Below are 119,147 nucleotides of genomic sequence, written 5' to 3'. Positions count from 1 at the left end.
GGGTGGCAGGGTAGAGGCAGAGGCGGTTAGGGGCTATCAGGTTGGCAGGGGAGCAAGCAGTGAGGGGTGATCAGGCCAGAGGGGGAGCAAGCAGTTAGGGGCTAGATCAAGCAGGCAGGCAGGCGAGTGGTTAAGAGTCAGAGGTCCTGGATTGTGAGAGAAATGTCCGACAGCTGGTTTAGGCCTGATCCCACAGGGATTCACCAAGGGGTCCTGGATTGGAAAGGGTGCAGGCCAGGCTGAGGGACCCCTCTCCCATGCACAAATTTCCTGTACTGTGCCTCTAGTAAACATATATGAAAAATGGGCAGGGCCTGTTCAGAGATCATGAAATATGGCCAGATGTGAGAGGCTCAAGAAGTTGAACTGGCAGAGGCCAAAACGAGCCATCCATGGGCCAAACAGAGATTGAGACTGCGTTATTTGACCTGCATGATGTTTTGGTTAAAATATTATTAAAACTTTACTTGCAGGACCCTGACCAGATAGCTAAATTGGTTAGTGCATCATCCTGATTCGCCAAGATTATGAGGTCAATCCCTGGTCAGGGCACATATAAGAATCACCAATGAATGCATAAATAAGTGGAACAACAAATCAATTCTTCTCTCTCCCTTCCTCTCTCTCTCTCTCTAAAAATCAATCAATTTTTTTAGAAAAATTTTAACTTGCTTACCTTAAATTGGGAAATGGGCTCTCTTCATTTAAAAGGGAGTTATAGTAAAAAATAAATAGTACCAGACCTATATAAATATATTACTCCAAAAGTAGGAAACAAGAAAAACAAATGGCAGATAAAAGGCATTCATTAGAAAAATATTAACATGAAACAGATGATGATTATGAACAAGAGAGCTGAATGAATTTTAAAACAAGAGATCAAAGCAAAGATGACATAGTTCAAAGAAGAGATGAGACAACTGGAGGAAATGGCATTGGCAGAGCTCAGGAAAGAAGTGTTTTGTTTTGTTTTGTTTTGTTTGTTTCAAAGTAAAGGTCATTTCTGAAACATCAAAGAGGAAGCTAGCCTTGCTGAATACAGAGAATAGGATTGCAAATGCAAGTGAAGGAGTTGAAAATAAACAATTGAAAAAGGAACCAGAAAATAGAATAGTTAACAAGTATGAAGGTAATAGAGGGGTGTGAAGTAATATAAGCTCATGGGTTTCTTCAACTTTATAGCTGCAAATCTCTTTTTTTCCTGGGTTTATTGAGATATAATTGTATTAGTTTAAAATGTGCAACATAATGATTTCATATATGTATATGCTGTGAAACAATTGCCACAACAAATTTGGTTAACATCCATCACCTCACATACTTAAATTTTTTCTTGTGAGAAGAACTTTTAAGAACTGTAAGTCTTGCCCTGGATGGTGTAGCTCAGTTGGTTGGAGTGGGGTCCTACGAACTAAAAGGAGGTGGGTTTAATTTCCAGTGAGGGCATATGCCAAGGTTACAGATTCAGTCCCTGTCAGGGTATATTCAAGAGGCAGCCAATCAATGTTCTTCTCTCGCATCAATGTTTCTCTCTCCCTCTCCCTCTTCCTCTTCCTCCCCTTCTCCCTCTCCCTCCTCTTCTCCCTCTCCCTCTTTCTCTCCCTTTTTCTCTCTCTAAAACTAATAAAACCATATTTTTTAAAAGAACTGTAAATCTTAAGATACCTTTTAAACCTTGATAAAGGAAGAAACCAGTGTATAAGCATATTTAAAGATATAAAAGGAACTAACAATAATAATTGAAAGAATAAAAATGTTTAAAAGCTATCTGTGTTATCTCAACTATCCAAGGCCCCCGCCAGTGATGGGAACAGGACCCTTAAAGTTGTCTCAGGAAACAGCCCTGAGCAGGGAGTAAACAGAGCAGGGTTCACTCCGACAAGATAAGAGAAACAGGATAACAGAGTAAACCTTGCTTTGACAATTCAGTGAAATAGGGGCGAGATTACTGGACAGGACTGTTGACTTAGCGCAAGCCCTGTCATAAAATACATTATTAACGAACCCAGTCTCCCCTTTTAGAATTCCTTTGTTCCCCTCTTTCCCCTCTGTGTGTAACCCCTCCCGACGTATAGTTTTTGCCTATATATACTTGTGAGCTTTTTTCCTCGGGGCTGGACTCCTCTGCTCCTGCATGAGTTACGTGTTGAGCCCTAGCATGCTAGAATAAAAAGCCTCTTGCTGTTTGCATCAAGTGACGCCTCCTGCGGTTGATTGGGGTCGCCGTTTGTCCCTGGGACAGAGTGAGGGTCTCCCTCTGGGGGTCTTTCATAATCAAGGCTGGATAAAAAAGGATGAAAAAATTATAATAATTACTCTTTTTTTACTTTTGAATTGTTATATATATATATATATATATATATATATATATATATATATATATATATATCTTATTCAGGAAATGAATGAATACATTTTCAAGTAATAAAATAAAATCAGTGCAATGCAATAAGGAATACAGAGCTACTGGTAGCACTACATAACAGATTCATTGAAAACTGGGAACTAGTAGAATTGCAACTGAACAGAAATCAGTGAAGGAAAAGAGAAGCAAAAGGATTATGAAGTATCCAGTCTTCTGAATTTACACTGGTTTACCAAGAATGAGAATTACTAATAACTAAGATAATTGCAAATACAATCCAGCTAGATTAAGCACCCTCCTAGAACAGTTAGCTGGAGCTCATCAAAACATCAGAAAACTCCAAAATCAAACACATTTTATAAAATAGGTTATCAAATAGAACTTAAGCCCTGCCTGGTGTGCTAGTTGGTTGGAGCATCAATCCCATATACCAGTGTTTCCCAAACTTTTGACATATGTGTACTCCTTCTATAATTTTCGTAACACTGAGTACCCCTCGTACTCATGAGAACGTAGAATTAGGCACAGCTAAGCACGGTGCAGTGCATATCCCCACCAAACTCTGGTGCAACGCATACCCCCACCAAACTTTTCCGTTCCCCTGGGGGTACACGTACCACACTTTGGGAAACACTGCCATACACCAAAAGGTGGAAGGTTTGATTCCCAGTCAGGCTCAATCCCTGGTAGGAGCATGTATGAGAAGCAATCGATCAATCTCTCCCTCTCTCCCCTCCTTTCTCTGAAATAAATATTTTTTTAAGTTAATAAAGCTAGTAGAGAGGCCAGAGTTAATAAAGTCAGTAGAGAGGCCAAGCTTCTTAGACTTTATATTAATTTTAAAAATGCAGCCCTGCCTGTGTGGTTCAGTAATTGAGTGTTGACTCATGAACCAAAAGATCCCCAGTTTGATTCCCGGTCAAAAACACAAGCCTAAATTGCTGGCTCAAACCCCAGTATGGGGTGTGCAGGAGGCAGTTGATCCAGGTTTCTTTCTCATTGATGTTTCTCTCTGTGTATCCTTCTTCCTTTCTCTCTTTCTGAAGAAATCAATAAAAACATTTAAAATTTTTTTAAATGCAAAAAATGGAACTGGAGGATTTTCATCCAAATCACCTCATTAACTGAACCTGTTTCCTCTTCGCCATGAGCACAGCTGGTCCTCTAGAATGATGTATTGTACTCTGTGGTATATGAAAATAAAATTACAGGATTACTAAATCTGTCAAAAATCTGAATTTCTTGCCGAAACCAGTTTGGCTCAGCGGTAGAGCATCGGCCTGCGGACTGAAGGGTCCCAGGTTCGATTCCGGTCAAGGGCATGTACATTGGTTGCAGGCACATCCCCGGTAGAGGGTGTGCAAGAGGCAGCTGGTGGATGTTTCTCTCTCATCGACGTTTCTAACTCTATCTCTCTCCATTCCTCTCTGTAAAAAAATCAATAAAATATTTTTTTTTTAATCTGAATTTCTTGACCACTAGTAACATTTTAAAATTTTCTATTTAATATCTCACATTAAAAAACAATGCAAAAGAAAAAGTGTTGGAGAGGATGTAGAGAAATTAGAAGCCTTGTGCCTTGCTGATGGGAATATAAAATAGTGGAGCTGCTGTGGAAGACAGTATGTAGTTCCTCAAAACAATTAAACATGATCCAGCAATTTCACTTTTGGGTATACAACCAAAAGAATTGACAGCAGGAACTTGAGAAAAATCTGCATACCAATGATCACAGCAGCATTATTTTAATATATTTTATTGATTTTGTACAGAGAGGAAGGGAGAGAGATAGAGAGCTAGAAACATCGATGAGAGAGAGTCATCGATCAGCTGCCTCCTGCACCCCCCCCACCGGGGATGTGCCCGCAACCAAGGCACATGCCCTTGACTGGAATCGAACCCGGGACCCTTCAGTCCCCAAGCCGATGCTCTATCCATTGAGCCAAACCAGTTTTGGCTACAGCATTATTTTTGATAGCCAAAAGGTGGAAAGAGCCCAATTGCCCATCAATAAATGAGTGGATAAAGAAAATGTGATGTTATAATACATACAATGAAATATTAGTCAGCTTCTGGGTGGATTCAAGGATATCTGAAACTACTTGAAACAGCATGCAAAAGTATGTAGGTGAATCACTATTCTAGAAAGAAGTATATTTTTTTTCAAATTCTGGGGGTTACTGACCCATAAATAGTTACTGAATCCATTCTAACACTCCATAATTCTAATAGATCTTTAAAATCTCTCCTATCATCTCTAATATTCTATGATTCTGAAAGACATGAACGAAATGAACTGGGTATCTAACATTCTATGATTCCAAGTATGTATCACAAGAGTTTATTTCCTTTCCAAAGAAGACAGGATTAAATTTTTCAATGTAGAATTCTAGGCTTGATTATGATTTAACCTCTAATTGACCTTCCAACCTCAGCTCTCATCCCTCTCCCATATCCCAGCCACTCCCCTGTCCAGACTACAGTTTCCAAAAAGTTTTGCCCTCATTCACCCTGTGCCTTGGTATAAGCAATACCTTCTACCTGGAATACCCAACTCTACCCTTTTAGCCTTTCATGACCCCTCATCCTTTGAGCATGGATTGTTGTGCTCACTTAGCCCTGGGTACCGATTGCCTATGACCACACAGGAAATAGGACTGTCAGTTCACTCAGGGCAGCAAACCCAACGGCCAAGGGACAAGGAAGAGAAAATCAAAGTTTGAAGCTAGTAAGTATAACAAACTCTGGGCCTGTTTTTCTACCCCTGAAAGGGAAATAGAGAAAAACAATCTGAGAGCAATAGTAAATGCAAACCACATTCTATTTCAGAGAATCATAGGGAGTGGTGGAGATTGAGGCCAATTGGGACAGAGTATCTTGACTAAAGGAAAAAAGACAGGACTCAACTCTAGCTGATTATTGACTGGCAGGAAGGTGGGTTGGGCCAGTGTGGAGAGCTCATTCACTTTTTCAAGAAAACCTGGAAATCCAGATTGCATGTGAAATCTCCCAATTTTTACATGGCAGTAAGTAAAAAAAATAAAATAAAATAAAAAAAACATTAGCCGAAACCAGTTTGGCTCAATGGATAGAGCGTCGGCTTGGGGACTGAAGGGACCTGGGTTCGATTCCAGTCAAGGGCATGTACCTTGGTTGCAGGCATATCCCCAGTGGGGGGTGTGCAAGAGGCAGCTGATCGATGACTCTCTCTCATTGATGTTTCTAGCTCTCTATCTCTTTCCCTTCCTCTCTGTACAAAAACAATAAAATATATTTTTTTAAAAATTAAAGGTCCATTGTTATGACCTCCACAGTTTTCAGGCTCTGGAAACTGTTCTGTGAAGATCTACTTCTACCCATCCAAGAGATGGCGGGGGGGGGGGGGGGGGGGTATTGGTTTGTTGATGGTTGTTAAACAGGCCCATCCGTTCTGCACAGAGCTCAAAGAGACTGCAAGGGTCATTCATACAAAACCTATCAGTTAGGGCCCGTCTCTCTCTGGGCTTTAATTTCCCTATTCATTTTACTTGTTAAGTTTTTAATTACATAGATGGCTTATATTTTTATTGAATAGCACTGTGTTAGGGTATGCTGCCCTGGTGGAGTCCCCATTGCAGGGTTTATTTGCCTTGTTGAGAGGATTAAACCAGTAAAGCCCTTGGGAAGAAAGAACTTTAAAAATGTTTGCTGTTGTCTTCATTAGGTAAAATTTTTGCTATCTCTGAGCTACAGTTTTCTTATCTGTAAAATGTAGTGTAATAGAATTTACCTCATAGAAGTTATGAGAATTCAGATGATGCAGGTAAAAGCATGTAGCCCTTCAGTAAGTGATATATTCTGTTTGACAGTTGACTCACAAATATACTATTTTGTATCCCCATTTTTATTTGCATTTCTCAGATGGTTAGTGACTTTGAGTATTTTTTCATATGCCTCTTGGCCTTTTGTATGTACACTTTCAAGAATTGTCTATTTGCCCATTTTTAAATTGGATTTATCTTCCTTTTGTTAAATTGTATGAGTTACCTATAAATTTTGGAGATTAACCCCTTATTGGATGTATTTTTGGCAAATATGTTCTCCCATGCATTGGGCTCTCTTGTTATTTTTTGATGGCTTCTTTTGCTTTGCAAAAGCTTTTTACTTTGATATAGTCTCAGTTGTTTATTTTCTCCTTAGTTCCCATTGTCCTAGATGTATTTGTAAAGAAATTGCTTCAGAGATGTCTGAAATCTTGCTTCCTATGGTTTCTTCTAAGACTTTTATGGTTTCATATCTTACATTTAAGTCTTGTGTCTATTTTAATTTTATTTTCGTGTATGGTGTAAGTTGGTGGACTAGTTTCATTTTTTTAATGTATCTGTCCAATTTCCCCACCATTTATTGAAGAGACTGTCTTGATTCCATTGTATGCTCTTGCCTCCTTTGTCAAATATTAATTGAACATAATGGTTTGGGTTGATTTCTGGGGTCTCTATTTTGATACATTGATCTATATGCCTATTCTTGTGCTAGAATCACACTGTTTTGAGTAGTGGCTTTATAGTATAACTTGATATCTAGTATTATGATTCCTCCAACCTTGTTCTTCTTTCTCAAGATTGCTGTGGCTATTCAGGGTCCTTTTTTAAATTTTACTCCATATAAATTTTTGGATAATTTGTTCTAGGTATGTGAAATATACCATTGGTGTTTTAATAGGGATGTCACTGAATCTATAGATTGCTTTGGGTAGTATGGACATTTTAATGATGTTGATTCTATTAATCTATTAACATGGTATTTTCTTTCACTTCTTTATATCTTCCTCTATCTCTTTTTTCAATGTCCTGTAGTTTTTTGAGTACAGGTCTTTACCTCCTTGGTTAGGTTTATTCCTAAGTATCTTAATTTTTTGTTGTTGCAATGGTAAATGGGATTTCTTTTTAGTTTCTTTTTGAGAATTCATTATTGGTATATAAAAATACATCGGCCTGGCCAACATGGCTCAGTAATTGAATACGGACCTAAGAATCAGGAGGTCACACACATACCCCAGTTGTGGGCTCGATCCCCAGTGTGGGGTGTGCAGGAAGCAGCCAATTAGTGATTCTCTCTCATTATTGATGTTTCTATTTCTCCCTCTCTCTTCCTCTCTGAAATCAATAAAAATATATTTAAAAATATATAAATTCAGGCTTTACCTTAAAAAAATTTCTGGATGTTAATTTTGCATCCTACTATGTTGATTAATTCATTTAATAAATCTAGTTTTTTTTATGGCGTATTTAGGGTTTTCTATATACAGTATCGTGTTGTCTTCCAATAATGACTGTTTTCTTCCCCCTTTCTAATTTGGATGCCTCTTTTTTCTTTTTCTTGTCTGATAGCTATGGCTGGCACTTCCAGTACTAATTGAAAGTGGGCATCCCTGTCTTGTTACTGTTCTTAGGAGAAATGGTTTTAGTTTTTGCCCATTGAGTATGATGTTGGCTGTAGTTTTGTCATATAATGTTTTTATTATGTTGAGGTATGACCCCCTCTACTCCCAATTTGCTGAGAGTTTTTATTAAAAAGATATTGGGTTTTGTCAAATGCTTTTTCTGCATCAATTTATATGATCAGTTTTTCCTGTTTGTTTGTTAGTTTGTTTTCTTCAGGTAGGCCTGTAGTTATTTGAACTTCCCTCTTAGGGGATTGCTTTCACTGTGTCCCATAGATTTTGGATTGTTGTGTTTTCATTGTCATTTATTTTCCAGGATGTTTTTTATTTCTTTGATCTCTTTGATAACCTATTCATTTTTTAATAGCATGCTATTTAGCCTCCATGTATTTGATTGCTTTGAGCATTTTTATTGTAGCTGATTTCTAATTTCATGCCATTGAAGTCTGAGAAGAATGCTTGATAGTTTTCATCCCTTGTGTATTTTATTTTTTTTAATATATTTTATTGATTTTTTACAGAGAGGAAGGGAGAGAGATAGAGAGCCAGAAACGTCGATGAAAGAGAAACATCGACCAGCTGCCTCCTGCACATCCCCCACCAGGGATGTGCCCGCAGCCAACGTACATGCCCTTGACCGGTATCGAACCCAGGACCCTTCAGTCCGCAGACCGATGCTCTACCACTGAGCCAAACCGGTTTTGGCCCTTGTGTATTTTACTTATTTATTTATTTAAAGAAATTTTAATCTTTACTTTTATTGATTCCAGAGAGGAAGTGAGAGGGAGAGATAGAAAGAAACATCAATGATGAGAGAGAATGATTGGCTGCCTCCTACACACCCCACACCAGGGTTGGCTGGCAACCCAGGCACGTGCTCTTGACCAGAATTGAACCTGGGACCCATCAGTCCGCTGCAGGCCAACACTCTATCCACTGAGCCAAGCCAACTAGGGTTAAATATATTTTTATTGATTTCAGAGAGGAAGGTAGGAGAGAGAGATAGAAACATCAGGGATAAGAATCATTGATCAGCTGCCTCTTGCACGCCCCCTACTGGGGATAGAGCCTGGAACCCGAGCATGTGCCCTTGACCGGAATAGAACCGAAACCTTTCAGTCTGAAAGCCCACCCTCTATCCAGTGAACCAAACCAGCAGGGCCCTTATGTATTTTAGATTACAGTAGATCTCCATTCCTACTAGTCAACTTTCAGGAACTCAGTAAGCACATGTGGCTAGAGACCACCATATGGAGCAAAGCATTTAGTGTATTTACTAATCCTAAAGTTTAAAGCCCAACTCACAGAATCACCTGTCCCTTGGTTTCAGAGGACACGCAAGAAATAATAACGTCAGAGTTCTTGAATATTTACTTTGTGACAAAGGAAGACGGAGATGCCCTCCTCTTTTGACAGCAAGACAACTCTCCCTCAGTTGCCCTGCCGCCCGCCCTCCCGCTGTCCCGCTGCGGCCTAATCAGGGGCTAGTGAGTAGACGCGCCTGCGCACAGGAGCTGGCGCCGGTCACCTGCGAGCTGAAGAGACCAGAGCGGAAGAGAACCCCGCTGGTCCTTCTCCTCCTTTTCCTCCTCCTCCTACAGCTCCACCTGGTCCACCGACTCCTACTCCTCGAACTGGCGCCATCATTCCAAGGAAGGGCCACCTCACGCTTAAATTGGCCCGGGACCGGTCCCCTCACACGATTAGGGAACGCGAGGGGGCGCCGCTTTCTGTAGCCGGGACTCGGCTTCCGGGCGCTCTGGCGCGGAGCTCATCATAGAGACGCCAGCTGAGACTTCCGCTTCCGCCCGCCCGGGGACGTCGCCTGGCGCGCTCTCCTTCCTTCCGGATTCCATCTCCCTCGCAGACTCTCCCTTTTACCGGAAGACGTATTCCTCTCGCCGACCAGACGCAGACGCAGCGCTGGACCCGCAGCCCTAAGACAAAGAGTCACGTCCAGAACCGGAATCATGGAGGCGACCCATCCCGACGTGGCGGCCACTGGGTGCTCCGAGCCGCCGCGGGAGAGAGAGGAAGAAGCCGGCCCGAGCTCAGGCCCGGAGCGTAACTCCGCGGGCTCCTCGTCGACTCCTGAGATCCCACCGCCTGAACCCGCCAACGCCAACGCTGTCCCCGAAGCGATCCCTCCGCCCGTGGCGGCCTCCGCGGGCCCCGCGCCGCTTGCTGATGCCGCTCCGCGCACAGCCCCAGGCCCTGAGGGCTCCCGGCCCGGCCCGGAGATCTTCCGCCAGCGTTTCCGACAGTTCCGCTACCGAGACGCAGCAGGCCCGCGAGAGGCGTTTCGGCAGCTGCGGGAGCTCTCTCGCCAGTGGCTGCGACCCGACATCCGCACGAAGGAGCAGATCGTGGAGATGCTGGTGCAAGAGCAGCTGCTCGCCGTTTTGCCCGAGGCGGCGCGGGCCAGGCGGCTTCACCGCCGCTCCGATGTTCGCATCACCGGCTGAGCGGCTGGCGGCCCGGTCCAGGCGCTCTCTGGACTGCAGCCGTGATCGGGTCCTGGGGCCTGAGCCTCGCTCCCCAATCCACGTTAATGAAAACGAGCTTTGGCAGCTCTTGTAGTCTGATACTGTAGCCCTTTCGTTCGTTCTTTACTGGTTTATTTTCCCGAGCTCGGGAAAACAAGAACCTTTGTTCTTGTTAGTGGGAGCCCATGAGAATAAAGCCTTTGTTTCCTATTCACTTGGCCTTCGTTGGCTTTTGTTGGATCATTACGTGTTGGCTAGGCCTAGGCATTCACCACATCTGGGAAATTTTTCTCTTGCACGCTTCCCAGGACCCTACTGGGTGTCCTTTGTTTCGCTGGAGTCCATATTCGTTCCTACCTCTCACTACCTACAATCTAAGTTTTCCTACCTGAGAAAATAGTGACACATCTTGCCATATAGGTCGGTGCTTGTGGCATCAGCAGGCAAATAGCTGGCTCTCTTAAATGATTGCTTACCTGACTAACTTTATACCAGTACTGCCACCAAATGCCGTAGTACCCTGCCCTTTGGGCACGGATTCCCAAAAGGCTCAAACCATCTAGGTTTCAGAGCAGTTCCTATAGGCTAGTTCTTGCTAGCTCTGGTTTATGCCTCCAGGTTCACCTTTCTTGCCAAATTTTAGGCTTCTAGAAGGATTTAAGCAGAACTAATCTGAACTAATTGATTATATTGCTAGAACTAGGCATTTGAAAAAAATTGATTTTGTAGTTCGACATATTTATGGATTCATTGGTTGATTCTTCTATGTGCCCTGACCAGGGAATCAAACATGCAACCTTGGCGTATCAGGCAGATGGCTGAAACCAACTGAGCTGCCTGATCAGGAGAGCTACACATTTAAATTTCTCTCCAACCACTTCCATTTATTTTTTTAAGCAAGCATAATTGTTTAGAAAGATAGGAAGGAGCTTGGCTGGTGTGTCTAAGTAGGTAGAGCATCTTTTTGCTTGCCGAAAGCAATGTGTCTCACGTTAATGTTTCTCCCTCCCCCTCCCACTCTCTGAAAAGCCATGGGGAATGTGTGGATTAAAGAAAAAAAGGGAAGGAATGTGGAAATAGGTAAGCTCTTTTATAAAATCTAAAGCCTACTCTGTTCCTTGAGTCTACAGCCCAACCAGGAAGGAGCTAATTGGGGTCCACAGGCAGTTTGGATTTGTCTCAAAAGTATCCTAAAAGTGCAATCTCTTTATCAGGAAGGCCAAACCTGTCTTCCCTCCACTGCTTTCAATAATCAGAATCTAATAAGCCTGCAGTTCACAACACATGAGCAAGAATGGACTAGAGGCTGATGTATGAGATTTTACTTTTGAATATTAAATTCAAAAGTATTTTGCATACTTTATTGGGATTTAGGGTCTTGAGCTTATATCCATCTGCCTCCCTGCAGAATATAAATCTGTTTAGAATGTAAAAGCAAACTTCCTTTAAAAAATATTTGTAGAAAGTTAAATAATGCATATTAAGAAGAGAATTTCATAACTCAATAACATTACTTAACATAGCAACAAAAACCTGTTTTATTTTTTCCAAATACAGATACAGAAGTTTGCATGTTTTGCAAATATTGCTTCAAAGCAACATTTCTATATACAGCGCCTTCTGTTCTAATAGCGCGTAAACATAATGTATCCACAGTGCAACTGTTGGCTCATCAAGGGTCCACCTTGCATATACTCTATCACTTAAAAGAAACAAAATGATTACTCAAACCAGAACTGTTTGTCAAGGCAATATTTTAAAAGGTGGATAGTTTTATTCAAAAGAAAACTTAGGTAGTGTACGTATTTCTAAATGGTAACAGTAATATTTGCAAATAACAGTTTCCAGTGCTCCAACTTGGGGTTTATTCAGATTGACCCAGGAATGAGGATGGAGCCCCTTAACATGGCTTTAAATTAGGGAAGCACACTGAGGTTACCAGAACTTGGAGTCATCCCTGCTTCCCTACAGACCAAAGTTACAATGAGTGAAATGGGACTTTTTTTCCTTGGCAGAACTTAATAAGCCCAACTAACGGACAAAATTAGGGTAATTCAGTTAGTTTAATGCCATCTTTGAAAAAGATGAAATTATCCTAAGGTTACAGCTCCCCCAAAAGTGACACTCAAATTTATTTTGAGGGGGAAAATATCAGTAATCTAATAATAAAAGTCATCATATCTCACAGTTGTGGCTACAGAAAACCATCCTGTTTCTTCCCTTCTCAGACAAGCATCACACAGTTCTTAGAATGAGGCTGTCTGATAAATTATGCAAAACATAGATGCCATGCACACTCCTAGAGGGTTTCTTCCTATACCAGAAACACCAACCTTAGCAACGGGAAACAGCCTCTTTGTAGAGGAATTGTGTCAGCTTTACTACAGATGTCATAGCTACATGTATTCCCTCTGATGGAAAAGCTACAGCAGGTCAACTTGTCCTAAATTCATTTTATATCACATGGTGAACAAATCGCTGGACAGCATTCCCTGGAATAGATCTCGGTACAGAGGCCTTCATGACCACAATGACCTGTGCCTAAAGCCTAACCATTCCACGAATCGCTGGAGATACTGTCATTGCTATTGAGATATTGGCTACTTCACGTTTACATAGTAAATATTTGCAGCATATAACATTACAGATTCATAAACCCATAATTAACTTGTGAGTGTTAATGGACAACTGTGCTTTGCTTTTTGCTTTTAGTGATTAAGAAAACTCAACAGTGAAACAGGTCACTCCTCAAAACATGGAACATTTTCTTTAACTTTGTCTAGTAAGGAAAAAACAACAATATAGCAATTACATGTAGAACCGTAACCTGTGAGAGTAACAAATATTGTCTCAAAAGGTACAAATTGTATCTGGACATTAAGCAGCATAATCACCTTAATTTCACAAAATAATACAAACCGGAAATTTAAAGTGTTAAAGTATAATAAAACAATTTTGAAAATGCCACTATTAAACATACACCCTTCAGGGAAGGAGGAAAGCGGCATATGTAGAATCTAAAGTTTGTTTACAGCAATATAAAATAAGGTAATTCCCCAAACCACATTCTTTGTAACAAATCTTTACAGTGAAAGAGTTCAAAATTTGGGGAACACTTTTTGGACATTAAATAGAACTGGGAAGCTGTCAATATTAAGAAGTGGGTAGAAAATGCTGTCCTTTGGGTTCCAGACCCCGCCTGCTTCTTAGAACAGTGAGATTCTAGTTCCTCCACAGGCTGTATGGGCTCTGCCATAAAAGACACAACCCAGCCAACTCTGGGGTGACAGCTTACAAAACTTGTCCCCGGTACCATGAAGTCATGCACGAGATGTGAAGAGAAAAGTGAAGAGTCCGACAGAAGGCAGAGCAGCCAAGGCCTCTGCTGTTCCCAATCTCCACAGAATGGTGAAGTCACGACATTCCCATGAAGCTGGAAAAATGAAAATGATACCTGCTGCCTAAATCCATGCCAGGCAGAAACCACAGGCTTGGCATGTGCCCCAACCTGACCGAAAAGTCAATTAAATAAGCTGCAAGTAGAATCTACAACAGTTTCCGACGAAACTTTTTTGGCTCTCATTCCATTTATCATCAGTGGCACGATTTCAAGTGAAGTTTGTGCAAAAAGACTCACTCTCCATCCAATGATGTGCACAGAAGAAGGGAATCCTAAGAGTCTGTTTGCTACCTTCTTGGTAAGCTCTGAGATCAGAGTGCCCTGCCCTCCAGCAGCCAAAATGGCCTCTTTGTCCAATGTCCATCACACCCCGTCTGCCCAGATCCCTGAAGTCAGTCGGTGTCACATGCATTCGGCATGCTAGGTTTATTTATTTTAAAAATGCGAAGTTCCTTCTGCAGGCGCCCCTGTATTGTGCCCCCATTAGTTTTGGGTGCCCTGTTTCATGTTGAGCAGCAGAGCGAGATCTGCTGCACCTTGCCCAAGTCCGTCAGCAGCTGCTTAATGCAATGCTTGAGCTGTGGAAGCCTGGCCAGGGGCTGCGGGGGCTCCAGTTCCCCGGTATAGTCCAGCCAGCTCTCCAACACTGCAGGCAGAAGAGAAAGAAAATCCAGTGAGTTCCCAACACTTGATGTGCAAGACTGTCTAGAACTTCAGCACCAATTTCAACACTATATCCCATTTGACCACTCTTGGGGGGCTGGAAGGAGAGGGCAGTTTAGGCAATATTAATTCATCAACCTTTCTACAAAGTACTATCCTAGGACAAAACTAAAATGCTTTAGAGCAGTGCAGTCCAATAGAACTTTCTGCAACATGGAAATGGTCCGTATTGTCTGATACAGTAGCCACCAGAAATATGTACCTACTGAGCATTTAAAACATGTCTAGTGCAAGTGAGAAACTGAGTTTAAAATGTATTTCATTTTACTCTGGATGGGTAACTCAGTTATTAGAATATCATCCCGATATGTCAAGGTTGCCAATTCGATCCCAGGTCAGGCACAAACAAGAATCAAACACTAAATGCATAAATAAGTGGAATAACAAATTGATGTTTCTCTTCTTTCTCTCTCTCTCCCTCCCCTCTCTCACTTCCTCTCTTCCAAATCAATAAATAAAATTTTTTATTAAATTATTATCTGTGTACATATACCATTGCCCCCCCAAAATCAATAAATAAAATTTAAAAAAATATTTTTATTGCTTTCAGAGAGGGAGGGAAAGAGAGAGAGAAACATTAATGATGAGGGAGAATCATTGATCAGCTGCCTCCTACATGCCCCTTACTGGAGATCGAGCCCCCAACCCGGGCATATGCCCTGACTGGGAACCAAACCATGACCTCTTGGTTCATAGGTCAATGCTCAACCACTGAGCCATGCCGGCTGGGCAATAAATAAAATTTGTTAAAAAACAAATTATAGCCTTGGACAATGTTGCTAAGTGATTAGAATGCCGGCCCACGCACCAAAGGGTTAAGGGTTCAATTCCCATCAAGGGAACGTAACTGGATTACAGGATGAATCACAGCCTAACTAGCGTTCGGCAGGAGGCAACCAACTGATGTGTCTCACATCAATGTTTCTTTCCCCCAACCCCACCCTCATCCCTCCCTCTCTTTAAAAAAAAAAAAAAAATCAATGGAAAAAATATGCGCGGGTGAGGATTAACAAAAAAATTAAAATTATATTTAATTTTAATTAAACAGCCATACAAGTGACTTTATTAGTGCAGCTCTGGAGTCCATAAGGCTTTCTTAAGCAGCTTTGCAGTCTCACATACAATCATCTCCCCTCCTCAATCACAGCCCTCCACCTTCCTTCCCACCTTTCTAACTCTTATTTCCTGCAAGTTACTCCTCAGGAAACCTTTCCCAACTCTGTACCCTGAATCAGCTGCCTCCTACATGCCCCTTACTGGAGATAGACCCCCCAACCCGGGCATATGCCCTGACTGGGAACCACTGTTATGAGTGCTACACTATCTCATGTTCTTCTCCTTTGGAGCACCAACCGTAGTTTGTAATCACATATAATGGATGGTTTAATTAATATCTGTGTCTACCACAAGATCAAGCTCCATGAAGGCAAAGACCAAGTCTGCCTTGCTCACCATGATAATCCCTAAAAGTCAATTGTGCGTGGAACATAGCAGGCACTCAACGCAGGCAGTGAAGAAATGTGGGAATGGTCTAGCAAAATGCTCCACTGACTGCGCTAGCTCTGCAGAGCTCACCGTCCTCCCTCTATCACATTTTCTTGTTGGTACCTGGAGGTTCCACAAGGAGAGGAACCTTCCCTCCTCCTAATCCCAACAAGTACAAGACTTGAAAATAAAAAAATAAGACGGCCTTCTCAGAACTGAACTTGAAAACAAGAGTAAAGAATCAAAGTCACAGGGGAGTTGCTAGTGACCTGTGGAGCAAGAAAAACTCCATGGTGACCAGTTTCAATACACTGGTAAGTCTTAAAGGAGTAGGGAGGCTTGGCTTCTCCCCTAAGGGCAGATTCCTTTGGCAACAACAGAATGTTGTTCACCCAGTTTCCTTCGCGCTAAAGTATTCTCAGGGACCCAGACCCACTCCTACTGCCATTCTTTGAAAATCAACAATTTTCACTCTTGACATCCAATCCTCTTTCAGCAATCTAATAGCATTTGCACAAATAGTGGTATCAGTTACAATTCTAAGGAGCCCAAGCAAACTTTTTAGGAGTAAAATAGACTTAAAAATTCTTCCAGAAATGCCCTCACAATGGGCCCTGGATTAGCCTCCTAAACCCAGTTCCTACAGTTTGCCTCAGGGACAAGACATAAGCATGAGGTCCTGTGGATCTTTCTCTTTCTCTTACTATCCTCCAATGTGGCAATCCATCTTCCAGTAGAGCCAGTCCTCTTATCATCCCCTCTGAGTCACATCTCCAGCAGAAGACATTCTTCTCCTCAAGGCTCCACTTCAGTCCCAGGAGTTCCAGAAAGCCTGCCTATAATTGCTGCCCCTAAAACAGTTCTCCCCTGGCATGGCCTCAGCCATACACATGTCCTGAACACACCTTATGACCCTAGCTGTGTAGCATATGGATTTTCCTGAGTTCCTTCATACTATGTTTTATATTTCCAATTAAAGTAATAATAGCTTGACTGTACTCAGCATTCTCAAACTAACATTTATTTCTTAATCAGGCTCTATTTTAAGGATGAAAACAAATAATGAGAAAATAAAGTGAATAATCAAGAAGGAATTTTGTCTTCAAAAACCAAATTGGCAACTTCCTGGGGATCAAAAGGGAATGGACTTGATCATGTTCATCATCACAAGATATCTGTAATATCTGAGAGAAATACCCAGGGACTACACAAAGGATTCTGTCAGGTTCTATTAAATTTCTACTGATATAGAGGGAAAGGCTTCATTTCAGATTTTATCAAAGGGAGAAATAAAAGTGTTGTGTGTTTTTTATATTAATCCTCAGATATCCTAAAAACCCGATTAAGAACTCGGTCAGGCCTTAATCGGTTTGGTTCAATGGATAGTGTCGGCCTTTGGACTCAAGGGTCCCAGGTTCGATTCCAGTCAAGGGCATGTACCTTGGTTTCAGGCACATCCCCAGTAGGGGATGTGCAGGAGGCAGCTGATTGATGATTCTCTCTCATCGATGTTTCTAACTCTCTATCCCTCTCCTTTCCTCTCTAGAAAAAAATCAATAAGATATACTTTTTTAAAAGAACTGGGTCAGTAAAGATTTGCTCAACTTACACACAGTCTGCAGGCAGAGTGTACTTGCTCTTCCGCAGAAAAAAACTGGGCAAGTGAGGCAGAACACCTAGCATCACACAGACCTTACAAGTAACTGATAAATACTAAAAGTAAGGCTGGTCCATCTTGAGAAGAGAATGGAAGTGGGTAAAATTTAAAAGGAGGCAAGAAATACATTGTCCCGAAGAGCCATGTAGGGGAGTTCAGAAAGCAGCTCATCCTGGCAAGCTCACAGTGCCTGCCAATGGGCAGAGAGGTAGGAAGGAGACCTACCATCCAGCTCCTTCTCAATGGAGTCCATCCTATGCGTGACTTCATCTTGAAGAGATTCCACGTGGGTCAGCAGGTTAAACTGCCACTGGTGCTGGGAGTTCAGGAGCCCCTCTCCACCTCTGTCCAGCAGCTTTTGAGCAGGAGTTTCCTCTGGTAGGACCTTTTTGGAAGCATATTCCCTCACCTGGGGATGCAATTGACATTTAAGTTACTGAATGAAGACAGCTCTAGCCAGCCAGTGTTTGACACCATCTAAAAAACCAATTGCAGTTTAAATATTCCAAATATCTATCTCTTTCCTCCCTCTCTTGGGGCACTGGCTAAAAACAGCCTGCTGTACCAACTGCAATCACCTCAGGGCAGCACAGACCTCTGGCTCCAAGGACCTCACGGCTGCTTCTCAGTAGCTTGTCCAATGCCCTAGGCATTACGTGTGAGCCTCACAGAATGGCTTTGGGATCCCTGAGATCAGAGTATAGCAGGACAAGTATAAATAAGATACGTGGGAATCAAACAAGAGTTTAAGTCCTAGCTCTATGTCTTGCTGAATACATAAACCTAGATAAGTTATTTCACCTCTCCAAGCTTCTGGTTCCCTTTTGGGAAAGATGGTAGTAGTAAAATAAAATCTACTTTAAATTTCATGAGGATGAAATAGTATAAAATACAGTGTTGAACAAATAAGATGGCGGCACAGATAAATACCTGAACTTGCTGCCATACACAACCACATCAAAACTACAACTAAAAGACAAAACTAATATTATCCAGAACCACAGGAAGTCTGGGTAATTAGAAATTCTACAACTAGAGGGAAGTGAGGAAGTATGGAGACCTATGCAAGAGAGTCTGGGTACGCGGTTGCCTTTTTTAGAAGGCAGCTTTGCTCACCACGATACACGAACGCTGCTGCTGTTGCCTTTTTAATTGGGAGGGAGATACAAGCTCCTGGCTGCTCTGAACTCTAATTACAGAGGAGATTCTGGGTACCCAGACTCATACTGAGAAACTGGACTGTCAGGCTGGAACTCGAGGGCAGCTTTCTCTCAGAGGTGCTTGCAGTGATTACCACGGGACACAGAGACCCCGGGCCTCTTCGGGGCAGGGCTGACAGGCAACCATTGCTATTTTCTTTGCCCTGGTGATTCCCAAGACCACACCCCACCCAATTTACAACCTCATCCAAGCTGTGCGCAGAGGCTGTTGCATATGATTGGCCTGGCCTTTTGCAATCTAACACCTAACAAACTGCAGCTGGGTCAGCGAGCCCCAGAGCTTCCAAAAGAAGGCCCAAGGCTCGACACCAGCTTGCATTGCTTCACAGCTGGGCCTCATCTGGGCACCTCCAAATCCCAAACAAAGAGGAGGAATCTGCAGATCTCTTTGAAGCTTCTGCTGAGTGGCCTCTTGGAGATCCAAGAGCCAGTGTACCCAGTGGTCAGAGTGAGAACACCCAGATTACAACTCTTCACATCCATAAGAGACATACTCAGGGGGCAGACTCAGTGAGTGCCAAAACCCCGCTTCAGCAAGTCCTGCCCCATAAGGGTGTCTCCGCCCAGGAGTTCTCCCACTGTAGACACAACTGGTCCTCACAGCCAGGTGGCCTGGAGGTCAATTCCTCCCAGTGATACCAACAAGACTGTGCACATAGCCCACAAAGGGGTGCACCAAGAGTGTCCACCTCAGGTACCTGGGGAGGCTGAGCCACTGGGCCCTATAGGACCCCTAGCACACAAAGCCACTCTATCAACACAGGGAAGCAGCCAAATGTGGATACAAAGAAACAGGTCACAAATGACAGAAATGGAGGAAAGCAAATGATTGATATAGAATTCAAAACCACCGTTATAAGGTTTTTCAAGAATTTTCTAGAAACCTCCGATAAATTTAGTGAGACCCTCGAGGATATGAAAAGGACCAATTAGAAATTAAGCATGCACTGCTGAAATAAAGAATAATATACAGAGATCCAACAGCAGACTATAAGATCCGAAGAATCAAGTCAAAGATTTGAAATACAAAGAAGCGAACAACACCCAACCAGAAAAGCAAAAAGAAAAAAGAATCCAAAAAATATGAAGATAGTGTAAGGAGCCTCTGGGACAACTTCAAGCGTACCAACATCAGAATTGTGGGGGTGCCAGAAAAAGAGAGAGAGTAAGATATTGAAAACCTATTTGAAGAAATAATGACAGAAAACTTCCCCCACCTGGTGAAAGAATTAGACTTACAAGTCCAGGAAGCACACAGAACCACAAACAAGAGGAATCCAAAGAGGACCACAACAAGATACATCATAATTAAAATGCCAAGGGCAAAAGACAAAGAGAGAATCTTGAAAGCAGCAAGAGAAAATCAGTTAGTTACCTACAAGGGAGTACCCATATGATTGTCAGCTGATTTCTCAACAGAAACTATGCAGGCCAGAAGGGAATGGCAAAAAATATTCAAAGTGATGAATAGCAAGAACCTACAATCAAGACTCTACCCAGCAAAGCTATCATTCAGAATTGAAGGTCAGATAAAGAGCTTCACAGATAAGAAAAAGCTAAAGGAGTTCATCACCGCCAAACCAGTATTATATTAAATGCTGAAAGGTATTCTTTAAGAAGAGGAAGAAGAAAAAGGTAAATATAAAAATTATGAACAACAAATACATATCTATCAACAAATGAATCTAAAATCAAGTGAATAAAAAATCTGCTGAACAGAATAAACTGGTGAATATAGTAGAATCAGGGGCATAGAAAGGGAGTGTACTGACAATTCTCTGGGGCGGGGGGGTGGGGGGGGAGGGTGTGTGGGGGGTGCAGGGAGAGACTGGACAAAAATCATACACCTATGGATGAGGACAGTGGTGAGGGGTAAGGATAGGGGGTGGGGTGGGAACTGGGAAGAGGGGAGTTATGGGGGGGGAGGAAAGAGAAACAACTGTAATAATCTGAACAATGAAGATTTATTTTAAAAAAACAAAACAAACAGTGCTGACCTAAAGTCAGACTGCCATCAATGAAAGATTTTTAACCCTGCCTGCCCTGTTTAAACCCAGTATTTTCTGATTTTTTATTATGTGCCAGTCACCTCTATGAAATCTGCCTCATCTTCAGGAGATTAAACCTCTTCTGGAGTTTTGATCTCAACTTTTTATCCATTTATTTGAAATGAAATAGATTTTAGCAAAGATTTATTTAGAGCTTACTATGTGCAAAGCCATGATGCCAGGGGAGGTAAAGTGACCTCTTTAGAACCACAGAACAAGTGGATCCTAGTCCAGACTTGATACTGGGTCTGTTCAAAAAACCTGTCGCTGAAACCGGTCTGGCTCAGTGGATAGAGCATCAGTCTGTGGACTGGAAGCTCCCAGGTTCGATTCCGATCAAGGGCATGTACCTTGGTTGGGGGCACATCCCGGGTAGGGGGTGTGCAAGAGGCAGCTCTCTCATCGATGTTTCTAACTCTCTATCCCTCTCTCTTCTTCTCTGTAAAAAATCAATAAAACATATTAAAAAAAGAAAAAAAAGAATATAGAACACAAAATCTTTAAAAAAACTAAAAAAACTAAAACTGTGTCCTTACCAGCCTTGCTCAGCACTGTTTTGACACTGGCAAGGGCACAGACTGAATGATATACAATGCCCACCTTTGTTTGGTTTATAATTTAGAATGCTCAGCAATAAACAACAACGTATTTAACACTGGCGATACCAACCAGCAATTCTGTGAAAGCAAGGATGACAGGGTGTAGAAGCTCTCAAATCATACACAGCCTCGCACAGCTGGTATGGCTCAGTGGTTGATTGTTCACCCATAAACCAAGAGATCACAGTTCACCTCAAAGTCAGGGCACATGCCCAGTTTTTGGGCTCAACCCCCAATAGAGGATGTGCAGGAAGCAGCCAATTGATGATACTCATCATTGATGTTTCTAGCTCTCTCTCTAAAGTCAATAAAAAACTTTTTCTTTTTCTTTTTTAAATCACACACACCCTCACTGACAGAATAGAACTGAGGACAGAATAGAACAAGACCAATGAACAGTTAAAGATGACAACTTTAGCAAGAAGATGACATGGGGTTTCAGAAAAGAATGATTTGAAAAACAAAAAAATAGAGCGGTTCAGAAAACTGATGAAACTTGCAAATATTTTGACAAAACAGACTGTTCTTATGTCAGGGCTATGTTCTTAAGCAAAATTAAATATTAAAGTAAATTTATCACAGAACTGTATTGGAAAAACTTATGCCTAACACAACAACTTTTTTTTTTATATATATATTTTATTGATTTTGTACAGAGAGGAAGGGAGAGAGATAGAGAGCTAGAAACATCGATGAGAGAGAGTCATCGATCAGCTGCCTCTTGCACACCCCCTACTGGGGATATGCCCACAACCAAGGTACATGCCCTTGACCGGAATCGAACCTGGGTCCCTTCAGTCCCCAAGCCGACACTCTATCCATTGAGCCAAACCAGTTTCGGCATAACACAACAACTCTTGATTCATCATCTTGGCTCATGCCAAGATACAATTATAACATAAATAGCATTAAAAAAAAAAACAGCAAAAACAAAACTCATTTTCCTAACTTAGTTCCATTTATCAAGTCCCAATCAACCCTTTTCTCCTTGCTACTTCCTACCTCTCCACCCCCCCTTCCACAGACTATGCCATTTTGTGGGCATTTCCCATAACCAATGATCTCTGATTTAAGTGGGCACACTCCTGACTTTGCACACATTTTAAAAGGGGGGAAAAAAACCCAAAACATCTTCGTTAAGAAATTTTAAATATGATTTTATAATAAATATCTATATATCCTATATAATAAAGAGATAGTATACTAATTAGACTGGACAGTGGAACAACCTTCCTGAATGTCCTTCCAGAACAACCAGTGGGTGGGGCCATGGGATGGCAGAGCCATGAGGCAGCAGGGGCTAGCAGAGCAGAGCACCTTGCATGAATTTCATACAGCAGGCCTCTAGTCTGTATATATAAAAGCCTAAGCAAGCAAATGACTGGTCATTATGACACGCACTGCCCACCAGGGGGGCAGATGCTCAACACAGGAGCTGCCCCCTGGTGGTCAGTACACTCCCACAGTGGGAATGCCACTCAGCTGACTGACAGGCGATAGATGCAGGGCTCACAGCTGGCAAGCACCCTGATTGGGCACAAGCCTGCGACAGACACAGCAGGACCAGGATAAACAGGAGCAGCAGGCAGCATTGGACTGCCGGTTTCAACCCAATCCCCACAGGCCATGCAAAGGGACCCCACTGGTGCAAGAATTCATGCACTGGGCCTCTGGTAATCTTATAATAAACATCTTCCCTAGAAGGAGAACTTACAAGCACTCAAACACATAAAAATATAAGCAAATCACATACCTTTGGAGAGCTGGGTTTGAGGTCACTGTCCGCCCTGCTCCTGTCTTGGTCTAGAGGCCAGCCCAGGCGTGGGGAGAGGGAATCATCACCATTCTCATGGAGGGGGCTGACTGCATCAAGGGCAGAGCCCCGCGTCTCCACCACCAGCTTCTGCTCCACAGCAGGGTAGTAGGCGCGGGGCTTCTGGTAACAGTGCTCACTGGTGATATAGGACTCCTCCACAGACCGAGGCAGGGGCAGGGGTTTCTCCACTGCCCCATTCAAAGTTCTATAGCTTGGGGCTTCCTCCTTGCTCTTGGCTTCAGCGACTTCGATGTGTCTGGAATGAGATCTCCCATCCCCCGAATGCTGTTTCCAAGGCTGACACCACAGCTGCAGATCAGGATGCTCCCTGCTTCTGTGGGGAGGGCAAACATGGAAAGAGGTTTAGAGTAAGTGGAACCACTGCAGGGGCTTCTCAGTTCCTAAACACTCTCCCAGCAAAGAAAACAGCTCCCACCTGGGCTGTCTGTTCACAGAGGGAATGGAAATCACCTCAGGCAAGCTCTGAGGAAACCATTTCGGCAAGCTCCCTCTGGGTACACTTGCAGTGAGTGGGAGGACAGACCAGACAGATGCTACTCACATTGGTTCACAGAGGTGTAGAAATGTGTGCAGGCCTCTGACTATCATACTAACTATCATACTGGCATTTAATTCATAGAATCCAAGGATGCTAAACATCCTGTAATGCTTGGAACAATCCCACATAAAGAATTATTCCATGGTACAATTGTCAACAGTACCTTCCCAGCCCCAGCTGAGAAACACTGATCACCTGGAAAGCACAACCCTAATACACCAGCAACTCCCACAGATGAGTATCCCCCTCCCAATGCACACACTTTACTGAAGCCTTCCTGCAAAACTGGAATAAGTCATAAGTATGAAGGCATTGAGTGATCTTACAAAACCTAGAATTCTGTTCCCAGGGGTTTTCAACTATCTTTTCTCAGTTCTCGCACTCCAGCAATCCCCAATACCAATACCACTCTTATTCACTGGGGAAAGAGAGGGAACAACCAGCATCAAGGCAGCATGGGTCCCTGGGCCACCTCCAACAGGGAATCACAGCCTATACCAGGAACCCCAGACCTGATACACCCCTAAAATTTTAATTGCATTAGGAAATGGGAGTCATTGTTAACTTTCAGATCCACCATAGTCTGAAATATGTTAACATGGAACATAGAAGCCACAGTATCGACCTCTTATTGCATGAAAGTCTTGTTTCTTCCCTCTTATAATACTCACCTTCCCAGCTAAGATTTGAAGCCCCAATCTCTACTCCACACAAAGATTTCCTTGTAAGCCCTGACAATCATGAAGAAGGTATGTACACCATACCATGCATGCTACTTTTTAAATTACAACAGATGCTCCAAAGTTATAGGTTTAATAGTTTGCCTTTGAAAATAAATTGACCAGACCCCTTAAGGAACAATATTTCTGAGAATGAAGATCCAGAGCTTATGTTAAGAAAGACCATCCATGTTACACAGACATACTGGGACCACTTCCCCCTCTCCCAAGATCTTTTCTCTACATACAATGACAAAAAGGTCTCCCTATCCCCTCTTCTGAATTGCTAGAAGAAGTCAGATTTAATTCCAATACAAAGCCACTGCTATAAAGATGAAAAATCTAAGTGGGATTTGGAAGGAACAAGGTTCCTGAATATGGAACAAGGACAGGAACACAGGCATCTCAGTGAGAAGAGAACACCCTCTGACTGATTCTGCAAATAAAAAGAAACATAACAAAATTCACAATTAGGAGCATCACCTGAGGATTTTTAGGCTCTCACATGGACCACTTTCCACTCATCTCAGTCAATTTCTGGTATCTCATGAAGAAAAAATTCATTTGGTTTAAATGTAGTAAAGTTTTCCAAGCTTATAAAATGTGAAAGAATAGCAAGTCTCTGACATCCTAGTCAGGGCTGTCACTTGATTCAGCTTGCTTCAACAGATATTGTCACAAAATAGCTAATATTACCCAGCAACTATCCTCCCTTTTTTATACCCACTCCATCCTCATTCCTGAGTTTCAGCAGGGCTCTGAGCCACCTGGCTAGCTTCCCCTGCAGTTAAGTGTTATCCATGAAAATTTTTGCTCTCCCTTTTGCTACTTTTGCCCCCCCTGGGTTTGTAGCAGAGGTAAGGTACAAATGAGACTACAGCAACCATACACAGATGAGACTACATAAACCATGCAGATGAGGATAATTCCAAATGGAATGCCAGAGGAATAAGACGGAAGGAACCCAAGTCCTTAAGTCCCTAGACAGAACCCTGGAGAAAGAACCCATACCTGGCCTGGACCTCCACCTACCTCTGACCCAAATATTATGTGAGAGAGAAAATTCCATTTTGTTTTAGTCTCTATTTTGGGGGTCTTTGTTATAACAGCTTAGCTTTCACCCATGCCATTACATATAATGTGCCCTGCTCAACCACTCCCAGGCCTCTGTGCACCAGAATGCAAGAGAAAGAAGACCCTCAGCCTGCCATCTTTGGATCCTGACACTCTATTATGCCTGGCACCAAGAGACTAGTCAGCAAAAGAAAACCTTGTCGGAGAGTGGCCTGTCATGTCTAACTCACTCGTGGCCCTAGTTTGTCATTGTTGATAACTTAACTAAAATGGAACTCTATGGGCAGGCTCATGGGAGAACTTAGGAGAGATTCTTACAAAAGAGAACCTGTCCCTGCCATAGACTGTGCTAATGACAAAAGAAAATTCATGGAGAGGCAGTTAAGAAGATTAGAACATGTACTTGACAGGAGCCAAGACCTGAATGCTAATCCTGGCTCTACTCCCAGAAACCACAGGAAAGTGGCTGCTCCACTCAAGGCCCCGTTGCCCTATTTGGTAAAGAGGGGGTAGGTTATAAAAGCCAACAGACCCAAATAAGAGACACATGTCTTTCTCAGAGTTTACATAAACTTGAGTCACCTAACATGTAGAATGCGACCACAAAAGGGAATTCACACTCTATGTAATTCCCAACTCTGGTCATTAAAAGCCACAAGTCCAGCTCCAAAAGGCCTAAAACTTTTCTGTATAAGCAAACCATCAATAGGCATATTTAACGAGCAAACTCTATGCTAGAGAACAGGCTTGCCAACAATATCTCTTCCAATAGCTTTCAATTTTACTTTTTTTACCAATCAAGGATGCTTAGGATGAAAGGATAAACAAAATGAAATATTATTCAGCCTTAAAAAGAAAGGATATTCAATACATGGTACAAAATAGATGAACCTTAAAGACATTATGCTAAGTGAAATTAACCAGTTATAAAAAGAAAGACAATTAATGTAGGATCTCATTTGAATGAGATACCTAGAGAAGTCAAATTCATAAAGACAGAAAGTCAAGTGGTGGCTGCCAGGGGCTGGGGAAAGGGAAAATGGAGAGGAATTATTTAATGGGTATGGAGTTTATGTTTTACAATATGAAAAGTGTTCTGGAGGTTGGTTACACTTATCACTGCTGAACGTTACACTTATCACTTCTGGAGGTTGGTTACACTTATCACTAAAAAACTATTGAGATGATGCCGAAACCGGTTTGGCTCAATGGATAGAGCGTCAGCTTGTGGACTGAAGGATCCTGGGTTCGATTCCGGTCAAGGGCATGTACCTTGGTTGCGGGCACATCCCCAGTAGGGGGTGTGCAAGAGGCAGCTGATCAATGACTCTCTCATCGATGTTTCTAGCTCTCTATTTAAAAAAAAACAAAAACCTATTGAGATAATTTTTATGTTACACATATCAAGTATGTCAAACTCAAAGGATAACGTGGGTCAAATAAACAAAGTTTAAGTTTATGTGGGCTGCAAAAAAAAAAGCAGCTTCAATTTTCAATTTTCATAGAAACATACATTTATTTCAATAGACATGCTGAATACAAAAGGCTGAAATAAATGAGTAGTCATTTAATAAAAATTAATATTTTTTCTTGAACATTAACTTACCAGACACTGAATAACTGCACAAATTAATAAGTGTAATGCAAATAAATCTATTTTTCTTATTCTCAGAAAGTGAAATATTTCCTGTTGCGCACACCAAATAAGTCAGTACAAGACTAATAACGAGGCAATCGGCTGCTAAAATATTCGCTGCTAGTATTAGTGGAGAGAAATGATACATGTGCACATAAAGTGCGTAAGGGAAATGAATGCAACACGATTATAGTGATCAGTCATTAGCAAACGTTGTAATTCGCTATTAATAATTATGTATAATAGGATATTGTAAAAATTAAATTAAGGTTTTTTTTAATTATATTTTGATTTTTTTACAGAGAGGAATGGATAGAGAGTTAGAAACATCGATCAGCTGCCTCCTGCACACCTCCTACTGGGGATGTGCCCGCAACCAGAACTGAATGTTGGACCTTTCAGTCCACAGGCCAATGCTCTATCCACTGAGTCAAACCAGTTAGGGCCAAAGTTTTTTTTTTTAAACGTTTTTACATACTGTTATATTGGCTGGGATACAAAAATATTCCTTGTGGGCTGCATGCGGCGCATGGGCTGTAAGTTTGATTTGCCAAATGTATATGTCACCACAATTTAAAAAACAAAAAAAGCAGACTGTACACAAAAACAATCTCAACTATTAATACATACACTGTATCATCAGTATAGTGGTGGTTGCAAGAGTACATACATTTGTCAAAACTCAATGGACACTTAAAATATGTAAATAGCCGAAACCAGTCTGGCTCAGTGGATAGAGCATCGGCCTGCAGACTGAAAGGTCCCAGGTTCGATTCCAGTCAAGGGCTTGTACCTTGGTTGCGGGCACATCCCCAATAGGGGTGTGCAAGAGGCAGCTGATCGATGTTTCTAGCTTTCTATTCCTCTCTCTTCCTCTCTATAAAAACTCAATAAAATATATATATATATATTTTTAATATATTTTATTGATTTTTTACAGAGAGGAAGGGAGAGGGATAGAAAGTCAGAAACATCGATGAGAGAGAAACATCGGTCAGCTGCCTCCTACACACCCTTCACTGGGGATGTGCCCGCAACCAAGGTACATGCCCTTGACCGGAATCGAACCCGGGACCCTTCAGTCTGCAGGCGACGCTCTATCTACTGAGCCAAACCGGTTTCGGCTTAAAATTTTTAAAAATAAAATATGTAAATATACCTCAATAAAATTGATTTTTTTAAAAATGTTTTATAACTGAGAATTTTTAGTAAGGTCATCTATCTTGATTTTGTAGCTTTTCAGTTTCTCCAATTTATCCTCCCAGACATGCGAAATAAGACATGTCCCCAAAGCTGCAGGTGCCACACTTACTGCAAGATGCTCATCTTGAGCTGCAGGCCATGCAGAACTTCGATCACTCTCTGCACATCCCCAAGAAGCTGGTGGGTGGCCACAATCTTCTTAGCATTCTGGTGAGAATAGTTATCTTCTAAAAATGCCAGGCCATGCATATGTCCCCTAGTCAACCACTCCTTGTCATACCAGTACTTTAAGCCAGGCCTCTGACCTAAAATAGTGATGATAAGAGAATTAATACTTGGCCTGAAGGAAATCCAGATTATTTCATCATTGTACAATTATTACACAAACTTTTTAAGGATAGATTGGTGTGTTTACTTTGTTCATTTATTCACCCAATATACATTTACTTGGCACCTACTAAATTCTAGGCTCCCTATTAGGTGTTGGGAATAAGGTAGTGAGTAAGAAAAGTAAGTTTCCTGATCTCCTGGAAGTGACCAGAGGTATAGCGAGAACATGGATATATCTTTAAATTTAAATCATATCATCCCCTCTTCCACTTAAACCTGCAAAGACTTCCTATTGCACACAGTAGAAACACAAAGCCCTAACTAACTGTGGCCTACTGAGACTTGCAGGACAGGCTCCTCCTGCCCTCCCGGCCCCATGTTTACAGTTCTGTCTGTGAAATTCATCAAGTTCTTTCTGGTCTCAGGCTTTCTGCTTCAGGACCCACTCTGTCTAGAGCACTATTCCCCTTTGCAGGACCGGCTCCCTACCACCTCTCCTCAGAGTAAGCTCCCTGACCTCCCAAAGTAAGACAGGCTCTTTAATGTCTCCTAGCTATTGCCTACCTGATCACTTTTGCTCCCTCACAGCATTCATCCCTATCTAACAAATTCTAGTTTATCTGACTTATTTTGACATCTATTTTTGGCCCCAACTCCACTAAAAGCCAAAAAAGTAGGAACCATATTGTTCATCATTGTCTTCTCAGTGCCTGGCAAAAAGCATCTTGAATGGATTTATCAAATGGAAAGAAGCCCTAAGTGACCCTCCAACTGTCAACTACCCATAATTAAATACTGTTCAGGCCCCCTCCCTTCTCTGAATGGCTTCAGTAGTCTTGTTCATTGCAGGGACCCCTAGGAAGGATTGAAAACACAACCCATGTGACTTCACAAGGTTTCCTGCTCCAAAAGCCCAGGGAACAACTTTCAGTCCAGCTGTTGTTCACCTCCCAATATATAAAAACCCTGAAATAATCTGGGTAATCCTATCAAGGTCTCTGGGCTCTTTCTGGATTTACAAGACACATGGTAGGGATACACCTTGATTCTGTTAAAAACATTTTAAGGAACCTTTAAATCTGTTAAGTTAAACTTCTGGCCTAAGACACTGCAAAGTTCAACCTAGTCTATAAATGTGTCAGACATTGAGTGGTCAATTTAATGAGAAATCTATTCACAGTCTTGGCAATTAGAGTTATTGAAGTTCAGAAAGTGTGTACTAATTGAGGAAGATGGTGTGTATGATTTCTAAAAAGAGAAAAATTGAGGAAAAAGAATAAGAAACAATAAAGTAGACAAAAGAGATTTTTCAACAGAAATGTGGAGGGGGAGAATGATAGACAATGAAGTAGACAAAAAGAGATTTTTCCGTATGGAGCCCTCGGGATTATATGTAGAATCTCAGAGGTAGCTGTTATAGGAGCTGCCTGAACAGGATTCAGAGCAATACGACCTGTTATTCAAGACAAAGGTCAGAGCCACTGGTTCTTATCTTCTGCCATGTCCTCTCTGGGTCTGTATTTGCTCACCTGTCAAATGCTGGGAGTTGACAGGTGGTCGCTGAGATCCTGCCTATCAATAATATCCTATGACTCATAGACTAATCTTCTGCCCATATTTTTCCTTTGAGATAAAGGAAAAAATTAGAGGCAGATTCCTTTCTGTCCATGGCCTAATGTAGCACAAGGAGACATAGCGTCACAACAGAGGTTATCAGGCCCCGAGGGGACCTACTTGCTGGAAAATGAACTATGATGGTCAGCCCCGCACTACACAACTAGCAAAATCAAGAGATTTGGCCTTACAAGCCAATTCTAAATCTCACTTGCTTTATGAGATTAGAAAAGTCATTCATATCCTTACATCAATTTCTGTCTCATAAGCAAAAATGGGAGTAGGAGTTCCTTAGGCCATTCACAGAACTAAGAGGAATAACAGAAGCAGCGGTTCTCACGTATTGTCTAGCTGTAAGGGATCATAGGACTGAAGCTGAAGAACTTACAAGTAGTGAACAGGGAGAAGATGTCAACATCCTACTGATAGCAAGACAAGAGCAACAGATTTATAATCCACCCCTGAAACTTCTGGAAAGGGGCACCCAAGAGCCACAGGCAATCCCTGTGCCATGGAACAATGAAACTAACTGATCCTGCTAAGAAATTAATTTATTCTTTTGGGTGGCAGATAGGCTCTTCGAAAGCACACCTTTTCCCTTCCCCTTAGGGGCACATTTCCCTTCTTGGTGGCAATGAAGCAATGGAGGCCAGGTACCACTAGAGGGAGCAGAGGCAGGTTTCTAACTCACCAACAGCCCTTAAAAGTCAATGACATCCTACATCCTCATGAATTCTCAAGAATTCTAAAACTCAAACAACACAGAGCAGAATAGCATGGTCTTTATGCAAGGATGACACGCAAATCTGTAGAGCATTCCATAGTTTTTATAGTTTCAGTCATGAAAGATGAATAAGTTCTAGTGCTGTAAACACTGTGCTTCGATTATAAATAATACAGTATTATAACCTTAAAATGTTATGAGGGTAGATCTCATGTTACATAACTTTTATAATAAACAATAAGGCCCTAGCCAGTTTGGCTCAGTGGATACAGTGCTGGTCTGAGGAATGAAGGGTCTTGGGTTCGATTCTAGTCAAAGGCATGTATCTAGGTTGTAGACTCAATCCCTGGCCCTGGTCAGGGCATGTGCAGGAGGCCACCAATCAATGTATCTTTCTCACATCAATGTTTCTCTCTGTCCCTTCCACTCTCTCTCTCTCTCTCTCTGAAAATCAATGGGAAAAATATCCTTAGATGAGGATTAACAAACAAACAAATAAAAAGTAAATTCTAGCTCAAGGCCAGCTCTTCTATTTGATGAAACTCTTCACACATAGTCTCTTACTGCTAAACTCAGGAAAACTGGCCATCAGGTGAGTTAGCAAAAAAGGCAAAAGAAGTCACGAGTCTAGCGGATGCTGAAGAAATGAGTCTCAAGACCACAGACAGGATATTTCACACCCAGCTATGCCAAGGAAGACTACATACTGTTAATATCCCTGACTCCAAAAATCTCTACCTGGAGGGTCTTGGCAAACATAGCAGGTGTATTTCTCAGGCACATTTTCTTCTAGTAATCCCATGCAGACTCCATGCTGCCAGCACTGGCACTCTTCACACTGTTAGAATTAAAGAAGCAATAAAAATTAAACTCAGAGTGTATCCTATGCCAAGCAACCGGAATGACGGAACGACTGGAATGACTGGTAGCTATGACGTGCACTGCAGGGGCCAACTGGCCTGACTGCCCCCCTCCCACCCGCAACCACCGGCAGCCCCTCCTCCTAGGCGGCCTGGCCCCATCACCGCCCCCAGATAGTTAGCAGGGCCACAGGCATCCCCTTCCCCCACCAGGCTGGATTACTCCGATCGGCCCCCATCAGGGCAGGCTGGCCAGACCCCACCTGTGCACAAACTCGTGCACCGGACCTCTAGTTCAAAAGTAAGCCCACCTGTGGGAGAAGGGGGGAGAGGGAAATTGGAGAGAACACCCACAACTGACTTACCCAGGTGCTGGGCTGCAACCATTTATCTAGAATTGTGATAGGCAATACAGCAGCCACTAGCCATCTGTGGCTCTTTACATTTACATTAACAAATTAAGTTCCCTAAGCCCTTAAAATTCTGTTCCCTAGACCCACTAACCACATTTAAGTGCTTAATAGCCATATGAGGCTAGAGGCTACTACGCTGGACAGCACATATGAAGACCATTTAGATCTAATAAACAGTGTTGGTCTCAAAAAAATGGCTTTCACTCTCATTTCTAAAGGACTGAACTCTTCTGATCTTTTGACACAGGAAAAATTGTCCACATACACAGAGGAAGGTTAACTTGTAATTAAAAAAACCTGAGTTTGATTCTGGCTCAGACATTCATTAGCTGTGTGACTTTGCAGAGGTCACTTCTCCACCCTAAGCTTCCGTTTCCCCATCTGCAAATTGGGATACTCTTCCTACCAACCATGTGGGGCTGTTTATGAGGAATCAGTGGGTCATGTGTAAAAGCTCCTATCTCACAACTTTAATGTATTAAGAGCCTATTACTACTACTAAGTGGCAATCTAACTCATTCTGATACCTCCTGGAGTAACCATGTGCTAGCATTTGCATTTATTTTCACTAAACCTTACCAAAGGTCACACAGCCGAAGAGAGCCAATGGGGGATCAGAACACAAGCCAGGCAAATTGCAAAGCTAGTGCTTTTAACCCCTAAACCCCACTGTATTCCCTGGATTAAAGGGGGAGGTGGGGAAAAGAAGGTGGAGAGGCAGGAGCAACAGAGGGGAAAAGGTATAGACAACGAGGACAGCATTACCTGGGGATAGTAAGCCTAAGGACTAAGGGCCCAAAAGAAATGGAGAGAAAAAGCAAATGTCAAAAAAGATACTAAGATACTTCAAGCAATTACAAAACAGGGCCCAAAACCTTGAAGTACCCAACTAAATGAATAGCTCTGGAAGGTGGACAGTGAGTTTCCTGACATGGCCTTGAGGCTGGGCCACCAGCCTGGCTGGCCACAGGGACTAAAAGTCTGAAGTTCATACAGCCCTAGTCGGTTTGTCTCAGTGGATAAGAGCATCAGCCTGCAGACTAAAGGGTCCCAGATTCAATTCCAAGGGTATATGCCGGGCTATGGGCTCGATCCCCAGTAGGGGGTGTGCAGGAAGCAGCTGATCAATGATTCTCTTTCATCATTGATGTTTCTATCTCTCTCTCTCTCCCCCTATGCCTTCCTATCTGAAATCAATAAAAAGAGGGCTTTCATGGGCATATATAAACCATCTAGGAAGCTGATCACTCAGAATCAACACAGGCAGAGCTGAAAGAGCGACTTCAGATAAGATCTGATCCAAATTCTTCCATTTCCAATGAAGAAACTAAAGCTCAGAGAGAAATAAAGGTTAAATGACAGCAAAGGTAGTTAGTAGCAGAAAAGAGACTAGTAATAAGAATGAAAGTCTCTCAATGAGTCTTGAGTACTAGGATTCACCACAATTGAATCAAATATAGCCAAGTTGAAAATTTCAAAATAACTTTTCTTTGTGTGAGTCTGTCTAATACATTATTCATTTTTTTTAAAGTTTAAATTTAGAAATGAACAAGAATAACAGAAAAGATAAAATATCTAAGAATAAATCGAAGACTGTTTAAGAATAAATATACCTAAAACTATCTAAGAATAAAACATGCAAGATCTCTATGAATCAAGATTTTTTTTAAATATGTTTTTATTGATTTCAGAGAGGAAGGGAGAGGAAAGGAATAGAAACACCGATGAGAAAAAATCATTGATAGCTGCCTCTTGCATGCCCCTACTGGAAATTGAGACTGAAACCCAGGCATGTGCCCTTGACCGGAATCGAACCTGGGACCCTTCAGTCCGCAGGCCGATGCTCTGAGCCAAACCAACCACGGCTGAAGAAAGATTTTTAAACACTATTTGAGGGACACAGAAACTAAGTCAAGGGTAAGGTGCACCTTATTCCTGGATAGCAATAGTGAGGTATAGTGTTGGAACAACTGGGTAGCAATAGCCCTCACCTTACACCAGGATAAATTCCAGGCAGATCAAATTTTTAAATGTTTTTTTTTTATTTTTATTAAATTATATATTTTATTGATTTTTTACAGAGAGGAAGAGACAGCGATAGAGAGTTAGAAACATCGATGAGAGAGAATCATCGATCAGCTGCCTCCTGCACACCCCCCACTGGGGACGTGCCCACAACCAAGGTACATGCCCCTGACCGGAATCGAACCCGGGACTCTTCAGTCTGCAGGCTGACGCTCTATCCACTGAGCCAAACCGGTTTCAGCAAATTTTTAAATGGTTTTTAAAAAAATAAATGAAATTTCAAAAGTACCAGAAGAAACCATGAGAATTCTTTTATCAACATTTCTATAAATTTTTATAAACTTCCAATGAGAAAGCAACTGTTATTCAAATCCCAGAAATTATTAAAGTTTAATATGCCTGACCTCATAAAATCTGTAAAATAAGCCAAAAAACAGATGACAAACATTTGTAACTTTTTGGTAACAGCGAATACAAAAACATATCTACAAAAAGCCTATACACATGAATAGTAAAATGACCCACTATTTAACAGAAAAAGATAAATAACATGAACAGACAAGTCAAAGGGAAAAAAATTATTCTTAAATAAAAAGATGTTCAAATTAACCATTAAAGAATAAAATTAATGTAAAGTAACTTGAATTAATATAAATTAATGTGAAATAAAACCAGACTAATAATATGCATATACAGTATTTCTAGGTATGGGGATTACATGTAAATATCAACCTATAATAATAAAAGCATAATATGCTAAGTAGATCAGATGTCCTTCCAGACATCAATTGGACTGGGGCCAGGGATTAAATGAATTTACAATCCAGATACATGCCCTTGACCGGGAATTGAACCCTCGACCCCTTGGTCCACAGACCCAGGTTCCAACCATTGAACCACAAGGGCCAGGGCACACATTTCTAAATTTAAAAGTAAAGATCATCCAGTTAGAACTTTCCCTAAACTGCTGCTTTTATCTTTAAACATTTTGATTTTATGTGAAAGAGTCCATTAGGAAAAAAAGTTCTGATACTTAAAAAGTTTGAAAACCACTAACCTAAGGCATACTTAAGGTCGTAAATATCAGGCAGTAATTGAGACTATTCATGCACCCTGAATTCCCAGAGATTACCAAAAAGTCTAATCAAAAGGAAGGAAACTCAAATAATATTAAACAACATAACCCATGATTTACTTAAAGAACTCAGGTACCCTGGACAGCCAGGAAGTTGCCAAGACACGTAAGGTATTTATGACAGCTCTTAGAGTCAGCTAGACAGGAACCACCTCTACCAGAACTGTGATTAAGAGCAAGAGAGGGACCAGAAAAGAGAGAGAGAGAGAGAGAGAGAGAAAGAGAGAGAGAGAGAGAGAGAGAGAGAGAGAGAGGGAGAGAGGGAGAGAGAGAGAGAGCTATCAAAGGAAAGTAGGTGTAGGCCAGTGATTGTCTCCCCAAGCAGGCAGGGAGTCCACAAGCACATTCCAGAGATGGAAATGACAAATACAAATATCTGGAAAATAAAGAACAAGAAACAGACAAGTAATATGCTGAGAGAGAAGTCCATTTTTTTAGGCCATAAAGAAAATTTACCTCAGACAGAAGGTACGGATCCACAGGAAGATTATTCCAGAAATTTGGAGGGCCCTGCTGTTCAAATCCTCACACTGTGACCACAGGCAAGGCCCTTCCTATTTGTGGATCCCAGATGCCCCAGGCAGAGCATGAGAGGTTCAGAGTCAATGGAATCCTCAAGTTCTCTCTTCTACTATTCATAAGCTTTTTACACCAAGCCAAGATTCAGAGGAAGCTAAACCAAAAAGCAAAGCTCAATCTGCTACTGATAAAACTGCCTATCTGGGGCTTCTAACGTGACTACTTTTGCTGGCCTTTAACTGTAGTCCCTCAAAATTCCCTCCAAGGACCAGCTTGTGCTTCTCTATACCTGTCTCCTGGAAGCTCTACCTACCTGAATCATAAAGTCATTTTCCTCCTGAACCTCACAGATGCAGCGGACCACTTCAAAATCATAGCGATCATCCCCATCGAGTTCCTCATCTGGGTTGGTCGTCACATCAATGTCTTGCCCATACTCCTCATCGCTCCAAAGAAAGCTCTCAGAAGAAGACTCACTCAGATTATCCTCCTCTGAGAGGAAAGGGAAAGTAACAGGCACTATTTTAAATTATGTTACAAAAATTTTAAAACTTAGATTGTCAAGAGTAACAGTTTGCCATCTAGTAACAGCCCAAATCATGCATGCTGAGAAAGAAGCCCAACGTAAATGGCTAATCAAAATTACAGAGTTCATTGGTGAGAAACTGTAACTTCTCCATGAACCACAGATCATCCTCCTTAATGACTCATATGTGTTCCTCAACCTCACTCCATCCAGCCAGGACCCGGCTTAGTCAAGTCTGTATCCAGAGCCACCTTTAAAACTGTGGATGTACAGCGCCAGAGCAGTTGCTTGCACATAACTGGGGCCTACGACCCTTTTAAACTCGAGCGACACGGCAGCACGCTCAGTCTGGGTCAAGTTTTCAACGGGTTTAAAAAAAAAAAAAAAGAAATAACAAAACTGTGGATGGTGGTGAAAGGGGCAGATTCCAGGTATAACCAGAACTAAAATCACTAGGTCTTGGGGCCTGACTAGTTATAATTATAGGTAACCTTTACCTATTATTTATTTTGTAGACACTGTTGTAAATGCTTTGCACATAGTTGGCAACTCCTTTTAACACGTTAAGCAACCAGCCTGTTTTGTCTTCCAGACAGAAAGTACAATGTCAGTCACTGGTGACTGACAGGGCACTTGATGTGTTAAACTCACAATCATCTACAATTTGCTGGAGAAGGGGAACCTCCAAGGTTGACTCAGATTTCCTTGAGCAACCAGGTTGGATGCAGAGGCCATCGAATAAGAAATGACGGATGGGAAGCAGGTGTGCAAGGGGATGGGGATAATGAATTTGGTTATAGACTCGCTGGCTTAGAGGTACCTGAGAGACCAAAGTTGGAAAGAATGAAACTTCAAGGAAGGCACAGCCTTTATTTAATTTCATGTTAGTTATTTTAAAAATATAGAAGATTATACTTGCAGAGGGCAGATTATACTTGAGCAGATTACAATATCAACATAATTCCAGTCTTGTCAGACTATACAAATGATCAAGCCAGCAGAGAGCCTCCTTACCAGGTACTTTCATCACTTTCCCTTTGTTGTTTCCAGATTCTGAGCCATGGAGCTGTGGGCTCATATGGGCCCCAGGCTTGTGTGAGGACCCACACCTGGTGACAGCAAATGCCTTGGGTGGAGAAGGTTCCTGGCAGGTGTCACTGATCTCCTCACTGCAGGGGCATTCTGAAAAAACAAGATCAGAAAGGAATAAGCACCCACCCCCGGACATCATCAGGGCATTCTAGAATCAACCCCATCCAACCAACAGCTCTGCTGCTTAAACAGCTATAAAGCTCAGGAGCAAAATGGTATGGAGGAGATATTTGGGGATTAATTCTTCTGGCCACTTCTGAGAACCTCAAAACCAAACACTTCCTCTTCATCATCACCCTTCTTCCCTGATCTTTTCTGATAAAACTGTTTTTCTAAGCCAGAAGATTATTTTTCTAAGCCTAGCTCCCAAGATTGGAAAACTGATTTTCTTTGAAAATAAACTTTTGGTGAGATCTAGACACACTTTTTAAGAAGTGAATCCTGTCCAATTGGTAAGGCTCAGTGGATGAATATCAACCTATGAACCAGGAAGTCATGGTTTGATTCCAGGTCAGGGCACTTGCCCAGGTGGCAGGCTCCATCTCTGGAAGGGAACATACAGGAAGCAGCCGATCAAAGATTCTCTGTCATCATTAATGTTTCTATCTTTCTCTCCCTCTCCCTTCCTCTCTCAAATTAAAAAAATAATAATACATGAATCCTTTCTTGAAATATTTCAGAGATGTGTGTTTGAATCGTGTGTGCAAACAAATACAGTCCTTTATCTGCATATCCTCTGTTACCAGGATGCTTTCCTATGCACTGCCCTATGGCAGAGCACACTGGCCAATGAAGTAAGAGGGAGGGCTTTCCTAAATTCCAATGTGGTGTTATAACTCCCAGGGTGAGTGGGCTTCTCCCCTGCCAGGGCTGAGCCTACCAGGTCAGTAAAGGCCTGCTGCCCTTCCTCTCCTCCGTGCAAGCTCAGAGGCCAGGACTGGGGAGAAAGGAACCCCTCAGCCCCCACGTTAAGAAAACCCAAGTGAAACACCCTACAGGGAAAAATTACCAGGTTTGGTTTTCTTCTTCTTTTTCTTTTTCTTCTTTGGCTTCATTCTCACAAACTCTTTGAATTTCTTCTCTTTATTCTTTTCCTTGTCTTTTGCAGCTAGAATTAAATACAAGTGTAAGTATTGGCATTCTAACATTTTGTTTACAACTCTTGGAGTGTTTATGCTTAAGCATGGCCAATGTGAAGAACTAAAACAAATGGTAGAACAGAATTCTGGGTCTGGTTCTGACCTCAGGGCTCTGGAGCCCTTTCTCCATCACCTTAGCCTTTAGACCTGGGGTCAGCAAACTCTGGCCCACTGCCTGTTATTGTAAATAAGTTTTATTAAAACACACCATGCTCATTCGTTATATCCTGACTATAACTGCTTTCATATGTCAACCACAGAGCTAACAGAGACCTTGTGGCTCTCAAAACTGAAGACATTTATTGTCACGACCCACAGGTTGAGAATTGCTAGCAGGGTCACCTAAGACCATCGGAAAACACAGATATTTACATTACGATTTATAACAGTAGCAAAATTACAGCTATGAAGTAGTAACGAAAATAATTTTATGATTGGGGGTCACCACAACATGAGAACTGTATTAAAAGGGTCGCAGCATTAGAAAGGTTGAGAACCACTGATATAGGACCTTATAAGGAAGTTGGCCTTTACCATGAGTGACTTAGGAGGCTACTGAAAGGAAGGAGTACTAGGGCTACTATGATGTATCTTCACCTACCCACATATAGAAACTGTTGCCCAATCCAATTTTTAATTTGTAAATTCTGGTTAAATAACCTCCAAACTAAACTGTACCCATTAGTTTTATGAAATGCTAACAGCAATAACCCCAATTAGTAGCAGAACTGGCTGAAGGAGAGGTATCACCTACGACCTGGATCCTTGAGATAGAGAGATGGAGATGCAGGTTATAAATACCCAAAATCTAGGGCATCCCCAATTAAGTATGGAAGTTCCTTTGGGCTTCTCAACAACAATCTCCTTTGCATTTCCCATTTTATAAAACAGCATCAGCCCTAACTGGTTTGGCTCAGTGGATAGAGCACTGGCCTGCAGACTGAAGGGTCCCGGGTTCAATCTGGTCAAGGGCAAACGCCCGGGTTGCAGGCCCGATCCCCAGTAGGGGGCATGCAGGAGGCAGCTGATCAATGATTTGCTCTCATCACTAATGTTTCTGTCTCTCTCTCCCTCTCCTTTCCTCTCTGAAATCAATAAAAATATAAAACAAAAACAAACAAACAAAACAGCATCACATCCTTTAGGGAAACCAGCAGTAGGCAGTAAAAGAATGGGGCAACTCATTCCACACAAGGGATTCCTGGAGACCCCACATTATTCAAACTCACATAATTCCTGACTAATGTTACCATAAAATGAAGGTATAATAAACACACTCTCATTGGCCTACCAGGTTTGAAATCATGTGGTTGATGAGTTTTCTCAATTTCTTGGGATTTGCATCAATTCAAATTTTGTACATTAAGGGAAGATTTTTTAGTATAACACACTTCAAACTTTTAAACTTCATTTTTGCATAAAATACAGCTATACCATATCACTACTTTGCAATGGAAAAAATTAAATTCAGAAAAGCTGCAAAATCACATAAACTGATGTACAGAAAAAGATGAACTCAGACCTATTAAAAGATCTGGGAAGCCTTGAGCCCTGTAATAGGAAATGAGCACATGGCATGGAGCTGCTCTGTAGTTCAACAGCACAACCACCCCTTCCTTGGCTGTGCAGGTTTCTTTGCTCACTTTGTGCTTGCTAATGTAGCAGACATGGTGGGTATCTCCCACAACCTCCTCTACCCTTACTTCACTGTGTAGCATTTAAGGGGTTTGGACAGAAATGACTCCACATTGAGCTAAACCAATAAAAGTAATCCCCTGCCCCTTGTCACAGTGATAGCCTTAGATAATCTGAACCCGGGCCAACTGGTTCATAAGGAACAGGATTGGACTAATCTGACCCAAACATTGGCCTATGCTCCAACACTTATTAAAAGAGTAATAAGCTCTTACCCTCTTGTTAGATTTGAATGAAGCAGCATATGTTACGGGCTACCATCCTATAACAAAGGTACTCAACCTGAAAACAGCAGTGACAGGTGAGGTAGTAAGACACTAGGTCTTCAACCAATAGTCCTGGAGCAATACCTCCCCTGGACTTCTCTAGTGCGTGAGCTAACACAGCTCCTTAATTATAGAGTCGATTCAACCTGGGTTTCCTGTTACTCATAACTAAAAGTATTCCAAGTGTCGCAGCTGGTCAGAAATATGGTCACATTAAGCTTCAGAGAATCTTCCCTGAAGTTTTAGAGGAGCAAACAATGAGGATAAAAAGAAAAGATTCTTGGAACTATTCTAGAGAAGCCATGTTCTCTGAACACAAAGGGAAGAGAGAAGCCTTCAGAGGCGCACCTTGGCTTCTACCTAAAGCTTTTGAAGTCTTATGTGGCCTTAGGTGGCAGAGTTCACAGGGAGAGCTGCCCAGCTGGGACTAAACCAACCCAGGTGAGTCCTTGAGGAACAGGGAAGAGAAGGTGACAACAGGCAGAGCTTCCTTCCCTTGAGTCCTATAGACAGCAGAACATAGAGAGTATGGGCTCTGCACTAGATTCAAATCATGGCTCCACCACCTGATAGATATACAGATAGTGGTTCAAGTTAATCCATCTCATCTGCACCTCAATTTCTAATCTATAAAGTGGAAACAATAGTACCTGCCTCATAGACTTTGTTTTGAGGATTAAATAGGACAATACAAGTGAAGAGTTTGAAACAGTGCCCAGCACATGGCAAGTACTCAAATGTTAGCTGTTATTATCTTGCTTGCGATACTGTCTGCCCAGAAAGTGGTGCCATCTGCTATCAGTTCTCTCTTCAGGCAGCTTGACCAATTGTTCCGGGATCCACAAAACCTGTAACCTGGCTATAGAGCTTCTTCCCAAATGCCCAGACTCAGCTGGACAGAACAACTTCCTGCCAGGATTCTGTATGAGAGAACAGACTGCCCCCCCGCCCGAGTAGGGCACAGCTTTTCCAAGATAGCCATTGTCCTTTCCTCAGGCTGCAGGCACCCATCAGGAGAAATACCATGGCCCTTCTTGCTCCCTGTGTACACACACCCAGGATATGTTTTTATAGATTTTAGAGAAAGACAGAAAAACATGAATGTGAGAGAAACATCCATCGGTTGCCTCCCATACACCCTGACTGGGGATCAAACCTGCAACCTAAGTATGTGCCCTGCCTGGGAATCATACCTGCAACCTTTTGGTGTAAGGATGATGCTCCCACCAACTGAGCTACCCAGACAGGGCTACTCTCTATTTCTCCATCAAATCATCACTAACTTATGACAGAAGAAGGGCAGCAAACTGCTGCATCCAGAGGGAAGAGGAAAGAATATCACCCTCACCAATGAGAGAACTGCTTGTATACCACAGAGCATGGCCATGCAGCTGACACAAGCAGTGATGAGAGCATGTTCTGATGTGCACCAGGGGATGGCAACTCAAGGACATAGAAGTGTGTATGCTCTTGGAGAGATTCTCATTGCCAGAGGAAGTGATGCTCACGACCTAACACCATCATTTCACCATGTCTACTCTCCCAGCTTCATCTCCCATCACCCCCCACCAGGCATCCCACCCAGACATCAGCCCAAAATGGCCCTCCAACAAATCTCTCTCTCAAACCCTATATTCTTCAACTGTAGCTCATATGACATAGACTGCTATGCAAAACTCTTTTCGCCACTTCTTCTACAAGAAAAGAGTACATTTTCCAGCTTCCCCTGACAGAGTTACAGCCAGTTACACATATTTAGGATATGAACAGAAGTGGCTGTGGTACTTTTGGGTTATGCCCTTAAAAGAAAGAAGCATGCCCTCCCTTTCCCTTCCCAGCAGCTAAAAGACAGGCAAGATTATAAGCAACTCTGGATCATGCAGACAAGAGCAACACCTTAACCTTAGGCCTGAAGAAACAATGAGGAAAAGGCTAGTCCTGGACAATTTCATAGAGCCACTGTGGGAGCTTGCAGTCTGACCAGAAAAGGAAATAAACCTGTCTTATTAAAGCCAACTACTTTGACATAGGTAATTTATACCCCAATTAAGCTCATAGTACTCTCTTCCATTAAAGGAGAAAGCACAAATCCCTATGAGAAGGCAGTCTAACACCACAAGAAAAAATGTGCAGATGGTGACAAAGTAGCACCCACTGCCCAAAGGCTCATTCTAGCCTAAAGGTAAGATTTATTCAAAGTGAGAACATGAACCAAACATTCCCTTTTGTCCTAGAATATTCTTTATGAGCCAAACCTCTACTCTGGACTGAACTCACATATGCAGAAACAAACCCAATACACTATCAAGGAAGCCTAAACTTGCCTCTGAAGAGAATTTATTAATTGTATTCTAGTACTGTAAGAAAGCTCATTTGGAAAAGTAAATCTACACAGACCTCCCAAATTCACTTATGAGACTAAAGGCTTAACTCAGGGAAGAGGAAACATCAGAAAGTCACTTTAGGAACAGACTATCATGACAGTTTGTTGTCCTCAATGACTCTAAACCTTTGCTCTGCTTGTTTCCAGCACAGGGATGCCTGTCCTATTCCTCTGACTTCTGGTCCAACCCTTACCTACCCATACCCTTCAAAGCTAACTGAAATGTCACCTTCTCCTCTCAACATCTCACCCTGCTCTATAGGCAAAATCTGAATCTGTGTCCCCACAGTACTTTATATGTCCCTGACACTGGACTTAGCCATTTTCACTGTATCTGTACATGTGCTTTTGTACCCATATGAAAAGTCCTTGACTTATTTATACTTAGTTCTACCTCATCACTTCAGAAACAAGGAAGTCAGATCTGTGATGAGCTCAGAGCACAAGTAGACAATAGCAGGATTGCTACTAAGATTTGGTCTTTGGCCCAGACAATGTGGTTAAGTAGTTGACATTAATCTATGAACCAGCAGGCCTAGGTTCAACTCCGGTGACCAGGGCACATGCCCAGGTTTCAGGCTCCATCCCCAGTAGCAGGTGTGCAGGAGGCAACCAATCAATGATTCTCTTTCATCACTGATGTTTCTCTCTCCCTCTCCCTGCCTCTCTGAAAACAATAAAAATATATATTAAAAAAATAAAATAAAAAAGACTCAGTCTCTGGACTCTCAGACCAGAATTGCTTCCCCCACTCAATAGAATAGCTTCTTCCACTCAACATTACTGGCAGGAAAATTGAGGGGTTACACCAAAAATCATCTTTGCAGAGTTTTCTGGTCAGGAATCTCTATCTAAGAAAACTATTAGAACACAAATTTTCATTGGTCATAATCTGAGCACTCAGCATAAGGAGGGTACTTTTTTTTTTTTTTTTCACAGTAATTATACCCAAGCAACACAAATTCTTTAATATTCTGTTTTCCACTTAAGCATAAGGTCAAGTTCACAATGCCTGTAACCAAGACACAGGCTGCATGGTATCAAAGGCTCACCCAGAAACATCTCCCCAGCTCAACTCCCCTCAAATGTCTGAAATTCTACTCCTAAAGATAAGGGTTTTCTTAGAAGTCTGAGGTGAAACCTAGATATGCCAAAAAGACAAGTGAGCCATTAAGTTGGTTTTATTCTTTCAAAATTTAAGAAATTTAGTTATCAGATTAGTCAAGTACCAGCAAACAGTGAGGAAATGGTCAGAGGCCCTGATGGGAGAAAAGGAGGAGGAGGTGCCTGGAACAGAGGATGTCCTCTGGGGAGCTGGGGCCGGTGGAATCTCCTGAACACCCTGCTATGTCTGCTCTCATTGACAGCCATGAACATGTCTACTGACCTGGGTTCAGAGATTACAACAGAAGTTCCTGCTGATTAGTGGCAGAGGCAGGACTTATTTATATCTATTAGCTTATGGTAAATAATTGGCTTCATTATACATTGTTTCACTTAAAGTCACAGAACCTACTGACGACATAAAGTGAAGACTTACTTTATATTAATACTACTGGGCAGGTGCACAAAATTCGTGGTCGGAGGTAAGGGAGGGAGTATTTGGAACTGCTGGTTCCTTACCACCCACCTGCCTGCCTGCCTGATTGCCCCTAACCCCTCTTGCCTGCCGCCTGATCGCCCCTAACTGCCCTCCCCTGCTGGCCTGATCTTGCCCCTAACTGCCCTCCCCTGCTGGCCTGATCTTGCCCCTAACTGCTCTCCCCTGCTTGCCTGACCGCCCCTAACTGTCTTTGTGCCTGATCACCCCTAACTGCTTTCCCCTGCCAGCCTGATCTCACCCCCAACTACCCTCCCATGCCAGCCTGATCGCTCCTACCTGCCTCCGCCTCGGCCCCCACCACCATGGCTTTGTACAGAAGGAAGTCAGATGTCCAGAAGATAGCCAGTCTACCTGGTCTAATTAGCATATTACCCTTTTATTAGTATATATTATAGAAGATAGGCTTGCTTAAAAGGGAGGAAAAGACTTTTCAGCAGGAGGAGATGCTCTTGGCAGTCAAAAATACATAATCCCTATATCTGGACTGATAGCCAGCCATATGCACTCTACTACCAAACTGGTCATTAAAAAATTGAACTGCCTTCTTACACTTTACACCAAACAGCTGTTGCCCTTAAAACCCCTCCTCAGCCGCCACCTTAGGTTCTACCTTTATATTTCACCAAGATTTGGTTCTGATTGGTCAGTTTCTATGCCAGTCAGTGTCAAAAGCTCCGCCTCCTAGGAAGCCATTGGCTCCTCGCAGTTCAACCAGATTTGGGTTCTCTATGCCAGTCAGCATCTCTGAGCCTATCTCTGGGCTTGATTAGAGAAGTGGGGCTGATCAGCAGCCCCTTTAGCTGCTGGTGAGACCCAGAGAGAAAGAGAGGCAAGGGCTGATCAACAGTTGCCAAGAAGGCTGTGAATCAGATCATGCTTCTCTCTCCACGTCTCTCTCTGGACCTGATCTGCAGCCCCCTCAACAGTCAGTGCTGGGTTGCCGTGGCAACCCAGCACTGACTGCAGGACTGACTTCTGGTGTTTAGTTGTACATTCTGTCAATTTGGGCGTTACAGACCCTGACTCTTTATATATATAGTTGAGATCCAAGGGCAGTAAATAAAAGTAGAACTCAGCTGAAACCCGTTTGGCTCAGTGGATAGAGCATTGGCCTTCAGACTGAAGGATCCCACGTTTGATTCCAGTCAAGGGCATGTACCTTGGTGTGGGCACATCCACAGTAGGGGGTGTGCAGGAGGTAGCTGATTGATGTTTCTCTCTCATCGATGTTTCTAACTCTCTATCCTTATCCCTTCCTCTCTATAAAATATCAATAAAATATATATTTTTTTTAAAAAGTAGGAACTCAATCATCTAGGTTTCTTAATTATATCAAATAGTAACACCATGTCTATTGATTTTGTACACAGGGTCAGGAGACCACCTTAGTCTGCATGACACTGCCCTACTGTCCTGAAACCTGATTTTATACATGGTGTCAAATGCCCAGGGGTTTCATATGCCATCAAATACCTATGTATTTTAATGGGTAAGCTATAAGCTAAATATTATAATAATAGCATAATATGCTAATTACTCCAGACAACCTTCTGGATGAAGCCGGGGCTGTGAGGGAAGCCTGGGTCCCAGGTACCTGCTGGAGGCCAGAGGGAATCCCAGGTCCCAAGTGTCAGAGGGAAGCCGGTGCAGGCAGGAGGGAAAGGAAAGTCTACTCTTGCACTAATTTTGTGCATCGGGCCTCTAGTATACAATAATGTTACAGTTTTAGGTAAAAAGTCAGGAAGCTTGTTGAACTTACTGAAAACTCACTAATTCTGTAATTCCCCAGAAAAATGTGTTTTTTCAATCTCTGTAAGTTTCAAAAGAAATCTCCAAGAAGGTGCTTTGTAATAAAACATGAACATGAGATTTTATAGTAACCCTTACTACCACAAGGTAGTGTCTAAGCAAAATAAACAATGCTATAGGAAAACATTTTCAGTTGCAATTATCATAAAATCAGACTCAAATTTTGACCACACAGGAAAATCATATATCATCTTTTAGTTCTTTTGTCCCTCTGTCCTGCAGGCAGGGATGGGGGATGGGATGACTGCAGCCATGCTGTTCTGAGCACAAGTTCTCCTGCTGGTTCTGGAAGAAGTTCCCTTTCCTTGACTGTCCCTACTTCATACTGGAAGTAACAAAAGCCTTCAAAGGCTAAGTGACTTTCTCAGGGTAACTTGAACAGCAAGAGGCTGAGGTTAAGAATGAGTTTGGTATTTCTGCTTCCCCCATAATGCAATCCCTGAAGACCACTTGTCTTTTTCAATCTTTTGGGACTCAATTGGACCACATCAACACCTGTTTTCTATGTTAGAAATGTAAACACTGAAACTTGAGCAGCAGAGTGTTCCATGATAAAGATACAACACAGAATGAAAATACTTACTTGGGGAGCTGGCAGAGACTCGCTTCCTGGTCAGGCTCTCCTGGCTGACCCTGTCTGAAGCTGAAGAACCCCTTGTTTGGACATGCCTCTTTCCTAGGCTCTCCTCTGGCTCTGGAGACTTCTCCATTCCATGGAAATACTTCATGTGATAGTGCAACAGCTTGGCTTTGCGGAAAAATTTTAAACAATCCACAACCTTGCACCTAAATTTGTGGTCTAGGTCGACAGCTGGTGCTTTAGATGTCACAGTATCAACTGTTTTCTTAAAAGTATTTGTTACTAGAAAAAAACAAAAACAAAAAACAAAGATCCCTTGTGTTTAAACTAGTTGTTATAATACACATATTAACACATGGAAATAGAAAGTGAAAGAATAGCATGCATATATAACTGGAGATATCAATCAGATTGTCATTACTCCCAATGATTACTGGTTGGAGAGAAGGAATATAGAACTTTAGGGTAAATAACAGAGAATCAATCCACTGTAATTCACATTTTGAAAAAAAGAGATCAGCATGCTGTTTTTGTTTTTTTTTCTAAAGCTGCCCTAGTTCTCAGCATTTCAGACTTTGGAAAAAGAAGGGAAAATCAGGATCCTACCCTAACACTTGTCATTCAGGAATTGGGCCAAACTCAGATTCACCAGCATTCCAGAATCAATCTGAATGGAAAGAACTAGGGATTCTTCTAGTGGAATCTCTCGATACACTTCTAGTGGAATCTCTCGATATACCATGGTCGGCAAACTGTAGCTCTCAAGCCACATGCGGCTCTCTGGCCCCTTGAGTGTGGCTCTTTCACAAAATACCACGGCTTGGGCGAGTCTCTTTTGAAGAAGTGACATTAGAAGAAGTTTAAGTTTAAAAAAATTTGGATCTCTAAAGAAATGTCAATCGTTGTACAGTAGATATTTCTTGACTAATGAGTTTGCCCATCACTGACCTAAGGGATCTTATAGCAGTTTTTACACAAGGACAGTGCAACTGTTACAAAGGATTTAGTATTGAATATTTTTGAGATTTCACTACCATGTATTTTGTTTCATCAAAAGTGCTCAGATACTATAAACAAACAATTGAATGGAGCTGGAAGACATGATGAGAACTTAGAGGGCTCAATGATCAAATTCAAGAGACAAAATTTGACCCCCACCCCCTAGAAAAAAACGAACAGAAGGCAATGGTCTATCATACATCAGTGACAAAAAATAAAGCTGTCACAAGGCCTTCATGTGATAGAAAATCTGTTTATTGAGGACTCCCTTCAGGACCCTCACTTGATGAGAGCAATCACCTTAAACTCAAGCCATGCCTCTCCAGAATAGGTTACTCAAGAATATGCTCTCTTGAGTGAAACAAGTTTTTCCTAAATGCAATGAATGATACAAGTTCCATTAGAAGCAAATAGTGTGCTAAAAATTCAAAATATGATTACTTTCTGAAGTACATTCCATAATCAAAATAAATTTTCAAATCCTTAAACTCAATCTAAATCATACTCTATGGAGCACTAAGGTATGATTGCAAAACTGGTAGGCTTGATGAGCTGATGGATGCTGTTATATAGGCAATTCAAACAAGTAAAAAATTATATACACACATCCCCAAACACAACTCCTTAAAATCATTTTCCATCTGGACAAGAGATATACGAAAGAGGCTCAAATCAGTTAGATGCAGTTAAGAAAAGAAAAAGTAACAAAGTAAAATGTAATACATACTTCTGAAACTAATACTATAGAACAAGCATATCAGTAGAGAAATTAAAAACTCTAACCTCTGCTATGTTCTAAAATTCTTTCTTTCTTTCTTTTTTAATTCTTTCTTAAAGCCAAATACAAATTTCTTCCTTTTGGACCTATTAGGTTGAACCTTATAAACTTGACATTTTTTGTAGTATTAAAAAGGTTAATATTGGCCATTTCCTATGGTTCAGCCTAATAATTCCTTTTCTATATGACAGTATTTTAAAAATCACTCCAGACAACTTCACTTACCACTATGGAAACAAAGCTAAGGTCTGAGATCAGAGAGCATTACTGACTGTCCCACCTGAGGACGAGAGCAATCAAGTTCAAGCAACCATCCTCTGACTTGCATTTGTGAAAATTTACTTATAACGCAAAAGAAGAATGCTTGAAAAAGAAAAATGTAAAAATTTTAAGAATTGAAAATGATCATTAGCAAGTGTTGCTGGGAAAACTGGACAGATGCATGAGAAGGAGAAAAAAAAAAAAACTGGATCACTCTCTTATACCATAGTAGAGGCCTGGTGCACCAATTCATGCACCAGAAGGGTCCCTCAGCCTGGCCTGCGCCTTCTCGCAATCCAGGACCCCTCGGGGGATGTGGTATTGTAGCAGTGCGCCAAGTGGCAGGTGTCCAGGGAGGAGACCGAGCCAGGGGTGAGCACCACGCCACTCCCGCTCATCTTGGCCCCACTGCGCCTGCTGCCACCACTCAGCAACACTGCAGTTGTTGCTGAGGCTCCCGCCACCGCAGCTGCACTTGCCAGCCAAGAGCCCAGCTTCTGGCTAAGTGGCATCCTGCTGTGGGATCACACTACCACCAGGAAGCAGCTCCTGCATTAAATGTCTGCCCCCTGGTGGTCAGTGCACATCACAGCAAGTGGTTGACCAGTAATGGCCACTTAGGCTTTTATAGACAGACAGACAGACAGACAGACAGACACAAAAATAAACTCAAACTGGATTAGACTTAAATGTAAGGCCTGAAACCATAAAACTCCTAGAAGAAAACATAGGTAGCAAACTATTTGACATTAGTTTTTGACTATGTCCCCCCCCCAAAAGAGAAAAACAAAGGCAAAAATAATCAAATAGAACTTCATGAAACTAAAAAGTTTCTCCACAGCAAAGGAAACCATCAACAAAACAAAAAGAGGACCTACTAAGTGGAAGAATATATTTGTAAATAAACAATACAAAAGAGAACGGAGGACATGAAGAGATATTTCTCCAAAGACATACAGATGGCCAACAGACATATGAAAAGATGCTCAACATCACTGAACATCAGGGAAATGCAAATAATATCATCTCCCTCTATAAAGAATGGCTACCATAAAAAAAAAAAAAAAAAAAAAAATCAACAAATAATGTTTTGGTGAGGATGTGGAGAAAAGGGAACCCTTGTGTACTGTTAATAGGACTGCAGATTAGTGCAGCCACTACAAAAAACAGTATAAAGTTCCTCAAAAAAACTAAAAATAGACCTACCATACGACCCAGCAATTCCACCTTTGGGTATTTATCTGAATAAAATGAAAACACTAATTTCAAAAGATATATGCACCCCTATTTTCATTGCAGCGATAGCCAAGATATGGAAGCAACCTAGGTGTCCATCAATATAATGAATGAATAAAGTAGATGCGGTATATTACACAATAAAGAATGAAATCTTATTATTTGCGACAATATAAATGGATGGACCTAGAGGGTATTATGCCAAGTGAAATATGACTGTATGAAGATAAATACTATAGTTTCACTTAATACAAATCTAAAACACACACACACACACACACACACACACACAAAAAAAAATAGACACACAGAAACAGAGAGCAAAGGGATAGTTGCCAGAGAGAAGATGGGGATGATTGAAAAAGGAAAAGGAAAATATAGCCTACAATATAAGTCATAGGTTTGCAGTGACAGATGATTACTAGAATTAGTGAAATGATCACACTGAAAGGTATTCTTTAAGAAGAGAAAGAAGAAGAAAAAGGTAAAGATAAAAATTATGAACAACAAATACATATCTATCAACAAGTGAATCTAAAAATCAAGTGAAGAGGAGAATCCAAGATAGCGGCATAGGTAACACCTAACTGCAGCCTCACACAACAATTTCAATAAAATACTACTAAAATACAAAATGGATATTATCCAGAACTACAGGAAAGTCGACTGACTGGAAATTCTACAACGAGAAGGAAAGAGAAAACCAGAAGGAAAATCAGAGGAGCTGTAAAAGCCTAAGGTACGAAGACACATTGCGCGCACAGAGAGGACGGAACCGGAGAGGAGGGGGAGGCTGAGTGCCTGGCTGGCATTCCCTAGCGGGAAGGAGATAAAAGCTCCGGACTGTGCTGAGCCCCAGATCCGACTGCACTAACCCCAGTTCTAGGCCAGACCCTGGGGACCCAGGTTCATACAGAGGGAGCCTGGGCTGTTAGGTGGAATCTCAGGGGAGCAGCGAAAGGCAGAGCCCCCGGAGGCAAGCACATTACGCGCAGAGGATGGACCGTTGACTCTGCTGCTAGATTTTCCTAGTGGGAAGGAGACAAAAGCTCTGGACTGTGCTGAGCCCCAGTTCCGACTGCACTGAACCCAGTTCTAGGCCAGACCCTGGGGACCCAGGCTCATACAGAGGGAGCCTGGGGTGTAAGGCAGAAACCCAGGGGAGCTGTGAAAGGAAGTCCCAGAGGCGCGCACATTGCACACAGAGAACGGGCGATTGACTGTGCCGCTGGATTGCCCTAATGGGAAGGAGACAAAAGCTCCAGACTACTCTGAACCCCACTTCCAACCCCACTTCCAACTGAACTGAACCCCAGTTCCGGGCTCATTGGGGGAGAGCCTAGACTGTTTGGTAGCAGGCGAAACTCGAGGGTACCTTTCTCTCAGAGGTGCTGGCAACGAGTACTGAAGGACCCTGAGGAATACTGAGACTCAGGAGCCTCATAGGGCGTGGCTGACGTAAGCCAACGCTGTAGGCTCCACCCTGAAACTCCGCCCCATCCAAGCTGATCACAGAGACTTTTAAGGCTACCAACTCAGGGAAGCTGCAAAAATGCAGAGACAAGGAAACAGATCACAAAGGAAAGAAATGGAGGACAAAAAACGACTGGATATAGAGTTCAAAACCATGCTTATAAGGTTTTTCAAGAACTTCCTAGAAAAGGTCGATAAGACCTATGAGGATATGAAAAGGGATCAACTAGAAATAATAAGGAATCAACAAGAAATAATAAGGGATCAACTAGAAATAAAGAATACATTGTCTGAAATAAAAAATATTATACAGAGTCCTAAAAACAGAATGGAAGATAGCAAGAATCAAGTCAAAGATTTGGAACATAAAGAGCCAGAAGATACTCCTTCGCAGAAGCAAGAAGACAAGAGAATCCAGAAAGTTGAAGATAATGTAAGAAACCTCTGGGACAACTTCAAGCGAACCAACATCGGAATTATAGGGGTCCCAGAAGATGAGAGAGAGCAAGATACCAAAAACATACTGAAAGAAATAGTGACAGAAAACTTCCATCTTTAGCACCTGGGATATGCTCTTGGATCTATCATTTGTCACTTCTCCAGCCAGAGTTAGATAAGGGCCACTTCTCATTGTTTTGTGTTCGCTCAGCACCAACCTCTAATACAGCTGGTATTCTAGTCAGCAATGATACCATGTCAACCCAGTAGTTAAAACTTTTTTGACATGTACTTCAAATACTATAATGAATAAAACATTTTTCAGGTCTGTGAAGGAATAACTTTCTCACCTTTGAAATAACAAAAAGCAATAAATGAAAAATATGAACAGATTTAAATATTCATAGCAAGTCCAGTCAATTGCTTAAAGAAAATAATCCAGCCCTAGCTGGTTTGGCTCAATGGATAGAGCATCAACCAGTGGACTGAGGATCCTGGGTTGGATTCCAGTCAAGGGCACATGCCTGGGTTGGATCCCAGGCAGTAGAAGGTGTGATTCTCTCTCATTGATCTCTCTCCTTCTCCCTCTCCCTTCTCCTCTCTGAAATCAATAAAAATTTATTTTTAAAAAAGGAAAATAATCCAAAAATGTTCACAGAGAAGCAGTTAAAAAAAAAAATCTATGAGAAGTAGGAATTATATATTTCTAATCAGCCACTTAAAAGAATGAAGTAGCTCTGTACTTACTGATATGAGTAATCTCAAGTTATATTAAGTGAAAACAGGAAGTTGCCCAGTACACAACTCCATGGGTGGTCAGGGGGAATGAGAGGAGAGGAAGATATAAAAAATGCACAGAAAGGAAACCAGAGGATAGAAATCTAACTGTTGATACTGGTCACCTCTGGAGAAGGGGTTGGGTTAGGAAGGCAGGTGATAAAGAGGAACTTGCACATTTTCTCATTGTTTACCCTAGGAACAATGAGCACATACAGAGCCCAGATCTTGGTTTCAAAATTTCCCATTTAAAAGAAATAGAACTTCTTGGAGAAATATCTGAATCCAGGGTTGGATAAGTTACAAGATGAGCTTTAAACAATTTGTTATGACAGAAAATAAATAAATGCTCAAAGAAGAGAAGAAACAGGAACAAGTTTGAAGGGCTCCCATTGGCCAAATATAAGTCAATATGGGTTATTAAAATAAGTAATGAGCCGAAGCCGGTTTGGCTCAGTGGTAGAGCTTCGGTCTGCGGACTGAAAGGTCCCAAGTTCGATTCCGGGCAAGGGCATGTACATTGGTTGCGGGCACATGCCCGGTAGGGGGTGTGCAAGAGGCAACTGGTTGATGTTTCTCTCTCATCGATGTTTCTAGCTCTCAATCTCTCTCCCTTCCTCTCTGTAAAAAATCAATAAAATATATTTAAAAAAATAAAATAAAATAAGTAATGATAGAAACAGATTACAGCCCATGGAACAAAGTAAGAATCTATCAGTCCATGTGGATATAAATAAATACAACAAATAAAAAAGGGAAAGCTCTTCTTATGATAGAATCAAACTAATAAATGTAGAAGTAATGATGAGAGTTGGAAATCACCATGTGGCAGCCATCATAATTAAAGGTGTTTCAAGCAAGAAATATCAATAAATGCTAAAATAGTAGGTGAACATTTAATAAAGGAGATATTTACATAGTCTCAAAGTAACCTCTCACCAGGAAAATTTTAATTATAAAGGAAAAAAATAATATATTTACAGTAGAGAAACCTGGTAACTACTACTTTACACGTGATCACGATTAACATCACCAATAAATAGGACAAACAGATACTATGTGCCTCCTGATACAACATACTTGAAAAGAACATGTTACTTACATGGTATTCTGCTAAAAGTGAATAACCTTAACTAGCAGTCGACAACCTTTCAGACCTCATGGACCACCAGTGGTCCACAGAGCGCTGGCTGGCAACCACTGTCCCAAAGATTTGCTTAAACCAGCGGTCGCCAACTTTTCAGACCTTGCGGACCACCCGTTGGCAACTGCTGACCTAAACTAATCATGAAGATAAATCAGAAAATCCCAAATTGAGGAATATCATATTCTTCAGAAATGTCAAGATCATGAAAGACTGAAAAATTGTTTCAGATGAAGGAAGACTTTTTAAAATGACAATTAAATACAATGTGTCATCCAGTATTAGATCCTGACCAGAAGGAAAAAATGTTTTCCCACTTCTGCTATAAGGGGCATTATTGTGACAACTGATAAAGTTGAAACAAGATTCTGATTTTTAAAAATGCATATTTCTTTCTTCATTTCAGAGAGGAAGGGAGAAGCAGAGATAGATAGAAACATCAATGATGAGAGGGAATTATTGATTGGCTGCCTCCTGCATGCCCCCCACTGGGGATCAAGCTTGCAACCCAGGCATGTGCCCTTAGCCAGAATCGAACTTGGGGCCTTTCAGTCCTCAGGCTGACGCTCTATCCACTGAGCCAAGCCAGCTAGGGCAAGGTCCTGATTTTGATAATTATATGGTGGTAATGTAAGAGAACATCTTTATTTTTTAGGAAATATGTACTAAGGTATTCAGGGGTAAAGGTCTGCATCTTGTTTGCAAACAATTCAGAAAAAATACTTTTTTTAAAAAAAACAGAAAATTAGGGTGGTGAAGGCCTGGGGCAGGGGTAGGCTAGAAGTCAATGGGGGGAAAGGGAACATATGTAATACTTTCAATAATAAAGACTTTTTTTTAAAAGTGGGGAGAAAAACACAAAAATTATAATAAAGCAAACATGGTAAACTGCTAACAAGTAGGGAATCTGATTAAAGATTACACACACACACACACACACATAACTCGTTTTACTGAGCTTTGCTTTATTCAATTTCGAGGATATTGTGTTTCTTACAAACTGAAGGCAAGATTCTCCATAAGAAGAAAAATTACAGCTCCCTGTATTATTGCTTTACTTGCTTTATTAGATTGTCTTAGAATCAAACCTCAATATCTCCAAGGTATGCAGGAAATCTTTGTACTATGCTTGCAACTTTGTTATAAGTCTGAAATTATTTCTAAATAAAAACTTCTTAAAAGTATATGCAGGAAAAACATATATACAGGAAAAAATTTGAGGCCACAGAATATGTAAATAGGAGAAAAGCAATCTTGCCAAGCCTATCCCCTAGACTGCAAATCTCTGCACTAAGCCCTCACAAAAATCACTGAGCATTTATTCCACAAGATGGCAAAGCTGCCCCAAATGCAGAGCTGCTTTTGGAGCAGTTTATCTTCTACTCTGGACTAGACTTGCCTTCCCCAGCTCCTCCTTCTGCTGCCCAAGAACTTCCTTCATACTGATTTCTCAGATGATGACTCCACCCCAGGTTAGAAATTTCAAGACTGTCACCAGATCGGGACAGAAATTACTAAACAATGACTAATCCATCAGTATCCTGACCTCCAGGGGCCATGCTAGATGTTCTTGAAGATGATACTGCCCTCCTTCCTGCTTACTTACATAAACACATTCCTGGTGAATGTGTTTTCAACAACCTCCTCCCCCACAGAATAGCTACATAGGACTAAAGCAACCATACCAACACAAGAGAGCTAAGTGAACATTTCAGGGCTATTCCCCTATCCTGCATTTTCAGTAGCTCCATAAACTCCTCAAAGCAACTGACCTCAGTTTGGCAGTAACTTACCTGCTCAGTCTTAACTCACTTCAGGAAGCCTACAATTAAGTCAGAAAGCACACCTGACAGTCTCAGAAAAGAACCTATGTTGATGCTGCTCAATGTCCACCTTCAAATGCCTAACTGCTAGTCATCCTTCAAGGCCCTGAACAAGTATTACCTTCTTCCACCCCTGCCTCCAAAGCATCAACCTAAATATCATCTCTCTCCCAAAGTTATATCCAAACAGCATTTAATAAATACTAAGACCAAGAACACCCATTCATCTTTGTATACTCAACAGTTAGCAGAGCTCCTGGGCATATAGTAAAGGGCTCAACAAGCGAGTCCTGAGTTCAACTTTCAGACAGATATTATCATTGTCAGTCTTCTAAGTATTGCTCATGACACCATCTTATTTTTTCTCTTGTGTTACTGATTCCTACAGTTTTATTCATTCCTCTGGACTGAGAAACCTAGAAGGGGACTGTCCAGATATCTCATTCATCTTTCTAATCCCTGGAAAAATGAATTCTGAACCAATTTTTCACCAGAGCATATGTCTGATGTAGATCATAGACACCACAACTTTTCAAACTACAATGACTGTAACCTTATGACCTTCCTACTCAAGTGTGTGAAAGCTAAACCACTATAGCATTACACTAAATCTGACCTGGTTAACTTAAAAATAAACCATTTGAAAAAACTATTATATACATTACTGGTTAATTTAAAGGTAAATACCTTGTAAACTTTTGATATTTTAATGACAAATAACTTTCTATTCAGTTTATAACTGACAACATATCAAGACTCCAGAGGTTAGAATCATTGATCTATTTCAACTCGTGTGTAACAGAACACTGGTGTGCCACAAGAATTTTTAAAACTAATTAGTCGGGAGCACTGACTCTTTTCCCCTTAGATTCTAAAATAAGAGAATGACAACAGCTAACGCAACAATAGCCATCTGGTGTGAAGGAATCAAAATTATACAAATTATACAAATTTTGTCAGATTGGCAAAAGACATATTTTTTGGTGTTTGGCAGAATCTTAGAAATTAGTTTATGCGTGCCATGAAATGAAAAAGGTTGAAAATCGCTGATTTAGACCACATGGCAAAATGTCTCATTTCTAACATGTACTTAGGTGTGTTTTTTTTAATTTGTTGACTGAACCTATATTTCTGCTAGATCTTCTCTCGTTTATTTTGTGTTTCATGTAGGACTTAGTAGGCACTTGCTAAATATTTGCTGACTAAAATAAATGAATGGACCTGAGCGATTGCTCAATGGTTAGAGCATTGGCCCACAGACCAAAAGGTCTCTGGTTCAATTCCCAGTCAAGGACTCATACTCAGATGCATGTTCAATCCCTGGCCCTGGTTGGGGCATGAGTGGAAAACGACCAATCAATGTGTCTCTCTCACATTAATGTTTCTCTCCCTCTCTCCTCTCCTCTCTTCCCGTCTCCCTTCCCTCCACTCTGTCCAAAGATCAATGGAGAAAATATCATTGGGTGAAGATTTTTTTAAAAATAGAATGAATGTACTGTGGCCCATTTTCAAATACTCCTGGCTATCTGTGAATGTCCATTAGGCTGGGGCCCACATTTAGAGAATAATCTGAGATGAATGAACTTCTTAGGGCATCTATTCTAATTTCTGTTTTACATCATAAACAAATGCCTACCCAAATGGAACAATTTCAACTCCATTCTCCTCTGGCTTTTAAGTCATGAAAGTAAAAAGCTTAGAGCCTACTTTAGTAATAGGTTCCTTGCAGCATTTATTCCTCCCAGTACAAGCTCACAGTAATCTGACCTCTATCATTACTAAAAATTCTCTTGGAAAACAGACAGTTGGGCCTGGCCAGCGTGACTCAGTGGTTGAATGTCAACCTATGAACCAATGAACCAGGAGGTCATAGTTCAATTCCCGGTCAGGCCATATGCCCCAACTGCTAGCAATACACTACAGTGTGGAGCATGTAGGAGGCAGCTGATCAATAATTCTCTCTCATCATTGATGTTTCTATCTCTCTCTCCTTCTCCTCTCTTCTCTGAAATTAATAAAACACATTTTTAAAAAACAGGCAGCGGGGTTTGGCTCAGTGGATAGAGCGTCAGCCTGAGGACTGAAAGGTCCCGGGTTTGATTCCAGTCAAGGGCATGTACTTTGGTTACGGGCACATCCCCAGAGGGGGGTGTGCAGGAAGCAGCTGATTGATATTTCTCTCTCATTGATGTTTCTAACTCTCTCCTACTCCCTTCCTCACTGTAAAAAATCAATAAAATATATTTTTAAAATAAAAAAAAAAACAGGCAGTAGTTTCAATATCATTCCCTAGAAAATCCCCTGTGCAATCTAAAAGAGCAAAAGATAATATAAAATCTTTCCATTTTCCTTTCCCAAGACTCACCTGTCCCACCCTCACTTTACCTTATTCATAGTCTCTACACAAACCAGAGACACTGCTAAATTAACAAAGACAAATATTGTCTGTCTGTCTGTCTGTCTGTCTGTCTCTGTCTCTCTCTCTCTCTTTTGGAAAGAGGTAGCTCAAGACCCCACAAAATACATAAGCTTCAAAACAGGCGAGTGTCGGACCAAGCACAAAAGTATCTCAGGTTCGATTCCAGGCCCAGGGCCCATACCTGGGTTCTAGGTTTAAACCCTGACCCCAGAAGTATGCAGGAAGCAACCAATCAATGGGTCTCTCTCACATCAATGTTTCTCTCTCTCCCCATCCCTCCGCCCCTCCACTTTCTTTTTTTTTTTTTTAAAGGGGGAGGGGGGGGATGGGAAAATATCCTCGGTTGATATTACAAAAATATCCTCTTGTAATACAGTGTCACCAGGAAACCTGTATTACAAGAAAAACTAAAGGAAAAAATCAGGCACTGGATTTAGCCTGTAACCTAATGTCCTCACTCCTCTCATCTCTACACAGCCTATTTTCTAGTGGTGTGGAAATAATTCATTGCCAGTTTCCAGTGATAGCTAACATAGCTCCACCTTTAAGACAACATAATTAAGAGCTCAGTCTGCTGAGTTATAAGGAATATAGCTGTCATCAAGAGCAGTGGTCCGGTAGTCCATGAGTTAAAAAAGGTTGGTGACCGCTCATCTAGAGCTCTAAACTCTGAGATTAAATTTCCACTTCATTTGAACATTAATTCTAGTAATTTCCCCCACATGACAGAAAAGCAGGCTGGGAGGAGAGGATCTCTGCCACAGAGAGGTGACTCAACCAGAAAAGGGAGATTACTTGCATCCATGAGACTAAGGCACAACACTCTGACCCAGTGGGACAAAAGACCAACATAATAGAAACATGGATGATCCAGGAATAAATATCTGAATACACTATTTTCAAAGAACTATTCTGCTACGTTAACCAGAAGGTCTAGCATAACATATTTACAAAAGTCTAATGTAAACCCACAAGGTAGAAGAGAAAATAACAGAAAAAAATATTCACAGAAATAATGGCTCAAATTTGATGATCAGGCTCAACTGAAAGTCAAGCAGGTTAAGTACAAAAATAAAACAAACCTAAACATGTGAAACTGCTGAAAAACAAAGATAAAGAGAAAAATCTTGAAGGTAGCCAAAAAGGAAAGAACACATTACAAACAAGGAAGCATTGATATAAATGATCACTAACTGCCCGTCAGAAATAAAAGAGGCCAGAGGACAATGAGTACATCTTTATAGTACTTAAAAAAAAAAACAACCTGTAAACCCACAATCCTATATCCAATGAAAATATCCTTCAAAAATGAAAGTTAAATCAACTCATATTCAGATAAACAAAAACTAACACAATCTGTCACCAGGAAACCTGTATTACAAGAAAAACTAAAGAAAATTTTTTATGCTGAAAGAAATCTTTAGGAAGAAAGGAAGACACTGAAAATAGCAACCATGTACATAAGACTACATCTTTTGTCTTCTTTAAAATATATAATTGCTTACAGCAAAAATTATAATATTATACTGTGAATTTTAGTATGTGTAGATAAAATTCATATAACTAAAGCATAACGGGGGGTGGGTAAATGGAACTATACAACGTTTTACATAAAGTGACTCAATTAAATTGTGAAAAGTTAAGAATATAAGTCAGAATCTACACTTCTTAAACAAATGCTAAGACATATAGCTAAAAGCTAATAGATGAATTACAATGAAATTCTGAAAAAATATTCAACTAACCTAAAAACAAAAACAAAAACAGAAAAGAACAAAACAGAGGATAAACAGAAAACAAAAAGCAAATAGTAGACCTAAAAACAACCATATCAATAATTATACTTAAGTAGACTTAAAGATTGCAATTAAAAGCAAAACCTGACTATATTCTAAATATAAAAGACACACTTTGAATTTAAAAACACACTTATGTTTACAGAAAGTGTTCAAAATGCCAGGCATATAGTAAGTAAGAGAAAGCTGGTACCTGCACTAATATCAACTTCAAGTAAAATGCTATTATCAAAATCAAAGTGATATTTCATATTACAAAGGGGGCAATTAATCAGGAGGACATAAAAATTATAAATATGTAAGTGCCTAGTAACAGAACTCCAAAATACATAAAGCAAAATTGACAGAGTACATTATCTGACCACAATGGAATTACATTAGAAATCAATAACAGCAAGTTTCTTTAAAAAAAAAAAAAAAACAATACTTAGAAACACATGTCCGAAGTAACCCATGCAAAACAAATAAGTCACAAGATATTTGAATTGAATGAAAATAGAACATAACAAAATGTGTAGGATGTAGCTAAAGCAGTGCTTAGTGGAAAATTTATAACTCTAAATTTTCCAGAAATCAATGACATCTAAAAAAGACAAATAGAGAAAGATAGGTTGGTTCTTTGAAACTATCAAACAAAATTGATAAACCCCTACCCTACTAATCAAGAAAAGAGAAAACACAAATTAGCAATATGAGAAATGAAAAAATATAACATTAAAATAAGGAAGTATTATTAATAAAAGGTTAAAAAAACATCAATTATACTTCACAATCGAAAGTATATATTAGGAGAGAATTATGTTAACTCTGAATATGAACCTGCCACAGCAGAAATCTCTTGAAACTCAGCAAGAGGAGAAGCCGGTTCTGTTTTCATAGCGTTTTCTCCCATTGACTTGCAGTTCAACTCCAAGTCTGTAACCCCCAATCCATCTCCCAGGGAGTGGCAAGTTAGTGCAGATGAGATCTGGCCAGCTTCCAAAGGAGATTTCAACTGACCTGGATGGGGGGAAAAAAGTATGTGGGAAGCATATACATGTATATAGTCTGGGTACCAAAAGTACCTCAACAGACTAAGAAAGCCAAGGACTTTTAGAGGAAGCCATTCATCTCATAGCATAAAAGTATATATTCACAGGCTCTAGCACATATAGCCAGGGCTGGAGCATCTCAAAAAGGCTAATAAGAGTTTAAAGTGGCTCTAACCGGTTTGGTTCAAGGGTCCCAGGTTCGATTCCGGTCAAGGGCATGTACCTTGGTTGTGGGCACATCCCCAATAGGAGGTGTACAGGAGGCTGCTTATCGATGTTTCTCACTCTCTATCCCTCTCCCTTCCTCTCTGTAAAAAATTAATAAAAAGTATATATTTTTTAAAAAGAGGTTAAAATAAAGGGAGGACTTGTCAGAAGCATTAACTCACAAAGCATAGGCACTGGAATGAAGTGGTATCAGAAAGACAGAAAGAGGTGGGCAGGGCTCTTCAAGCCCAATATTCAGATGTATATAAGCAAAACCAATCTCAAAAAGTTATCAGTGAAGCTCTAAATGGTTTGGCTCAGTGGATAGAGTGTCAGCCTGCGGACTCAAAGGTCCTAGGTTTGATTCCAGTCAAGGGCATATACCTTGGTTGCGGGCACATCCCCAGTAGGGAGTGTGCAGGAGGCAGCTGATTGATGTTTCTCATCGATGTTTCTAACTATCACTCTCCCTTCCTCTCTGTAAGAAAATCAATAAAATATATTCCAAAAAAAATAAAAAATAGCCGAAACCGGTTTGGCTCAGTGGTAGAGCATCGGTCTGCGGACTGAAAGGTCCCGGGTTCGATTCCGGTCAAGGGCATGTACGTTGGCTGCGGGGATATCCCCAGTAGGGGATGTGCAGGAGGCGGCTGGTCGATGTTTCTCTCTCATCGACGTTTCTGGCTCTCTGTCTCTCTCCCTTCCTCTCTGTAAAAAATCAATAAAATATATTTATAAATAAATAAATAAATAAATAGATAAAAGGACTTCTTTAAAAAAAAAAAAAGTTATCAGTGAAGACAATATAAAACACTGCAGCCCACTCAATAACTTAATTTCAAAACCATCTAAAACTTGTGGTAGGTAGTACACATTCTTAGATTGGTTCACACCAGACAAGCATCAAGTAGGCAATACAATTCCTTAGCAGACTTTGACTTACCTTCTTCAGACTCTTTGGAACTGGGTGATGTGTTTTGCAAAGAATCAGTATTAACTGTATCAACCATATCCGATACAACCAAGTCAGGATCTAAGATCTCATGGGTTCCATTTGTAGACAGCCTAGAGGACCGTCTCCTTGATAAGTCTTTGTCAGTGTTTGCTGGGTAGGTTTTTGACTTTTCCTGGGCTATAAATCATTAAAGAGAGTTATTGTCAAGAGACCAGAAGAAATAACTCTGCTACTACAGATTTCTGAGCTAGCTGTCCTCTATAAGGGCTTTATAGAAAATTCTGGAATATTAGGCCAGTCACTAAAGGATATATCCTTCCTTGTTTTATGGCTATAAGTAAAGGCACAGTCACTCTGTCACACACCTTAGTGTATCAGGAAGACGCTCTAACCAAGATAGAATTCCATTTAAGGATTCATAGTCTACAAATATGTGCCAATGTTTTGTCCCAATCTTAACGTCATGTCCCAATCTTAACAACTAAGTTCTATGTTGGAGCTTCCTACCATAAAAGTCTGTGTACTGACTTTCAAAGTCAATAAGGTTTATAGAGCCTTAGAGCCATCACAAATCCTTTTTGGAGCCAATAGGATTTTTTTTTTAAATCAATAAATAGTATTCTTAAAGTTTCACTCAGCATATGAAATTCATCCCTTCCTAAGTCATTAAGTTTCTAGTGGAATTCAAATCAAATGTAGTTTATGGGTATGGAAATGACACCACTGAACTCAACATTAATGGGAGTTTATGCTGAGATTTATTTTTCTTCTAGCAAAACTTTTGATCTAATCACATCCCACTCACATTAGAGCCTACAATCAAGGACATGTCTTTGAGTCTATAGGGCATAGGGGGAACATGGATACAGAGGAGGCCAACCCAACTGAAGGCAAGTTCTAGGCACACATACACAGAACAAAGACTCACATGAATTTTTGTCAAGCCGAGGACGCTTTAATGGAACTTCACTTCCTTTTGATATTTTTCGTCTTCTCAATTCCAATGTTATTGGTTGCAAAGTTTGAGAGTTTGAATCCACAGCTACAATGTAAATAACACCACACAAACAAGGAATGTAATTACAATGAGGATTGAGTGCTGCTCCAATCCTCATTGTTAGATATAATCACACACACACATACACACACACACACATCCTTGCATGATAAACAGACCAAGAGGCATTCTTACTTAAGCTAAGGGTGGAGGGAGGGTTTAAAATGGGTGAGAAATTACTTCTTTGGAAGGTGCTGACATTCATGACCCATCTCTAATCATATACTTCTTTCCTGAAACCCTCTCTTTAAAATACTATATCCCAATATGACTGTTTTAAAATATGAAGGTGCAAGAGCAATATTAAAGTCATTTTTATTACCTCAAATCTTTATTTTTTTATTTATTGATTCTTAGAGAGAGAGAGTAAGAAAGAGAAAGAAACACCAATTGTTGTTCAACTTATTCATGCATTCATTAGTTGATCTCGTATGTGCCCTGACCGGGGATCGAACCCACAACCTTGGTGTATCAGGAAGATGCTCTAACCAAAAGAGCTACTCAGCCAGGGCACAGCATCAAATCTTTTCATCAAAACTTGACTTATCCAATACTCTGAAAATCTACCATGTAGGCTGATTCATAAAATATGAACCCTGGAAGTATGGTTTGATTTGTTTTCAATCTCTACTTGCTAAATTAGCTTGGCATTGGTCCTAGTTTTGAGAGACTAAAAAGAATGTCAAAATTTATAACCTCTAAAAACAATTCCAGAAAAATCTCAGGAGGCTATTCTATTTGACAGTCAAAGTTCCAGGCCAGACTGCTGATCACTAGCAAATTCAGCTCTGACATAATTTAGCAGTGCAACCACTAAACCCCCAGACAGTAGTACTTTTTATTTTTAAATCTAATACTTAAGAGGCTCTTCCCCAATCAAGAAAGATAAGATTACAAAAGGCAAGTAGAAGTAAAAACAAAAGATAAGAAATCAGGAAGTGTTGGAGGGAAGGCAGGGCTAAGGGGACTGATGATGATTAAAAGGAGAGAGAAGAAAAAGGAAGAGAGGGGGAAGGAAAGACTAATCTAACACCAGTAGCTTCATATCTGCCATCTCAAATGGCCAAACAAGAGCTCTGAGACTGAGCTCTGAGGAAGCAAAGAAGATGAGAGTGCTGAACTCCTTGGCTCTTCCTGTGTTCAACTTTCCCAATGTACCAACATGATTTTGTTCCAAGTGGTGGGAACTTGGAGGTCACACACATTCCAGATTAAACACAAACAACTCTCCTTAAATAGCTCAGATCCTGTTCCAATCAAGTCTATAATCTAGAGAGCTCAAGGCTCCACTGAGTCAATAAACTTATTCCAACATATTTAAAAGGGGACATGAACTATATTATAAGCTATTTGGCAAGCATTCTTCACTTTGGTACCATATACAAACTGGGGCTGACTACATTGAATTTCAGTGTTTCCCAAACTTTTCTTACAAAAGAATCATCTGGGAAGGTTGTTTTTAACAATTTACATTCCCAAACCCTGCTCCAGAAATTCTGACTAGGAAGGAAGGCCAAGTGTTAACAGTAAGCTTGGAAAATACCATTTCTTTCTTAAATTGATTCTATCTGGTATGAAATCCTACACTTACAAAATAAAAGCAATAAACTGGATGGCATTTATTTTATGAGTGAAGTCTGCAAGCTGAAGAGCAATTACCCCAATATACACTTAACAGGGGGTACAAGCCAGAGCATAAATAGCTAAAGAAGAATCAGTTTCACAAACACTCAGTTCCCATGTTTACATACTCTTTCCTAAACTGAAAAGGGAGACTTGATTTCTGCCAGTTCACCTTTTCCACTTCTCCCATTTACATAAAAAGGCCTGCCTCTCACTCATTCTACATGATACACTGTCCAGAGGTATAAAACCTCTAGACTTTCTCAACTAGATTCCTCATTTGAACACCAAATACACAGGTTATTTTTTCAATTCTCTCAAGGGTAATTTATAACTATTATCATTTGAAATGCACAGGAGATGAGTCAATTCATTACAGATCATGGATACCTTGGTATTAGTTTAATTCTCTCCTGGAACACTGTTGAGAAAGCTAGTGAATTTAGGCCGGTGCTGTCCAACAGAAATATAATGAGAGCCACAAAATGCAAGCCATGTACATAAATTTAAAATTTTTAGTCATTACATTAATAAGTTAAAGAAAAAAGTGAAAATGATTTCAAGAATACATTTTATTTAACCCAATACATCCAAAACTATTTCAACATGTAATCAATATAAAAAATTGAAATATTTTACATTCTTGTAGGATTTCTTGTACTAAGTTTTTGAAATCCAATTACAGCACATTTCAATTCAGACTAGCCACATTTCAAGTGCTCACTAGCCACCTTGGCTAGCATCTACCATACTGGACAGCGCAGGTCTAGGCCCTAGATTTGTCTATGGACAATTCCAGCATGCTCAGCTTTTGAAGACAATACCCAGTTACAACCACTAAAGGGAAATGTGCCTTATTTCATTGGGGAAGAAATCAATCTACTTAATTTTCAATCTTAAAATTAGAACTCAGATGTGAGAAGGTCTACTGGAAATGATGACTAATGCATTTATTTTAATTAAATTAAGGTAGACTTTTTGCCACAGAAATTAAGTCTGATGTAACTGTCTGGATTGACAGAACTAGCTTTGGAAACAATGAAAGAGCTAATTCTGTAATTCCACATTTTTGATGAAAATAAAATTTACATATCTTTTGCATCTTCCAAACGTGAGAGAAAAAGTAGGTATCACTTTCAAATGTCCTAGGGGATTCAGTTTTTCAGTATTCATGTAGAGAATATGCAAGCCAGAATGTCTGAAGACCACTGCCAGATAATCATAGGCATTCAGTTTAGAGATCTTTTGGGAACTCTTCATGCCATTAACTCGATCTAGAGAAGTATTTGACTTAGGAAGAAATTCAGGGTGTGTTTCATTCTAGGTTATTCTAGAAAAATTCCAAATTTCAACTTTATTTAACAACTGCACATTCTTTTCTAAGTCTGTAACCTTTAACCCTGACTCTTATTTATTTTTTAGCCATCTCAGCTTTTTATTTAGACTGTGAAATTTTTCAATCAATAATCAGTCTGCAGAGAACTGAATTTCAAATGCACCCATGCTTTTCTAGGTCTTTGGCACCATTTCCTTCAGTAAACCTCCTTCAGATGCCCACACCTTATTTCTCCTTTCCTCTTTCATGTCTCTCATAAAAACTCTATTTCCTGATCCCAGGTTCTATTAAACTCACTTAAATTGAGATCATTTAAACAGGCACTAGTAAAGGCCTTATCTTACTAGGTTTTATCATATAAGCTGAAGTATCTAGTGGACAATTATCTACCCCTCAAAAGCTCAATCTCTGACATGTTTCCCAACTTATGTTCATCTGGACACATTTCTCCCTTAAAATTCAGCTTCAGGAACATGACTTGTTTTCAGATCATAGGACAATTCAAAGTCAGCCACAAAAAAATGAAGGATTGATGTATAGAAGTGAAAAAGAACCACATAGGGCCACAGAAAAACACTGGCATTGTCCTTGCAGAGCCCACTTGGGAAACTCACCAGTAGGAGCTATGGAAGGGGGTCTGCCTCGTTTTCTTTTTGGCTCCCTCAAGTTTTCTTGTGGACTCTTCACAATGTCATTTTCAGGTTTCTTATCCACTTGAGCATCTCCAGAGTACTCTCTGTCATTTTCTGAAATGTTCTCCTTATCTTCCTTCTCGTTCTTGGGAAGGCTTTTCTCTGACACCTTTCCCTTTTCAGAACAGATTAATTTTCCTTCTTTATCAGGATGCTTGGTTCGCTTTTCTGTCTTTAAGGCTTTGTCTTCTTTGTCTTTCTTCAGGTTGACTGTGACTTTTCTCTTCTCTTTAAACTTCTGTCGTTTATCAGATGATGAAAGACTTTTGTGATCTGTTTCTTTAGGCCTAGCGTTACCCACAATATTCTAAAATGAGCAAAATAGCGATGAAACACACTTTGTGATTACAAGCAAATATAAAACCAGACAGATCTTTGCAAACTTATGAAGACAAACACAGACATTAAAAGGACATAATGCCAACTCACATAACGGTCACCACTAAAAATATCTACCCATAATTGGAGGCTTAAGAACCAATCCTAAGTTTAAAGAAAACAATGATCATTAGATCCCTTAAGATTATTAAGTCACTAGAAAACAGTTAAAGGGATAGATAATTACCACAAGGTCCTCTGGTGGAAAGTAACCTTTCTAAGAAAATGCCGCAACCCAAGCATGTCTAAACTGACCCAGGGCCCCTCAGAGATCCGCCTTAGTGTGCCAATGGATGCTGATTCCCTGTGTAGAGTAGAACCCAAACTGATAACTAGAGGCAGAAAGGAAAGTTGTAAAGATTTTCGAACCCAGAAAGTCTTTGCTTCCTCTACTGGGTAAAGGCTGTGTGCAGTCCAACAAGTCACCATCTGTATTCCTTAGTTACTTACTGAATTTTTATCTATCAGGAGGAAGTACTGGTTCTTGGCTACTTTCCTCCTAAATTACTTTCTTTAAAATTCATCTTTAATTTATTATGAATGTCTCATAATAAAGCCAGCTCTGAAGTTTCCAAAACTATAATTGTGTATTTGTATATGTATCTCTCTTCTAAGACCTAAATCTCTATCATATCATATTCATAAGATCCCCAGCAACTAACATCTACTAAGTACAGATCTTTGTCAGAAACAGAAAGGAGTGCCTAAAATATTCACTGAATAAAAGTTTAATTTGTCCCATAGGAAACAATAATAAACAAGAAGAATCCCTATGGTTCGAACTTAAAAGAAAATATTTTTTTCAAGTCCACAAAAATTTTCTGAAAGCAGCCAGGTTTGAGAACAAGCATCCCTCAGTAACTGCTGGCAGAAACATAAATTGGTACACCCAGCTAGGGGGATGCAGGGGGAAGGGCTCGGGCAGGCAGCAGGCAATTCAGGTCAAAAGACTTAAGTTTATACTTTGAACTAGAATGAATTCCTAGAAATAAAATTTGCTAACAGGATAATCAGACTTGTGCATCCAGATTTACAAATACCCTAACATGACCATTAGGGAATTGGTTACACAGGAAGGAGATATATACATCTTATAAAATACTATATATAGCCATTAAAAGCCATATTCACATAAAGAATTAAGAAACTTGGGAAGTCCGCCCAGTGTGGCTCAGTGGTTGAGCATCGACCCATGAACCAGGAGGATACATGCCCAGGTTGCAGGCTCGATCCCCCATATGGGGTATACAGGAGGCAGACAATCAATGATTCTCTCTCATCATTGATATTTCTATCTCTCCCTCTCCCTTCCTCTCTGAAATTGATTTAAAAAAATATATTAAGTTTTTTTTTTTTTTAAGAAACTAGGGAAATGTTATTTCATTAAAAGAAAAGACCAAGTTATAGTACAGTAATATACTATATGACTCCAATTTTGAAAAGAAATATGTACATACATAAATATTTAACAAAAAACACAGGATATACATCAAAATGTTAATAGTTAACAGTAATTATATCTAGATAATAGACTTACAGTTTTTACTTTCTTTGTGCTTTTCTGTACTTTCTTAACTTTCAATAACAAACTTTTTTTAACCTCAAAAAATATATAAATGTTCCTTAAATACAGCTTATCAAAACTTTGAGATAGTGTGGTCCTACAAAAGAAATCTCTATCTATTCTAATACTATATAAAAAAAACTTTAAAAATTGTCACTTTTTTTAAAGAACTTTTGCTTTATAAATGGCCATTATAGAACCTTAGCTTAATAGGGTCAAAAAGACCTAACTAGTCATTTATCCAAATTATATGTACTCTTGGGGGAAAAACACAAGCAAATAGGCGCCACAGGCATGTGCTTGACCACCCGCTAAGTCTGAGATAAGGTGAGACACTCAGAGGCATCTGGAAATTGAAAACTGAAGCACCCATAAATTCACACAGGGTAAGGTGCACAACTCCAAACCAAAGCACCAAGAGCCTATCAATTAGTTTATTGAGTAGAGCAGAATAAATAGTTGAACGTTTGTTTTCTGGAGCACTGGATTTCCATTTGGGGAGGTTCTGGATACAATTTGACAATTCTGGGCAAGTTCTTAATATGGTCCTCTATCTATGTTAACTCCATGAACTGCACACAAAAACTGTCAAAGAACACCAGGATAATGTTTTAGAGTACTATGTAGCCGAAACCGGTTTGGCTCAGGGATAGAGCATCAGGCCTGCGGACTGAAAGGTCCCGGTTTCGATTCCGGTCAAGGGCATGTACCTTGGTTGCGGGCACATTCCCAGTGGGGAGTGTGCAAGAGGCAGCTGTTTGATGATTCTCTCACATCGATGTTTCTAACTCTCTATCCCTCTCTCTTCCTCTCTGTAAATAACCAACAAAACATATTTTTTTTAAAAATAAGAGTACTGTGTAGCTCCAAGGGCCAAGTTATCAAAGAAAAAACATCTTCAGGGGTAAAGCCTTATAATTTTATCTATTTTCTGAAGCAGAAAATCATCACAAGGCAAAAATGTTGTTAGATTACCTTTAAACACATCATATATCAAGATCCTTTGAAATTGCTAAATATAGCCGAAACCGGTTTGGCTCGATGGATAGAGCGTCTGCTTGGGGACTGAAAGGTCCTGGGTTTGATTCCGGTCAAGGGCATGTACCTTGGTTGTGGGCATATCCCCAGTAGGGGTTGTGCAAGAGGCAGCTGATCGATGACTCTCTCTCGTCGATGTTTCTGACTCTCTATCTCTCTCCCTTCCTCTCTGTACAAAATCAATAAAATATATTAAATTAAAAAAAAAAGAAATTGCTAAATATATGTACAAAAGAATTTACAAAAGTTTGTGATAAGGAGAAGCATTTGATCATCATAAGATACAAGTTCCAGCATCACAAAATATTGTCAAAACAACCACCACCAAACAGGTAACAGTAATAATCAGAGTTTTTGTAGAATCAATATCCAACTTTTGATCTCTTTCCCCTCAACTGCTTCATGAAAACAAAAAAAAGACAAAAGGGGAAAAAATTACAAAGAAATTAGGCAACACGTCTAGATGGCCCATATCTGTGTACACCATATTTCCAACATCAAAAGCAGGTCCTGTGCTCAAATAGATGCCTGGGACAGGAAATAACATTTTCAACGCAGGCACATCTAGCATAGATGACTGCCAAATCCATGCCAAACCACCATGTCATGGTCCTGAGCTTAAAAACAAAGTTAGACAAGGAGAAAACAAACTCTAGATCTCCTCAAGCAGTTCAGCAAGTTTCCTGTGACGGGGGCAGGCCACAAAGAGAGAAAATACAGAATGACACTTTAATGAAAAGATAAGGAAAACAGATAATAGGTAATGGTATCCAAGTATTTGGCACTTTTGAAAAAAAGAATCTATGTTAAAAGAAAATGGCAGAAAGAGACAAATATTTACAATTTCTGAAAATTTGCACATTGCTTCCTGGTGAAATTATGTCAGATGGAGGAAATAAAGACTTTGCCATCATAAACAAATGTAATGTCTTTATTTGAGAAACAAAACTACAATGTTAGTATTATTCATACCACAAAGCACAAAACCACATATCTCACCTGATCTTTGGAAAAAGCTTTGACATGAATATGTTTGACAGTCTGAACTACTCCATCATAAAATTTCACAGTGTAAGTACCTAGAATTCAAGAAGATATCATGATTTTAACTTGCAGTTTCATGAAAGTGACACAACTTTTCAAAGCATAAATACAAGGGAGTTCCAACCACAATACTATAATAAACTTATGGAAATTAAAAATTTATTTAAGAATCATATGCCTTACCATGTCTAAGATAATAGTATGCCTGCCTTTCTTTTTATCTATACAGATAAAAATTCATCAAAAACAACTCACTTTTATGATGCTTCATTAAAATGTTAAAAAGTTGTTCTAAATATAGACCAAGAACAAAGAGCAGTAAAACAATTAAGAATCTGAGGGAGGCCCAGCTTGTGTTTATTGGGATAGGGGCCCTAGCTGCTTTGGCTTAGTGGATAGAGAGTCAGCACAGGGACTGAAGAGTCCCGGGTCCGATTCCGGTCAAGGGCATGTACCTTGGTTGCAGGTTCAGCCCTAGCTCTTGTTCGGGCATGTATGGGAGGCAACCAATCGATGTGTCTCTCTCACATCAATGTTTCTCTCTCACTCCACCCCCCCATCCCAATCTCTCCTCTCCACTCTCTCTCTCAAAGCAGTGAAAAATATATCCTTGGATGAGAATTAATAAAAATAAAAGCACCAACCCCTTCCCATCCTAGAAGATAAAAGCCAAGCTAGCACTTGCATATGTGAGTCTAATCTTCCTTTCATCTCTGTGCAAAGCTGTTCATATAGTCCCAACATCTCTGCATTTCAAATGTACCATGAGTAACAGCATAAAGAAAACAAAAAATAGTAACAGCTTCAACAAAAGATTCTAGAAATAAGACTGTTTCTACAGGATCTCCTGTTACAAATACAGACCTCAGACAAAGGACCAAAGAGACTGGAGAGGAGGGAGGGTAAGGCAGGAACGTAACCTAAGGATATGCATTTAACTTTAAGGAAGAGGAACCTGATTAGCCTGCTCACTCAAGTTAGAGAACCACAGATCAACAGGAAGAAACAATTCCTCATTTTGTTGTAAATGTGAACCTACTTTCAGTTTCCCCCAAGACTGGGAGCATAAAGCCCAGACAGACAAGTGGTTCTGCCATCCCCAGCATGAAAAAGGGGAGCTGGGCAGCAACAGCAAAGAGCTGAGATCAACTCACCAGAGATGGCTTCTGAACAAAGAATCCCTAGAACCAGAATCCTATCTTTTACCACAACACAAACCCAGGATCTACAAGGCTACTAGGTGTGGCTGGCTGCCTTCACACTAAATGAGGTTTAATTACCATTGCCAAAGAACAACTCCAGATGAAATAACTAAATAATATGGCATTGCCCTCCCCCGTTTCCAATGGTTAAATAACTCCCTCAAGAAACTCTAAAGTTGCTAGTTATTGGTAATTTAATCATGTCAGATTCCCATGCCAGAAGCTGCTGCTCTCCACTTTGACTAGAGCCCGCCCACCAGCCTGCTCAGTCAATAAATAGCCTCAGCAAAACCACCAGAGAGGGTAACAGTGGCAAGAAAAGTAGACCAAGCCTACCAAAGATGAATCTAGAGAGTTTAACTTCGCTATATCCTTGGCTTCCGCCTGGCAACACCAACAATTCAGAATGACCTTTATAGGAAATAAAAGGGCACCCTGCCAGCAGAGCTTCTACTCACAGTGCCATTAAGCTGTGGTGGCCCCTGCTACAGATGAAACTGAGGCAGGGCAGAAAATACCAGGGAAAGAGGGAAAAAGCCCAGCAATGTCTTCCAATCCGCAATTGCTGGAATGACTCCTGATTAACTAGAAACTGTATACCAGCTCCCACAGATAAAATCTAATACAAAGGCAGCACCTAAGGGTCATTATCTCATCTTAAAAAATCTGAGCTCCCACAAAGGCAAGTTTTCCCTCACAATCTACAGCGTGGCAATAATACCACCCAACTGTTTCCACTAACCAGGATTTCCCTTCTCCCATGTTCCTTTCCTCCCCCTTCAAATTATTTTCAAGAACCAGTAAGGGAGCCCTAACCAGTTTGGCTCAGTGAATAGAGCGTTGGCCTGTGGACTGAAGGGTCCCAGGTTCAATTCCGGTCAAGGGCATGTACCGTACCTTGGTTGTGGGCACATCCCCAGTACAAGGTGTGCAGGAGGCAGCTGATTGACGTTTCTCTCTCATCGATCTTTCTAACTCTCTATCCCTCTCCCTTCCTCTCAGTAATAAAGAAATCAATAATATATATATATATATATATATTTAAAAGAACCAGTAAGGGAAAGAGGAAAAAACAAAAGAACCAGTAAGATAGCAGCATAATAGAGGACTTCATACTCAAGAACTAGGGAAAACAGGTTCTGGCAGAAGTCAGCACTCATTTTCAATGTCCTTCAACTAAAATTTACTGGACAGTATTCAGAGCTTATAAAAACTATATATTAGGGCAACAAATGACTGGTTTAGGAATAACTGCCTCAAGACTCTTCTCTCCTATCATTTTAGTTCATGGAGGAAATAAACTAAAAAGATTTTTAAAAACAACTTTTAAAACCCCAGTTTAAAAGACATTTAAAAACCTTAATTAACCATGGCTCACAATGTGGCCAATGACTTCTAGCTCTTAAGTGATAATTTCAAAAGACCTCAGCCCTGGCCAGGTAGCTACAGTTGGTTAGACGTCATCTGATATGCCACGGTTGAGAGTTGAATCTCCAGTCAGGGCACCAAGCCAAAATCCAGAATTGTGCATGATAGCATATTCTGAGATGTGTTTTCTCAGCCCTGTCTCTCACCAGACAACCTGAAGTTGGCATATCCACTAACCACCAATATGTTACATCTCGGATTGGTTATGAGGTATCAGTATCCTGCTCTAGCTCCTTTAAAAAGCAGTACTATTATAGAAAAAGCAATAGGAAGAGTTGCTTTCCTTTTGAGGAACAGCCGATTAGATGGGCTGCAGGGCTGGGTGACAGGTTACCAGAAACCCTCCAGTCTGTGCCTGTTAAGCTGTTCATTGTTATAACAAAAGCCAGCCTGGACCTGCTGAATGTTGTATTAATTCTGCTGTTTGCTTATAGTTGAATAAAAATAAAAACACTTAAAAGAACATTAACTGTAGACAGGGGTCCCTCCTCACTCCCATTAAGATTTATCTGCATTATCTGCTACTGCCCTGCCTCCTCCTGGTGACTATCTCAACACCCCATTCTGCCTCAATCTAGGTCTTTGTGTTTTTTTTGTGTGGTTTTTTTTTGTTTGTTTTAATCTCTGGTGCCAAGCTCTGAGCCCTCCAAATATTAGATGCAAGTAGGTTCCTAATGCCTTTATTGACTACACCAAGATACCCCCAACCCCTCTGTGAGACACTTCCTAGAGTTCCCCAATGCCTCTTCCTCAATTTGCTCCTCGTTCGCTGCTCCCTCATCCAATCTTTTTCACCCCATTTCTGTCCTCCATGTTCGCTGAGATATCACTGAAACAAAAGAGATATGTTGCTTCCTTTCTGCTACTAATCTCCGACCTATAGTTACCCATGTTACTACCCACAACTTTCATTTAACCGAAGGGGCAGCCATTTACCCAAGGGGCAAACACTTTAATGGATATTATTCTGGGGAGAAATGACTTTAACAGCATAAATCAACATAATAGATTTTCAAGAACACTTCTATGTACATGAAGAATACCTGTATTTCATATCATGATTTAAATACAGTAAAAGCAGAAATAATTATTAATCTTGAAAATGAGACTAAAAACATAAACTATGTCTTTTACTAAAAGGATCTGAGACAGTTTAATAACATATGAGCTTCCTTCTAAAATAAGTTTTTAGGCCCTGGCCTGTGATGTTCAATGGTTACACCAAAGGGTCTTGGGTTTGATTCCCGGTCATGTACCTGGGTTGAAGGTTCGATCCTAGGGCCCAATCAGTGTGGGAGGCAACCAACCGATGTTTCTCTCTCACAGTGATGTTTTTCTCTCTCTCTAGCTTTCTCTCTCCTTCCCTCCCTTTCACACTCTCTACAGATCAATGGAGGCTTAACAACAAAAAATAAATGAATAATAAGTCCTTAGGTTAATGGGATACATATGAAAAATAGTAATGGGATTTTATTTTGAACACAAGCTTATAAATGTAATTTAAGGAAACAAGGAACTACCCAAAAATTCTTAATCAATCAAAAACTAGAGGATTAGTAATTGCTTGTGCAACTTAGAAAATATAACCCTGCTTTGGAAGCCTGAGGCCTGTGCTTTAAGGATAATGTATATCTGGCACATAAATAAACCTACATCTATTAACCCACAGTGTTCTAATAACTGGCAGGGGGGAGAGGGGGTGAGGAGAGCGTGAATGTAGCAATAGAGAAACTAAAAATTCTGCTTCATGGAAATAAATATTCATTTTTTACCATTTCACCCTATTCTCATGTTAAAAACTTCTTGATTAGCCAGCCCAAGGTTCAGCATTTATATAATAATAACAACGTTAAAGAATAACTTTATGAAATGAAAAGTCAAGTTGGCCTTACAGTCACCCATAACAGTAGTACTAAGAGACCTGACTACCCTAAATATTCATTACAGAGATCATGGACAAATCATAAATATCCTGGTAGAAAAAGCTAAAAAAAAATATGTCACTGAACCCAGAGTCTGTTGACTGAAGTCAGGATGCTGACTATACATACTATCTCCCTCCTCTTGCCTATGTACTAGCAAAATGAACCTCTATGGGCATAGCCCTTGTCCTGTCTCCTCAGATGTTCTAAACTCTGACAAAGACATCCCAACTCAGTGCTCTAAATCCGACCATCCCAATTTCAACTAGCAACTCTAACATTACAGACCATCCTTAATTACCTTACATCCACAAAGCACATTTTTAAGAAATGTTTGTAACACTTTCAACAAAGAATGTTTTTTAAAAAAATAAAAAGATTGAAGAGCTTTAAAAAAAAAATTTTTTTTTAAAGAAATGTTTGTTGGCATTCACTTCACTTCTAGGCTATTCACAAATAAGCAAACGGAATATTAGGGACTTATTTTATCAATTATATTAGGAACTCCTAGACAGCAAGAATCTATACACTTCCCAGCAGAGTAACGAATGAACCATGACTATTTTAGAAAATAACAACTAAAATTTAGAAAGCAGCCCTAACCGGTTTGGCTCAGTGTATACTATAGAGCATCGGTCTGCAGACTGAAGGGTCCCAGGTTCGATTCCAGGTTGCAGGCACATCCCCAGGAGGAGGTGTGCACGAGGCAGCTGATCTATGTTTCTCTCTCATTGATGTTTCTAACTCTCTATCCTTCTCCCTTCCTCTCTGTAAAAAATCAATTATATATATATATATATATATATATATATATATATATATATATATATTTTTTTTTTCCTTTAATTTAGAAAGCAATGAATCAAACTACCCTATTTAACCCAGCTTTCTCTACATTTGCAATTTCTTCCTAACTCTTGACACAATGGTTAACTTGAAGAGATAGGATTCCTAAGCAATAAATACATACTGAAAACATACTATCAAACCCTAATATATAAAACTCCCCTTTAAGTCATTAATATTACAACTCAAATGCCTTACCATCCTTGTTAACAGCGGTGACTTTGGCTGGATAAAAACGACAATCAGACCAGCAAGCAAGAACTTGCTCATTTATTTGAAATTCCTAGAAAACATTAAAAAAAAACAAAAGATCCTGTTACTAATTCAGTTTCACAGGACACACTGGTACCAGAATTCATAAAAGGCTGGAATTCACAAGAGTGGGAAAGGGAGATGGCTACTGGGATGAAGGAAGATATTTTCACTGTTCAGCATTAGGAGTCAAAACAAAAGGGCTGGACACAAGACTTTTCCCATCCTAGGAGGTGAGGCAATGCAGCATAGCACTAATGATATCCCTACCCTACCCCTGACAGTGACTCTAAGAGTTCAGGATCAGCAGGGAATATACCCAGTATACAATCTAGAAGAAAGGAGGCTACTTCATTTTGAAGGAAGAAACATTCATGCCATCTAAACCCACATGTTGAAAGGGACATTAGCTAAAGGAATACCCATTCACCTTTAATATTTCATATTCTTTTCCCACTAGACAGTTTGCACTGATGCATTTTGTAGAATATTGAACAATTAAATTGGACAATAGTGAACAATTCTAAATGGGGAGGGGAAGGGAGAGAAAAGCGCCTTAGCAAGGGTTCAAGTTCCTGGTCAGAGTTAAAATGGAAAACAATCCAGGGCTGAGTCAGATCCAAAGGCAGCAGGATCTCTACAGATGCCTCAATATCATTTTCAAAAATCTCAAAACTAATACCTCATTCCTTCATTTTGAAATCGGTGAAAGCGCCAAGCATAGTGATGAAATTTATCAAAAACAGAGTCTAATCAAGTCCAAGTTTTTCAAGGGCTTATAAAAGATCTTAATATGGCCCAACCAGTACATGGCTCAGTTGGTTGAGTATTGGCCCATGCACCTAGAGATCACTGGTTCAATTCCAGTCAGGACACATACCTGGGTTGTGGGCTTAATCCCCAGTAGGGGATGGGTGTGCAGAAGGTAGCTGATTGGTGTTTCTTTCTCACAGATGTTTCTATGCCTCTCTCCCTCTCCCTTCCAATTTCTCTAAAAAATCTAAAAACGTGTGTTTTGTTTTTTTAAAGACCTTAATATGAAGCTAACATAGTACTTCACATGGAATGACTGCTTAAGACATGCTCAAACAGATCAGCTTAATAAATGAACCAAAGGTATACAGTGGTGTAAAAGAGATTTAGGGTCCCATTCATCATCAGTGAGGTTTCAACAAAGTTAGTCTATGTGCTGTCACATTCAAGCAGATGACAACTGGGATTCTTCAAGAGCCCCTGATGCCCTGGGGATCTCAGGGTTGCAACTACAGGCCCAAATAAAAATTTATTCCCAGATGCTACTGATCCAGCACATTGGTTCTAATCCAGCTCATTACAGAACTTCCCAGATCTATTACTCACAGAACATCCTTCCTCTTCATGTAAGCCTTCTTTTCTCAGCTGTATTTTCTCTAAAGGACGTAAATAAGGACTGTCCCAGCAGAACCACTCATCATAACGATGGTTCCAACGCTTGAAATGGATAAGTACTTTTCCTTCTTCGTAGTCAATATCTTCTATGTGAGCTGGATACCTAAGTCAGAAAAGAAAATTGAAATGCCTATAAATACCCACCCAAAATATCTAAAACAGTACCCTTCCAAATCTCTTTCCTAAGAAACAGGTTACCAAAGTACTAAATAAAGCCATCATTTAGAAGGTCTAAAAATGGTGTCCAATCACAAATTATGGAGGCTAACAGGCATGGGGTTCAAATCCCAACTTTGACATGCCTTAGTTATGAACTATTAAATTAACTTTACAAAGTTCTCTCATGTGAAGTGGAGGAAGGATACACAGCACACTGGGTTGTAATGTAAATTAAACAAGATGCCAGTTCCACAAGACCTGGGCACAAAAAAAAAAAAACTAGGAAGTAAACATTTAACAACTAAATTACATTTCACATGTACCAATAAATTAGGATGACCATGCAACCCAGATTATATTAGATAGTCTTAATTTTTTTTTAAATATATTTGTATTGATTTCAGAGAGGAAGGGAGAGGGAGAGAGAGGAAAAAAAAATCAATGATGAGAGTCATTGATTGGCTGCCTCCTGCATGCCCCCTATTGGGGATCAAGCCTGCAGCCCAAGCATGTGCCCTTGACCAGAATCGAACCCAGGACTCCAATCTAGAGGCTGAAGCTCTATCCACTAAGCCAAACTGGCTAGGATGAGACAGTCTCAATTTTAAGAATTTTGCAATTCATAGAGTGAAATACCATGCAATTGTTAAAAAGAACAAGATGGCCCTAACTGGTTTGGCTCAGTGGATAAAGTATAGGTCTGCAGACTGAAAGGTCCCAGGTTTGATTCCAGACAAGGGCATATACCGTGGTTGCAGGTACATCCCCAGGAGGGGTGTGCAGGAGGCAGCTGATCGATGTTTCTCTCCCATTGATGTTCTAACTATCCCTCTCCCTTCCTCTCTGTAAAAAAAATCAATACATTAAAAAAAAAGAACAAGATGGTTCTTTTATATGAAATATTAAATGAAATGAGCAAGGTACAGAATACTGTGTATAAGTTATTACTATTTTTAAATGAAAAATAAATATATTCCTATATGCTTAAATATACATAAAATAGTTAAGAAGATATACAAGAGCCAAAACCGGTTTGGCTCAGTGAATAGAGTGTCGGCCTGCGGACCGAAAGGTCCCAGGTTTGATTCCGGTCAAGGGCATGTACATTGGTTGCAGACACATCCCCGGCAGGGGGAGTACAGGAGACAGCTAGTCGATATTTCTCTCTCATGGATGTTTCCAGCTCTCTATCCCTCTTCCTTCCTCTCTGTGGAAAATCAATAAAATATATATATTAAAAAAAAAAAAAGATATACAAGAAACTAACAATGGTTACTTGTATAAGTATGATCAGTTCAGTAGATGAACTCTTTCAATCTCTTTTGCATTCTTCTTCTAGACTGAGAGTTGGGAAAACCAATAACTATATTTCCCTGACTCCCTTACAATTGGCAATCAAGCCCAGCCAGTGTGGCTCAGTTGGTTATTTGTCATCCCACACACCAAATGCACCAAGAGGTTGCCGGTTCAACTCCTGGTCAGGACATATGACTGGGTTGCAGGCTCCACTGGCATACAGAAGGCAGCCAATTAATGTTTCTTTCTCTCCCCTTCTCTCTTCCTCTCTCTAAAATCAATAAAACATTAAAAACAAAAAGACAATTGGCAATCAAGGTCATGGAGACTGTGGGTTTAGAGGCAACATATAGTGGCCAGGACTAAAGCTCCAGTGCAAGACCTCTCAGACTTTCTTTTAATACATATCATCAGGCCCAGCCAGCATGGTTCAGTGGTTGTGTGTGAACCTATGAACCAGGAAGTCATGGTTCAATTCCCAGTCGATCAGGGTAAATGGCCAGGTTGTGGGCTTGATCCCCAGTGTAGGGGTGCAGGAGGCAGCCAACCGAAGATTTTCTCTCTCACCCTCTCCCATCCTCTTTGAAATCAATAAAAATATATTTATTTAAAAAATCATAAAATGCAGATTCTAATTCTGTAGGTGAAGCTAGGGCCTAAGATATTTAAACCAAGCTCCCAGGTGATGCTGATGTGCTAGTCTGTAGTAGCAAGGGGCTAATGTCTAGTCACTAGCTTCCTTGGTCGGTCAAGCAGCAGTGTGGAAGGTTGGCAGTAGCATTAGTAACTTCCTGACGACCAGATCACAGTGGTGGGTCCCTCAGACTGATAATTTAAGGGAGCCTCCTTAGATCCTTAGACCCTGCTCCTCCAACCCAACAATTTATAAGTACCCAATTTCTTGTGTTAATCCCTTTTGTAGCTAAAGTACCCAGAGTGGTTTCTGTTTCCAGCATTTAAACCTGATGGATACAGGGGAGGAATTGGGTATGTGAGGGGCAAAAGTGAGAGGGAGCCTTTTTGTAGTATGTCTTTTAATACTTTTTCATTTTTCAACCATATAAATGTATTACTCATTCCAAAAATAAATAAATGGTTAAAAATAAAAATAGAAAATACTGCATGCAATTGTTCTCTTATATAATCAGACTAGGGACCCAGTGCATGAAAATTCCTGCAGAGAGCAGGGGGGGGATCCCCTTAGCCCGACCTGTACCCTCTCCAATCTGGGAACCCTCAGGGAAGCCCTCTCCAATCCTGTCTGTCTTTGCAATCATATGAGTGAATTGTCTGAGACCCCAACCCAGTTTGGTTTAGTGCTCACAGAATAAGAGAGGTCTTTTTTTTCCCTCTTTGCCCCATTGGTGGAGATTTCCTAGAAGTTGAAGGATATCTTCACTTTAGTTTTTCCTCGACACTGTGACTTTACTTATATCTCTCCCCTTTGCTTTTCCTCCATCCCCCACCCGCAACAGTAACTCGCTCCAGGCTCACTTTGCTCTAGTGTCTAGGAGATTCAGCAATGCATCTGCCACCAAAACTATGATTCCCAGCATTCCTGGTGCTCCCCGTGTCCTTGGTTTCCACTTCAGGTCCAGGGGCTGCAAAAACCAAGTGGACTGAGAGCTCCAGCAGCCCCCAGGCTGGGCTAACAGGACCAGAAACTCCAGTGGTATCCCCAGGACCCCAGCCGCTCAGCACCAGTGCATGGCTGGCCACAGGCTCAAAGCAGGCAGAGTTCGGGGATACCTGCCACATCACCCTGGCAACACAGAGAGTGAGTGGACATTTCCCTCCCCCCGCCCCCACACTCAGCTCCTGTGCACATAGGCCCTGAGCAGCCAGGAGGCAGGAACGCCCATGTCACCACTACAGTGATGCTGTGCCCCTGGCTGCTCTACAAGTGCACACGTGCACCCTGCCCACAGGCCCACCATCTTTGTTGGGTTAATTTGCATACTTACTCCTGATTGGCTGTGTGCATCACAGTGGTACGGTCAATTTACATATTTGTCCATTATTACAAATGCTATTCTAGGTTGAGAAAATTTAAATTCTACCAATATTTTCTCCCTGCAACTTGGATTTGCATCATTTCCTTTCCTGTATCTAGCATCGCTGAACTAATAAGTGCTACCTAAGTGAATAGGCCTGCTGCTTGTATCTATATGCTATGTCCTCTTCAATATTACACTAGTATCTTTTAAAGCAGTTTGCTTGATGTTAATCTATTACAGCAGGCTGCAGGTACTGGGCATTCAATGTGTTCAGCATAAGAATGCTACTCTTCCTATTCTTCCCCAAGGTCACATGTCCTGTCAATTCTCCAATCCCAAGACTCTCAAACTCCAGTTACCATTTCAATTTCAGTCACTACCCAAGTTTAGGCCCCCATCACTTCATGTGGGTATTTCTCACACAGGACTAAAAGGACATACTTTTCAAAATTCCTAATGGTACTATACATATAATTAGTTGCTCAAGAAATATTAACAAAAGGAGTTAAACAGCTCTGAAACTAGTCTCCCTACTCCAATCCAACTGACATAAAGTTGCTGTCTTGACAGCAGAAAGGCTAATTGTAAGATCTGATGAACTGAGTAGTACAATTGTGGGAGACAAAAGAGGTTTCCTCTCTAGTAAAATAGGGAGAAGAATATGGATATCTCAATTATATTTCTCCTTCTCTATTTAGTCTACCAAAGACGAGTAAGCCTCCATAAAACAACACAACCTGCCTATTCAAATCCCCTTTCTTTAATGGTTTACTATTACAGGTCTTTGGACCAATGCATAAAATTAATTGGTGGGTCTAGTTTCTTTCTTTCTTCCTTTTTTTTTTTTTTTTTGCATGTATCTGTCCAATTTTTCCCAATATCGTGGACTACTGGATCTTTGCCATAATCCTATGAGGACTTAAGAAGTCATTGTCTGCCGAAACCGGTTTGGCTCAATGGATAGAGCATCGGTCTGCGGATTGAAAGGTCCCAGGTTCAATTCCGGTCAAGGGCATGTACATTGGTTGCGGGCACATCCCCAGTAGGGAGTGTGCAAGAGGCAGCTAATCGATGATTCTCTCTCATCGATGTTTCTAACTCTCTATCCCTCTCGCCTCTTCTCTGTAAAAAATCAATAAAATATATATTTAAAAAAAAAAAAAAAAGAAGTCATTGTCACTGAAGCCATTTTACATTTGTGGAAATGGAGACTCAAATAGAGTAATACCCAAGATCAGTATCCAAACCTGATTCTAAACCCAGGGAAGAGCTTTCTACTCTTAATTTGACTTCACAGGTAAATATCCTTATAAGTGATGCACATCCACCCAGGTGTATTTTATCTTAACCACCTTATAGTGTACTTAGTGGCCAGCCCAGAATTTGCATAAACTTCCCCCTATGGGTTGGACACTCAGGCTGCTTCCAGATTTTTTTCCTATATAAATAGTTTTTCTGCAAACATATGACAGAAATTACAGTGTGCCTCCATTCCTGGTTTCAGAGCACACAGCAAAAGCAAAAAGGCTTCTATGCACAAAAATAACATTCTAAGCCATCCCTAGCCTTTATTGGAGAGGGGATAGGGATGAAAGTTGTTTTAATGACAAACAAAGGGCTAACTATTAAGCTGCAGAAAAACTGTGCTGTTCTGGATGTCTTAACTCTTTCCTTATTCCTTCACCACTTCCATTAATCCACATCTGACACTTCTAACTCAGGAAATGTCTTGAATTCATTTCTCCTCTTTACCACAATCATTTCTCACCAATAACTGACAGTCCCATCAGGCAACCTCTGTATCCCTCTGTTAGTACCGGCAATGGGTGTGAGATAGAGACACACAATAAATACTTGGTGTCGAAGAAACAAAGTTGGCGGCATAGGTAAACACCTGAAATTTTTGCCTCGCACAACCACTTCAAAACTACAACTAAAAGACAAAATGGAGATCATCCAGAATCACAGGAAGGCTGGCTGAGTGGAAATTCTACAACTAGAAGAGAAAAGCACACTGAGACACAGAAGAGTTGTGGAAGTAAAGTGCAGAAGTATGAAGGCGTGCCAGAAAGAACTGGCAACTGAGTACGCAGTTGTCTTTCTCAATCATGAGGGAGACACAAGCTCCCAACTGCTCTGAACTCCAGTTCCAGGTGAGACTATGGGAACTCAGACTAATATGGAGAGAAACTGGATGGTCTGGTATCTTTCAGAACTCAAGGGTGGCTTTCTCTCAGAGGTGCTTACAGGGATTACCACGGGACACTGAGACCCAGGGGCCTTTTAGGGCAGGACTGAGGATCAACCATTGCTGTTTGCTCCACCCTATGGATTCCCTGAGACCCTGCCCCACCCAATTTACAACCCCACCCAAGCTGTGCACAGAAGCTTTTGCATATGAATGGCTTGGCCCTTTGAATTCTAAAATTACCAACAAACTGCAGCTGGGTCAGAGAGACCCAGAATATCCAAAAGAAGGCCCAAGGCCCCACAGCAGCTTGCACTGCTTCACAGCTGGTCCTCATCTAGGCACCTCCAAAACCCAAACAAAGAAGAGGAATCTGCAGATCTCTCCATATCTCCTGCTGGGTGGCCTCAGGCAGAGGCTAAATTAGCACCTCCTTAGAGATCCAAGAGCCAATGGTCAAAGTGAGACCATCCAGATTACATTACAACTCCTCAGATCCATAAGGGACACACTCAGGGGGCAGACTTAATGAGTGCCAAAACCCCACTGAAGCAAGTCTTGCCCCATAAAGGTGTCTCCAGCACAGAAGTTCTCCCATCATAGACACAGCTGATTTTCCCAGCCAACTAGCCTGGAGGACAATTCCTCCCAGTGATACTAACAATCAAGGCTTAACTACAACAAGACTGTGCACACAGCCCACAAAGGGGTGCACCAAGAGTGTCCACCTCAGGTACCCTATAGGACCCCTAGCACACAAAGCCACTCTATCAACACAGGGAAGCAGCCAAAGAACAGTTCACAAATGACAGAAATGGAGGAAAGCAAATTACTGGATATAGAATTCAAAACCACCGTTATAAGGTTTTACAAGAATTTTCTAGCCGGGACCGGTTTGGCTCAATGGATAGAGCGTCGGCTTGGGGACTGAAGGGTCCCGGGTTCAATTCTGGTCAAGGGCATGTACCTTGGTTGCGGGCATATCCCCGGTAGGGGGTGTGCAAGAGGCAGCTGATCGATGACTCTCTCTCATCGATGTTTCTAACTCTCTATCTCTCTCCCTTCCTCTCTGTATAAAATCAATAAAATATATTTAAAAAAAAAAAAAGAATTTTCTAGAAACCCCCGATAAATTTAGTGAGACCCTGGAGCACATGTGTCAAACACAAGGCCCGCGGGCCAAATCCAGCCCGCCAGGCCTTGCAATGTGGCCCGCACCGCGCTGTCATCACTGCACTCCGCTGTCAGTTTATGACATTGTCAGTTTATGACTGTTCAGTAAACCATTCGGCCCGCGATTTAGGCTGGATTTTAGATTTTGGCCCCTTCTCTGATTGAGTTCGACACCCCTACCCTGGAGGATATGAAAAAGGACCAATTAGCCGAATCCGGTTTGGCTCAATAGATGGAGTGTCGGCTTGGGGACCGAAGGGTCCCGGGTTCAATTCCGGTCAAGGGCATGTACCTTGGTTGTGGGCATATCCCCAGTAGGGGGTGGGCAAGAGGCAGCTGATCCATGACTCTCTCATCGATGTTTCTAACTCTCTATCTCTCTCCCTTCCTTTCTATACAAAATCAATAAAATATATTTAAAAAAAAATAAAGAAAAGAAAAGAAAAAGGACCAATTAGAAATAAGCATACACTGCTGAAATAAAGAATAATATACAGAGATCCAACAGCAGACTATAAGATCCGAAGAATCAAGTCAAAGATTTGAAATACAAAGACGCGAACAACACCCAACCAGAAAAGCAAAAAGAAAAAAGAATCCAAAAATATGAAGATAGTGTAAGGAGCCTCTGGGACAACTTCAAGCGTACCAACATCAGAATTGTGGGGGTGCCAGAAAAATAGAGAGAGTAAGATATTGAAAACCTATTTGAAGAAATAATGACAGAAAACTTCCCCCACCTGGTGAAAGAAATACTTACAAGTCCAGGAAGCACACAGAGCCACAAACAAAAGGAATCCAAAGAGGATCACACCAAGATACACATAAAATGCCAAGGGCAAAAGACAAAGAGAGAATCTTGAAAGCAGCAAGAGAAAAACAGTTAGTTACCTACAAGGGAGTACCCATATGATTGTCAGGTGATTTCTCAACAGAAACTATGCAGGCCAGAAGGGAGTGGCAAAAAATATTCAAAGTGATGAATAGCAAGAACCTACAATCAAGATTACTCTACCCAGAAAAGCTATCATTCAGAATTGAAGGTGAGATAAAGAGCTTCACAGATAAGAAAAAGCTAAAGGAGTTTCATCACCAAACCAGTATTATATGAAATTCTGAAGGGTATTCTTTAAGAAGAGGAAGAAGAAAAAGTTAAATATAAAAATTATGAACAACAAATACATATCTATCAACAAAGGAATCTAAAAATCAAGTGAATAAAAAATCTGATGAACAGAATAAACTGGTGAATATAATAGAATCAGGGGCATAGAAAGAGAGTGCTCAGCCACCGATAGGCCTCTGGGCCCCGGGCGAGGAGCGGACAGGCCCCACAGAGAGCTACTGGCACATGGATTCGTGCACAGGGCTATTAGTCTATTATAATGGCCAAAATTCAAAATACTGATAATACCAAATACTGGTGAGAAGGTGCAGCAACTGGAAATCACATTCATAGATGGTGTGAATGCAAAATGGTAGACCACTTTGAAAGACAGTTTAGCAATTTCTTATAGAACTAAACATACTTTTACCATAGGATTCAGCAATCACATTGCTTAGTACCGTATTTTTCGGACCATAAGACGCACTTTTTTCCCCCCAGAAGTGGGGGGAAAAAGTCCCTGCGTCTTATGGTCCAAATATAGCCTACACATATACTGTAAAAAAAAAAGTTTTTTTACTTGCCCGGCTCTGTGTGGTCTCTGTGTGCTTGCCCGGCTCTAAAATGGTTCTAAATGCTGCTGTTTACTTTACAGGGTTGATTACATGTGTTTATGACTGTGATGTTGGGTTTTAATGCACATAAAATATTTTAGGACACTATCTGTTTCAGAATCTTTTTTTCTTCATTTCCCTTCTCTAAAAACTGGTGCGTCTTATGGTCCGAAAAATATGGCATTTACCCAACTGAGTTGAAAACTTATGTCCACATAAAAACCTGCACACAGATGTTTGTAGCAGCTTTATTCCTAGTTACCAAAACTTGGAAGCAACCAAATGTCTTTCAGTAGGTGAACAGATAAACAGTGATGTATGAGACAATAAAAAATTATTTAGGACTAAAAAGAAATGAGCTATCAAGCCATGAAAAGACATGAAGAAATCTTAAATGAATAGTACTATATGAAAGAAGCAAACCAAAAAGGCTACCTACTGTATGTATGTCCAATTAGATGACATTATGGAAAAGGCAAAAATATAAAGATAGTAAAAACATCAGTGATAGCCAGAGGTTAGGGAAAGAAGAGGCAAATCACAGAGAAACTTTAGGGCAGTGAAACTATTCTGTACATATAGTGAATACATGTCTTTATACATTTATCAAAACCCATAGAATATACACCAAAAGTGAACCCTAATGTAAACTATGGATTTTGGATGATGATGACATCTCAATGTAGGTTCATTGATTATAACAAAGGAACCGCTTTGGTGAAGGATGTTGATAGTGGGGAAGGCTATATATGTGTGAGGGCAAGGGATGGGAATTCTATTTTCTGCTCAGTTTTACTGTGAACCTAAAGCTGCTCTTCAACATAAGATTTTTTTCTTTTAATCCCATATACTCACTGCCAACTCCCAAATTTCTATCTCTAATGCAGAGCTCATGAATGCTTGACTCAGTCATTCAACCATCTGCTGCTCAACATCTCTACTTAATTATCTAAACGAAATCCCATACTGCCCAGCCGCGTGGCTCAATGATTAAGCATCAATTTATGAACCAGGAAGTCATGGTTCGACTCCCTGTTAGGGCATGTGCCCAGGTTGCTGGCTCGAAACAGCCTATCAGTGATTCTCTCTCATCAATGATGTTTCTTCCTCTCTCTCCCTCTCCCTTTCTCTCTGAAATCAATAAAAATAACCTTAAAAAAATAAAAGGAATTCTATATTTAATATATGCAAAATTAGGCTGCTAATTTTCCCATTACTAGTAGGAAATAGTAATTCTTCTAGTACTTAGATCAAAAGCCCCTGGAATCATCCTTGACTCTTCTCTGTCTCTCACAACATCAGTAAGTCTGTCAACTGCATCTTCAAATAAATACCCATACTCTGATCACTCTTCATCATCTCTACCACTGATTTTTAGTTTAATCCACCTTTAATTTGGACTACAAAGATTCCTTATTATACTCCCTATTTCCGCCCATACCTGCCTACAGCATATTCCATACACAATAACCACAACCATTTTAGTAACTGAAATCAGATCATGTCATTTCCCTGTTTAAAATCTTTCATGACTTACTATTACATTTAAAATGAAGTCCAAACCTTTTATTACAGCCAATTTGGCTTCTCCTAACATTTATGGACTCCTCTCCTATCTCTAACCCCAAACTCCTTACTCTCCTATTTCTTAAACATACCTAGCATTCTGTGCCTTGCTGTCTCTGCTTGAAATTTTCTTTCCCTAACCTGGATCACTCCCTCACTTCTCCTTGTCAGACACACCATCCTTAAATACCCTCTATATTTAAAAAAAGAAAAGAAAAAAACCACTCCTCATACACACAGTGTCACTATCTACTTACCAGTACTTATTCCTCTCACAACCTAACCTTACAGGTATTAATCTGTTTGTTTATAATCTACCTACCTCCACTGAAATATCAGCTCCTAAAGAACAGAGTCTATGTCTATATTAACCACTACTCTATCTCTAGCATCTAGCACTGAATGAATGACTTGGCATCAAGTCATCTTTGTAAAGCCTGCTGAAATTCCCACATGTGAAATTAATTGTTCTTCCCTTGGATATTTACATGTGTAAATATCACCTCATGATATAATTACTTTCTGGGACTTTATTCTCCATCCTGGGTATAGAACACAGCATGGGCTCAAAAGCCAGATTACCTGAATTTAAATCTCAAACCCACTAATAATTAGTTGGGCAACTTACTTAACTATTCTGTGCCTCTGTTTCCTAATATATAAATTGGTAATAATAAAAGTACCACCTCATAGTGTTGTGAGAATTAAATGGGGTTTAATACGTAAAGCCTTTAGATGCCTGGCACAGAGTAAATCACTAACTGTGAGCTATTATTACTACAAACATAAGCATGGGACTATATGATTAACAGTCCTTGCCTGGCAATGCTAAAAGCCAAAGCCAAATACCCCACTGGCCTCTAGATTTTTCTTCATTTCCATAGTGCCTAGCACTATGCCTGACGCACAGCAGATACTCATGTATGTGGAGAGCTCAGAAATAAAAGACTGGAGGAAAAAGATGATATAAGAAATGAAAAAATATGAGCCAGGAACTCAAACTTGATCAGTGCAAATAATCCTAATGAAAAAGAAATAGAAAAGAAAGCTAAGGACATTATGAAACAGATTTAAAAATCCCTTTGAAATAGAAAGCGATTATGATCAACTTAAAAGGAAACAAAGTAGTGGAAATGTACCAAAGTGTCAGGAAAGCAAAAGACAAAAGGAGCTTTTTTCATTACTATGTTCAGATCAACAGGGAAGCCCAGGCTTACTGTTCAGGGCAGACAGTGTGCTCCTGACAGATGGCAGGAAGGAGGCAAAGAAGGCCCCAGAACAAGCAGCTTCCATTCTATTCATCAAGCATCATTAATAGGAAACTGTAGCTTCTCACATGCTAGACAGTGCACCTACAGAACCCTGGAGATAAAGAGTGCAGTCAGGGCCGAAACCGGTTTGGCTCAGTGGTAGAGCATCCGTCTGCGGACTGAAAGGTCCCAGGTTCAATTCCGGTCAAGGGCATGTACATTGGTTGTGGGCATATCCCCAGTAGGGGGTATGCAAGACGTTTCTAGCTCTCTATCCTTCTCCCTTCTTCTCTGTAAAAAAATCAATAAAATATATTTTTAAAAAAAAAAAAAAAAAAAAAAAAAGAGTGCAGGCAGGATTACTCTGCCTATAGAATAAGAAGAGGACATATAGAAAGTTCCCCCCAAAGTGGTAGGTCCAAAATTAGAGGACAGATTCTTATCACTATCCACAGTCTGTTTGGTGAGATAAACTATTTTGAGAACTAATGATCTCCATGGAAAATCCAAATTTATATATTACAAACTCCCAAATTTATATATTACAATCTCCCTATATATTACAAACTCCCTTTCATTTACATGAAATGCTAAAGAGTATTCTTTAAGAAGAGAAGAAAAAAGTAAACATAAAAATTATGAACAACAAAAAGACATCAAATACATACCTACCAACAAGTGAATCTAAAAATCAAGTGAATAAAAAGTCTGAAGAACAGAATGGACTTGTGAATATAATAGAATCAGAGACATAGAAAGGGAGTGGACTGACAATTCTCAGGGGGAAGGGGGTCTGAGGGGTGTGGGATGAGGTTAGACAAAGATCTTACACCTATGGATGAAGACAGTGGCAGGAGGTAAAGGCATTGGGTGGGGTGGGGAATCAGGTAGAGCAGAGCTATGGGGAATTCTTTAAGAACAGAAATTATTGTATACACTTTCTATACAATTCCTTAGATGTATAACAGTGATTTATAAATAGCAGAATTTAAATAAAACTTAGAGGAGAAAAAAATACACCTATCACATCCTTATCAAGTGGCTAGTACCTTGATTGCAGTTGTAACACCTCTAAACCAATCACCATCTCTGTGCCTTCTCCACACTTCTCCTAGCCAATGGTTAAGTAGAAATAATAAGACAAGACTTTCTGGGAGACAATACTCTTGACAACTTTGGGTTTGAAAAGAGTGTTTAAGGGTAAAATAGGCAGGTTTTAGGAAATTTAAGGAATTAAGGAGTCCATAAAAAAAAAAAAAACAGAGGGCTACAGAACTTCAGAAGATATATTTCCATAGAATAAGGGAGCTGAGAGCCGCAGAAGGTATATATTTACAAAATAAAGGGAAGGAAGCCCCTCATTCAGAGAGGGTAGAGGAAAGCCCAAAGGGAATAGAAAAATAATAAAAGAGAAAAGGAGAACCTCACATACCTCACATGAGGTGTGAGCTCTGAAGTTGCTATAGTGACCAAATCAGAGGGATTGACCAATCAGAGGTGGGATGTCAGGGCAAAAAGAACTGCCTTTATAAACCGTGCAAAAAAGGGACTCTCTCCCCCTCCCGACGTGGGAGTCTGTGCCTGTTTCTGAATAAATTTCCATATTTCATTATAACACCTTTTGTCCGTGGTTTCATTCTTGACTCCACTGGACAAGGATCTGAGAATCATCCTGCCCAGAGGAACATCACGCCTTCCAGTTCAATTATTGCATTTCAGCTTGAGGACTCTCCTAATCTCCTTTGACAAAATTTTCTGAGAATTGCACTGCTATCTAAAACTTCCTACCTTCCTTCTCTCTTCTCCACAGGGGTCAGGCTAAGCAAGGCAGTCTGATAGCTCTCCCAGCCTCTTCACTTCACTCCCATTTCCTCCTATAGATGGTTCCCAAATAAATCAATTGCATAGTTTCTTGGGAGAATCCAATCTAACAGATTAGCCCTCACTAAGCATGCATTCTTGTGGGGAAGACAGATAAACAAGTACAAAAAAAAATCAAATAAACTAATTTATAAACTGGAAAAGGTATATAGCATGAGATAATTCTTTGAAGTGTTCTATCTCCTATTAGTATTGATGCTTATACCAATCTACATATGCTTATATGAATCTACATATGATGTACACACTTAAAACTCGTGTGTACAACAAAAAAAGGGGGAATGTTACTATATGTATATTAAAAATGATGTTAAATGTAGCCCTGGCCAGTGTGGCTCAGTTAGTTGAGCATCATCCCATGTACTCAGAGGTCCTCAGTTAGATTCCCAATCAGGGCACATACCAGGATTTGGACCTCCATGCCAGTGGAGGGTCGCAGAAGGCAGCCCATCAATGCTTCTCTCTCACTCTCTCTCTCTCTCTCTCTCCTTCTCTCTCTCCCTCTCCACTCCTCTCTCTTTCTAAAACATATAAAAACATATTTTAAAAATAAATAAATAAAAATATGTAGCTTCTGTGCCCCATATTGAACCCAGAAATCTGTTTTTATTTTATTTTTATTTTTTTATATATATATTTTATTGATTTTTTACAGAGAGGAAGGGAGAGAGATAGAGAGCTAGAAACATCAATGAGAGAGAAACATCGACCAGCTGCCTTTTGCACACCCCCTACCGGAGATGTGCCCGCAACCAATGTACATGCCCTTGACCGGAATCGAACCCGGGACCTTTTAGTCCGCAGACCGACGCTCTACCGCTGAGCCAAACCGGTTTCGGACAGAAATCTGTTTTTAAAAAAGTAGAGCTTAGAGGACATGGATAGTGATTGAGCATTGACCTATGAACCAGGAGGTCATGGGTTAGATTTCCCGCTGGGGCACATGCCCGGGCTGCAGCTCAGTCCGCAGTGTGGGGTGTGCAGGAGGCAGCGGATGGATGATTCTCTCTCATCATTGATGCTTCTGTCTCTCTCCCTCTCCCTTCTCTCTGAAATCAATAAAAATATATGTTTTTTAAAAAGTAGAAATAAAATTATACTGCAAAAGTATTAAAAAGAAACTCACATTATTTACCTTGAAATACTATTTAACATAAATTAAATATAAAAATTTGTTACAAATTAAATGTAATTTACCCTTAGATGCATCTTTATTTTTTTAATGCCAAGAAAATCATCAACCTCATGCAGTAGATTTGTTAGTAGTAATATTGGTATTTAACTTTGAAATTATTTTTGTGTACAACACAGAGTAAGTCAAACAGGTCAATATATTAGTGTGATTAGGAACAAAGATTTTCAATATAAAAGAAAGGCAAAAATATAAATTATAGCCTGGCATCAGTATCTCAGTGGTTGATCGTCAATCTATTAACCAGGAGGTCATGGTTCAATTCCTGGACAGGGTACATGCCCAGGTTGCCGGCTCAAATCCCCAGTGGGTAAGGGGGTGAGGGGTTGGGGAGGGGGGTGGCGCATGCTGGAGGCAGCTGATCAATGATTCTCTCTCATCATTAATGTTTCTCTCTCTCTCCCCCTTTCCCTTCCTCTCTGAAATCACTAAGAATATATATATATATGTGTGTGTGTGTGTGTGTGTGTGTGTGTGTGTGTGTGTGTATATATATATATATATATATATATATATATTTTTTTTTTTTTTTTTTTTTTTTTTTTTAAAGAGGGAGGCCCACAGAGGGAAAGCCTACACTCTTCCTTATAAAAACTCAGAAAGGATCCAGCCAGTGTGACTCAGTGGTAGGGTGCTGACCCATGCACCAAGAGGTTACAGGTTCGATTCTGCAATCAGGGGCATGTAGGAGACAGCCGATCGATGTTTCTCTCTCATCAACGTTTCCATCTTCCTCTACCTCTCCTTCCTCTCTCTCTAAAATCAATAAAAATATTATTTTTTTAATCAGCAGAGGGGGAAAAAGAGCAAATTTTCCTTTTAAAAAAATTTTTTTTTTTAACTCAGAAAGGTTTGAGTTCTGAAATCCCTACCTTCACATTCTAGGAAATTCTAGAATGTCCTCAACAACCATTGTCATTTTATACTTTATAAGGACTTTCCCTACATATCCCATAATTTGATCCTCAGATAAAACTCTGTGAGGTCAATACAACTATTACCCACAATTATAGATGAAGCTGATGCTCAAAGCAGCTAATTACCAGCCAGAGGTCAGACATCAATGACAAAGAACACAACCCCTCAGCTTCTGAATCTAATCACCCCTAAATTATGACAATTAAGTTTCAATCATACAACACACCCAGAAAACAGCAGGGGTTGTTCACAACACAAGACCTTTTCTGATCTAACCCTTTTCTTCCCTCTTCCATTCCTGGCCTTTCTCTCTTCTTCTCTTAAAGACAGGCAGCCACGAGCAAAAGAGCTACCACTATTAACTCTTCCCTTCCCGATAGCCATTCATTCCTCTTTTTCTCATAACTCTTTTCAGATGAAGAGGCAGAAAGGGTAAACAAGTATGAACAAGAGGTCACGACCCTGGCTGGGGAGCTCAGTTGGTTAGAGTGCTGTCTCATATCCCAAGGTTGCAGGTTCGACCCCTGGTCAGGGAACATACAAGAGTCAATCAATGAATGTATAAATAAGTGGAACAACAAATCAATGTTTTTCTCTCTCTCTCAAATCAATAAATTAATAGAAGAAATTAAATTTTTAAAAAACAAGAGGTAACAGAATGGTCTCCCTAACACAGGGGACCCTGCACCAAAGAGAAAGGACATTCCCATGGCTCTAGACTTATCTCCTTCCACCTTCCAAGAGTCAGGGAGCAGGAAAACACTACAGAAAAGCCCAGGCTACCCCTCGTTATCAGTGCTAGCAAAAGTCCTTTACTGAAAGGATTTAATTAACAGAAAAATGTAAAAATACCAGTTTTTTAATCGGTCCCGGGCTTCCAACTGGGCTCCCACTTCAAAGCTGATTCCTCGTCTGTTAGGTGGATGCTTTGTCATTTTCAGTCATCAACGGGGCTGCCTTTGTTCTCCTGAAAAAGCCAATTAAATATTTATGAAACTTAGGCAAAGTGTGCCAGAGTGTAGTATCACTCACTACACATAAAGGACAAACAGGCATTATTCAGAACACAAAGCTCCAGGAAACCCTGTCTGCCCCCGTTTCACTCCTTCCCTCATCCTAACACAGGTGTGCCCTCCACTGGTTCCTCCTCTTTTATGCAGCACTTTGTAATCTCTGGAACTGTGAAGAGAAAGGACTTACATATAAAAGGGCATCTCTCAGAACTCCAAGAAAGCAATTAGTTGCTCTCAGGCAACTTATTTAATTATTTAAATTTAACCACTTGCTGATACAGTCACCAAATATCTGCACAGACTATTGTATTTAGGAAAACAGTCAAGACTAAGAGACAGCCCTAGCCGGCTTGGCTCAGTGGATAGAGCGTGGGCCTGCAGACTGAAGGGTCACAGGTTTCATTCAGGTCAAGGGCATATGCCTGGGTTGCTGGCTCAATCCCCACTAGGGGGCGTGCAGGAGGCAGCCAATCAATGATTTTCTCTCATTGATGTTTCTAACTCTCCCTCTCCCTTCCTTTCTGAAATCAGTAAAAATATTAAAAAAAAAAAAAAAAGACAGAGACAAGAGTGCCTGCCCTCATGAGGCCTCAACCCATTGGAGGAGGACAAAAATGTAGCCAGAAAACAGATAAACGAACCCAGCCAGTGAGGCCCAGTGGTTGAGTCTCGACCTATGAACCAGGAAATTCCAGGTCAGAGTACATGCTCTGATTTCGGGCTCAATCCCAGGTAAGGGGCATGCAGGAGGCAGCCAATTGCTGTTTCTCTCTCTCTCTCCTTCATTGCTGTTTCTCTCTCTCTCTCCTCCTCCTTTCCTCTCTGAAATAAAATGTATTTTATAATGATTCTTATCATTGATGTCTCTCTCTCTCTTCCTCCCCTTCCTCTCTGAATTCAATAACAAAAATTATGTTTTTAAAACACAGATAAATGAAAACTGCAAGCTGTAACTGCTATGAATGTTAAGAGCTACAAATGAAGCAAACAGCCCTAACCATTTTGCCTCAGTGGATAAAGCGTCAGCCTGCGGACTAAAGGGTCCCAGGTTCTATTCTGGTCAAGGGCATGTACCTTAGTTGCGGGCACATACCCAGCAGGGAGTGTACAGGAGGCAGCTGATTGATGTTTCTCTCTCATCGATGTTTCTAACTCTCTTTCCCTTGCCCTTCCTCTCTATAAAAAAAATCAATAAAATATATATATTTTTAAAAATAAATGAAGCAAACAAAAACTGATACACTGATTTCTGGCCTTACTTTTGGAAGGCTGGACAAGAAAGACCTATTTATACTTTCTTTGATCTATTTATATTTTCTACTTCTTATTTGCCATTCTGAGAATTTATATTTTCCTAAGTAATTCTTTTTGGTACTGGGATTGATGATCATTTTCTAGGAGTAAAACCTATCTTTAGGGACTAGTGGTGGTTTTGTTAGAGATGGAGCCACTCTTGAGCTCTCAGGGAATTTGAGCAGGCACCTCCATAAAGCAAGCTACCCCTAACGAAATTCTCTTCCAATGAACTTTTTTTTTTTTTAATCTTCACCTGAGGATATTTTTCCCATTGATTTCTAGAGAGAGTGGAAAAGGGAAAGATAGAAAAAAATATCAATGTGAGAGAAACATCAATTGGTTGCCTCCTGCACAGGCTCCGACCAGAACCCGGGCCTGGGAGGAGCCCTTGACTGGAATGAAACCTGGGACCCTTTGGTCCACAAGTCAATGCTCTATCCACTACTAAGCCAAACCAGCTAGGGCTCTCCCACTAAACTTTAGATCTCTACAGCCTATAATGCCCATCTGCCTCACAGGAGCACAATCTTTGCAATGGATGAATGTGGAAAAATCACAGACTGGATCCTTATATCTGATGTGTAATACCATTACATCTTAGAAAGAATCTGCTTGCAATATATTACATGAAAAGGCAGGATGCAAAATTATACCACTTTGAGCTCACATTAAATCTCATGTGCATAAGGGAGGAAAAACTGGAAGAAAAAAACAGGCTGTAGGTGATTGTTCTTGTCCTCATAAACACTTACCTAAATTTATAGATTATCACAACAGAAATTATCCATAAGAAAAAAAAAAGTGTTATGTGAGGATGAGCTATCCATCAAGCCCATTCCAAAGGCCAAATATTTACACAAACTAAGTCAGGAATGCCCTGACAGGTATGCTCAATAGTCAGAGCATCAGCCTAAGGGTCTTGGGTTTGATTCCCGGTCAAAGGCACCTACTGGATTGCAGGTTTGATCTCCAGCCTCAGTCAAGGCACATGTGGGAGGCAACCAATTAATGTGAGGCACAACAATGTTTCTCTCCCCTCTTCCTTCCTTCTCTTTCTCTCTAAAAATCAATAGAAAAATATCCTCAGGTGAGGATTAACAACAACAAAACTAAGTCAGAAATAGTAGATAGTTATAATTAAAGAAGCTAGGAAAGGGAGTCAGAGGTTTGACTGGCTTTACCAAATACTCTCCAGGAAAATAAGATATCAAATCAGATAAAAATAAACCCAATCAGTAGAAGTCCTCATTTTGGCTTGCCTCAACAAATTATCACAACAAATTATCTTTTTATCTCTGACCTCATGCATACCAAGTAATACTCAGATTAGTAAATAGTTTAGCTTCCCAGACTATGTAAAAATGTGATGCCAAACAAGAAAGGTAGAGTGGCACTGAACACTCTCACTGAGCTGCTAGAAATGGGGATGGTTGTGGTAATATACCTACTTGCAGACAGTTGCATGAGGAGGTTAATGAGTACAGGGCTAGTATAAAAAATAAGGACTATACAGTTAGAAGCTATTAATAACTGTATTATTACAAATTTAGGCTTACAGGCCCTGAGCAGCAGCTGCCAGGCTGGGAGCGGCCAGGCCCGGAGCAGCCGGGGCTGGTGCGGCCAGGCCTGGAGCAGCAGCTGCCAGGCTGGAAGCGGCCAGGCCCGGAGCAGCGGCTGCCAGGCTGGGAGCGGCCAGGCCCGGAGCAGCCGGGTCAGGTGAGGCCAGGCCCGAGCAGCAGCTACCAGGCTGGGAGCGGCCGGGCCCGGAGCAGCCGGGCCCAGAGCAGCCAGGCCCGGAGCAGCAGCAGCCAAGTCCAGAGCAACTAGGTCGGGAGCAGCAGTGACCAGACCCGGAGCAGCTGGTTGTGGAACGAACCAGAGCAACAGAGGCCAGGCCCGGAGCAGCCAGGCCCGAAACAGCTCGCTCCTCGCCTGCCCCTGCCCCACGGCTGCCTCTCAGACATGGCTGGAAACTTTTGTGGGAACTTGAGGGTCTGCTGAATCAAGTGATGAAGGCTTAGATCTGGATGTGTTGAGCTAGTATAGGGCTGGGGTGTTGATCTGTGAGTGCCTTGGGTGGGGCCTGGATGAGGCTGGTTGACCTATTTGGAAATGTCTTTTGTGTGAAACGTATCATTGGGCATGTGGTGGTATTATTGATATGAGAAAATGCTAAGTAACTGATTTACTATCTGAAAAGGGATTTACTATCGGGGAAAGGGAGAGAGGAAAAGACTGAACATAAACCGCACCTATGGATGAGGACAATGGGGGATGGGGAGGGGGCGGAGGGTGGGGTGGGAACCTGGTGGAGGGGGGAAGAAATGAGGAACCTTTGCAATCATATGAACAATAAAGATTGATTTAAAAAAAAAAAAAAAAAATTTAGGCTTAAAGCAATTTGACTAAGGTACAAGTATCAGGCCCCAGAATAAAAGCCCAGATCTGCTTGATTTCTGAATACTTTAAAAAAAAAATCCTCATCTGAGGATATTTTTTCCATTAAGTTTTAGAGAGAGTGGTAGGTACGGAGGAGGGGAAGAAAGAGAGAGCGAGCAAGAGAAAGAGAGAGCAACATCGCCATGAGAGAGACACACATCAACTGGTCACCTCCCGTACATGTCCTTGACCAGGAATTGAACCCATAACCCTCTGTGCAGTCGCTCTAACGATTGAGAAAAACCGGCCACAGTTGTATTAATACTTTTATCTCACCACTCCCTTGCCCCGGGTACTCCAGAGACCTTCCTTTAAAATACAGGAGTGTGGAAGCAAGGCAGTGAATAAATAAAGATGATCAAATTATTCCCAACAATTCAAAAAAACAAATTCCTCTTGAAGCTGAATTGTCAGAAGGTTTTCCTTATCATGAAATAAAACCTGTTCATTTTAATTCTGACCCACGAGTTTGAAGTTTCACTCTCTGGTATTACACCGAACAAGACTAAGGACCAATCTGTCTTTCACTTCCCATCCCCAATCTTCCCTTTACTCCTCTGAGAGTGGCAGAGTCTGTTTTTAAATTTCGCATTCATTCATTCAACAAACCATTAGTACTCTCATTAAGGCATTGTGCTGGAAATTAGAAATAAGAAATCTAACTCATTCCTTGCTTCAGTCCATCCAGGAAGACAAACACAAATACTGAGATGAGATGAACAAGTTCTAACAAAGGGCAAGGGGAGAGATACCCTGGAAATCATTTGAAAGTCTCAATTAATCTGAAAACACCTACAAATGAAAAAGAGTTCAAGACAGAAGCAGGAATTTTTTTTTTAATTACATAAGATGCTTCTCACATTTAGGTGTATTTTTTTAATCCTCCCCCAAGGATACTTTTTTATTGATTTTTCAAAATATTTTGTATTGATTTTTAGAAAGTGAGGGATAGAAAACATAGATGTGAGTGAAACATCTGATCAGTTGCCTCCTGCAACCCTCTACTGGAGATAGAGCCCACAACCTGGGCATGTGCACTGACTGGAAATTGAAGGAGATATGACTATACACAGCCAACTGAACCACACTGGCCAGAGTTTTAATGATCTTCAGAGAGAGAAAAAGGGAGAAAGAGAAAAACATAAATGTGAGAAAACATCAATTGGTAGCCTCCCTTATAAGCCCTAACCAGGGATTGAACTTGCAACCTGGGTGGTGTGCCCTGACCTGGAATTGAATCCACAACCTTTTTGGTGTACCAGATGACGCTCCAACCAACTGAGCCACCCAGCCAGGGCTCACAATTCAGTTTTAAATACAAGTTTTTTTCCAGATATAAGAGGGCTAAGATCCCATAGCTTTTAATTTATCTATTCTTTTTAGCTTTTCTTCCAAAAATCTCCAGCTTCCAGAAAAAGAGGAAACGAAATATGTTTAAAAGGACGAGGAAAACTAAGAGAAAAAAATCTGAAGCAATCAGTATTTATATAAGAGTCAATTTTAAAGATCTTGGCAGGACTTCAAATTACACCTTTACATTTAAATTTCCCAACAATGGGAACCCACTGCTCCCATACAGGAGACAGATAGCTTAGTTCAGTGGTCGGCAAACTCATTAATCAACACAGCCAAATATCAACAGTACAACGATCGAATTTCTTTTGTGAGCCAAATTTTTTAAACTTAAACTTCTTGTAATAGACTTCAAAATAGACTCCCCAGGCCATGGTATTTTGTGGAAGAGCCACACTCAAGGGACCAAAGAGCTGCATGTGGCTCTTGAGCTGCAGTTTGCCGACCACAGGCCTAGTTTATTCCCTTAAATACAATATTCACAGTCAATGCACCTATATCAATGAAAATAATGAAAACTTGAAATGTACACTGTGTAATACAGGTGTGTGTTTTCTTAATATATTTTATTGAATTTTTACAGAGAGGAAGGGAAAGGGAGAGCCAGAAACATCGATGAGAGAGAAACATCGACCAGCTGCCTCCTTCACACCCCCCCCTGGGGATATACCCGCCACCAGGGTACATGCCCTTGACTGAAATTGAACCCAGGACCCTTCAGTCCGCAGGCCAACGCCCTATCCACTGAGCCAAACCGGTTAGGGCTGTAATACAGTTTAAAGGGCACTTTCACAAATGACAAACTAGGAAAAAACTGCAACACATATGACAAAGGGCTAACTTCCTTTATTAACAAAGAGTGCATACAAACCAAGAACAAAAAAGTCAAAGTGTAAGAACTCCTCCTTACAGGGAGGAGGGGGAAGGGAATAATACAAAGGTCTAATAAGCATGTGATAGTATAGCCACATAACCTCACCTTAAGTTAAGAAAATGCAAATCAGCCCTCGCTGGTTTGGCTCAGTAGATACAGCGTTGTAGAAGGACAGGTCCTGGGTTCGGTTCCACTCAAGAGCACGTACCTCAGTTGCAGGCTCCTCCCTGAACCGAGCCCTGGTCAGGGATCATGCAGGAAGCAACCAATCAATATGTTTCTCTCACTTCGATATTTCTGTCTTCCCTTTCTCATCCACTCTCTCTAAAAATCAATGGAAAAATATCCTCAGGTGAGGATTAAAAATAATAATAAAGTATCCCAATTTAAAAAAGAAAATGCACATCAAAATAACAATTTCTTACATCTCATTAGGTAAAACTCAGATGGGGAAGATACCCAGAATTTACAGGGATGAGGAGAAAAGAAATTACATATATACTATTAGTAGAAGCATAAATTGGAAAAGCTTTTATAAAGACAACTTAGCACTATCTATAAAAATGCACATACCTGCAAACCAGCAGTCCCACTGCTAATAACTTATCCTAAAGATATACCCCCCCAAACTCTGCCAAATTACCTATAAGGATGATCAAAAAAGCTTTGCAATTTCTGCAGCTAAAATATCCATCAAGAGGCCTAGTTAAATGAATTATGGTTCATCAATAAATATAATGTTGTACAACTATCACAAAGAATAATGGTGGGGAGGGGGTAGAGAATGCAAGTCCTGGCCAGTGTTGCTCAGTTGGTTGGAGCGCTGTCCCATATACCAAAAGGTCACAGGTTCAGGTCTTGGTCAGGCCATATAACCAGGTAAATGAAAATTCTATTTTTTCTTTTTTTTTATTAAGGTATAAAATGTGTTTATATCTTACCATTGCCCCCCCCCACACTACACTCCCATACATACCCTTACCCCCCGAGTTTTGGATCCATTGGTTATACTTATATGCATGCATACAAGTCCTTCGTTTGATCTCTTATCTCCCCCCACCTCTCCCTAACCTTCCCACTGTCATTTGACAGTCTGCTTGTTGCTTAACTGTCTCTATATCTATCTTTTTGTTCATCAGTTTATAATGTTTTTTATTATCCATAAATGAGTGAGATTATGTGGTATTTTTCTTTCACTGACTAGCTTATTTCACTTAGCATAATGTTCTCCAATTCCATCAAGGTTGCTGCAAATGGCAAGAATTCCTTCTTTTTTATGGCAGCAGAGTATTCCATTGTGTAGATGTACCATCGTTTTCTGATCCAGTCTTTGGCTGACGGGTACCTAGGCTGTTTCCAAATCTTAGCTATTATAAAGTGTGCTGCTATGAACATAGGGGTGCATATATCCTTTCTGGTTGGTGTTTCTAGTTTCTTAGGATAAAAAGTAATGCTTTCTTTAAAAAAAAAAAAAAAAAAAAAAAAAATTGGCCGAAACCGGTTTGGCTCAGTGGATAGAGCAAGGGTCCTGGGTTCGATTCCAGTCAAGGACATGTACCTTGGTTGTGGGCACATCCCCGGTGGGGGGTTTACAGGAGGCAGCTGATCGATGTCTTTCTCTCATCAATGTTTCTAACTCCCTATCTCTCTCTCTTCCTCTCTGTAAAAAATCAATAAAAATTTTAAAAAAAAACAAAAAAAAAAAACCATCTGCAAGCTATATTGTCTCTCTGACCAGTTTGGCTCATTGGATAGAGCATCAGACTGTGGATTGAAGGGTCCTGGGTTCGAGTCCGGTTGAGGACATGTACTTTGGTTGCAGGCTTGATTTCTGAATTAATACTTAAAAAAAAAAAAAAATCCTCACCTGAGGATATTTTTCCATTGAGTTTTAGAGAGAGTGGTGGGTACGGAGGAGGGGAAGAAAGAGAAAGAGAGAGAGAGAAACATCAACATGAGAAAGACACACATTAATTGGTCACCTCCGGTACATGCCCTTGACCAGGAATTAAACCCATAATCCTCTGTCAATGAGCTGTCACTCTAACCATTGAGAAAAAACAGCCAAAGTTGAATTAATACTTTTATCTCACAACTCCCTTGCCCCAGGTACCCCAGAGACCTTCTGTTAAAATACAGGTGTGGGGATCTGTAGATGCTGATATAAAAAGCCATCTGCAAGATATATTTGAAAGTCAACATTTTAACCCAGCATATATACTGTTGGTAAAAGCATAAATTGGAAAAGCTTTGTTTAAGGCAAGGGGGAAAAAACTGGAAGAAAAAAACAGGCTGTAGGTGACTGTTCTTGTCCTCTTAAACACTTACCTAAAGGGGGAAAAAAGGTGTTATGTGAGGATGAGCTATCTATCAAGCCCATTCCAAAGGCCAAATATTGGGAAACACACAAAGTAAATCAAACTAACTCAGGGTCTATCCCCAGTAGGACGTATACAGGAAGCAGCTGATCAATGTTTCTCTCTCATCTATGTTTCTAACTCTATCCCTCTTCCTTCCTCTCTGTAAAGAATCAAAATAAAATAATAAAATAAAATAAAATAATAAAATAAATAAAATAAAATAAAATAAAATAAAATAAAATAAAATAAAAAGCGTAGGTCTGTGCAAAGATCTAAATGTCAAGGAGATACCCATGTGAAGATCTAGAGCAGGGGAGGGGAATCATTTGGTTTGGCCCTGCCAAGTGGGACTCAAAATTCAATAAATCTAGGAGGGCTTTTTTTTTTTTTAATAGAAACAAATTTATATTAAGTGAGTTATATTAAGCAAATGATGTTTCAAACAATGATATTATATCCAAATGGGCCTTAGCAGAAAAAAAAACGATTCCCCACTCCTATCTAAAGGAAGAGGCAAAGTCCTAAAGGCAAGGCCCCTAGGGTGGGAACCAGCCTCCCCCATCCCCATAGCTCTGAGCCTACCAGGTAGAGACTCCCTGAAGCCCTTGCTGTTGTTCCAGAAAAGCATAAACAATATACCAGCAAGCAAGTGACAGATCTACAAGAGGAAGCTTCCAAGGGTGCTCTGCCAAAGTTCTGGCTTGGAGGAAGGCCAGGGAGTGCTTAGGGAAGGCAGCACAGACAGCTTTTAGACTCAGATTCTGGCCAATCCTAGCTCCACTCCTTGTAGGCTAAGTGAAAATGAGAAAAATCACTTTGCCTCCCCTCGGTTTGCCCATATAGAAAATAGAATTGATAACCTCTACCTCCTGAGGTTATTGTGATTAAATAAGTGAGCTAATGGATATCAAGTGCTTAGCACAATAAACACTGAATAGTATCAATGATAAAACGATATATGATAGTAATAGAACTAGCAAAAAGGACATTAGACACAAAAGATTACCGCCAATATTATTATGAAATGCTAACAAATGGTATCTAATATACAGAACTAAAAAACAAAAACTGCACAATTTAATCCTAGGGAAGTGACAATTTGATTCATTAGGTGCAAGGGCCTCTGAACCATCATCCTCAAGTTTCAAGGACATAGAAGGAACACTGGGTCTAAGCAAAGATCATTTCCATTCCTCAGGCCCTTTCCCAGCTCACACTAACAGCTAAATTCACTTCTTTTACTTGAGGGGAGAAAGAAGGAAGTAGCCAAAACCAGTCTTGCTCAGTGGTTAGAGCGTCGGCCTGGGGACTGACGGGTCCCAGGTTCGATTCCGGTCAAGGGCACATCCCCAGTAGGGGGTGTGCAGAAGGCGGCTGATCAATATTTCTCTCTCATCGATGTTTCTAACTCTCTTGTCTCTCTCCCTTCCTTTCTGTAAAAAATCAATAAAATATATTTTAAAAAAAGAAAGAAAGAAAGAAAGAAAGAGAGAGAGAGAGAGAGAGAGAGAGAGAGAGAGAGAGAAAAAGAAAGAAAGAAAGAAAGAAAGAAAGAAAGAAAGAAAGAAAGAAAGAAAGAAAGAAAGAAAGAAAGAAGCAAGCAATGGGGAGAGGAGAGTCAGGGAAGAAGGAAGAGAGGAAAGAAATAGGCCCAAAAACTCCCACACTTCCCAGATACTTGAAATGCTTTCTCCAAGAACCTAGCTTTTCCTTCCACAATTAAAATTCAGACAGACAACAAACACAGGTTGAGTTTATCCATTTTGAAATACTGACAATGAACCCAACCAGCATGGCTCAGTGGTTGAGCATCAACCTATGAACCAGGAAGTCACGATTCAATTCCTGGTCAGGGCATATGCTCCAGTTGAGGGTTTGATCCCCAGTGTGAAGCATGCAGAAGGCAGCCGATCAATGATTCTCCCATCATTATGGATGTTTCTATCTCTCCCTCTCCCTTCCTCTCTGAAATCAATAAAAATATATATATTTTTTTAAAATACTGAGAATGACTTGGTTAAATCAATGAATCCTCCCAGAAGCAATGCAAAGGGCCTAGTACTCAGGCTTGGCTCCAGAATATATTTGCTGCATGACCTTTGGCACATAACTCAACCTCACAAATTCCTTCTGCTCTTCTCCCCATCACAGTTTTAGGCCCCGAGACTGGCCAATGTGCCAATCTAGAAACATGGGCATCTCATTGCTTCCCATTCTATCACCATTTTGTAATACCTCCTTCTAGTCTCTCCCATTTCTGGGTGGTTGCCCAGTTCACACACACACACACACCTTGTACTAACCCAATTACTGCAACAGCTCATGATGTCTCAAAGCCTTCAGACACACCCTTCCAGATTTAAACCAATACTGCCTTACAAGCTGATATCTTCAGTCTTATTTTATGACAGATATGATTCTAAATACATATATATCATTTAATGTCTACCTCACAGGTTCATAATGAGGATTATCATCATTCCTATTTTATAGATGAAAAAATCTAAGGTTCAGAAAGTAAGCTGCTCAAATTACAAAGCTAGCAAGTATTGGGGCAAGGAATTAAACCTAGGTAATCTGACTCTAGTCAAACTACTACACTGTTACTAATGTTCCTCAGTGTTACTACAAGTGATGCTTCTAAAACACAAATCTGATCATAAGATGCTTCTGTTTAAAACAGCTCTGGTTACTTCTTTGGTTAATTTTAAGTTAATTTAATTGTGTTTGTTTTATTAAAATACTATGTATATATTTAAAAAATAAAAACAAAATAAATAAAACAATTCAGGTTATATGTCATTACATCTCAATTTAAATAAAGGCAGTATAGTAGCTTAAGCTCCTCAGTGTGGCTGTCAGTGAGTTAACCCCTTATGACCAAACCAAACTCAATGGGAGCTTACAAGGAGTGAAGCAGGCAAGCTTTGCAGAGGGGGCAGTAGCATATGGAGGTTAGGAGCCAGAACTCTGGAGAGAGACTGATTTAGATCCCAGCTCCACCATTTTCCAGTTAACTTTGCATAAGTCATTTCCTCTCTGAGCCTCAGCCTCCCCATCTGTAAAAGGATAGTACCAGTACCTTCATACAGGTGTGGTAAAGATAAAAATTACTTAGCACAGAGCCTGGCACTCAATAAGCTCTCATTACTGCTCTTAGAGCCCACATGCCCAGACTCCTTGCAGATCCAACCTCCAGACCTTTGCTCAATCAAGCTGCTTACTATGCCTGACCTTTCAAATATGGCTCAACCATTAGCACTTCTCTGAAGAGCTTACTGGATCAGGGGCTCAGTCCAATATTCTCCCATGACAGCCTGGCTAGCCTGTCCTCTGAGACAGCAATCAGCACTTTACCAGGTGTACCGGTTAATAATGCAGATTTTGTAATCAAAGAAAACAGGATAATTTCAAGAGAAACATCAGAAGTGCTTTATTCAAAGTAATGTCCATCGCTAGCTACACATTTCCCCATCTTTCAGGTAATTTGTGGCTACCGTCCCAAAAGAACTTTTCTTATTTTGAGGAAAACCATTCAGAGACCTAATTTTCCACTTCTTCATATGTTTTTAAAGTGCTGTTCAGAAAGTGTGTGTGCCATCGATCAAAACAAGAGGTAATCTGAAGGAGCAAGGTCTGGTGAATACAGCAGGTGGGTTAATACTTCCCAAGCAAGATCTTTTAATGTTTCTTTAACTGGTTTTGAAGTGTGTGATGGTGAGTCATCATATAGCAAAATTATTTTGCTGTGTCTTCTGGCACATTCTGGTCGTTTCATGATCAAAGCATGGCTCAAATTGATTATTTATTATAGGTAGCGATCAGTATCAACCATTTTATCTTGTTTTAGAAGCTCATAATACACCATACCTTCCTGATCCCACCAAACACAGAGATTTGTCTTCTTTCTGAAGCTATTTGGTCTTGCAGTCAATGTTGATGGTTGACTTGGATCAACCCATTATATTGTGCATTTGAGATTCTCAAAATAAATCCACTTTTCATCACCAGTCACAATTTGATGCAAAAAAAGACTTTTATGCCATTGAAGCGATATTTTACTGATGACTTCTGTTTTCGACTTGTCTTTTCAGTCAGGTGATGTGGCACCCATTTTCCTTCCTTTAAAATCTTTCCCATTGCTTGTAAACGATCGGAAATTGTTTGCTGAGCAACATTTAATCTTTCTGCAAGTTGTTTTTGAGTTTGACACGCATCTTCATCCCATAATGATTGTAATTTGTTGATCTTCAAACTTTTTCAGTTGGCCTGGACATTGTCTTTCACATCGAAATCATCACTTTTAAAGCATTTAAACCACTGTTCACAAGTATCTTGAGAAGGAGCATGTTCTCCATAAGCTTCCTGAAGTATTCACAGAACTTTTCTTCAAAATAATAAATTATAACTTCCCACAAGTGCTTTTTGGCACGAAATTCAACATTTTTAAGTGTAAAAATATCTATGATGTTAACACCTTCAACAAATTTGACATATGAAGTTTTGAAGCTTGTTGTCAATACAACAAAATAGCATACATATCAAAGCGCTTATATATCAACATATGTGTAATTCCATCTATTGAAAGAAATCCGCATTAACCAGTATACCTAGTATACTGAAATTGCCTCTTTCCGAGTCAATTTCTCCCTAAGCATTGAACTCTTCCTCATAGGGACCCCTGGATCTAACAAGCAGTGCCCTTCCATGGTAGTCAATACCACCCCCCTAGAGGGAAGTAGGGATTCAAAGTGATAATCACTTGGAAGCTCTTTGAAAAGTGCTAACCTAGGGGTGTCGAACTCAATCAGAGAAGGGGCCAAAATCTAAAATCCAGCCTAAATCGCGGGCCGAATGGTTTACTGAACAGTCATAAACTGACAATGTCATAAACTGACAGCGGAGTGCAGTGATGACAGCGCGGTGCGGGCCACATTGCAAGGCCTGGCGGGCTGGATTTGGCCCGCGGGCCTTGTGTTTGACACATGTGTGCTAACCAGTTGGTCCAAGGTTGTGGGTTATTGTTAAGCTGATTAACATTGTTAAGCTGAAAAGTGCTATCCACCAGCAGGGAGAGAAAAGCAAGCACAGGGAATGAGGCACCTGAACACAGACCATAATTTCACCCATCGAGTCTAAGAAAAGCTGTATTCTTTCACAGGGAGGTTCCAGTCTATAAATATAGTCAGTAGCTCTGGAATGGGTTTGTGTGGGTTCCTTTTAGGCAAGGGAGTCTTTTTTGAAACATGCCTGACTAAGCTGTTCTTCCAGGATTCTTTGGAGGTATCACTATATTACAAAGGAAAACAAATTTGGAGATGGAGTCATTACTCTATGGGGCCTTCAAATATATTTTTCTGAATTATAACCCTTTCACTATGTATGAAGTTTTAAATATAAGTAAATTATTTAATAGTCAAATGAATGCAATACCTTATTCTTAAACTAGTGGCCTGATGCACAAAATTCAGCACTGGCTTCCCTTGGGTATCCAGGACCCAAGCTTGCCACACAGCTCCAGCTTCATCCAGAAGGTCATCCAAAAGGATACACAGAGGACATCCATTAAGTAGCAAACTATGCTTTTATTATTATAGAAGATAGATATTAACTTTATTGTCAATACCAGGAAATGGCTAACATTTACTGAATCTTCACCAAAGCTAAACCCTTGACAAATATCTCATGCCCAACAATGCAGAGAAGTTGGCAGTATGATTCCGTTTTACAGAGAAAGAAAAGAGGCTCAGAGCAAATAACTTGCCCAAAATCACCAGCTCAGTGGAAGAGCTTGGATTTGAGAAACAGGACCTCCTCCAAAATACTCTAAAAATAAGACCTTTGCCCTGGTTGGTGTGGCTCAGTTGATTAGAGTATCATTCCGTTCCTTACACCAAAGGAATGAGGGTTCAACTCCTAGTCAGGGCACATATGTAGGTTGGAGATTTAATCCTCAGTTGGGGTATGTGCAGGAGACAATCAATGTTTCTCTCTCTCTCTCTCTCTCTCTTTCTTTCTCTCTCTCTCTCTCTCCCTCCCTCCCTCTTACCCTCCCTCCCTCACTCCCTCTTTCTTTAAAATAAATAAAAGCACATCCTCAGGTGAGGATTTAAAAAATGAAAAAATAGCCAAAACTGGTTTAGCTCAGTAGACAGAGCGTCAGCCTGCGGACTGAAAGGTCCCAGGTTCAATTCCGGTCAAGGGCATGTATCTTGGTTGCGGACATATCCCCAGGGGAGGGGGGGAGGGTGCCAGAGGCAGCTGATCAGTGTTTCTCTCTCATTGATGTTTCTAACTTTATCTCTCTCCCTTCCTCTCTGTAAAAAATCAATAAAATATATTTAAAAAAAATAAAATAAAAATAAGGCCTCTGGGATATCTAAATACTAATGATATTAAAAGTATACTATATTAGCCGAGACCGGTTTGGCTCAATGGATAGAGCGTCAGCTTGGGTACTGAAGCGTCCCGGGTTCGATTCCGGTCAAGGGCATGTACCTTGGTTGCGGGCATATCCCCATTAGGAGGTGTGCAAGAGGCAGCTGACCGATGACTCTCATCGATGTTTCTAACTCTCTCTCTCTCCCTTCCTCTATGTGAAAAATCAATAAAATATATTTTTTTTAAAAAAGTATAGTACTATATTACCTTAGCCGGTTTGCCTCAGTGGATAGAGCATAGGCCTAAGGACTAAAGGGTCAGGTTTGATTCTGGGCAAGGGCACATGCCCATGTTGCAGGCTTGATCCCCAGTAGATGTGCAGGAAGCAGCAAATCAGTGATTCTCTCTCATCATTGATGTTTCTATCTCTCCCTTTCCCTTCCTCTCTGGAATTAATAAAAACATATACTAAAAAAAAAAAAAAAAAAAAAGAATATACTGTACTGTTGTGTTCTTTTTAAAAAATACATGTTTTCATTGATTTCAAAGAGGAAAAGAGAGGGAGACACAGAGATAGAAACATCAATGATGAGAATCATTCATCAGCTGCCTCCTGCATTACCCCCACCCCATTGGAGAGCAAGCCCACAACCTGGGTACCAGGGCACATGCCCTGACCAGAAATCGAACCGTGACCTCCTTGTTCATAGGCTGACGCTCAACCATTGAGCCACACCAGTCGGACAGGTACTGTTATGTTCTTAAGTGTGAAAATGAGGGGGGAAATTTAAGTATTTTCTCTTACAGACACTAATGATGTAGTTAAGGATAAAATACAAATTAACAAACAAGGTCCAAAAAGGGATTTTACAAACATTTTGTGAAAGGAATAAAACAAAAATAATAGTAACATATACTCAACTCTTCACAGTTCACTAAGTTTTGATAACTTTATGAATTAGGTTTCCTTATTCCTATTTCAGATTAGGAAATGTAGGAAAAGGGTAGTATTTACTGATTCTTCCAATGATCAATGAATGGGAGACAGTTATGATGATACTTGAGTGTGGACACAGAGATCCAGACCGGTTAAGTAACTTGCCATGCTAGAAGTGTCTCTAATGCCTACATCACAGTGAGAGGCCCAAGATGTTTAAACCACATGCCCAAGTTACAAGTTACAGACGCTGGATCTCAAACTCAGGCATTCTGTCTCCAAATCCTGGTTCTTACCACCATATACCATGCAGCCTGGACATGAAAGATGGCCTTTTCAACTATCTTGCTTTTCTAAATTGGAGATGTATAATTCTCATATAGGTCAAAGCATGACCAATTTTCTACTCATCAAAGCACACTGGACAGCATTCACCACTCCATGGGATAAACCACCCAAACCATCCATGCCCAGAAGCCTCAAGAAAGAGATAAAGGTAGTGAGCTGGGCTTCTACAATTAAGGGATATTTGCATGGTCAGGAATGGAATCAGGGGTGGGGAGGCAAGCCCATCCCTTCTCTCAGCAATCACTTAGTTCGGTTTTCCAGAATGTTGCCTGTTTGATACTATGATTAAAATGACCTATTCAAACTGGGATGAGGGGAGGGGTAAGGCAGCCATAGAGAGGAAGATGTAAATGAAACATAGACTCTTAATTAGCAAATGACCTTGGACATACTTAATCTCAGTTTCCTCATCTATCAGATAAAGATAATAAATTGTTAAGACTCAATAATATCCAATAGAGTACTCCAAAAACTGCCTGCTATAATAATAATAATAAGTATTATTATTGCAAAATGTCGCCTGGCCAGTGTGGCTCAGTGATTGAGTGTCAACCTATGAATTAGGATGCCCAAGCTGTGGGCTCAATCCCCAGTGGGGGAGCATGCAGGAGGTAGCCAATCAGTGATTCTCTCTCATTACTGATGTTGCTATGTCTCTCTCTGAAATCAATAAAAATATTTTTAAAAAAGAAAAATATATTTTAAAAAATTAAAATAAATTAAAATAAAAATTCCACATTTCCTGGCCAAATTTCCAAAACCTAGAAATCCCAACACCTATGCATCTGTAAAAGCAAGGAAGGCATGTCAATCCACCTAGCCATGCACGTTTTTTATGCGGGAAAGAGACCTCTTGAAAACCAGGTCTCTTACTAGGACAAAGAGAACCCAATAGTCATCTAAGATGCCTGGGAGTCAGCCTTTTAAATCCTAGGATTATGCTCCTGACATCGAATAAGCTCTCATCAAACAAAACCATGGTTTTAAATCCTACTGAAGGCCCCTCCTGTCCTCCTTCCCCAAAGTCCACTGATTCAAGTACCACCTCCCTTTCATACAAATACAGTTTATGCTTGGTGACTCATATCAGGCTCCTAAAATGTTATGGGATATCTGCAAGCACACTGATTCCATTATTTGGCCAAAGAAATCAAAAGATAACTGGATACCTAGCCCAAGATCTAGCAAAGTTATTACAGCATCATTATAAATCAGGGTTTCAATTTTTTAAAAATATGTATTTATTGATTTCCGAGAGGAGAGAGAAAGAGATAGAAACATCAATAATGACAGAGAATCATTGATCTGTTGCCTCCTGCACACCTACTGAGGATTGAGCCTGCAACCCCAGCATGTGCCCTTAACCGGAATCGAACCCAGGACCCTTCACTCCACAGACCGATGTTCTATCCTCTAAACTAGGGGTGTCGAACTCAATCAGAGGAGGGGCCAAAATCTAAAATCCAGCCTAAATCGCGGGCCGAATGGTTTACTGAACAGTCATAAACTGACAATGTCATAAACTGACAGCGGAGTGCAGTGATGACAGCGCGGTGCGGGCCACATTGCAAGGCCTGGCGGGCTGGATTTGGCCCGCGGGCCTTGTGTTTGACATATGTGCTCTAAACCAAACTGGCTAGAGCTTGGGTTTCAATTTTTAATAGATTACCCAAGGTTAGTCAGTCAACAATCTGAAAGGGGCAGTCACTGAGCGAAATGAACAGGGACAGCATCCTCCCTTTTTCTTTCCAAGTTTATCATCTAACCAAACCAAGGAGACTCTAAGACATATTTTGTTTTTAAAAACGCTTATCAAGAAAAATGTATCCCTGGCCAGTGTGGCTCAATTGGTTAAACATTGTACCATGCACTGAGAGCCTGGAAATCAGAGCTCAAACCTCCCTTTATCTCCCTAGGAAGTAAAGGGGGGGGGGGGGGGGGGGGGCACAGATTACTTTTTAAAAAATTACTCTTTATCCAACCAGAGTTTTGTTTGTTTGTTAAATTTAGTGATTTTTTTTAGAGAAACAGGAAGACAGAGAAAGAAACATCGATTTGTTGTTCCACTTATTTATGCATTCATTTGTTGATTCTTGGATGTGCCCTGACCAGGGATCGAACTGAAACCTTAGCGTATTGAGATGATGCTTAACCAATTGAGTTATTTGCCTAGAGCTACATTTTACTTTCTTTTCTTTTTTTTTCTTTTTTTTCTTTAACGTTTTTATTGATTTCAGAGAGGAAGAGAGAGGGAGAGATAGAAACATTAATGGTGAGCCTTAACTGGTTTGGCTCAATGGAAGAGCGTCGGCCTGCGGACTCAGGGGTCCCAGGTTTGATTCCGGTCAAGGGCATGCACCTTGGCTTCAGGCACATCCCCAGTGGGAGATGTACAGGAGGCAGGTGATTGATGTTTCTCTCTCACCGATGTTTCTAACACTCTATCCTTCTCCCTTCCTCTCTATAAAAAATCAATAAAATATATTTTTAAAAGAAAAAGAAACATTAATGGTGAGAATCATTAATCTGCTGGCTTTTTTTAAATATATTTTATTGATTTTGTACAGAGAGTAAGGGAGATAGAGAGTTAGAAACATCGAAGAGAAAGAGTCATTGATCAGCTGCCTCTTGCACACCCCCTACTGGGGATATGCCCGCAACCAAGGTACATGCCCTTGACCGGAATTGAGCCGACGCTCTATCCATTGAGCCAAACCGGTTTCGGCATAATCTGCTGGCTCTTGCATGCCCCCTTCTGGAGATCAAGCCCCCAACCTGACTGTGACCTCCTGGTTCATGGGTCAACACCCAACCATTAAGCCACCTGGCCTACCCTTCTTCCCTTTTAAATTTCATTCTACCTACACTGATAATTCAAAGCAAAAAAGAAAGCTGGAGTGGAAAGGAGAGGAAAACTTTTTTTAAAAATATATTTTATTGATTTTCTTACAGAGAGAAAGAGAGAGGAATAGAGAGTAAGAAACATCGATGATAGAGAAACATCGATCAGCTGCTTCTTGCACACCCCCTACTGGGGATGTGCCCGCAACCAAGGTACATGCCCTTAACTGGAATCGAACCTGGGACCTTTCAGTCCGCAGGCCAATGCTCTATCCACTGAACCAAACCGGTTTCGGCAGGAAAACATTTTTAAAATATACATCAGACAAGAGAATTTACAAATAAACATATTTTATGTAAACTACAGCCTCCCTCTTAGTGATTCAGAGAAGTAGTAAACATCAAACAGAGAATTCAAGGAAGATTTCTTTGAGAAGTTTAGCAGTTTTTAATAAAATAAAGCATGGAACTGACAGAGGACACGGAAGTAGAAGAATGATGAAGTTGGGTGTGAAGACAAGCTGGCTGCCTTGGCTAGAAAAGAGGCAGTGGCAGAAGTGACTCGGACAAGAGAATGACTGGCAGCCTGCCCAACAGAGCACGTGAAGAAATCAGATCTGCTACAACAAGCTCCCAGACACTGGGCTTCTAAGCGAGGTACTGTCGAAGACTCAGAACAGGGCAGACCTTGGAGAAAATCAGCCCCTCACTTAACAAAAGGGGAGAATGAGGCCCAGTAGCATTAAGTGACTTGCCTGAGGTCTCACAGTTAGTGGAGCAGCTGGGACTATAGCCAAATCCAGATCAAATCCCTGACTGAAGAGGATCTGACATTCATGTGAGGGATGGGGGAAGGGGAGGACCAGGCCACAAAATAGTCTAGTCATTCAAGTTTGTCCTGATTAGAGCCCAGAATAGGATTATGTTGGAAAAAGGCCATGACAGGTAACAGCCAGGAATATAGGTACAGATGACCTAAGACATTTAGAAAGGAAAAAAACACTAAGACTTAGAAACAGATTAGAGATATGGCTTCGAAAGAAGAGAGACCATCATAAGACGTGATCCCCATCAAAGAAGGTCATCTTCCCACCAGCATTCACCTTTGTGAAGCTCCCACACAGAGAGAAACTAGCAGCTTCCATTCAAGTTCCAAGCGCTGCCTTTCCCATATCCATTTTCAGAACCTAGAAAGGACTGGAACGTTAAAACACCTGTGACCCTGCTGACTTGGGATAGCTCAGACTCCCTATAATGCATGATAGGATAATAGGTGAGGAATCACAAGAGACAAGCTGGATGATTATATCAACTATGATATGAAGTGTGATATGATTCTTTATCAAGAATTATGTTTGAGCCCAGGTGGGTGTAGCTCAGCGTCAACCCAGGGACCAGGTGGTCGCTGGTTGGATTCCGGTCAGGGCATATGCCCAGGTTGTGGGCTCGATCCCCAGTAGGAGGCCTACAGCAGGCAGCCAATCAATGATTCGCTCTCATCATTAATGTTTCTATCTCTCCCTCCCTCTCCCTTCCTCTCTAAAATCAATAAAAATAAATTTGACAAAGTACATAGAACTCAAAGTCCTAGAGAAGTTTTAGTCATGGTTTTAAAAGCTAAATACTGGAATAACTGTAATTAAATATAACTAGTAGTACTCAGAAGGGGACTATGCCTTGTACAAACTTTAAAAGGTGTGTGTCTGGATAAGAGAAAATGGAATATAATACCAATAAGCATAACATTAGCATAAGGCCAACTATAAATACCACCTTCCTATTTTCATACAGAAATCTTTGACCTTGTACAGAACCTCACTACTCAAAATGTTGTTCAGTAACATTAGCATCAGCTGGGAATTAGAAATGCAGGTACGGAGGGCCCACCCTAAAGCTACTGGATCAGAATCAGCATTTTAGCAAGACCCCACCCCCAAGTGATTTATAAGCACATTCAAGTTTGAGAAGCAGTGGTATAGAACACCTGGGAGCACTGTTCATAGCAGTACACAGATAAAGTACCAACCAGGCAAATAAAGAGACAAATTACCTGTTCACTTTTATTTTATTAGGTACTGCTCAGTCACACCTCCAGTGTTTTCTTATGAATTTGGTACTTACTAATGACAAAATGATCTAAATGTGGATTTATTTCACTTCCTGAAATAACACAACTTAGCTCTAGGGCTTTCATAAACATGAGATATAATATAAAACAGCTTAGTTGCTCTGAAAATACAATTCAAGTTCCAACACTGAGTTCAAACACTTCTCCACATGCCCCATTAATTCCTACAGGTTCCTGGGAGTATCATTAAATCCCCCAGCATCCCTAAGAAGCAGGTGCTTGGCTAACATCCAATCTCCAAATGAAATTCAGAAGGATGTGGTCCTAAAAATGCAGTATTTTCCTCTGGCCTTGTCCTGCCAATGTAGTTTCTCAGGCCCAAACTCTCTCCCCCCACTGAGGCCTCATACAGCTGCACACTCAAGTACTTCTCAAAAGAAAGAAAGGTGAGAGGTGTCATTATCCCATAAGCACTTGGGATTCCAGCTGTGGAGAAATTAATCTGATTAAGGAGTTCAGGCTGAGAAACCCTGAGTAAGATCTAGAAAGGCAGAGGGAAATACAAAAGAAACAATCTACTAAAGGCTCTTAAAAGACAAGAGGTCCCAGGTATTTATAGATTTGAAGGTGAGGGTTGGGAGCAAGGCTTGGCATATAGGTGATGGGAGAGACAAGGATCCATCCCCCACCTGCACCCCAAGGACAATAACAAAAATAATAACTAAGACATTCCTCCAAATGATCTCTTTTCTTGATAAAAGGAAAGAAGTAAGCCAGTGTAAGGAGGAAGTTTTTGAGCTGACAGCAAGACTAGAAGAATCTCTTGAGAGCTTTTCTTTTCCAATACAGGAAAATAAAGCAAAGGAGAAAACAGTATTCATCTAACCAGAACGTTATAGGAAGCAAACCACCAGGCTGATTAAGAGTCCTGTGAATAACCAAAGAAATGAGAGGGACTTCCTTCCCAGTTTAAATCCAGCACTTGGGGCATCAGATAGTCCTGGATTTGAAGCCACCTTCAGTGTTAGGGGAAGAAAAGGAAAATCTGTACAGCAACCCGAAAGCAGAGCAGTGTCCAGAGTTAGAAACCAGGAAAACGCCTGGGTATAAGGCAAGCTGACTGAGAAGAGTTCCAGTTAGCAGAAAGATAAAAGGTAAAGTAGACAGAGGAAAGAAAATATGCAGATACCCCTTTAGAAGGGAGAGAGATACCCCTTTAGAAGGGAGAGCCTCCCTTTGGGCAAAGCGAATTCAGGTATGATTATAGGAAGTATGCTCAGGAAAAAAAAAAAGGTAACAGAAGCTGAGAAATTGCTGTGCTAAAGATACCATTCATCAAAGAAAGAGCTCTAGCTGGTCTGATTCAGTGGATAGAGCAGTCTGCCTTAGAACTCAAGAATCCCAGGTACGATCCTGGTCAAGGGCACATTCTTGGGTTGCAGGCTCAATCCCCAGTAGGGGGCGTGCAGGAGGCAGCCAATCAATGATTCTTATCATTTATGCTTCTAACTCTCCCTCTCCGAAATCAATAAAAATACATTTTACAGATCTTTATTTAAAAAAAGAAAATATAAGTACTAAGACTGATATCGATCTTAAAATTTAAAGCGGAAAAAAAAAAAAAGGAACCGAGAGAGCATTACAGGGAATTGAGGTTCCAAAAATGGAAGGAAACTTAGGTGGAGGGAATGTTTTAGATGGCAGAAGAGCTATTAAAAAACAACAACAACAACAAACAAACATGGACTATCACCTGGGAATGAGAGGAGCCAGAAAAAAAAGATGTACCCTCCCAGATTTAAGAAGCATCAGGAAAGTGAATAAACCCTGAAAATTGCGTATTCAAAAGGGGTGTATCCCATACATTTGGGGAACACAAGAAACAAATACACCCTCAGATATGAAAATGAGTCTTCCTCAGGGAAACAGGATGTTCGATTTGGGTAACTAATAAAAAAGGATGCAAACCCAAAAAACGGTGACTGGAAGAGTAGCGAATTCCCTTCTTTGTGTAATTGCATGTATGTACCCTTAAACATCAGGACTTGGATCTCATTTCTAGTAGTATCAAGAAATGAAGGGCTGAAGAAAGGAAGAAGCCCTTAAATTTAAGAAACTCTGGAAAGCACATTGCCAGATTAGGAGCCTGGAAAGGGGGGCTTAGATTTGCGGAAATATAAGTACCCCAAAACTTTGGTTATTGGACCCCAGATTTGAGAGACTCGTTAACAGGGCGAAGTTCCAAATTTGAAAGTGAGTGCTTACTCAGATTGAAGGCTCGAAAAAAGGAAGTGTCTTCCCAGTCTGGGGATCCTAGGAAAGGGGGTACATCCTCAGTTTGAGGGGGCTTTGGAAATTGAGATAAAAACCCCTGGGCTGGAGCTTACGAAAAGGGGTGACCCACTCACATTTTCAAAACTAGAGAAAGGGGACACTCCCATAGTCGGAGGCTTGAGAAAGGGGTGTGCTCCCCAGAATAGGATAAAAGAGTCAATTTTCAAAAACGCATTCCCAAAAAAATGAGGCAATAGCAAAGGCTGGTGGTGAAGGTCTCGGGGCCACAAAAGCTCAGGCTCTGCCCCCGGCGCTTACCACCCACCAACACCAACACCACCACCACCGCCACCACCACCGCCACGGCCACGGCCCGCTCCGCGCCCCAGGCCCGCACCCCGCGGCCCAGCCCCCTCGGGCGTCGCTGATTGGCTCAGGCTGCCATCACTCCCGCGGGCAGCCTTGGGGATTGGGCGCCGCTCGCACGCCCGCCACGCTCTCAGCAGCGGTCCCCGGGCCTCCCTCCGGGCTGGGCGAGACGGGCCAGGCGGGGAGCAGGGCCGGGCAGGGGACCAGAGTAGCGGTGGCGTCCGTCACCGTCCCCGCCCGCACGGCACGCGCCGGCGCGGGCCCGCCCGGACCAGCTTCGACCAGCCGGCTTCGCCTCGCCGTGCCTCACCGCGAGCTCACCTCACAGCCCCGCTCCGGCTGCGCCGCTTCAGGACCAACCGACAGAAGGACTCTGCGTGCTGCGCACCACGTGATCCTAGGGACGCGCCCAGCGTATACCCCGCCCCCACACATACGCACCATCGCCACCACCGAGTGACGCAGCCCCAGCGGCCCCGCCCTCGGCCCCGCCCAGTCTGATCACCATGACGACGGCTCGGCTGGCCACGCCCACTACAGTAACGCGCGGGAACCCGGCCAGCGCCCTGATCCCAAGCTCGAAGTCCCCACTCACCCGTAACCACTGAGATCACACGAAGCCCGGAGCTGGAGACTACCCATCACCTGTTAATTTTGCTTCCTGAGTGCATCTTAAAGGCTCCACTTTTTCTCCATTCCAATACAAACACCCAGTCTAGGACACCATCACACCTCTCCTGGATGATGGAGGTTCCTTCAGCCCCATTACTCTTCCCCCTCCTAATCCAATCTTAACACACAGTGGAAGCTTTCAAAACGCAAATATAATCACAGGCATCCTCTGCTCGAAGCCTTGTTTCCCACTGTTCTTCAGATACAGATCAGTGGGTTTTCACTGGAAGCCTTTCTACCAGGCTCTTGAAAGTCTGAGCCTAACCTGCCACTCATTCTTACACATCCAGCTTCCCTCATTCTCAGCCACT

The 119,147-nt window shown here is 40.8% G+C and overlaps 2 protein-coding genes across 3 annotated transcripts; one reads left to right on the top strand and one right to left on the bottom strand.

Annotated features, from left to right (window-relative positions):
• The first annotated feature begins 9,297 nt into the window (after nucleotides 1-9,297).
• SCAND1 (SCAN domain containing 1) lies at nucleotides 9,298-10,487 on the top strand. The gene has a single exon (XM_084888676.1). It carries the CDS (start codon nucleotides 9,758-9,760, stop codon nucleotides 10,250-10,252), a length of 495 nt encoding a protein of 164 aa, XP_084744802.1. The 5' UTR covers nucleotides 9,298-9,757; the 3' UTR covers nucleotides 10,253-10,487.
• A 1,306-nt stretch (nucleotides 10,488-11,793) lies between these two features.
• On the bottom strand, nucleotides 11,794-118,663 carry PHF20 (PHD finger protein 20). Of its 2 annotated transcripts, XM_084888638.1 has the most exons (18): nucleotides 118,486-118,663; nucleotides 94,464-94,578; nucleotides 78,204-78,375; nucleotides 76,791-76,875; nucleotides 71,150-71,229; nucleotides 67,093-67,477; nucleotides 63,391-63,504; nucleotides 62,451-62,639; nucleotides 61,089-61,268; nucleotides 47,129-47,407; nucleotides 38,660-38,758; nucleotides 37,573-37,740; nucleotides 36,346-36,524; nucleotides 31,819-31,918; nucleotides 28,522-28,717; nucleotides 23,159-23,555; nucleotides 17,764-17,947; nucleotides 11,794-14,319 (listed from the first exon to the last, which is right to left on the bottom strand). In XM_084888638.1, exons 2-18 carry the CDS (start codon nucleotides 94,544-94,546, stop codon nucleotides 14,177-14,179), a joined length of 3,033 nt encoding a protein of 1,010 aa, XP_084744764.1. In that variant the 5' UTR covers nucleotides 94,547-94,578; nucleotides 118,486-118,663; the 3' UTR covers nucleotides 11,794-14,176. The 2 variants fall into 2 exon arrangements, with proteins under 2 accessions (XP_084744764.1, XP_084744765.1); XM_084888639.1 differs by lacking the exon at nucleotides 71,150-71,229 and having other exon boundaries at nucleotides 118,486-118,577.
• Nucleotides 118,664-119,147: the final 484 nt, after the last annotated feature.

This window comes from Pipistrellus hanaki (assembly GCF_964339955.1).
Source record: "Pipistrellus hanaki genome assembly, chromosome: 6".
Taxonomy (NCBI): domain Eukaryota; kingdom Metazoa; phylum Chordata; class Mammalia; order Chiroptera; family Vespertilionidae; genus Pipistrellus; species Pipistrellus hanaki.
Note: the sequence above shows the minus strand (reverse complement) of the source record. Positions and strands in the feature narration are given on the sequence as shown.

What these genes read in the sequence shown, in the direction of transcription:
- SCAND1 (XM_084888676.1), top strand. Translation starts at nt 9,758, where the DNA reads ATGGAGGCGACCCATCCCGACGTGGCGGCCACTGGGTGCTCCGAGCCG.
- PHF20 (XM_084888638.1), bottom strand. Translation starts at nt 94,546, where the DNA reads ATGACAAAGCATCCACCTAACAGACGAGGAATCAGCTTTGAAGTGGGA. An exon ending in AAGCTTTTTCCAAAGATCAG is followed by an intron (nt 67,478 to 71,149) that starts GTGAGATATGTG and finishes TGCTCATTTTAG; the next exon opens with AATATTGTGGGTAACGCTAG. An exon ending in TGTTTGCCAAGACCCTCCAG is followed by an intron (nt 28,718 to 31,818) that starts GTAGAGATTTTT and finishes TCACTATTTTAG; the next exon opens with GTCAGAGGCCTGGCTTAAAG.